This window comes from Sinohyriopsis cumingii, chromosome 3 (genome assembly GCF_028554795.1).
Source record: "Sinohyriopsis cumingii isolate HCF-2022 chromosome 3, ASM2855479v2, whole genome shotgun sequence".
NCBI classification, from domain to species: Eukaryota; Metazoa; Mollusca; class Bivalvia; order Unionida; family Unionidae; genus Sinohyriopsis; species Sinohyriopsis cumingii.
Window position 1 is genome coordinate 140387895 of NC_142963.1, and position 144179 is coordinate 140532073.

The 144179-nt window shown below is 35.5% G+C and overlaps 1 protein-coding gene across 1 annotated transcript; it reads left to right on the forward strand.

Moving 5' to 3' along the window:
* The first annotated feature begins 14429 nt into the window (after positions 1–14429).
* Positions 14430–106125, forward strand: LOC149803959 (hepatocyte growth factor receptor-like). The gene is made up of 23 exons (XM_089954026.1): positions 14430–14553; positions 16588–16750; positions 22350–22440; positions 27647–27758; positions 30519–30650; positions 33377–33490; positions 34829–34922; positions 44624–44787; positions 45571–45731; positions 47104–47212; positions 60234–60370; positions 62271–62435; positions 71454–71547; positions 72962–73231; positions 79907–80062; positions 80527–80770; positions 84704–84826; positions 88130–88213; positions 92733–92917; positions 93382–93491; positions 94024–94186; positions 97160–97296; positions 105165–106125. Exons 1-23 carry the CDS (start codon positions 14524–14526, stop codon positions 105868–105870), a joined length of 3744 nt encoding a protein of 1247 aa, XP_089810152.1. The 5' UTR covers positions 14430–14523; the 3' UTR covers positions 105871–106125.
* Positions 106126–144179: the final 38054 nt, after the last annotated feature.

The following is a 144179-nucleotide window of genomic DNA, read 5'->3' on the forward strand; positions in this document are numbered from 1 at the left end:
ATATTTTCTGCTGATTGATTGACTCACCAGTGATTGATTGATGGTTGATTGACTGGTAGCCATTTGTTGTAATGGAAGAGTGAGTGAGTGATACGCTGTATTTCCATATATGCACCGGATTGTATGTGTCCTTTAGCCGTGGGCTAATTTGGGTACTGTTATATCCATTGTTCTGTTGACGGAGAGGACGTTGGCCGGAAAAAGCTTCTGGACTAACGAATTTGCAGAGAACAAAAGATTGAACGAATCTTTAGGCAGACTAATAAGGGCGGACTATTGGTGATGGCTCCTCAACCTCTCGACATGGCGTTGGGGCTGAGAAGATATTTCGTTTTTACTATTTGAGTAAAGCATGTTATATTTCATATATTTCACTATCTGAGTGAAAGTGAACATTTTACTATTTCAGTAAAAGATATATTTCATTGAACCATATCATTTATTATTAGTTGTGTGAAAATTGTCGACATCTACATGAATCATTTTATTTGATTTGTATGAATTCAATTTGAATCTTAAATATCTGTATTAAAGTTATTTACTTACATTGTATAATATTATCAGGTTCTGGCATATTATCTTTATTGTCCAACATGTGGATGTTGCATGCGAACATAATCTTTTCCATTGAGTCATTCATAAATAAACAGTGTATTTTTGTTAATCATAATTGGTGTTCTTCGTTATAATCCGACCCCAACCCTTGTTACAACTGCATTACTTAGAAAAGAAAAACAAATGAAAAGGAGAACTTACACTTTCCAAGAATACCACATTGCTTTTAAAGAGAATTGCAGCTTTTGAAGCCATGCTGTTGCATGTCCCAGTCTTTATAATCAGATAATCACTTTCAGTCATGTATATTTAATTTGTGTTGTGTGCTTCACCTCTGTCCGTGATTGAGAAAGTTTGTTTTAACCTACCTGACATTTGTCATTTTTAAATATATGTTTACTTTAATTCGAATTCAAGGCCCAACGGTGTTTATGAACTGGATTAGGAATTTGAGGGTTGATCCACACAATCTATTGCTTTCTAGGTCAGTTGAAATTCATATGTAAGGGAGACAAGGTAAACCAATATTCTTTCTAGTTTTAATATATCTTTGGAAATCTATGAACTGAGGTTATAGTCTGTTCAGATATAATTTCAGATCGATTATTAATTATATGATTCATTGGAATTACAAAGTGCTCATTGACTTTCTGGACTAAACCACTAATTTGGAATTCTATTGAATTCATTCAAAGACATTTTGGATTTTATTAGTGATACTTCAAGACCTTCAAGACTGCTGGAATTCATTTGGAATATTCCAGTTTTTGGATTTGTGACATCAATTTTAGGATTAGTTGGGATTTTATTCATAATAATGTAAGTTCGTTTCTGATTTCCACTTTGTAACTTAAAATAATTAATTATTTGTTGCTTTTTCTATACTTGGTTTTGCTTTGTTTTGTTACAGAGTGTAAGAACAGTGTCGCACTTAAGATAGATAGAAGGATATAACAATATATAAATATATATATAGATTTACACTAACAACATAATTATGATTTCGCACCAGCTCATGTTATTGACTATATCGATGAACTTCTTTTCTTTTTCAGGTTTTGATCAAGTCTAAACAGAAAGTAACTGCCCTTAAAGACACTATTGTGGAAAACGATAAGAAGATTTATGCCGACATGATATTTGATTCAGACAAAAAGTACCTGTATGCACATACGGATACAAAGGTGAATATTTTTTATGATGCGTTGGAATGATGTTGAAAATATATTTGTAGCTGGGGCTCAATAAGTAATAAGGTTGATTTCTATATTTATCTTCTATTAGCAATTGCAATTTGACATACATTGCCACATGAGCTTGACTGGAGTCTAAGTTAAGGACAGCAAATATTTACACATGCGACAAGTATTACATGTCGCAGAGCAGTACAATGTAATGAACGCCTATGACGCTACTTGATTATACTAAATATTATATTTTGCAGTGCAGTAGAGTGTAATCTATGCAATGCAGTTCGTGTAAGAAATGGTAAATTTCACATTCCCAAATTTCCACATTGATGTTAATGTCATTAGTATAAATTTTGATACCAGGATATAATTCATGGGACTTTAAATCCATTGTTTTCACATCAAGTGAGTGACAACATGAAAATATGAATCAGATACAAATGGTTTTTGCAGCATTTCAGGATAATCTTTTGATACAAGTTTGCTTGTTTATTTCATGATATTTATATGAAACATTCATTCGACAGTTATGGTGAAACTGGATGGAGACCGAAAGCAGGTATTACATTTAAATAATTCTGAAGTCAGAAGAAGCACAGTCATTTACTTATTTGTAAGGTAATATCGTATAAGTAAGATTCTGGCTCGTCTGATGACTAATGTGAAAGGCAATATCGTACAATAAAGATGCTGGACAGTTTGATGACAAATGTGTAAGGCAATATCGTATAATAAAGATGCTGGACAGTCTTATGACTAATGGGTAAGGGAATGTTGTATAATAAAGATGCTGGATAGTTTGATAACTGATTTGAAAGGTTATATCGTATAATAAAGATGCTGGATAGGTTGGTGTTTAATATATAAGGCTATAATAACGATTCTGGAATGCTTAATGACCCATGTGTAAGGCAATATCGTATACTAGAGATGCTGGACAGTCTGATAACTGATGTGAAAGGTATTATCGTATAATAAAGATGCTGTAAATATAAGAGTTTGATGGTTTATCGCAGCATGTCATCGTCATAGTCGAATAACATACATAATGCTTGCTACATAAACATTTCACTGAAAAAATAAATGATTATATTAGGAATAGGGTGGAGAAATTTACAGACCGGAATTACAAATGCATTAATGATGTATACAGTATATCACGAATCATGATACTGAGACTATAAAAACTTGTGACATGACCATTTTTCATAAATCAAGTTGATTATACAAGTGTGTTCGTATTATTTACTTTTGTCAACTTCAGCTATATAGTTGGCATTCAAGCTGGTTGTAATAGTGTGTTCAGATTATTTGCTTGTGTATATGTATATGCAACTGTAACAGTGAAAACCCGACATTAACTATATTTCATTTTGTAGCTTTCACTTCATATTACTCTATTTACATGCCTTAAATACTACACGTATCACTGCAATTCATTGGTTAGCTGCAGTAGTTTACTATTTAATTGTATCTCTTTAGCCATTGCACGCACACAATTAATGCCACTTTTAATGCCACTTTTGTAACTCTATATATAGTTATACTTTGCTTGGTATATTAAGCTCCAAAGCTAGTTGCACTGGTGCAGGTCCGTAGCCAGTTGCACCATATTCACTGTATTTTCTTTAGTCCATGTGTATCTTGCATTTTCGCTGTATGTTTACAGGTTTGCATATTATATGCTTCTAATTTGGTGATTGTGTTCCGCAGAGTTGCTCCCAACAGTTGCCAGATTTTGAAATAACATGCATTTATCATTTATATATCTGAAGAAATATAAAGTTTAGGTTTCATTTCTTTGCATTGTGCATTGTCCAAAATTAATAAAAATGGTAAATAATTGTATCATCATCGTAATCGTCAATCCTTTAACCGAAGAGGTCGTTGGGACACCATTGATGACAACCAGTTCTCTTCATCTTTCCCTGTTCTGATCTGACCTTTGGGAATCCTCAAATTATATGCCGCTTCTTATGTACCTTCTCACTGTGCCTTGCAAAATTGTTTTTAACAAGTCCAGATGATCTTGAGACATGACGGTACCACTTCGATTTGCGTTTTTTTACGGTAGTCCAGAGGTCTTAATAGAGGTCCGATGGCTCGTTGTGTCCTTTTGTGGACCTCTGTGTTGTTTACATGGTCAATGTATGAGATACCCCACATCTTGCGGTAGCATCTCATTTCGATGGTTTGAATCATTCTTGGTAGATCAGATGTGAGCGTCCATGTTTCACAAGCATGTAGAAAAATGGATATGACAATCAAGCACACCAGCCTTGATTTGGAACCAAGAGCAATTTTGGTATCTTTCCATAATGGTCTCAGCATTGCTTTTGCTGCTTCTTTCTGTGCAATCCTGCAAAGTAGTTCTGGTTTGGAGCCCTCATCTGTGATAGCTGATCCCAAGTACTTGAAGCTTGTGATTTTTTCCAGTTTGTGTCCACTGACCATTATTTCTGTACTGATGCTATTGGAGTTGTTTGTAATCAGTGTTGTTATTTCGGTGCTAATCTCTATCCCGCATGCTGTGGAGGTTGTGTCGAGGCGCTCAACCAAGTCAGTAATAATTGGCGATCATCAATTTTGCGTGGAATCAGTTAATTCATTGTCTTGTAGTGTAATAGTGACAAATAATTATAGCAAATACTTTTGGTCAATCAATTTTCTAAGGGTGTGGTGGCCTTATATTGACAAATGTAATGCATAATATTACTATTAGAAACTGAAATGGGTTGCAGCACTGAATCCGCCTTATAAAATCGGCGTCTTTGTTGTTCACTTGAAATCACAAATAAAATAGAGACCCTGTTATTCTGGAGCATACTTCGATCTCAGATCAGACTCGAAACTGATCAGAATGGCCCCAATAATTTAACAGATATTTATATGCCTACTTCTTTTGTCCTTTAGTATATACAGTTCATTGGTTGTTATCAACATTATTTTAGCTTTTGCTGTGAATATATTACCGTTATACATTCGCTTTTGTTTTTGCTACAGAAGAATTGTGTGGCGTTTGCTCTGCCATACTCCGTATAGATTAAGCAATAAAATTATTTTGTGCCAAATGTATTACATCTGAATCCTATCAAACAGGTAAAAATAAAGTTTGTGCACATTTTCTCATTTTTCTTACAGATTTTAAAAATACATGTGGAAGTATGTAAACATTACAACACATGTGAGTCTTGTATGGCTGATCGTGACTGTACGTGGTTGACCGATTTAAAAATGTGAGTATCATTCCAAATTTGTTCAAATTTCAGGTGCGGTTTTTGATTCAATGGTCGTCGACTACAAGGGCGTTTGGGTGGTCTCTATTATTCATCCATCATCCTACCGTTCGTCTGTTAGCACAGGTTGTTATCGATACTCCGTCTAAATTACTTAGAATTATCGTGCATATTTACGCGCATATTCATCCCAAGGTCTAGGTGGTCATCAAGCAAAAGACGAATGCCAGTTTTAGTTTTGTTCTAATTTTTGTCTTCTTTATTTTCTCTCAGCGTTCGATTTGATAATTAATAGTTTTATTTTGTCTATAATATTGTATCATGTAGGGCTAATTTAATTACGATATTGTTAGATTCAGTCAAATTTTAATACAACAACCATACAGAGAACCACACATAAACAGTCGTTTGAAGAGGTTATTCCACAAGTCTATTCTAAAGTTAAACTGCCTAGTCTGTATACGGGATGTGATTTTCGACCAAATCAAGCTAATGGAAGTTTAAAGATCGATGCTCCGGCCAGACAACTGATTAATTTGTTGACCTCTGCTCCAAGATGTAAAGCATTCTGAAGACTGACAGCTTGGAGATTCGCAAGGCTACAAGCATTTCGTGGATGTTAGTAAAAGCCGACCTCTGCCACTGCCTCCGCCAGGCGTGACCCCAAGATATAGAAGAGCTTCGTAACACTATGACTTCAGTACATAGCAAAAGATATGTGATTTTTTTTTCCTCCCCAAAACAAATCAAGCCTATCTCCTATGGCCACTAAGAAACGGATTACAAAAGACGGCATCAGAAAACGGCTTATGATCATTATCTCAACAAGCCCATTCACTTCGTCAAACTGTGCGATCGATAAAAATACTGGATAAGATCCTCACAACCAAGGCTTCTGCAAGGAGCAACAAAGACAAAAAAATGGCATTCATACTTGGGATTTCAAACCTATCAACCAGGCAGTACACGTTGAGGGACCAAAGAAATCAGCGGCATGGCATTGTCATCGTGTCACTTCAAGGGCAATTTAAGTATCGTAAATGGTTGCTTGATACACTTGGAGGCATAGCCCTCACAGTTGGCGACCCTCCCTCTGTCCAAAACATACAGATCAGTTCATATTCTTGCAATTCAGGCAATTCTCTATAGAATGTCACAAAACACAGGCTCGTCATCAAGCTTGATGTCCATGCTACAATCGACGGTTACATAGCCTGACATTAGTTCATACTCAAGCCTGGCTTCTCTAATATATTGATAAGCATTTACAGCAAGATGAAGACCAAGCAACCGCATAGTGAGGTACTCAGCAAACAGGACACTGAATTGATCTTGACATGTGTGCTCTTTCGATGCCACGTTTATTAAATATATCTGATAGAAGATGTAGTTTGCGTTATGGAATACGATGGTATTAAGACTTGCATCGTCAACCACTACTGAAACCGGTTCGTGATAATATTAGCAGGAACAATTCCTTGCTTATTTAACATGAATTGTGTCCAAGGGTTGGCTGCTGTGATGGCAACTGCCTTCGCTGCGTCACCAAAATTGAGACTATCGAGGTTGGCAGGTTTCATTCTGAACTAGCGTTTGTCTAACCTCAAGTAATACGGAAGTGAGGTTTTTTGCCTCATTCGATACCTTATGGGTCCCTTGACACCAGTTCTCGTCTCTAACCTCCATGACAAGCTGTCCCCTTTGCGACCCATATATATTTGTTTACTTCTTTGTTGAGGGGCCGCTCGAGATGTAAACACGCACGTGACGTAAGTTTGTCAGTCTTCGGGGTTAGATAATAAGGTCAATCAGCACTTCCATACTACTCTCGTTTTCAGTGATTGTTGAAAGGAAAACACCGCACACAGAGAGAGAGATGTACTCAAAACAGGCATGCCTATGGTAGCGATATATATGCACTGTATGAATATTGCGCTTTTGTTAGAATTGTACTGTCTGTTAATCGGCAACCACACGATTTCGTACGTATGCTTGTAGCTGTCTGTGATCTTCCATATCTGCCAGCACGAGTTTGTACACGTATACGGCGGTGTCACGAAATGCTGCAAACACAAGCAATATCACGTCAGTGCGCACTTACAGATCGGGATAGTCTCCCAGACATTTTTACTAGTACAAAAACCAATCTTTCTTCGAATGCTAGTAGGCGGCGACTGAAATACAATTACCCGTCTAAAATGAATAAAACGCTCCAATCGGTAGACGCTGAGTTTCGGCAATATTTTTCCAGTCGTGAATGCACTTGTAAGGATTCACGCCTTTCTTCGTTATCGGGTCCGTATTGGAGGGACAGTATAGACTAGTGATTTGGAATTTCTCCGCCCCTATCTTCTCCAGGATGAATTAAGAAACTGGATCGAATCTATAAACTGCAACTATCTCAGCCGAACCTCATGTATATTCGATGTTGTTGGCGATCATGCTTATCGGTTAGTCGGATGCCGCGGATAATGCTTGTATGATCAAGTGGCCATTGTTCCCATGCAAGCTACATGGCAACACAGGAATGTTTGGGATAAATTCTCAGCTGTAGATTACACGCATTATGTGCGGAACCTCTGTACGCGCAAGTGATGTCGCAGAGATAATAAACTGTGGTATCACTGTAAGTGAAAGCTTTTTCACAAATCCTGCAATTAGTGGCTTGAGAGATTGTACGAAAGCTTTATACCGTAATAATTGCATGTCATGTTGAACCGAAATACTGTCGAATCCATTTTGGTGTGACCTCGAGGAGGAATCCCTCCACTGTGCCTGGAGTATCCTGAACTCGATAAAGGACTTGTGGATATGCTTTGCTCTCACGTCGAACCAAAACATAGCAAAACACGCATACAAATTTGTTCTGCAATTTGTACAGTCTTGTTGAAAACAGGACGCATGTGTGTCAATTTAGTGAGCTGTTTTCCACTGCTACATTCAGGCATTTAATATATAAGTATTTACGGGACTTTCATCAATCTCGGGCATTACTGTGCTCTGTGGTTTTTAACCGCCAAAAAAAGGTAGTGAGTGGAGATACAGTAGGGCAATATGGTTCATTTAAGGGCAATATGGGAATGTAACATGGGGAAAATCAACATGGGTTGGACTATAGCGGGACAATGGGTTGGACTATAGCGGGACAATGGGTTGGAATATAGCGGGACAAGGGCAAATTTAACATAGGTTGGGACTATAGCGGAAATACGGCAATTGATCAAAGGTTGGGACTGTCTCGGGACAATGTATTGGGTCTGTCTAAGGAAAATGAATTGGGACTGTCTAGGGACAATAGGAATCGAATAGGGGTTACGTTTCGGTACTGGACACTAGCAACAATGTTGCAGGGAGCTGATCTCAATCGGTTGGAGCAGTGTGGAGAGGGGTTGACCTGAATGCGAGTTGCTCTAGGGACAATAGAGACGTAGATATAGAAACATACAAATAGAGACGTAGTTAGAGACAGGGTAGAACCATAGACATAGACATATACATATCACACAAATACATCAATATGACAAAGAGAACATAGGTATCTTTTCGATGCAATGGAGTGGTCCTGAGAAGGGCCTTTGGATTTCTTCTTCTTGTTCTTCTATTTTCTCCCCTATCTTCTTCTCTTCCAAAATCGTCTCATCTTCTCCATCCCCTTTTTGTCTTCTTTTTCTCTGCTTTCTCCTCCTTCTGTTCGTCCTCTTTTTCATTTTCTCAATCTCCTCTTCTTTCATTATTTTCTCATTTATGTTTTATTTGCTCTTTTGTCCTCTTTTTCCTCCTGCTCCTCCTATTCCTGTTTGATCAGCTATCTTTGCCTTTCCTTATCCTTCTTCACATTTTTTATCTACATTTTGAGACGGTGAGGGCTATAGGCACCGTTCTCCAGCTTCAACATCATCTCCTCCACCATGCCCAGGTCACCCACTACCCCTTGCAATGTCATCATTGAATCAATATGGTTGAAAGCCATCTTCGTTTATTGAGTGTTGAATGGCGCGAATGATGATCGCTACATTTTACATACCTCAAACACAGACGTGGAGGAAAACATCCCCTCTCACCAACTTTCCATGTCAACTACCCAACTTTTCCATAGTGAAGTGAACAAGGCTAAAATAATTGTTATCGAAACCAACATACTAATACCAAACTTTTTGTGTTTAGGGATATGTGTTTTTTGTTTAGGAAAATAAAAAATGCACACACACACACCAATGTACGCGGGCACATATAAAAGCACACACACATACACGCACACAAACATACACGCGCACGAACACACACACAAACCCTATTCTTTGTGATTACGGATAAGTGCTTTTTTGATAAGGAAAACAAATACATACACACAAACACACATACACACAAACACACGCACACATACAAACGTACTCGCGTACACATACACGCATCAGTAAAGGAGTCATTGTTTATAGTCACACTACTCCCCATTCATACAAATTGGCAATTGATCAGTCTCTCTTTGCTAGATATGTAGTTAGCACTGAATATGGCTGTTTTAACTAACTCCAGTTGCACCTTGTTAATGATGGTACCTCTCAGGCCGGGCATCAGACACGCAACGGCGGTTCCAGTCATTGTTCCACGAAATGGTGAAAATTAGGAGTTATGGAGAGGGTTGATTCGCTTCTCTCTCCCAATTCTCATTTCGATGGATTCTGAACTCTCTCTTCCTGAAGACTCTGCGATCTGCCTGGGGATGTTATTGTGGCCGCAGAGTATCCCGCTCTGCTTGTTATAGATCCAAGTCCCAATCTGCTGTTTGAGGCACTGCGAACACTTGCGGTGGCTTCTGAAATTGTATCTTCACATGAATCGCATGAAAATGATTATGCCATTTTCTTTCTCCTTCTGTAAGGCAACATCTTCTTATTCTTCAGCCACAATCTCCATAGCTAGCTCGTCCAGGAGGCGACTAGCATTTTCCAGGTACATCTGAAGTTCCATTATTGTATGTGATATATTCATTTTCTTTAAGTTAACGAGTGAACGCTTGGGTAGCCAGATTGACAAACGCTCCGATTGATATCGATGAGGCGCGGACGTGAATGAAAACAACCCCGTGCACAAAAACTAACAATACCCACTCCACCATCAATAACATGGAACGAGCGGACCTAAAATAAACACTTACGTTCACTTTTTACCTACAAACACACTTTATTACCACTCCTGCATACAAAAAGACTCATAGACTAACTAACAAGTCAAGGAAACGAAGTGCTTAAAGGCACGTTTTTATTATTTACCTACCTACAAACACACACACTATCTTACAAGTCAGAGAAACGAAGTGTTTCTAGATATATTTATATTGTTTAACCTACAGACAAGTACAAAGACCGACAAATACTTTGGCAATTTCACTACTATCTCTTTTCTACATTGTTCAGGTAGCGTTGATAAAGACTGTTTTGTTGAGGTTTTTGGCAATCTCTTATCGTCTAACATTGTGTCTACGTCTGGTTGCAGGCTTTCTAACAGAAAAAGTGTGCTTCTTCTGATAGAGAAGTAGAACTCTTTCGTGTCTACACTGCAGTCGAAAAAGCCTCTCTCTGGTTTATGCGTCTGTTGTTGCTGCTGATGCTCTCTCTGCTGTTCAGAAGTCTGTACTTCTCGGACTTGTCATCTTGATCATTCTTGATTTCTTCTTTAAAGACCTCTTCTATCAGGTCTTAGGCCACTTTTAACATCCTGACATTCTCTATCTTTTCTTGATTGGGATTCATGTTTTTCCTGCCACGATGCAAATTCACGTGTGCTTCGTTCAGCTTTGCTAGTCTTGAAGTGATCTTCATAGGCTGACGCATTAACAATGGATGGTCAGATTGGAGACCGCACCACTTTATATGGCTCAAGCACGGACGCGACAGAACACATCCCTACTATGTATTGGGTAGGAACGTTATAGCTAATCTCATGGTGAGTGATAGAGGAAAGGCAAGGAGCATGCATAGTAAAATAAATGTTTTAAAACAAACTACCAACACTTCTTTTTCATTAAAATATTATTTAACTAATCATTAACTAACACATAATATAACAATTCACACAAGTTTTTCAATTAACATATTTTGACTTGGTTGTCAACGCTGTGAAGTCAAGTTAGACTTCCACTAATGGAGTTCAATTGGCAACTGATGTACACTACGTTTCCTAGCTAAAGACAAGATATATCCATGTGTCTTTGGATTGGCCGGCTTGCTGTAACATACGTTCTGCTTCTCTTCGTTCCTTGACTCAATCCGATTTTCGAATCTTCTCCTAGTCTCTTTTCCATTCTACCGTGTCGTTCTTTTCGGCATACGACCGTCCCACCACGATGGCATGGGTTAACACATCCCGTTTTTAATGTTGTTAACTCGAAAGATACTATGTTTTGTGCTACGTTTGCGTTCACAAATAACACTTTTTTTGCGTCCGGTTACTTTGGGCAGAGAAACGTGTGCCATGTAAAGAGGCTCTGTTCCATTGGTGATGTAAAAAATATGTGTTGGACTGCTGAACGTGTTGAATCGTGTCGATGACTTTGGAATGTGTCAGTTCTGATTCTCAGCTAAACTCGATCCAAACGGGGGGCTTCATACTGTCGTGATAAATGGAAAGTGTCAAGCGATCGTCTTCGTTGGCTCGATATTGCCGTTTCAGTGTGGTTAACAAAGAATTCCACAAATCGGCAATGAATCCCTCTGCTTTCTCCAACGGTACGACCGACTTGAAATCTTTAAATTTCACAATAAACGTGTAGGCCATGTTTATAAATTTTCTAGAGGAACGTTTATCCGTCTCATGAATGCAGTAATACTTTCAAGGGTTACGGGGGGGGGGGAGACTTTGCTTTTACTTAGACCCTCTTGGTCTGAATTCTGCCTCACTCATGTCCTCTTCAAAATCGCTAGCGAGGATTTGAACCAAGACAGCTACTGTGCGATGCGATAGGTCACATTTTGCCTCTTGCCTCATCGCAGTTCTTTTCACCATATTTTATATCAATGCATGGTCAGTGTATTCCCTATATAGAAAGTTAGCGTCTTCCCTCAAAGTAGTCATTTCACTCTCGATCCTACCGGAAAGATGGAAGAGCCAACATAGCTCGAACTTCTGATCAGAACTTTGCGAGGTGTCATACTAAGGTTTTTTCAGAGAATCTGACGAATTACTCACCCTCATTTCGAGATAAAAGTCAATATACTTGCCATATCTGTAAGACGAAAGGTCATTGGTCTTCATAGTGTCCGCAACGTCAAAAAGAAAGACAAGCATCAAAAGAGACAATAGTCAAGATACTAGTTATCATTGTCAAGAAAATTTACATTATTCTTCAGACTGCCCTAAGAAACAACAGGAGCAGGAGTAAGAGAGGGATCCCGAACAGGAAGAAGAGGTACCCGCCGAAAAAAAATAACCCAGACATGCATAGAAAGAGAAGAAAAGAGGACTAGAAGAAAGTGAGGAAGGAAAGGAAACACCTGTGATAGTGAAGCAATTCAAAAAAAGAGAGTGAATGAACTTTTTAAGGTGATGTGTTGTGAAATTGGATTATAAATTCTTATAGAGAATATACTAGAAAGAAAAACTAAAGTGTCTCTTGGTTTCGATTTTAATAATTAGGACTCACACTCACGCAGTGACACTCGTAGGTCATGGAAAGAAAGGGATTTGAGTTGTTTTTTTTTTATTTTGGCAAACATGGAGTAGTCTCTTTTAGAAAGAGGTGGGTTGCCCGGAAAAGGACCGTTGGGTATTTTGTTTTTGTCTTTTAAACTCACGAACGGGAGGTAATGGCCTTTAACTGCCTTGTCTCTTTGCAACGGCCAAGACATAAGTCTGGATCTGTTGCTGGCGATGATTTGGTAGAAATTGCTAGGTTTGGTATCTCAGGCGTAGTTAACGGGATTGAATTGTTTGGCTCCGGAAGGTCTGCTACATTTCTTTGAGAGTCCTTAATTCTGCATGAATGTCTAAGAGTACCGTCACCGTTTGACTTTCACCGTCCTCCTTCTCTCCTAGACTTTGTTTCTTCTTTGCTTATTCCTCTCGTTTACTTCTTCCCTCTACGTCTTCTTGCTGTTGCTGTTGAATGAAAAAAGGCTTGTTTTGCTTCTCTTTGCTGTAAAACTGTCTCCAATTCTTCTTTATGCCTTCGTTTAAAATCATCGACGTACAGAACGGAAGGAGACAATGGAGAAGGTACTGATACCGCAACACATTCTTGTGAAGAGAGAAAATCTGATAAATCCCAATTAAAATCAATCTCTTCTTGAAGTAAGGCTGTGGTTATCTTAGTAGCCGTTGCTATGCTAACAGTTCTCGTCTCCACAGCCGGTTCACCCCAATTCATCGTCTTCGTAGTTTCCGTCATGTTCTAACTATGTCGCATTGAATCACTGCGTACATACGCTAACTCCTCTAAATAGTGAATTTGACAGCACAGGTAGCTCTCTTCGGATTGGAAGACAAACTCCGCACTGTCACTGCATTTTTAACACGTGTTAGGATTGGTAAAAAACCTCAATCCTTTTCGATCCGCTCTTCCACTAAAAATAACCGCTGTTCACTTCATTCCATTCGCCTGTTCTCGTCATAAGATGTGGACTAATGTAGAATCGTCCACCCTCGCATCGTCGATGCTGTTCAACCCGTACTTTCCCATGTATGTTAAATTATCATGGACTATCACCCAGATCACGGATACGGCCCTTTGGAAACGAAGGTTCTATGCTGAGAGACAATGCTGTATGAAGAGAATCTTAATCTAAGGTCCAGAGGTCAGACGAAGTTTGAGGATGAGAAGATGATCCGTGCGATGCTCTCTAAGTTAAGTGTGTATGGTACTGTATCTAAATGGAAATAAGTAATTTGAAGAAGGCTAACGAAAGGCTGAGAGAGCCGATTAGACATGACAGGAGGAGAAGGAGAAGAAAGAGGACAAAGAGCAAGTGAAAACGTGGAATGAGAAAATAACGAAAGAAGCTGAGAACGAGAAAAGGATAAAAAGAGGAGGAAGAGGAGAAGAAGCACAAGGAGCAGAAAAGAAGAAGACGCAACATGTGATGAAGAAAATGAGAAGATGGTGGAGAAGAGGAGAGGATAGAAAATAGAAGAACAATAAGAAGAAGAAACCCAAATGCTCTTTTCAGGGCCATTCCAGTGCTTCCAAAAGATTCGTAGTCTCTCTTTGCCATATTGATATGTTTGTGTGATACGTCTATGTCTATGTCTCTAACACTGTCTCTAACCACATACGTTTAAGAACAGGTGTCTGTCACATAGTTACATCAGCCAAGACAGCACAATGGATGGAGATTCTCCAACACATAGAAGAGCTTCAAATACCTCAATATAAAACAACTACTTGATTATAAAAAGAACTCACACAAACCTCCAGTTGTGTTTTGTCACAAAGGTCACGAGATACGACCTGAATGTTTTATATTCTTTGTTATAGGTGCAAGACGAAACTTTATTTGTTTGATAGCTTCGGGCTATGTCAATCTCCCGTTAAAGTTTTTCCAGACAGTATGCAGAAGGGGCTTCAGAAAACCATACAGGTAATGCCGACAAATGCTTTTGACTCCTGCCAGAAACTTATGGAATAATCATGCACAATATGTGTCAAACATACTTAAAGATCTAATAATGTTTCCTACCTGAAATATTATCAGCATGTTCTTTATTTTTTTTATGTTTTTTTTTCTAATTTCATGGTGTTTGTTTTTGTAATAATATTATTATATGTTTTTATCTTATAGGTGTTGTCTAATGTTGTAAAGTGCTTAGAGCTTCTAAAGATTAGGCGTTAAACAAATTCCTCATTATTATTATTATTATTATTATTATTATTATTATTATTATTATTATTATTATTATTATTATTATTATTATTATCTTGGCGGCAGTCTAAGTTTAATCTCTGGTTTCAGCATTGCAAGGTTAATATTGTGCTTGTAATTGTTCGTTCACATACATTTAAACATTTATTTACTTTATATGTAAAAATATATTACTATTATTATGGATTACTGACCCTCCACATAAGATAATGGGATCACAATGGAAAAAAGGTTCACATGATACACGATACTTAACGATATGATAGTACTAATGTACAATAAACTTCACCTATACATAATTTGATCCTAATGTAGTCTAACTATTTAGATTTAAATTAACCTAATTTGTTTCATATCCCTGGAGTAACCACACCAGCCTAACTGGAAATTATTGGACGTTAACCAAATTTGGTATGCGCTTTATATTGATGAAATATTAAAAGGGTTTAATTTCTAGCCATTTCTGTCCTTTTTAAAGTTTTTAAAGGGATAATGGCCACTGCTTTGTCCCTCCTTCTAATATTAATTTCCACATCATAACTTTACCAAGGATTGTTGGATTTTAACCAGATGATTTAAGCAGCTCTACCCGAGGAGACGAATTTCTGTGTTCCAGAACTTCATAAGCTGGCTTTATGCCGTCTGACTGCTCGTCCTCCATCATATCAAAATCGATGCCATTTGTTATTTTAGCAAACAGTTTAAAACCCGACCTTCTGCTCTATATATGATGTAAGATCAGGGTCTATGATAACTGCAGGTGGATAGTGGGCAACATATAGATGATTGGGCATACATATGGATGGGATAGACTATCTGCGGATGATGGGGTTACATATGGATAATGGGTGTGTGTGTTAATTATGGATGCATATAGCATTTATATAAATATTTAAAAACAGCAGAAATTGAATATATATCCATTTGCATTTACTTTTACCTATCGTGCTCTTTTCATTTCGGTTAGTGCAGATTGTAACTTCTCTCTTTATCAAACCTCCAAAAATTTCAAAGTAAACACACAGTGTGACATCTAATTATAATGTCCCATAGCAAATATCGTAGTAACATATTTTGGTTATAGGTTTTTTTTTTGCAACATGGTGGGACATTATGCCTAACGGCAAATGGAGCAGGAACATGTCTCTACTACCATGGTCTGGTTTTAGTGTATTTTGTGGCGTGAGTGATAATGCTATTTGTTTCCATGTACATATGTTTTGGTCAGTGTTTGAAAATCTTATAACAACTTCAGTCACATCAACATGGTGGTTTTGTGTCAATACTTCATAACATAGCAGTCTTGGTCAAAACGCATCCCTGCGTCAGCTAAACCGAAAGTCATATTGGCATTGGTTTATATCAGAAGACGTCTTAAAATATGTAGTTGGTCCTGCAATAAGAACTATGCCAATCTGACATGCATTATGGCCACTACGTCAAATAACTTAAAAATTGTGTTACCGCAAATTTTACACGGATGGTCATATTGACATCAATATTCATTAACAATTTTAACTAATGCCAGTATTGCATCCAACATAGTCATGACAGTAGCCATGTTGACAATTATTGTTTGGCTCAAGAATATCAAAGAGGGTTTCAACACTGAGAATGTATCAGACTTATTTTGAATTTCTCGAGAACGTAATTTTATCAATGTTTCACTGTTGTTTCTCATTAATAATAATTATTAATTAGTGGCTATCCGACGCTTACTGGTATGCTAATATTCATTGATTGTATTTTCAGTTGGACACCATCAATTATAAACGGTGTTATGACTCGTATTGTCGTTGTGAGTTCAGGAGTAGAAATGTCATTATCAAGACAGAAGCAAAGATACTAGCTGGCACGAACATCACATGTGATACCCCGACTTCCAACCAACTGCCACCAATCCAAACAGGGGAAGGTTGGTACTGATAATCCTACAGTGAATGTTTTAACAGAGTGGAAGCTTGACTTTTTATATTTGTTCTTGCGGCAATGTATTGGCAATTCATTTTCAAGAACTTAATCAATTCATGCCAGCATTTATTGAAACAAATGGTAACATTTCTTGACAATATGTTGACCAAATTTTATTCCTTATGTTTTTGGTTTGCTGAGTGGGCAGCAATTTCAGGCATAGCTGAGGCAACTGAATGGCTGTAGGGAATCAATTGTAGACACCACTGATGTAATTGTATTGCAGCTCTAGTAACATCCTCAACAGTTTGTCAAGATTCTGGATAAAGGTTTTCACTTCCATACCCTTCATAGAATCACATCATGTTTATGTTGATGTCGTCGTCAACAGTTTGTTAAGCTTCTTGTTCAAGATTTTGACTTCAGTTCATTTCCAAAACATAATTGGCTTGCCTTATAATGTGGAAAATACAGTTCATTCTACACCACGTGTGCTCCCTCCATTGTCCTTTGGGCCAATATCATAGAAAAAGTGTGTTACAGTTTTGGTTAAAGATTGGTCATTATCTTTGAGTAAAATAGTTAGTGTTGCCGGTCATAAATATAAATATAGTCTTTACAAATTATAACGTAAATATCTGTTTTAAACGTGACAGTTCATGTTAAAGGGAACATAAATTATTCATAGGGAATGAGAATATCATGTGAACAACAAGAGACACCTGCTTTTAAACGTAATAATAATTGACAAAGAAGGCATGTTTTTTTGTGCAAATTAGCCACGAAATTGATAATTGATCGTTTTCAAGTTCTAGTGAAAAATCAAAAAATGCTTGAAAATCATGTTCTCGCTACACCTTCTGCATGGATGGTTATATCATCATGAGATGTTCAGTAAAAGATGTAGTGTTGGTCCTAAATAAAATTGTACCGATCAGATTTCCAATAAGGCCACCATGCCAACTATCTTGACAATCTTATCGCTACTCCTTCTGAATGCATGGTCATTTCATTATTGGGTTTTCACTGAAAAACTTCTTATGATGTATGTTTAGTCCTAAATGCAAATGGTTCTGATTTCATACCCAGCAGGGCCTCCACATTCACCAATACCTAAATCGTGTTATCATTACTACCCTTGAAAGGAATATAAGACAAAATAAAAAAATATATATATGGTTCTGATAACATTGACAAAATGCGATTGGTCGGTTTGTACAAACGTTTTTTTATTATTTGCTTTTTTTTGTTGGTCTGGAAGATTCAATATGAAGCATCAACTACCAAATAACCATCAATTGCATCCTGAATAATTATATCCCTCTATTATCCTCTTTTCTATTGAACTTGTTTTTGTTTATAAAACTCTCATTTGTTTTCTTTTCCAAAACAAATGTAGGGTCGACAGGCAAAAATAGGGTCGGTCGACTAAACTGAATTGCATTTATCCTCATATCAACATGTGATTTTCACTAAACGATTTCTAATAATGTGTAGTTGTTCCCAAATGAAATATATACTGATCTGTTGTCAAATATGGCCGTCATGGGATACAGTTTGAAAACATTGTTATTGTAAATCCTTCTGAATGGACGGATATATTGACATGGAATTTTCACTAAAAGACTTCTGATGATGTATAATTGACCCAAAATAAAAGTTGTGCCGATCTGATGTCAAACATGGGTACCATAGCAGCCATCTTTAAAATCGCATTGCTATTCCTCCTGAATGGATGGTCATATCAAAATGGGCTTTTACTAAAAGACGTTCTATGATGTCTCGCTGGTTCTATATGAAAATGGTGCTGATTTTATGTCCAACAAGGATACGACTCTGGCCATCTTGAAACGCAGAAGCTAAATTAAAAATCTTGTTATTGTACAATAATATCAGATATGGTTTCAACAGTGAGCAGTTAAAATATCGAGGAAATAAGTAAAATGGGATAAGATTGGATTCAAATGATATACAGTGCGTGTAGTTACCAGACAGAGTTATTCCCCTTTTGCTCTAGTGTCCTGCTAAAGAATTTGCATGTGCTTCTACTGTCGTACCAATGTATTGTTACCAATCTATGGTCACCAACAAATCATTAGTGAACAAACAAAACAAACAGGTCTTGTAAAACATAATAAACAATTTAATTACAAGAAATGTTAATGACTCTGAATTTGGAAACGAATCTGATTGCTTTATTATTGCCTTATTTATAATTTATATTGTGACATTATGGGTGGTTTGCTCTTGAGATAAGGAAAACGCCTATTGAAATTGTCGTTTAAAGGTCAGGGTCACTGACTGAAAACAGGTTTTCACACCATGACACTAGTTTTACCTCACAGACCCGACTTGCGTTAAAGAAGAATCCTATTGATGTAGGTGTCAACAGATCAAAGTCAAGGTCACTGTGTCCGAAATAATATAAATGGCTTCAGCAAAAATCTTTCAGTTCACTGCATTAAAACTTAAGTGTTAGACCACATACTTTGAACAACGTTTGTGGGGGGTTTGCACTTAAGTTATGGAAGAAACATTTATATTCAGGTGTCACAAGGTCAATGATATTGTAGCTTAAAGATGCAAAATGACATTACATAATAACTTGTGTGCTAGAATAAGATCCTAGGCTGAATGTTATGCATGGCTGGCATTTGTGGTACTAAGGAAACCTAAAAAGAACTTACAAGGGTCAGCCACCTTCTCACCTCTCTTCATATATATAAACATATATTCATTCCATAGTGACCATACTGAGGAATTTATCATAAATGGTACTAATACACAGTAATTACTTAACAGATTGAGGATTTCTCATCGAACTAAAACATTCATTGGTCACCATATTGTGGGACTCATCATATAATAATTCACAGTAGTTAGTGACCATATTGAGGAATTCATCATATACTAATATACAGTCCTTAGTGACCATATTGAGGGAGTCATCATCTACTAATACAGACCGTACTGAAAATAATCATTACTGCATCTACTAATACAGACCGTACTGAAAAAAATCATTACTAATATACATTCCTTAGTAAACATATTGAGGAACTCATCGTATGCTAATATACAGTCTTGATGTACGATGCCTAGAAATTCATCATATCGAGAAACAAAAAACAGTCCATAGTCACCATATTGAGCAATTCATCTAATATTAATACACAGTCCTTAGTGAACATATTGAGTAATTCATCATATACTAATATAAATTCCTTAGTGACCATAATGATGAATTTATCCTACTAATAAATCGTTTTAATTCATTGCATCTGTTTCTGCGTAAATAAGAAATAGAACCTTGAGTCTTAAGATTGCCTTTTTAATATATTATTGCAAACGGGTAAAGTACTTTTTGAATGACAATACTCCATATTTATGTTTGAAATTGATACATTGTTCTGTATTTTGTTCCTGAATTAATTTTAAATACGATACTTGTTATATTTGTAAGTGAAGCAAAGTTTATTATAGTTAATACTCTCCGATGCAAATGTCCATACAGACATGATCTTTTGAGCATGTGATTGGAAACATGCCATCGAATAATGAGATTGAGAACCATTTAGGAAATTTCTATTCACAGTGTACAGTAAGGGAAATATGGATGGTAATATGTTTACCAAAATCACTACTGATAAAGATATTTTACGATGCTTTATTTACGTTATGCACACATTATATTATACGACATTGACATTTAAGATAGCAAGTGACCGAGGTATGATTTTATGACATAAAAGCACCTGACCCATATCTGCAAAGAAAAATGATCACGTGATCCCCTGAATATAAACGCTCACTTAAATATTACATTGTATTAAGCATGACTTAAATAAACTTCAGTCAGTAACATTGCTTTTTATTCAGAAAGGTTATTCTTATTTTACTTGTTAAGAAATGCAAAAAAAGAAGAAACCGATATGTTCTTTAGCAAGATATTAACATTACGGCGACAGCTGGTGTGTGGTCAGAACTGAAACTCGTCAGTATAGGTTAATATGGTACATCATGTGACATAGGGATGTGCCTTACACACAGGTTGATAAGGTAAGAACATTTGTCGTGTCATATATATCCAGGTAAACATATATCTTCTGGTGGTAGTAAATTGTCCATAATGTCTCGATTATGTGTTATTATTTGAAAGATGTATAATACATAGCCCTGGAAGACAGTCATTAAACTGATTAGTTTTATTTCATGGGTTGGAACAAAATAAAGTTTTTAGCTCACCTTGCTGCAGATAAACTTATACCATGGTCTTGGTTCTGTCAATCGTCGTATGTCTGGTCATTAGCGCATTATACCATGGTCTTGATTCTGTTATTCTTCGTGCGTTTGGCCATCAGCATTATACCATGGAACTGATTATGTCATTCGTCGTATGTCTGGTCATTAGCATTTGCTTGGTACTTCCCTTGACTATTTCTAGTCTAATTATAAATCAAACTTCGAATATTTATTATATAAACCCATATTCAAAGTTTCATTGAAATCAGATAGAAAGCTTGATAATGAACAGACTGATGTCTGTTAATGAGGTGTTCTTGAATGTGATAGACAGACGTCGTTTCCGTTCTGTAGGATGTAATTAATCAGATTTGTATAAAACTTGGTATACATGTTTATTCCAATAAGATCTTATATGAGTTCGATGACTATTAAGATCCTCACATACTAAGGAGGTTATCTTGCATCGGATTGGTTGATCCTCTCACCACTCTGGAGTCCATATTTCTGATCCGACTTTGATCAAACGTGGAATATATGCTTATGCCAACTAAAATCTTGGATGGGTTTAATAAACTTTATCACAATAAAATCAAAACATTTTGCAAGGTTTTCTTGTGCAAATGAATGTGACATAGTATTCCATGTAATCTTATTTAGAATAAGGCTGGTGAGAGAGAGAGAGAGTATTCCATGTCACCCCAATGTGTATGAGACCTGATATTCCATGTTACGTTAGACGTAGGTTTATGATAAATAGTTGTCCATGTAAAACCTCGTTAGAACAACACTTGTACAATATATTGTTCCATGTAATCTTAGAATGAGTTTTATGAGACAGCTTCCAAGTTACTCTAGTTCGAATAATGCTTATGAGTGCTGTATTCCATGTTGCCCAAGATATAACAAGGCTTCTTCGATACAGTATTCCAAGTTCCCCTATTTTGAATATGGCTTGTGAGGCAGTATTTCATTATACCCTTGTTATTACAAAGCTTATGACATAGCGTGTAATTTGATCCGTGTTATAATAAGGCTTAGGAATTACAATGTTTTGTAACTCCGATATGAAAAAGTCCTCTTATAAGTTACAGTTTTCATGCGTCCTTAGTTATTCCAAGGTTTCATATTTAGAGTAAGGCTTATCATGAGACAATTTCCAAGTTTACCTATTTTGAATACGTCTCATATCTTGCCTTATTACGTGTCCGATCAGTATTCCTTGTTCCTTTGGTTAGAATAAGGCTTCTGAGACAGATTATTTAATGTTGTCTCTTTAGTTAGAATAAGATTTATGAGACATAGTATTCCCAGTTGCTCTTGTTTGAATAAGGCTTATAACTTGTCTGATTTTTCTTCAGATCATATAGTGATGAAATTGTATCTGCTTCTCGAATATTGGACTCTTGACGACACTACCTTCATCTTCTTTGACTGCAGCCTCCACATATCGTAAGTAGCTTTCTGTCAGCTGGTTTATTTTCATTTAACCAGGTCGCTTTATTAAATAAACATATATGTGCCCTTTTATTAACCACAGCCCTACTCACCTGAGTAAATTGTTTATTAGGGCGCGTGAACATAACAGATAACCTGTTTCTTACACGTGGGTGCACATATATTTAAGCCCTGGAGCGGCCATATAGAAAACAAAAACTATAGCAGCGAGGATGTACACTCGTACTGATTTGGCGAGTTGAAGTCCTGCCCATTTCCCAACCCTGTTCCTCCTGTTTCTGTATTTATCCGTCCAGAAGTTGTCAAAGGTAGTCTGATTGTCCGCTCGCATGTGTAATATACCAGAATATCCTCCATGTCTATTTTGACTGCCACTTGCGGCTAACTCTGCGGCCTTGTTTCCATATTTTTCCTACTAGCATTTGCACCCAAATAGCTCTAACCCCACTCCAATGGATCTATTAGAATTTAGATACCAAATTGCAGAAACACATGCTTGTATTCATGAATAGGATGACATAAGGTTGTTTAAACCAGTAACAGACACCTAACTGACAACATATCATGCATACAACTCATGCCTGTATTCATACGGATAATCATATACCAATGAATGAACCAGTAATGCACACTCAACTGTGAAAATGCCATGCAGATCATCCATGCGTGCATTTATGTTTATGTGGGTCTAAAGTAAACAGCACATAATAGGCTACACATAGCGGCCGCTATGACTAGCGAAGGAGGCACCTGGGGAAAACCATGTAAGATCCAACGATCGGCTGGAACTTACTGGCAAGCTTTCTCACAGTAACGAAAACAGGCGAAATTTTCATGCAGATACACATGAATGTATTCATGAGTATAATCAAATAACATTGCATATACCAGTCACACTCTCCTAACTGTGGATACATCATGCAGATGCACGAGCATGCATTCATCAGCAGGGTCATATAGCATTGCGTAAAAACGAAACGCACAACTAATTGTAAATATATTATCCAGATAACGCATTCATGTATTCTTACGATGTTATAGTGTTAAGCTTAGTAACAGAAAAGATCCAGTAGTGTTCAAAATGCATTCCAATCCTGAAAGTGGGGATGTCCCTAAACAGATTAACCTGTCAATTACGCCAATCTTCTAACCCCAATTTCGTACAAAAGACAATTATACTTACCAAAATAAATATAGCTTATAACCATGGAGAATCTAGCACATAACACCAATTCAATACACATAACAATATTCATGAGTAGGATAATACACCATTGTGTATACTAGTAACAAACACATAACTGTGAACATAACACGCTGATAACCCATGCATGTATTCGCACTGCTGTACGATTAATGACATATTTTCAGCACATACTAGGGTTTACATGCAAGCCACTATAACTGGTGGAGGAAGTTCCTGGGAAAACACCGGTAAGAACCACCGACCTATAGGAAGCTACTAGAACCTTAATCAAGTACCCACTTTGGCCGAGCCTGAGGTGCAAAACTCAATTTGACAGAGGCGATATGGCAGTGATCATTAAAGTTGAGGGCTTTATTGCACTCAGCCCAGGGACCTGGATGTATTCATGAGTAAAATCATATAAAATTCTGTATGCCAGTAATACACACCTAAATATGAAGCTACCATGCATATACACAAGCATTTCATCCCGAGTAGGATATATACCATTGTGTATACCTAGCAATGATGTTGTTATCATACGTTACCAAATGCAAATACACACTCATGTATTCGTGAGTAGGGTCATATATTATTGTGTATACCAATGTAAGAAGCCTCTCGGTCCTTAAATTCATATGTATATTTATACATTAGAAAAGATAGTGTTGTGTTAGAAAACGTAAAACGTTGGTGGACTGGGGGGGGGGTATATCATCAATATAAAGTTGAGAACAGCTTAAGAATGTTTAATCATTGTAAATTAAATTAAAAAGAACTACTGATATTGCGTTCAACTCGTTTTCTGTATCTCTAATAAAGTCAACTAGCTTAAATGAGGGAAAGCTACCATTTATGTCCGGTTAAAACTTGTACAATCCATTTTTGAAGTAAATATGTTAGTTCTGTTTATTTGATATGTACCATGTGCTATTTTTAAAGATCGAAAATGTACTAACCTGGTACTTTGTTGTTTTTGTTAATTTGACTTTTGGCGCCCACATCTATTATAAAAATCCTGGACACTACGTGGCATAGTTCAACCAATCGCTTCAGGCACGGTAGACCATGTAACCAATCCGTATTGTGTATGGTGTGCTGTATATTGCATTGTAAACAAGACAATTTGCATGGTATACACTGACAACATTCTAAATACATAAAATGCTTAACAATACGTATTTGAATACTGTAGGGTTTGTCTTTGAAACGATTAAGAACATCTTACGAGCTGAAATTTATTTAAACTTAAATTATTTGATGATAATTTAAGTCTCCAATAGTTGCTAAATGTAGACGCCGGTTATGTACTTGATGCAAATCACAGATATTGTTGCATCAACGCATTAATTGCATAAATCTACACATCCTTATTGCAGTCATATTATCACTACAACATGTACACTAATTACGTATCAGTTTTCCACCATAAATTGGGAAAAGAATGCATAGTCGAAAGTGCTGAATCTCCAAAAAAGAACCTCTCATTCTAATCCAGATTGGCGGAGATCGTGATACAGTGATAATATGTGGAAGTTTCTTGTCATGATTATGGATGTAAAGCAGGTAAGCTTAGCAGTACACTCTGAAACTTTTATAATAAACGTTTCAAAGACTCTTAACCAATGAATATGTGCCACGAAAATAAGGTACATATATAACGATCGGTTGCCAGGATCGGCTGATAGTATGTCAGTTGATATAAATTAGAGACAATTATAATTCCAGTGAAATGTACAGACCTAAATAATAAAAACGTTTGCTCGACCTGCCAATGTGTATATAGGATTAACATATCGGGACCTTGGCTAACAAATATACATTACACCAGGAACACAAACTTAACCGTGGACATATGATGCACATACACGCGCATGTATGATCGTATAACATTGGGAATACTAGTAACACACAACTGTGAATAATTCATGTTGATACTCTTGCACTCATTCATGAGCAGGATCATGTAGCATTGTGTATACCAGTAACACGCACATAACTGTTGATATATGCACATACACGAGAAAGAGGATTGTATTCGTGAGAAAGATTTTATATCATTCTAACACCAGCAACAGACATTCAACTGCGAACATATCATGCAGATATGCATGCATCTATTCACGAGTGGGATCTTATACCACTCTTTATACCTGTAGCATACGCGTACCTGTAAACGTATTACACCTCTCCCTAAACCACTTGTATACAAAGGAATTCAGAAATATTGGCCTCAATATAAGTGATGATGTGCATTAACGAGATAGCTCTCAAATATTAAGAAGGGATGTCATCATGCTGAGACATCGAGAAGACCTTGTAAAGGGAGGTAACAGCACTGTTTAACGTATGAATACTTGATTTATACTCACATTTGATAATAGTGGTAATGTAAGAAATTTTTGTTATCAAAGTATTCACTTGTCCATGTAAATCCCTTTATTTTCAAGAGAACGAAATCTCCGAATGATCGTGAAAAACTACTTCCAAGAGGATTCAATACTGGCGTTTCTGTGTGCCTCAGCACGCGCCTGCAGCTACATTATGCATAACGTCGCTAATTTTCACCAACACAACACAATTAATTTTGTTCAGAAATTGGAGACATTTATTTCATGCAAAAATCGTTAATGATGAAACCTGATTTTTAAAATTTGTTGTATGAGTGAAATGTTAAGCTGTGATTTTAATGGCAGTGATAGTGACACTTCTGCTCATTCTTGCCACTTTATTAATTTTTGTTCTCTGCAACGTTGGAACTATCTTCTCCATAAGAATCAGTATCTATCAAACACTACTTTTACTTGGTTCTCTTGCTATCTTTGAGTACAGTAATGAAGGACCACGATAATTTAAGGTAGTGTAATTATTATTTGCAAAGCAATATGTATAACATTATTCAAGTGCTATATTAAAATGAGTTGACCTGGCACATGACTGTTACCGATAGCTCGCTCTTAATCATGTAGTATTTAGATGAATTTTAAATGTTCCATTCCCTTTATCCTTTATTTGACTTGAATAAAAAGACATACTTAACAATGATAACAAAGATAAGGTACGCTTTTAATTGACTATATAAGTACAACAATTGCGTCCCCAATTTCAATTGACTATATATGTACAACAAATACGTTCTCAATTATAATTGACTATATAAGTGCAACAAATACGTTCTCAATTTTAATCGACTATCTAAGTACAATAAATACGTCCTCAAAAAAGAGATTACAACACAGTTGGCGGTTAATTAGGCTTTCAGAACAGTGTCGGACATAGCTGAGATGGTTGATTGTCATTTTTCACTTGTGAATATAAGACGGTATCTCACATTTTTGATGATTTCACTAAAACTGAATTAAAATATATGACTCAAAGACAAAGTTCACTTGGCAAAACATATTTCATTGCTATCTATTTCTTAAAGTGTTGGCACTGATAGAAATTAGCGAAACTGTTCTGGGATACAAAATTTAAAAAAGACAGGACTTCTTATCCTGAGATGGGATTTCACGATATTGATTCAAATTTCCGGATACCAACTACCATTTCCGATGAAAAAAGGAACCTATCAGATTTTTAACCACTTTGGATCCTGGGTTTCTTCAGATTCAACAAAAAACGGTCAGTTCTGTTTTGGCATTTGTTACGAAAAAAGTGGGATCCACACTCGTCCTCGTGTTAGAATGGTTCACGCGTTATCCAGGCACGAATAATCGCGGGTGTTAATGATAATAAAGTCATGAATACAATTAATATTTGTATTTATATTGTGGGTGTGATTAATTTGTTTTCTTTCTTCTGATACATTTTCATTTCGCAAAACAAAATTTACTGAGTTAAAGAAGGAAGTGGTCGAACATGTTATTGAGAACATGTTTTTACGTACGATCTATGCAAAACAAAAGGGAAAGGGGCTTAGATATTACGACTTGTTCCTATTTATGTCATGGAATTATTTATCATGGGTAGGTTTTTTATGTTAACAAATGAACTTTTTATATATTTTCCCAGATGTACAAGCTGCACACAGAGTAATTTTCCATGCACTTGGTGCATCAACAACCACATGTGCACCTTCAACATCAGTGATTGCCCTGACAACAAGCTGGTCTTGGGGTGGAAAGTAAATCACTCTGCAATTACAGTTATCCGGATATGTATTACGAGATTCCGTCCAGGAGATTTATTTAGATATCATATTTATGATAGTTATAATCCATGGTATCTTGTATCAAAGATTGACTAATCTGAGTTTAAACTACCATTAATTCATGTATTTTCATGATTAATCTGAGTGTAGACTACCATGAACTCATTTATTTTCATGATTAATCTGAGTGTAGACTACCATGAATTAATTTATTTTCATGATTAATCTGAGTTTAGACTACCACGAATTTATTCATTCATTTTCATAATTAATCAGAATGTAGACTACAATGAATTCATTTATTTTCATGATTAATTTGAGCGTAGACTACCATGAATTCATTTATTTTGATGACTAATCTGAGTGTAGACCGCGATGGATTAATTTATTTTCATGACTACTCTCAATTTAGACCACCATGAATTAATTTATTTTCATGAATAACTATTTTTATAATTTTAGGAACTTCATAGTTTTCAATACTTGAAATCATGGACTGACGAAGAAGTCTAATGTATTCATGAAAATAGTATTGCTCATTAGGTCTTTCAAGAAATGTATTTTATTCATGAATAAATTATAAATTTTCGCTGGGTCTTTCATGGGATCTATTGTATTCATGGTCAGATTATTGTTCATCAAGTCTTTTAAGAGGTCTATGGCTTGTATTCATGTAATGATTATTGTTCATCAGGTCTTTCGAAAGGTCATTTTATTCATGGACAGATTATTGTCCACTGTGTTTGTTTTATTCTTGGAAAGGTTATTGTTGTGTTTATTGTATTTCAAGAAGTCTTTTTTATTTCAATTTGTGTCTTATATCAGCCGAGAAAGCTCTGATAGATAAGATGACCTTTCTGAGTGTGCACTTGTCTTAAAATTCAGAAAGTTTGTTGAACCATCTCCGACCTGGCCCAAATTTCATATGATCACTAAAACGTAATGATGATGTTGTTGTTGTTGTTGTTGTTGTTGTAGGGTTTATCGCCATTTTTCAGCACAAGATAGGCTATACATGGCGGCCAGTATAAGTGATGGAGGAAGAACCCTGGGAAATCCCGGGAAGAACCACCGACCCACGAATGGCTACAGACAAGCTTTCTCACGTACAGACGTCAGCCAAACCTGATACTCGAACCCACGCACACAGAGGTGGGATGGCAGTGGTTTTGAACGGTGAGCGCTTTAGAGCACTCGGTCACTTTTCTGAGTGTGCACTGGTTTTAAAATTCAGTAAGTTTGTTCAACACACTCAAAACTAGTTCTAATGTTCATGTGATCACTAAAAAGTGGCTGCAAAAAGAAGGAAAACCGTAACAGTAAATTCCCTGTGAATTGAAGTTAATAACCAGTTGGAAACTCTGAATATTTCAAATAATGGACACAATTATGGTGCTCATCCAATATGCTAGAACAAGCAGTGGCAGTAATGTGCAATGTTGTGTGCCCGTAATAGTTATCACAACGTTTGTATTCTACCGTTTTTACTCCTTGAGCCCTGAGAACACAATTCAAAGTCTTGACACACAACACTGACATGTCCATGGCTTCTATTGGGTAGCCACCTTTAGAGGAACACGGTGTAGATGTGTATGGTTTGTCACTACATGACACTACATATCCATTAGTGAAGTCAGGTAAACGGTTTTAGAGGAACACATTGTATATATATGGCATGATCACTAAGTGACACTACATGTCCATGGGTGCTGTCAGGTAACCGACGTTTTAGAGGAACACAGTGTATATGTACATGGTTTGGTCACTACGCAATACTGCATACCACTTGGTGAATTCAGGTAACCAGAGTTAGAGGAACACAGTGTATATATACATGGTACGGTCACTAAGCTATATTGCATACAACTGGGCTGTCGGAGAGTTTGAGTAAGCCACAGGGTACATTAGACGTGGACAAAATTATAAAATATAATACTATGAAAATTTGAATACTAATTTCTGATTTGAAGAAATCTACGAAAACGTTTTTATTCGAGTATTCATTTCAGCACTAGAGACAAATATTTGTCTTCACAGTAGTATTTATCTGTATTGATTTTTAGCTGTAGAACGTAGTCCATAATATCGTTCCATGTTGATTTTAGCTGTATAACTTAGTACATTTTAGCTTGTTAAGCCATATTTACTATAGTACAGTAAAACATTTTGCGCCCTTCCGAAATATTCCAATAGTACTATCAGCTGTTTAAAATACCGAACTGATGCTCTGAAAAAGATAACCTCCGTGTGGAGGCCAGTTTTCTCAAATCTCAACATCCACTATACCAAATTAATTTGGTTGCATGTTGTCAGAATACCATGTTCCAGCATATACAGGCATTTTTTGTGTTAAAGTAAAACTTGAACCAATTTTATTCTTGTGTCATTTTCTCTTACAAAACAATGTTTGTTTCAGCAAACATATTATTATTTGGAATTACTATAAATGCACTACATGACGCAGTTTTCAATTTGTGTTATTTTATATTTATTACTAAAAAAATTTGACGACCCATCATCACTTTATGGAAATAATAGGACCCCCACGAAACCATAATTTTGAATTCAAAATGAAAGTTAATTCCAGAAAAAAATGAAATAATTTTCAGAAATGAAAATTTAGAGTTTTTTCTATTAATTTAAAAATCTGAATTTTGACTGAGGTTTGAAACTTTATGAACAAAATTTGAATTTAAGAATTTTGATTTGAAAGAAAAACAAATTTTATTTCAGGTGGAGCGAGACGGTCATTCGAGTCATAATAAAGGGCACCAGTCATGTCCTCGTATCCAATCAAATGAAACAGAGATACTTGTTCCATCTGGGATGAACACGAAAATTGTGGTGACAGCGTTAAACCTAACGGTATGACTGCGAATTTTCATTATGTATCAACATAACCTGATATCATTTAATAGAGGTAAAACCGCGCATTTTCATTCCGTATTGTAATATGTTATTATTTGGTAGCTTCATCGAAAACAGTGATAGTTTCGATTTCAGCAGGGTTCCAGTAATATCGACCATAACTTGGAATACATGATGTACAATATGATCTTCTACTGCCAACTATACAGATGTTATACCAAATAATCTCCTTTGTGGCCAACAACCATTTAAATATGTGCATAAAATTACTCTGAATCACTTCCACGTGTATGTTTTCTTTCTTTTACACACACTCAGGGATTCTCCATTTCAAACGCCCAGCTCACGGATTGTCCGTATAAATTAATCAGGCCAGTCATTGTCCTTATAAATTATTCAGGTCAGGAATTATCCACATAGATTGCCCAGGTCTGATAATATATATGTAAATTCCTCAGGTCATGGATGACCAATGTAAATTGCTCACGTCAGGGATTGTCCACATACATTGCTCAGGTCCTTTGTAAATTCCTTAACCATGCGTCTGTATTTTCCCGCTGATCAACACTGCTGTTGTCAGCAAGTACAATTTTGAAGCTTATGGTACGACTGATGTGTTGCTGACTGCAACATCTCTGCCCCTCCTCACATCCACTTGTTAATCAAGCCTTTTGTCATAAGATGAAGCCGGGTTGGGACTGGATTAGTGAAGACACCCAAAGCAACTGCGATAATAAGACGTTTATTTATAAACGCAAATAAAATATTAACAAATCCTGACACCATTATAAACAAAAAGATAAGGAAAATTATAAAGTTCCTAACATGGAGCTATCAACAACAAGTAACGCAACGAAAAAGCTCAAAACATGAATTTAACGAATGGAATTTTAAACAAACGTGAATTAAGTCCTATCACCGATCGACAAATGAAAGTATATGATGTTCACCCCAATATAAACAAGGTCTTATTAAACACCAATGGATATCGGATTATATATGAATTTATGAATACATCGCTCATATAACGATGTATTTATAACTCTCGTGGGGCCCATTTGACGTCCACTCGCTCTCATCAATAGTCAGAGAAGCGCCCACGCATGGTCCGCCCCTCTCAGTATGTTGAAGGATCCCTCGAGAGCCCTCACATTCAACACAGACCGGATGGTCGCGAAGCCTTGGTCCCTCGCATCAAGAACACCAGTACACTCTTCCGAACCAACGTCACCAGACATAGCGTGCACGTCATAAGAAACCACACAGAGTTCTGTGACTTCACATCACCAAACCATATATAAGGCAGCTAAAATTATAACAACTAAACCATGTAGTTCATATGACACGGTTAAGTACCTCTGCAATGATATATGTTGCGCATGCGCGCAAATGAATTCGTTACCCATTACATTAATCGTTTAATGCATGCAGCGTATAATTAAATTCATTTCGTCTGTTCAGTTACAACGAATAGCCAACTCGAACCAGATTATAGTAGGTGATTAAATGATAAAACTAAATGGGAATGTCACATTTAAATAATGCCATATATGCCACAAGTGTGTGGCCCCGAAGTTGTTGTTGTTGTTGTTGTGGGGCTTAACGCCATTTTTCAGCACAGGATAGGCTATACATGGCGGCCAGTATTAATAGTGGAGGAAGAACCCGGGAAAACCCAACAAAGAACCACCGACCTACTGGCAAGCTTTCTCACATATCCACATTGGCCGAATCCGAGACTCGAACCCACGCAGACAGAGGTTAGATGGCAGTGATCAGTAACGGAGAGCGCGTTAGACCACTCGGCCATTCGGGGCCCCCTGTGGCCCTGAAGTGAGTGTTGAGCTTTTAAAGTCCGGGACGTTGTTCACATGTTGGTTTTCTTTGTCTTCTTTTAGCGAGAAAACCTCAGATTAGGTTTTTGTGATGGCAGTGGCAAAAATGCAAAAACCAGATTAATATAACATGTACTTCTTGTATAATGTAAGGAGTAATGAATATAATGAAAATTTATATAAAGCGAAACTTTTCGTTCTAATATTCTAATATAAGGAAGAAATTATAATATAGCAAGAACAAATATATTAAAAATTCACTACACGTATAAAGATGAAAACATAAAGTTTGAAAGAAAAATATAAAAGGCGCTTTCTAGTTTTTCTTTGACATTTTTGTCATCATTACTTAGAAGTGTTTAATTGCAGCTAATATGCACTTGAAAGAGATGAAATATATGACAGATGCAAATTGTATTAATACAGGGACATCATAAATGATTCGTATATTTACCTTGACCTAAATGTCCATATTCCAAGTTTACGTCACGTGACATTTATTTCAGCCGCATGAACCAGTGACTTACATCCGGAAATATATATATATATATATTTTGGCACGCTTAGAAAGACAGTTGCTGGAAAAGAACTGTGGGTAGTTTTTAAACAATTTTCTATAGCGATTTTAATAGTTTCCTGAAATATTATAATATGAGTCACAATTCATGTTAAGTGCACGAACCATGGCAGGTCCATGATCCTGTTCTGGAACCCAACTACCGTGTTATAAAGAGGAAAGTGTTGTAATTGAATTGATACATTGTTTTGTTCTATCGTTTAATGCAATCATTGTTACCGATAATTTGTACCTTTTACCTACGTTTTATAGTTTAACACCTAATTTGTTCATATTACATAAGTATGATCTTTTTTCTGTGTTAATTTAAGGATTTTCAAACCTCACTCCTCTGTTTCTTGGATCTGAACAATGGCACACAAGTCAATGCCGACGTGACAAGACTTTCCAATGGAGAAAGCATCATTGAATGTGAACTCGTACATGTAAGTACAATAAATAAACGTAATAATTCTTGCAAATTGATGTCTACATGAGCAGGAAGAAGATTATTTAAATGAATGAACGAATGAATGAATGAATGAATAAATGAATGAATGAATTAGTTAATTTATTAATTAATTAATTATGACATCACATACAAAATTATATCATGCTGAGACAGTGGAGTTAAAATACTTTCCCCAGATACACCGTTTCGCTGTGAACCAGGCATTGTCTATCCAGGAATGAAACCCTGCAATATTGAAGTATTGATGCCAGATATGTAACCACTTAGCTACTGCAGCTCAGAGGAAGAAGGACTTCATGTAGAAAAAAAATTATTTAGTTAAAATTATTGTTAACAAACGTCTTTAAAGGACATTCGAGGAAACATTGGTTGATACATAAATGAAGAAGACTCTTAATACTGTTTGTTTTATGTTTATTTATAGTAAGGTCGCAAATAATAATAAAATGAACAAAATAGGACTTACAATATTGTACTTGATGATAAAGTATCGTTCATATCAAGTTTGATAATTGTAATGAAATGAAAAAACTCAACAAAAGCTATTGTCTTTATGGATATATATCATCCATATTATGGCTTGATAACGAACTGAAGACAGCGCCTTAAAATGCTGTCGTGTATGGACAAGACAATTGTATTTCGTATCCAGATTAAGCTGACAATACAATTAAAATGATTTTATTTTCCGTCCTTCATGAACAAGGTCTATAATGATAATCAAAGTAAGATGAAAGGCTTAAAATACTCTCCGTTATGGATAGGTGTCCTTTACATGCAGGTATCTGTTGAAGCGTATATGTAACATATACCGCAATAACTAGGGCCGATCACTGAGATCGCTTGACATATGCTATATCTGTCATAGCTCTGCAACCCTTACACATGATTGGATGCAGATTTGCTAGGTGAATTGCCCATTACATAGAGGCCATGTCATTTTGACATTAATGTTCCTTTTTTAATCAAACTATAGTTAGTAGGCCCCTTAGCTGTTTACCTATTACTAATTGATCGCGTCTTGAACATTTAAAATCGATTATACACTGACCTCACTATTAGGCCTACCTAACATGTTTGGAAATTAGACTATCATACAATTGATTATATTATGATATGTTTGCCTATTGCATTCTACATGTACATAATAAATCCCTTGACTAAATTAAATACAAAATAATAATATGTATTGAAATACGTGTGAGTTGGTAGATGAGAAAAATGGAAGCATTTGGGTTTGAAATGCTCTAAACACAATAATACCTCCGAATAAGACAAATAATTCCTGAAAATGTCCAATGTTTAATTTCAGTTCTCTTATGTGGGAAATGCAAGTGACAAGAATGTGTCAATCTCTATTTCCTGGGCACTCAACAAGAGTCTCGACAACCCATATAATATACAAGGTAACAATTATTTTGTTCATCGAGGATCCATTCACATTCTGTTTGTCATACTCATTAATCACAGTAGATCATAATTAAGCTATCCAGTTTTGGAACTTATTAGATCTGCTTTGGAATATCTTGATTGCTGTACTATTTTGCGTCATTCATATAGAACAGACATATGCATATCATTCTAAAGGGTAACCGTTAACCAAACCACCTACTTTATCAGTTCCCAGTGACAGGGGAGAATTCTTCTTAAGTGTACCCAATTTCTCTCTATGGGAAAAAGGTTGTCTATTATTATTGTTATTATTATTATTATTATTATTATTATTATTATTATTATTATCATTATTATTATTAAGTGTAAAATAAAAAGTTCTATGTTGATACACTGCCAGAGAAACACTTGGCCATTTAATATAATCAACATTAACTTATAATTTAATGACAATAACACCTTAACTTCTCAGAGTACATTGCTTGCCTTTTACCAGGATGCTAGCCCACAGTCCAAGCTCAATATGCCCATTTATAATTGCTAACTGAAGAATCAGAATCTACATAACTCAATATAATTCCAGTCTAGTACCTGAGTCATATCCAATATAAAGAATATATTCCTCTTTTTTGGGGAGATTATTCGGCAAATATATGCGTGCCAAATGCTCAATGATTCATCATCTTTGAAGCTGTCTTCTGGCTTATTTTCAAATCTTCTGATGTGCTCTGTTTTCATTTTCTGTAGTCCTTTCTCTTATCTTGTATATCTAATTTCATTTCAATTTTATTTGAAGGAATTTATGACACCTTCCATGTTGAAGTTGTCCTTCAGTAAATATACACCTTATCTGAGTAACCAATGTGAGGGTAAATATATCCTACCCATGTTTGGTAATATTTTTGTTGCTATTATGTTTTGTGTGTTCTTTTTCAGTTGATATTATATTCCAAGGTGTGAGTAAATAGCACATATATCCCATATATTTATCATGAACAAATGTGTATGCACTGCTGGTATCCGATGTGTCGTCTTTGGGATGATGCATTGTGGGATTAAGCTGAACGTCGTCGCACTTGTAAAGAAGCAACAGTGATCCTACTACCTCCTCCTTGTCACAACGTAATCTCCTCTGATCCAATGAGGGACCTAGCATAGTTCATATTGTAGGGATGTAGCCACCTACAGCAAAAAGGAAATATGTTTCTTCTTCATATTTGTGTAGAAGTTGGCAGCTCTAGGATATCTGACTCTTGATCCCAAGATGTCAGAGTCCGTTAACGAGAAATCCATAGTACTTCCCCAATTGTTAGTGCAGGGCAAGTGTGGTTGAGTTTATATTGCCTGACAAACATTTTAGTCAAGCCATCCCGAAAGTAGACGAGAGCAGCATTCTTGCTTGAATAGACATCTGGATACTAAATCTTCTTTGTCAGTTGAGAAACATTTACTGAACCGTAGTTCCTCAAAGTAAAGATTATTATTTCAGATTGTCAGCGCTAAACCGGTCCAAGGCTATTGATTAGGCACTAGATGTCAGCCGCTAGGCAGCAATAACCGGTCACTGGGCAGTGCTCTTCGAGTCACCATATCAGGAACCTCAGTTTTACAGAGAGAGATCTGGTTGATACCCCCTCATTGATTTGTTATTTGATCTCTAAGCAAAAATGGAGTTGTGCTTTGCTCACCTGCTTAGTGAAAAAGAATGTCAAATTGTTATCTTCCCTTTTGGTTGCTATTAGATGTGTGAACTACAAATATATTGTAGTGAGTCATCTCTCGCTCCGACGAGTTCATGGTAGTCTTTTCGTTGGATCCAGGGTGTGCCAGATGCGTGAGTTCTTCCCTTTCTGCACCAGTCATACATAAGAAGGAGGAATCCGGCCTCCATTATCCTCACAGACTGTCGAGAAGGGATCATATAAACCCAATCTCCAAGAACGGGCGATCTTGGTCTGGTTACTTTTTCTCCCACGTCTCCATGTGTGGGGACAGGATGACGAACCTGCTTTAATGACGTATCCTTCTTAAGAAATAGAGATCAGAACGGAAAGTTAAGTTATGCCGCCACTACCGTTCAAATCTAGTTGACTCAAATGAGTTTCCAGATGTTACATCTTCTCTCCCTTTAGGGTTCCCTTCATTCCACCTTATGATTTAGATGATGGACGAAGAGGATATAATTGTTCATTCCCATGTCCAAAAGCGTTGTTTCGAGAGATGCGTACACCTGGATTCTTTCTTATTTTGGGAGACTTTCTGGGGTACATTCTATATCAGACCTTTTATTGTGCCTCTATTATTGACATGTGTTCATGACCCCTGGATGACGTCAGGCAGACGGAAGTTGTTGTCTGAAACATCTTTCACAATTTGACCTCTTGTTTCCAGATCTAGTTATATGATGCTACATGTTCTTTAGAGTGTTTGTGTTCCTTGTATTCCCATGAATTATTAAATTCTTAATATTCTCGCCCGTGCTCTTATTCGTCAGGAAAGATTAAATTCTACATGTCCTTCACATTAAATTCTGTGTTACGACTCTACGGTCAAAAACTAAGTAACAGAAAGAAGCAAAACCAATAAGGTTGTTAAACGTAACAATTTAATTATGTATGATGTAATTGAAAATTTAACTATAGGCCAATGAGCACTTTATGTTTCCAATGAACAATCCTAAAAAATTTTTTTTACCTCTCAAATAATAGATAAATACAAAATATTCTATCCTTGAATGGATGTTAAAACAATAATGCAATAAATTAGAATGATAAAATTGCCTAGTGTGACTTTTTACCTGACGACGAAAAGCTAAAACACCCATGCTATCATTACTGCTTACGTGTCAAATTGAAAATTTCCAGCACCGTAAAAGAATTCACATGATTTAACCCACCCAATGGAAACTATCTTAAGTCTTCTCAGACACCACCTGTCCGACATGTCTGGTGGGAAAAAGGCCGAATCTTGTCAACATATTTACTAATAATTTTATTATTAGTAACTGTCAACACATACGTAAATATCTATATATAGAGTATATGCACTTTTACGTTTTTTAACGTCTTAAAATAGAACATATGCATCTACACCAAATCCAGCGATAGCTAAGTAATACGATTTACAGCCATGAACAAAAATTTAAAAAATGATAGACATACCTACCACATGTTGACTAGAGTGCTTTTATTCCTTGTTTTGTCCAGGACTGATTACAGGGGGAGAAGCTGAAGATATGGAACTTTGAGTCCATGCTGAATCGCCCAGACCCACCAGTACTCGCTGACATTCCTGAAGCAAAGGAGGACCTTGACATCAACTGCGAGGACATCACAGTTGAGGAGGTCAAGGAGGCCATCCACAAGCTGAAGAATGGGAAGGCACCTGGCGATGATGGAGTATGTCCCGAAATGCTGAAGGCAGAAGACACAGAGACACCGCAGCTTCTTTGCCAGTGTCTCCAAAAGATCTGGGATAGTGAAGAAGCACCGAATGACTGGAAAACAGGAATCATCGTCAAACTTCCCAAGAAAGGACATCTGGGAAACTGAAACAACTGGCGAGGAATCACCCTACTATCCATCTCCAGTAAGGGTTTTAGTCGCATCATTCTCCAACGCATCACAACAACTGTGGATGGCATCCTACGCCAGGAACAGGCAGGCTTTAGGAAGGGCAAATCCTGCATCGACCACATCTTATTTCTGAGACAGATCCTTGAGCAGTCCCATGAGTAAAATGGATCCCTTTATGTGGTCTTTGTGGAGTTTGAGCAGGCTTTCGACAGCCTGCACCGAGACTCTCTGTGAAAGATCCTACGACACTATGGCATCCCCCAGAAACTTGTTAACGTCATGAGGCCCCTGTACGAGAACTTTGAGTGCAGAGTCATCCACAACAATCTACTCACTGAACCATTCAATGTGGAAACCGGAGTGAAGCAAGGATGCATTCTCCCGCCGATCCTCTTCTCACTGGCCATTGACTGGATCATGCACCGCACCACAGAGGGCAGGAGGCAAGGAATACAGTGAACGCTGACCTCAATGCTGGATGACCTGAATTATGCCGACGATATCGGTTTGCTGGCAAGCAGACACCAGGATACCCAACAGAATACATAACAGTTGGTACAGACAGCAAGCATCTTCGGTCTTCGAGTCAACATAGGGAAGACACAAGTCTTGAGGAAGAACACTAGAGTGGGCGACACAATCACCATGAACGACCAGCCTCTGCAAGAAGTAGACGAATTCAAATACCTGGGCAGCAAGGTGGCCACGGATGGAGATTGCACAAGGGAAGTCACCACAATAATCAGAAAGGCTAACCAGGCCTTCGCAATGCTGAAGCTCATCTGGAGGACAACAAACATCGGCGCCCACACTAAGATCCGTATCTTCAAGAGCAACGTGCTGAGCATTCTTTTGTAGGGGTCAGAGTGTTGGAAGACCACTGCTAACATAGAACGCAAGCTCGAAGTCTTACAGACCAAGTGCCTGCGACGGATCGTGAGGATGTACTGGCCAAACATGATCTCGAACGAGGAACTCCGGCACAGAGCGAACGCAAGCACCATCGCTGAGACCATTGCAACTCGCCAATGGAGATGACTCGGCCACGTCTGCAGAATGCCCCCTGACTCACTACCAAGGGTGGCACTGAGCTGGACTCCACAGGGGAAAAGGAACCGTGGGAGACCCAAAGAGACATGGCGCCGATCCGTGGAGCGAGAACTCAAGACCAGAGGCCTCATCCTGCATGCCGCCCCAATAACAGCAGCAGACACACCAAAATGGTGCTCCCTTTCTGTCGCCTCAAGCACCAGACGGCGCAAATACGATTGATTGATTGATTACATTTTATATGTTCTGCAAAAGGCTTGAATTCCATGTATTCCCCAGTAATTAACAAATTCTACCTGTATTATTTGTATTTCCCATGGTTTAACACATTATACATACTCTCGAGTCTCGAGAATGTTTTCATTCAGCAGGAATGATTAAATTCTACATGTTCTAAAAGTTCACGCATTTCATGGATTCCACAGGAATGATTCAATGTAACGTGCTCTCTAGAATGCAATCATTCCATATGTTTCCCAGCAATGATTCAATTCTACACATTATTTACAGTGCTTGTATTACGTGTGCACACAATAATGATCTCAATAGTGTTTTATTACTTGACTTCCCCAGCCTTTGGGTGTTGCGTGTATGCGGAGTTTCTCTTTCTTGGGGAACCTTTCTTAGGTATAGTCTTGCTCAGACCTTCTGTTGCACACATATTAGGCAATCTTTGGGAACCTACTGAGATGTTTTGACGATCCAAATAGGCCGTAAGACAGAAGAAGCCTGACTCCTCTTCCACAATTTGACCCTGGCCTTGGTTCATGGGCTTCATTTGATGATATCAGCTAGAACCAACGATCATCTCTACGTCAGATTTATAGTAGAATCCTAGTTACAATAGCGTCAAATGCCAATATGTGTTCAGCTTCCTCCTTTAGCGACTTCCCTAATTTTTTCTAAGAAAGAGTACTTGTCCCCAGTAGATCTAACTAGACTGGCATAGGCTGTTGTTAAAATTGAATGGCATTCTATTTCGATGTACATGACACTGCCTACAAGGTTTGTGCCATTTGGTGGATGGTTATTATTCTAGTGGCCCTTTCAGCATAATATTGGCAATATACTCCTGAGAGATTGGGTGGTATAAAAAACCCAACCTTTTGGATAACGAGTCGAAAGATCCAACAGCTAAGCAACCATGGCTCCCATCGCATAATACATTGATCAGACTAGCATGCGTACTGTCTGCTTGAGTCATTAGTACAGCAATGACATATATCTAGACTAATGGTACCTCATACCATGGCAGATCTAGGTCTGCATAAGATCTAGACACGCATAGTATACTGGAAATATGGATGATGTCAACCAGCATGTCACAGGACAACGACGCACTCAAATTTGAATATGTCTAATAGGAAATTTAAACCCCTTTACATTTCATGGTCTGGTTAATACATTTGTAATGGTAGGAAAGATTTTATTCAATTTGGTCAAATTATACATCATGACGAGAACATACATTATGTACCTTAGCGATGCCCATTATATCAAGGTCATGGTCACAGAAATATACAATTGACTTCCCTGACTTGAAACCTTGTCCATAGTTTATCGTTGGACCACAAAACATATTTTAATGACACTTTGGTCAATTATGTATCATGTATTGATAATATGTCTAGTATATCAAATTCGTTAGCTACACATCCTGCCTCAAAATTACGGTCATGGCAAGGGAAAATGTAATTATCTGACTTGTATCCGTTACAGGAATATAACGTTTCAACCGCTGACAACATCGTAATGTATCGATTGTCAGATATACAAGTTATACTGATGGTAAGTGTAACTCAGGCTTGTATCATTTTCTGTATAACAGCTTTTGACCCATTATGCATATATTCATGACAATATAAAATGTATTATACAATGACTAGACATTGTGTCACATACAAATGCTTTACTCCTGATGCCAGGCCAAATAACAGCAATATAAATTATAAATAATTGACCTCAATCCGTATACTGGGGGAGTTTTTTAATGAATTCTTATATTATGATAGTTTATTATATATTCAGTCATATCGCCTTCCTCGATGTCATTGTCTTAACAGGTAATAATGCTAGTCATTGGCCTGGTTGTTTACGAAGGACATTAATTTTAACCCCTACAGATATTTTGATGAAACTTAAGCTAGGTCCACATATTATGTTAACTCAAACTTTCAACGTCAATTGTAGGAAAAAACATGAAACAGGCATGTCATATGTTGTTTGCATTATATTTATTTTACACTTTTATCACTTGATTTCTGCTGTTTTAATAATTTGTGTCTGTATTCCTTACATGGTTATATTCTACGTGTTCTCTAGACTGTTTGTATTATTTGTATTCCCTAAAATACATATAAACTCTCCTTGGCCTCTAGAATGATTGTACTTCATGGATTCACGAGGAATGATTAAACTATACTTGTTCTCTAGAGTGCTTGTAACTGCTCTATTCCTTGAATTCCGTTTTACATGTTATTTAGAATGCATATATTCCTTTTATGTCAAAGAAATGATTCAGTTCTACATGTTCTCTACAGTACTCTCATTTCCTGGATTCCCCTGGAACGATTAAAGCCTGTATGCTATCTAGAGAATCTTTTTTCCATATCTTCCCATGGATTGATTACATTCTACATTTTCTTTAGGGAGATTGTAATCCATCCGTGTATATCAATTTCAATATATTCTCTAGAGAGCCTATATTCACCAGAAATGATAAAATTCGACAGCTTCTCTTGAATGCTGAAAAGCTAAAACAAAAATATCGTCACTATTACTTAAGTGACAAACCGAAAATTTCCAACATCATAAAATAACTCACATGCATTAGCCCGTCAAATGTGAACTTAATTCTTTTAAGATAACACATCACAAAACGGTCCAATGGGGAAATTATCGAATCTTGTCAAAATATTCACTAATTTATTCTTGATAATGAGCAACACATACGTACGCATCTATGTAAATATTCTATGTAATTGTACTTTCTGTAACATCTTAAAATAGACCATTTGCACGTACAACAAATCCAGCTTTAGATAATCTGTACAATTTACAGCCGCGAATGCAAATTATAAACATGAAGCATATACATTTCACATGTTGACTAGAGCGCATCCATTCCATGTTTTCCCCAGGAATGATTAATTTCATGTTCTCGTAAATGCTTGTATTCCATATATTACCCAGGAATGACCCCATTCTAGTTGTTCTCTTGAGTGCTTGTATTCTTTTTATTCCACATCGTCTGCCAAATTATACATACTCAAAAGAGTGCTTGCATTTAGCAGGAATGATTAAATTATATATGTTCTGCCAAGTGCTTGTATTATATGTATTTCCCAGGAATGACCAAATTCTACTTGGTCTCTAGAATGATTTTATTACTTTCTTTTTCAATGAACTAACAAATAATAAGAACTCTAAAGAGTGCTTGTTTTCGGCAGGAATGATTAAAGTATATACGTTCTAATAAGTGCTTTTATTCCAAATATTTCCCAGAAATGATTTAATTATACATGTTCTCTAAGTTGCCTGGATTTCATGGATACACCCGTGAATGATTCAATTCAATATGTTATATAAAGTGCTTTAATTCCATATGCCCCACCCCCACCCCTTGGAATGATCAAATTCTACATCATTAATGAGATTGTATTCCATGTATTTCGGTCGCGTATTATCTTCTACATATTATACATTCACCAGATATGATTACATTCCTTGTAATCCATCCGTGTATTCCCTTCGCATATGAATTTCTATATATTCTCTAGAGAGTCTATCTTCACCAGATATGATTAAATTGTACTTTTCTTTTGAATGCTAAAAAGCTAAAACACGAATATTTCACTGATTCTTAAATGACAAACGGAAAATTCCCAACATCAAATAACTAAAATGCGTTAACCCACTAAATGGGAACTAACATAGCATAGTCATTTTCAGATAACACATCAAAAAATGGTCCAATGGGGAAATGACCGAATCTTGTCAAAATATTTACTAATAATTGTATTCTTAATAACTATCAAAACATACGTGCGCATCTATGTATAGATCCTATGCAACTGTACTTCCCATTAACATCTTAGAATACGCTATATGCAATAAATCCAGCTATGGATAATCATTAAAATTACAGATAAGAATACATGCTGACTAGAGTGCTTTCATTCTATGTTATTTCCATGAATGTTCTCGTAAATGATTGTATTCCATGTATTCCACATGAATGGTAAAATTCTACTCGTTCTCTAGAGTACATGTATTCCCCATGATCTATTAAATTATACATACGCTAAAGAATGCTTGCATTCAGCGGAAATGATTAAATTATGTACGATCAACTAAGTGCTTTCATTCCATGTATTTCCCAGAAATGATTTAATTCTATATGTTCTCTAAACTGCCTGTATTTCATGATTACCCAGTGAATTATTCAATACAATATGTTCTATAAAGTGCTTTAATTCCATATGCTCCCCAGGAATAATTCAGTTCTTCATAATATCTAGAGTGCTTGTATTCCATGTATATACAACAATGATTAAATTCTGCATATTTTCTAGAGTGCTTGTATTTTATGCATTTACCTGGAATGGTACACTGTTATATGTTTTACCAAGTGCTTGTATTCCTTGTGTTGCTGAGGCATGATTAGATTCTGAATGTTCACTACAGTGCTTTATTCCCTGTATTCCTCATGAATGATTGAATTATACGTGTTCTCTAGAGTGCTTCTATTCTTTGCATTATTTCAAAATTATTACATGTGTTCTCTGGAACGCTTGTATTCCATATCTTATCCAGGAATAATCGAATTCTACATGTTCTCTAAAGTGGTTGCATTCCTTGAATTATTTCTTACTAATGAAAAAAAATATACATGTTCTCTGGAATACTTGTATTCAATATATTATCCAGGAATGATCAAATTCTGCATGCTGTCAAGTGTTAATGTGTATCATATATTATCATGGAAAGATTTAATTCAATAATGTATCCAATGTATTTTATTAGTTTTATTCCCCTGGAGTGATTACATTTCACATGTTCAGTAGAGTGACCTTTATATATTATTTCAGTAATCATGTACAAGTGTGAGGTGGCATTCTCATGTGGTGGATGCTTAACTCTCAAGAATCAGTATAAATGTGGATGGTGTGAGAAATCCTGTACCATAAAGAGCCGATGTTCCTCCATGTGGCTTTCCACATCTGAGACCTGCCCAAATCCTGTGATCATAAATGTAAGATCATTGGCATTAGAATAATGTTATTGGAGTCTATAATGGAAAGACCAGTATACGATGAATGATATGGTATATAATGGACAGACAAACATGCAATGAGTGAGGTAATGTATAATGGAAGGGCCAGTATACAATGAATGATGTGGTGTGTAATAGACATGTAAGTATATAATGTGTGAGTTAATATATAATGGACGTGCCAGTATAGGGTGCGTCGCTTCTTTTATTTCAGTCATTCTAAATCTAAATCGTCACATCAAAGAGGTGAGCAGAAAACAGTTTAAATCCCTTCTTGTTTGAGCATGTTCGGATTGTTGAAGAGTTTCAAAAAGTACCATTTTATCCGGTAACATTGTACCATTCAATCTCCACAATTAGAGAAATCACATCCTGCACATAAGAGATTTAACCAAAAGGTAACGAGAATAAATTGGAAAAAATTGGTGTTGGCATTGAGCATGTGGTCACGTTAGCCGATGCAAAGTTGGAGAAAAATATAGGTGTTAGCATTGCAGCCTATGGTCATACGTTTGCTGATATAAAATTAGAGATACTACAATAATTAACTTCAATTTATGTAGTCACATGTTTGCCAAAGTGAAAGTTATCTACAAACTCAAGTTGGTGTAACAAAGCATCACCAGAGCAGTAATATCTCATAACAATTGCTTTAAAATAAAAACTTGTCTTTAGGGAAACACAATTCTTGTCGAGCACAAATTGTATAAGTTACTTTATGCAGAGCAAGGCATATATCTAAGAAAACTAATTATGTTTCAGATCAAACCCACCTCAGGGCCAATGGATGGAGGTACCTATCTCACTATCAAAGGAATTAACCTTGGAAAAAGTGTTGAGGACATCAATAGTATTGTCTATATTGAAAATTATATCCAGGTCCAGTGCACTCCTGTGAAATATCTATACATTGCCCCTGAGCAGTAAGTATCGTTAAAAAAGATCAAGCTCATTTTCAGGGTCAATAACATGCTGAACAGATCATCATGGTTAAAATTCAGTGACACTGACAAATGTTTAATCTATCTTCACTACATATAAATGACAATTGAGAATAGAAACTGCCTATGTATGTTGTTACCTATGTCCAAAATATATTTCAAGATCTGAACAGCATTTGTAATCAGAACGTATCCCCGTTGATCCTATTACTGACATTTTCAGTATGTTATCACTCTATTGTCTTAAACTTATTCACATAAAAGAGCGAAAACCAACAAGTTTTGTAAAGTTCAGCAAATTTCTTGTTTTTCATAGAATACAAAGTGAAACTTGAGAATGAACTTATAGTACTGTGATTTGAATCAGAAAATAGTCCTATAAGTTTCATCACAGGTCCAAATATGTAGAGCTTCAATTGAATTTCATTCGTGCTCCAAATAAATTCCAATATTGAATATATTGATGTCCCTCTAGTCATGAATAGGCTAATATGCAAATATCATGGGATGTGGCGATGTTGCAAGTCTGTTGGTGTATAACAATAATATAATCCAAATTGTCCTTCACTTCAATTCCTAATTATTAATTTAGTTGAAGAAGTGTTTTGTAATTTAAGTGAAACATTATTTGAAATAAACAACAACATAATAGATCCAGGATATAGGTCAGGCCCCTTCCTAATGCATGCAAACGTCTGAACAAGTTTAGTAATTTTCAATTGCAGAAACAAATGGTCTAAACTAAAATTCAAATAAGCATGTTTAAGTCGGAGTATAATGATCGAAATATTTAATCTATGATTATAGAAAAATATTCGCTATGTACTATATTGTTTACAATATATATATATATATATATATATATATATATATATACACGTAAAGAGAGAGATAGATAGATATAGCATATAATCATTGAGAAACACCAATACAAATAAAATATACATAAACTTTACTCTAAGAAACACAGACAACAAGATATTTACCTCAGTTTATAAGTCCTTCTGTAGGTGTTGCTATGACCGCTGTGAACATTAAACGGGTAGTCCCATTTCCGTCTATTGGTACTGATGCTATATTTTTATATCGGCCCTAAACCAATATCACCTTAATTGTACCGTAGCACCATAAACGCTAATCCTAAAACCACCTCTGCCTTGTGACTTAGTCTCCTTTTGCTCCGTAAATTAATCCACTTCGCCCCAATACTTTAAAAATCTCAGCCCAATGGCTTAAGCACTTGAGACCTTTATCATCACTATGCAACCGTTTCACCATTTATTTCTGTACGTGACAACACTAAATAGCTAAAATTTTAATTGTAAGATATTTTTCTAAGTGTTGTACATTTCAGGATTGTATGTGTCACTGGAACAAGTTCCATCACTGGTATTGGCAAATTAGTTGTCACAATCAACAGCCAGTATAATGCCACGGACAATAATATTACATTTTCCTATGTGGTAAGTTTCATATGCAATTCCATATTACTATATAAATCAGACCACTTATTATTAATAAAGTTGGGCACTAGTCTGGAATAGGAGGAACGTTGCATACAATACTTAACAATTGGGGATTTTGCCATCAGATATAATATGAGCATGGATATTTTTTAATTTCTTCTTCAGATACGTTTCCTAATCTTCATACCTTAGGAGAACGGCGACTAACTCGCGATTGCTTTATGTAGGTGCAAGTATCTAAAACTTATAAAAACTCCTAAGATATGTGTGATGCCTTTACTTACGGTTACATATTGGTTAGTTTCCATACCAACGTCTACTCAGAGTCAGGAATCCAACTTCAATAATTTTACTTGCACAGGCGCTCTGTTGGCATTTTGCCTGCAAGTAGTGCTGGATAGTGTCGCATCTACTTTGTATCTATAATGGTGTCTCTGTTCCTCTTAAGAGAAGCATTTTGTGTGTAATATATACATTTTTGTACATTTATATAATTCCTCCGCTCTAGTCGGACAATTACAGGCAATATTTATATACATGGTTTGCTCCGTAGCGTCTCGCTGATGCATGGTTCTATAGGCAACACTTGAATCATGATTATCTGCATAATAATTCCATCATATTTCAAGGGGACTTAGTCATTTGTACGGTTGGCCTAGGCGACCTCACATGACAGGTTTGGGCTGCGATGTTTATATGTGTGCAGGTCTTTATGCCCTTTAGGAACTCCTTACATAATGTTTGCTTGCTTAGCCTTGGAACGCCAAGCTTCAATTAGTCTTCCGGTACACACCGTCCTTGACCTTCTCTTCAGAAAGTATTCACTTTTGTTCCCGTAACCATTACTTGAAATAGCTCTGTGCCTACATTGCATTACTTGCGCAGGCCAACATATGTATAATTCACCTTACAGGTGGTATTAACATTATATTTTACCAGTATGCTTCATTGACTTTCTGTTATCAATTTCTGCGTCAACTGTTTAAGATTTATGTCTGCATGGACATTGCGTTCCACAAGACAAGTGCCGGGCTTGAGTTTTATACGTTTTTCTTAATTTTTCTTAGCGATTATAACTAAGGGTAAAACGCACAACACGCAGCTCAGAACAGAAACGTCCTCGGTCTGTATGCTGGCCTTTCTTCAGTATGAACTTTCTGTCGGACAATTGAAGGAAATCATCTTACCCTTCAGCTACAAAGCGCCGTACATTAACACACACTGAATGAGCTCCAGAACCCAGGTCACAGCCAAAATGCCGAGCCTGTTTTACTACTCTCACGACCTTGTATCCTCGGGGTTGGACTTGATTCCTACTGGGGAACAGCGAATGACGGAGCAGGCGAATAGCCAAGTTCCCTTTATCTCAACAGACATACAGACCGATTCCAAGGTTTCGATGTTGAATTTTCGTTTTTATGGCTATTTTCCAACAGACGGATCATGGCTTATCTTCCCCCACTCCTAATACCACAGGGCATGCGCACGAGTCGATCTCAAGAATGGCCCGAGTCCAATGAAGTAATCGCAGCTACAAATTTAGAATCGGCGGAAAGCAACTTAGTGATATCTGCCTACACTTTCCAGAAGGACCACCATAAGACCTAGCAAAGAGTTCAGCCCTTATCCTCTAACCTTTATATCTCCAGTCAAGGACTCACAAACCAGGCAGTCGACGTTCTATCGGTAATGCAGAAACGGCCGAGATGCATACGCCTACCTTCCAAAAGTGATACAGAAATCAAGAGAATCACAATATCGCCTTATCCTCATTGCACCACTCGGATGAATGAAATAGTAGATAACGCCTTTAATAATCTCACAACGTTAACTCCTCGGAGAATTCGGATTTTCCCTCTTCTAACAAATACAATCACGACGGCAGTTGTTTTATTCCTACTCAGAGCTACGGAACCAGCATTCTGGATCGTATGAAACAGGCATTCAGAAATACACACATTTATCAGATGCACTCGTAAAGAAAATTGCTCTAGCAAGACGGTCCTCGACTCTGCTCAAAGGAACACATCTTATCTATCCAGGCATTTCTACTGCAAATAGCTAACCTCCTCTGGTTCTTCGTCGAGAGAAATTTCGCACAGACTACGGTTAAAAGTTACAGCTCGCGCTATCGCTGACACCTTTCCGCATCACAGAAGAGAGGATATCGGACAAAACAAGGACTTATCCGACCAATTCTCCAATTTTGATTATACAACACCATAAACGTTAGCCCAATGTGAACAAGTCTTGTGTATTATATGGCTGACCAAGACATATTTGAACCAATTTGAACCATCTTTGGCACACCTATTATACAAGAACAGTTTCGCCATGGCACAAGTGACAACAGACAGAATTAGCGAATTACATGACATATCAGCAGACCCGAGTTACATGCAGTTCCGACAAGATGGGTCAGTCTAACAGCAGTAGAGGCGGTGAACAGAAGAATAAGGCGGAAGATCGGCTATTTTACATGTGAAACAAAATACACGGGGTTTCTTTTATGTGACCGGCCCTTGTAACAAGACGTGTTTCTAAACCAAATTTCTCAATTATGACGCCTCTACGAAATTGTGTTATGTTTCAATGAAGTACTATTTTATTTAACGCACATTACCCAATCCGAGCATAAAAAAACATATATTTACAAAGTGGGCGAACAGAGGTCAGACTGAATGAATATGAACACAATAACGTTGTGGCAATATTTTTCCATGGACGTAGGACAATTTACCGTGGACAGAGGTGATATTAGTCTCGGTAACACACGCAAAAATCGAGGAATTACCTGTAATTGTTCACGGACAAATCCTTCTTGAGGAGCTGTTGAATCGTGTATGTAGATTGCAGGCTGCACAGTATAGTGCACCACCTTGGAAACTGTATGTGTGGTTACACTCCAGATGGGATCAGTTGCTCTTGCTGCACTACCCTCAAGTTCATCAGGCTGATATAAATACCTGTCACATTACTGCCCAGCACTTGGTTTTTCGCAATTGCCTCGAGCGACTTCCTTGTTTAACGCGGCCATGATGTGAGGTAGTCTCGCAAATCATTCACGAAATATGTCGTTTCTCAGTAATTCCTGCGTGTACTGATGTCAAAATATTCGCTATGCAAGTGTTTGATTAAATAGCTCAACGATTGCCTGATCATGATGTAGAGCGGTGTGTCCACGTCGGATTTTAACCTTATGTTATTGCATCAACAATGTTACTTAACCGAGGATCAACTTGTAGCAACTGTAGGCATCGCAGGCCGCCACGTTGATAAATTCATTGAAATGCTGCTGCAACTTCAGTTGGTGTTTTAGACGATAGCGGCTATGCTTGATTGTATCTACTTGCAACAGCTAGGATAATCAAGACGTGTTTGTATGTGCGCCGTTTGCGTGACATGCCTATGACGTTGTGTGGTAAAAACAAAATATCTACCTAATGAAATTTGTTTGGCTTGATGACATCAAACCGTCTATGCTGAATTGTTTTGGTAGGTAAATTTGCATATTGCCTGTCGTGGCAACCAATCTGCCGCAGCAGCACGTGTCACACCTGCTGCATCGCTCAGTTTGCTAATCGCTGCTGTACCTCTCCAGTACCTCTCGAACTATAACAAATCGACTCAATTATGTAGTTGTTTTACAATTAATTGCCCTTAACCTATCCCTAGTTTGCCACTCATCGCCAATCTTATCACCCAGATGGCGAGTGATTCTCGCAAGTTTATATATTTTATCGACTTCAACGTGTGAATTAACTTGGCGTCCGCGATATTCATTGTTGCAGATCCATCGCAGTTACCGGAAATTTGCCTGGTTTTGGTTGATCTTTTTCGTCAAGTCTAATATCAGTTGTTATTCAACCTGATTATGAGGTGGCTTGAATGGTACAAACTTTATTTAGTGGCACCATCCGTAGATGACCAACGATGTTATTATGTTCTTAAGGAATTTAATGAAAATGCAGCGGCTGCATATGATGTTATTGATTTTATCACTGACATTGATGACGCGCAGTCCGTCGAGGATCTAAAAGGGGATATAAATAATCTAGTGGTTTACGATAATGTCATACATGACAAATAAACGAATTCGACCAGAATATTTTCACGAGGCAGGCATCAAAACAAAGATCTCATTTATATTGCACAGAGGTATACTCAAATCCCTCAAAGTCATCAAAGATAACTGCAACGTTTTGGTTATTTTTAACGGTGGTGACACACCTACACTGCGAAATATTCATCAAACTTGGTGTACCAGCGACATGGACATAAATACGTTCAAAAAATTCTTTGCATATGCTCAGAGAAACCCACATGGATTCGTCACAATAAATATACACTATCCAACAACGCGTTATCGAACTGGTCTTGATGAAAACAAATATTGTAGAAATGAATTTGTTGTGTAATGAACCAGGAAAATGTGATTGAGAGTATATCTGAGAATAATCAGTTACAGCTATATGGTCTCGCGGCTCAACTTGATGTTGTAAGCATTAACGATGATTTTGAATTGATACAGATGCTAGGTGAAGAGGATATATATACACTAGTCGCAGAGTATAGATTTATCCAAATACTTCATCTCAAAATGGACTTGCGTTGGCGGATTGACAGAAACACCATTACAGAGCTAAATGTGCTCCACTGGCAAGCGCCATTTCAAAAATACCATAAGTGCTGCCTCGACAATATGAAACTCGAGCGTATGTAAGTGCGCGTGCGAGACAGTTAAAACACCTTGTGTTGGAATCCGTTAGGATTGCCGAATCTGCACCCGCTAAGGTGGAATAGCAACGGTACCCAAGGAAAGCTACAAAAACTGATATGTTATATCATTTTGTCGTTAATTTTTTAATCAGCGATGAAATGTGATATTTTGTCACGGTGGGCAGTTACGGGCTGTCACGTACATATAAACTGACAGTTAATTCTTCAGCGCACGTGTCCAATAAATTAGCGTCATGGTAGATTAGACAAAAACGTATTAGTAGCAGCGATGGGTTACGGCATAGTAAATAAACAGTTGGCATTGACAATATCAAATCACCCGGCGGGAGATTTGGAGAAAAGCTGTAAAGACCATATCCCTGCTGGGCACACTGGCGTGATATTCACAATGCCCGGTGATACATGACAACCACCACCTGTTGGATTGTTGTTACGTCGGAGAATATTTGGAGGACCTCTTATTTTTCCCCATGCAACATCAATCTTTGGAAAATATTCGTCAATTATATTATTGAGATCCCGCTGAAACTTATCGACATCCAACCCGATTAGTTTGAACGTAATCAGTTGGTATTTGGCGATGTTAAAATGATCACGAAATTATACTGTCCCTCTTACTATCCTAACATCACCCCGGTGAATTACTTTTTAAGTCACAGATTTCTGAAAGAATTCAGCATCAGATTTCACCAGGTTAAGATATTTTACAATCACCATGAATCTGAGTTTAAGATCATCATTCGGATGTTCAAATATACAATGCTCAAGCAGCTTTCTCAGATAATCTTGTGCATTGTTATGCCCTTGAGGTATTTTGTAGATAAGTATTTCATTAGGAACCTCCCCGCGTGTGCGTTTCCTCTAGCTTTTATCTTCGAGATCTAGTATCCCAGAGTGTCCAAATGTTTCTTGTAGGACCTATATCCGCAGCTCAATAGGTCACCCTTTCAGGTCGATCGATAGCTGCTTAAGACGAGGCCTTACGACTTCCGCTCGATTTGCGGGGGAAACTGTTTCCCTATTTGAATCCGCTCCTCGACGGAGTCCCCTCCAGTCATATTACCTGAAAATGGTCTCACATGCACTAGGGTGCGGGAGATGGCATCTCCAGGGTAAGCGGATATGACTCTCTCCATTTCATACATATTCTCATAAGTTATTATGATTGGGTAACCTTCTTGAAGAATAAATAACCTTTCCTAGTACAACATGTGTCTTCGAGAATATTTACACCTACACCTTCCTTGCCTTCCGGCAGTTCCATCTATAGAGAGCAAGCCTTCCGCTCCAGTAGTAATTGATGTTTCTTAAGATTTGCCGCCAAGTATTATATATTAGAGGGGATAACCCTACCCGACCGCCACATAGGTTGACATACAAATGTTTGCTCCCTTTAGCTTAAATGGTATCTTTGAGGGCTGGATTTGCGAGGTAGTAGTAGTTGTCCTAAGGTATTATGATTGAGTATGTAGTCTCGAAGAAACAGATTTGACTAGGAAAATGCTTTCAACTCATTAATAGATTCTGTCTTTGCAAATGCTTGATCTCAGTTGTTCTGCAGGCTGAAATTATAATGTGCAAAACTTATGATTAACGTAGCTATTATCATTATCAGACTCTAGGGACATCGCTCTCAAGAAAATGACTCGGAGAACATAATTGTGATATTTAGAAAGTTTATGCTTACTTCAGTCAAGAAGAACATGTGTAATGGGTCATCTAGTGCACACATTAATTTACTTTCTTATGCATAAGCATTTATATCTGTGAAAAATGAATTAGTGATCTGATCCTTGTGTAAAGAAAGTAAACTAACATCCATTACAACCTACATAAAATATGTACAGATGATGAAAACGTGTTCAAATTGCTACACTTATACAATATGTCACCTTGTCGTGATATTTTGGGCATATGTTGATTACGTGGTGTAGATCTTCGGTGGTGTTGCAGTTAAAGCAGTTAATGGATGGTTAGGGTTCTAGAAACGTTCCAAAAACTGCTTACTAGTTTAGTTTTTCCAGTTATTATCCTGTTTATGGTTTTCTGTTCTAAATAGGTACCCTTAGGTAGCTGTATGTTCCTATCTACGGTTTGTTGGGTTTCATGGTGCATTTTACCTTTTGTGGAGGAGTTCCAAAAAGCTTGCCATTCCTGGTCTATGTATGTTTGTGCGAAGATTAGTGCTTCTGTAGAGCTATAATTAAGCTTGATATAGTTTTGATCTCCTAGTTTGGTTTGTGCAACTTTGTCTGCTGTTTCGTTGCCAGAGATTCCAATGTGTGAAGGCATCTACATGAGCTCGACTAATTGATGTGCTGTGGTGATATCGTCGATTAATTGGCATGCTCTGTAGAGGAATTGTTCCCTAGAGTGTGTATTGCCATTTTGGTTCGATTTGATAACGCTTAGGGAATCGCTTATAATACTGCCTTAGGTATTTGGTTGTCTTTGATCCATTGTAGTGATTCAAGTATAGCCCATAATTCAGTGGTGTAAATCGAGCAATAGTCAGGTAATCTGGATCCCGTTTGTATATTGAATTCAGGGGTGACTATTGTTGCTGCTGTTCTTGGTGGGTTGTTTGTTTTTGATCCATCGGTATATATTTTAGCATAGTCCGGGTATTTTTGGTTGATTTCTTTTACCATTACAGGTCTTAGTAAATTTTATTGTCCTTCTTTATTGTCTAATTTGGTAGCTTCAATGTTAATCCTTGGTGGTCTTGGTAACCATGGTGATATGTTCTGGTTTGTATTGTGTGTTACCTGTTTTGATAGTAGACGTATCTTTTATCTTAGTTCAAAGATTACTTTGCCACTTGGTGTGGTGGGTATGACCTTGGGTTTGAAGATAACTTCACACTTGTTTATAGCTGTTTTGGTATGATGGTTGTCTGGGTGGGTATCTAATCGAATGGAGTATCGGAGGAGCAGTTCTTGCCTACGTAATTTTAAGGGCAGTTCTCCTGTGTTTGTAGTTCTTCTAATGATGTTGAGGGGAGTGTTCCTGTGCATAATAGTAGTGTCAAGTGTTTGTAGTACAGGTTGCTTAGCCGAGTTATATGCTTGGCAACCGTAATCCAGTTTTGATTTAATTAGTGTTATATATATTGATGAGGGTTTCCTGCTTGGATCTCCAGTCAGTCCCTGCGATGATCCTGAGTAAATTGAGAACTTTGTTACAATTCTGGGTGAGTTGTACAATGTGCTGTTTCCATGTGAGGTAGTTGTCAAAGAACATTCTTAGGAATTTTGGATATACTAGGTTGTTATTTCGTTTGAGGGTGAATATGATTGCCACAGTTTTTTCATGAGATATTTTGAAACACCATTTGTCCGCCCATCTCCCTCTCTGCTGGATTTCTTTAACTACTCTTCTATTGGCAGGATTTCCATTCCTCCACATGCCAATATCATCTGCAAATTATGACAAGTTTATCAACCTACTAGGAAAATATTTATCAAAAACCAAAAAGAGATTGGATCACCACACACATACCCAGAGTTATTTATGGACTCTAATAAAAACAAACAATCAGCATATAAAAATATAAATAAATTCATAGACTCAGCAGGACTTAGGAATACAATATAATTACTATCCCCACAAAACCAAAAGATCCAGTAACTAGCTAAATAAGTTTAGAAGCCCCCACATAAAAACCCATAACATATCATTTAATTTTAAAAGAATATTAATAAATAATTCACTTGCAAAGTACCAATCAAAAACTAAGGAATCCGCAAAATCGGATGTCCTATTTTCCTTAATGAACCGAGTAATCAGCTAGGACTCCGGTCCTAGATGTCCTTAACGAACCGTGTAATCGGCTAGGACTCCGTTCTCTTGCTAAATAAAGTATAAATAACATTCAATCTCTAAAAACATTAATGATAAATAACTTAAAGAGGCAATATCTAAAAACTTATAAATAATATAACGTAGGAAGCACACCCTAAACACTCGACTAGTAATACCATAATAACCTTGAAAATCTCTATTCATACATGATTTCTACTAACATCCTCTATAAACAATATAGAACACCCCCCTTTTCAGAACATTTTGAAGAAAAAAAAAAAAAAAAAAAAAAAAAAAAAACACGCAAGAAACTCGAGGCAAATGCAACAAGAAGCAAACAATGTGAAGCAGCCAGGACCGTTCCCGAGCTCTCCTTCCAATAATGACAGCCAACCATTGAACTGTAAGGGACCATTAAGGACCCGCATATTGAGGCCAAACTATCAGGGTTCCTTGAACCCATACAAGCCTGGAGGATGTGGCACAATTCCCCTCCCCAGGAACAACTAGCAGGCTGCGGTGCAGTCAGAAAAAGTGGCACATGCACAACTGTGTGCACGCCACTATAATTAACCTCAACAAAACCTTGTCGTGAGATGCCGAAAATGTGATTGTTTTATATGAAAATCTTTTCATCCTGTACCTACGATACTGTTACACGAAGATTGTTACATGCTACATATTGTTAAAGTCATTATTTATATATCACTTCTAAAGCTTGACCTCATAACAAAAGGAAAACAACAATACATGAAATTTCTTTCTAAAATGTTTGGTCGTGACCATCCTGTGAAACGAAATGTAAGAAAAATATTGAAACATGGTACCATTTCTATTTGAAAAATCACACTGTCAGTCGTTTATACAAAGTAGGTCTATATACTGAAGTGATGACAATATGTTACATCGTTACCGCGCAAAATACAAACTTGATAGCATAACCTCTCTGCCATGTATTTTTTATTTGTATTGTTTTACCTATGTCTATAATTGTGGGTAGTAGTTGGGCCTACCTGACTTACATTTTTTGTATGCATCATATTACATAGCCATCTTTTGTCTTTGACTGTAGATTATATATTAAGATTATTATTTTATGCAGGCAAACATATTTAGTTTTATCTGTGTTCAGGACATTTGTATTCCCTGCAAAAAACCTAGTGCACCAGATGTTTTGTATGTCCTTTGCTAAATCGTCAGTAAGAGACCTGACCTTGATTACATCTTAGAATGTTTTAAAAATTAATTTCATATGTCAATGACCCTCATCTCTGTGTCATTATTGTGTCTTCGTTGTTTATATAAGATATAAGTAACGATAAATTATTAGTTCCTATCTTAACATTTAATTAGTGGAATCAGTCTTTTAGCTGTGCTCAGTTCTTAATGTGAGATGACTTGTTTATTTAAATTATTTTCTGCAATTACACGGTTTTATATAAAATTTGTGAATCATTCAATATTTTGGAATTATGGTGGCTTCATTCAAGGCCAATTTGCATTATATCATCATGATACATAAAGAGTGTTAGAACATCAACACTATTCTAGGTCATTGATACATCTGAGCATACAAATCAGAATTCATTCGGAACACCACTAAAATTATTTCGGAATATTATATACCATTGGACTTTGATATTACTGTTAGGACTGTTTGGGATATAATTCACAATAATGTAAGTCCGTTTTCAATTATTTTCTTTGGAAGCTAAATATTTATGTTGAATTGCCCAAAACATGTTCGTTTTCACTTTTTTCTGTAAGTTTAAGACCATGAAGTTAGAACACAATCATGTAATTTAGAAAAGGAATCTTTTGGATATTGTCATCCTCTTAATGAAACTTTGTCCATTGTTTCCATGTTGTTATGCGTATCAATATCTAGGAAGTCATTGAGTTTGCTACATACTGAAGAACTATTGCTCATATAAAAGTAATAGCAAGTTACACAGAAGTGTTTATTAAAGGAGGAAAATATCTACAGTTGTGCAGATGGATTGGTATTTGGTTCCATGAGAGATGGCATTTGTGGGCTTGAAGAGGGATCAAGCTCGTTTTAATAGCTCGTTACAGTGTGTGCATGTTTTTGTATATATAAAGCTAATATAAGCCACATGAATCATGCTGAATACTGCATATAGAAAGAATAATCTGTCAAGTGCAGATCATATAATTATTTCATTTATTCAATTATGGATTTCCTCTTTTTACTACTTCCATGTTCTAATAATGCAAATCACAACCAGCGCTTTTATATAATAAACAAAAATCCTTGGTTTTATGGGACTATTTGGGCAAATTAAGGACAGAATAGGTGTTGTTTTCGAAATATAAATTTAACAATGAGAACAAGCTTCACAATAATTGCACAGATTTCAAACTTCCTAATAGAGCGAACAACAAGACACAAATGATTTAGCTCAGAAATTGGCAGTTAACCGTTCTTTAATATGACTGGTTATTGTAAAATCACATCTTTGGTATAGGAATCAGATCACACTTCATTAATTGAAAAGGATACTAGTTTCAAAGTGGGGATGCCATACCTCATACTTAGAGATCAAGCCATTGGCTTTAATATCGACATGGAATTTTAATTTTTAATTTTATTGGCGTAACGTAATTTTGATATGATGTGATGGGCCCGTGGTGTCGGACCAACATAAAGATAGATTGCGATGGACAAACATATAGAGAAAGAAATAAAACAATTTAAAAACATAAATCTATATATTTTCTTAAGAGACTCATGGAAGTGGCTCGATTTCAACGCTCCAAAATTATTGTCTTTTTTCAGCTTTTAATTTGTGTCAGTTATAAATGCAGAAGATTAATTTTGTCATTATTGATAACCTTGACACGGTCTTCCATTTGTTTCACGTGGTGCTTCCTGTTAATCCAGTGTCATGCGTGCTTGTGTCACTACTGTTGGTATTTTATTATTGGAGATTATGATTTTCCTTTAAAGTTATGTTAATAATGAAGGGTAAAAGTGAAAGTAAATAATGTCTAAAACTTGCATTTTCATTATGGATTTGTTTTCACTCAAAATAGAAAGAAATGCACCTGATAACGCCATATTTAATATGTCTTTCCACAACTTTCCAGGGGAGTATAATGTGTTGTACGCATATATTATTTCTATGTTACGCAGAGGTTTAGAGGTTTAGCTCATTTGGCTATGGACCAGAAGACTTTATGGGACGTTATGTTGTAAATTGTTCGAGTCCATCCGTTACCACGAAGTTGCTATCAATTTTCATCGTTGTTCCTCCGAAACTACTTGGATGATCGCCATCAAACAATATGTATACATTCGTTCCATGGTCTGTTTGCCCCTAAATGAAAATAATACAGCCCATAATTTGAACATGGCCTTCTCGTTGTCCGTCTTTAAAATCTTGTTATTATTTTTCTGAATGGATGTTCAGATCAATATAGGGATTTCACTAAGAGGCGTGTTTTGCCTGCTTGATCATAAACGACCATGTGGTCAATTTGATTTCCAATATCGCTGACACGATGGTTATCCGTAACGTTTGTTGCAACTCACAATTTCTCCTATACGGTTTGTCATAGTATCATTGTGCTTTCACCAAGAATCATGTGTGTATGTCCAGTTGTTAATAAATGTAAATAATGTCAATCTGATCTTGAACATGATCACCGTGATATCCATCTTCAGAGTCTTGTTATCATTTCTCCTCCAAAATGAAAAGTCTTATCAATATAAGGTTTCCATCAGGAGACCTATATGATGATATGATGGTTATAGATGAAAGTGGCACCAAGTTGCCATCCAATAACTCCACCACAGCAACTTATTTTGAAAACACTTTCCTCGCTGACGAATAGCAATGATGGTTTTAACACACCACAGTTAAACGAAAACGAAATAATGGTTCTGTCTTGACCGTTGTGGAAAGAAATTCTTTTCAGCCAGTAGAGGATCAGGGATTCAGGTTTATTCTGTAGGATTGGTATCTCAAGAGATCACTGTCTTATATAATTTGCATGACAGTTTTGGAATAAAATGTCACTAGATAATATTTTCCAAATTCATTAATATATTCTCCTTTTACTTCTCATGACACATGATTTATATTATGACATATTCACCTTGCACGTCAATGGTTGTCATAAAAGCTTTGTTAATGCTTTAGTTAGTTTTAAATTTATTTATATACTCTAAATACATTAATAGATTTTGTTCATACTTGGAACGAATGATCAGAAAGCCTCAAACATTTGACATTCTGTCACTCTTACACCTTTCCAACAATACTTAGATCATGGGCTCCAAATAAGGGTCCTGGCAACCTTGTTTTTGTTTGTGGCAAATTTGAACCTTTCAGACAGAAATCATTGAAAATAGCATTCCTTGTTTTGACATTCCGTTATCAATCTAGACCGTTTCGCTTATAAATACATTTGACATGATAACATCGATCTGCTAAATTTCTTATTTCAGAACCCAGTCCTTGATACGATCAGCCCCTCCCAAGGTCCTATGTCAGGAGGGACTATTTTGACCCTCAGTGGGAATTATTTGAATGCAGGAAGCAATAGAAGTATCTGGATTGGGAATCACAGTTGTGAAGTCAAAAGGTAAAAAGCACAACCGGGACCCTACCACACCTATCTCCCCTTTGTCACCTGGAGCTTTCACCCCTAGCCCCTAGTCACACTTCGACTGGAATGCTTTTGCCTTTATTACTTATGTTTGTTCACATTTAGGTTAGGTGCTTTACAGAACAAAAAACTCATACAGGTTATCTAGTGCCAAGGCAATTGGAGTAAAGTACATAGTCCAAGGACACAGCATGGTAGCTGATCCAGGATGATCCGATGGTAGAATTATATTTTGTACCCTTTCCGTTGTGAGTCCTGTATGCTAACTGCTGTGCCAACCTAGTCAACTTTTGTACTGTAAATACCTTTTTCTTAAGCTCAAGTGTGGAGAGATCATATTTGATTATTATGACAGATATTGGTGGTTTTCTCATGTGCCCATTATATCTACACTTATGCATCACGTTCTTACATAACCCAGACAGATCCATTAATATAACGTGAGTATGTGCTGATGTTGAAAGAAACGTCAAACTCGACGAACAAGCAGGATGGGTACAAGCTTCAAACCCCATGATTTGCTGCACAACTTTGTTTTGAAACTTTATTGGTTATAAACCCAAAGATTACCGTGAACCTCTACATACACATTCACGCCATTGTGTAGTTGGTTCTAACTAAAATGGTGAAACTCAAATATTTATTATGGGCCACCAAAACAGATCTATTGAAATTTGTGTTATTGTAACTTCTACTAAATAGATGGCCATGTATGTATCAGCATACGATTTGTACTAAAAAATGTATTTGTATGTGTAGTTGTTCCTAAATAAAAAATGGTGCTAATCTGACATCCAATCTGGCCATCAAAGCCGTCATGAAAAATTATGTTATCGCTACTTCTGTGAACAATTTCATAATAAAATGTTTTTTTGTTGTTTTTTTTCACAAGAAGATTTCTTATAATGTCCAATCAGTCGTGAATCAATAGTTCTGCACGGTGTTTCCAACGAAATACTTGTTAATCTGTTTAGTTGGGAGTAACTGAAAATGGCACGGATTTGACCCTTATTATGGCCACCAACATCTTGAAACTTTTATTATCTCTACTTCTCCTAGATGACTACTCATATGAAATTATGTTTCACCAGAAATGTTTTAATGATAGCTAGTGGATCTTAAATATAGTTGTTCGTTTAACACCAGTTTTCAATAAAAGACAGACTAGACATGGTGACCGGTACACAGGCAAATTGACTCTCAATATGTCCATCACGGTACCATTGTGAGAACAGTATTATATCGGTTGATAAGATATTGATGGTATATCATCTTGGGGATTTGACCAACTGACGTGTTATCATGTCTAGTTGTTTTTAAATAAACTGGTGCCATTCATTCATTAAATATGGATGTCATGATGGGAGTCTTAGAAATGGTGTTTTTCTAATCTCCTAAATGCAGTGTCTTATTTAAATCCCGTTCTCATTAAAAGATCTCTAATGTAATTACTTATTCCTAAATGAAAATAATGCAAATCTGGCATCCAGTATGTTCAACAGATCAGCTAATGTATTACTGTTGCTGACGAATATCAGCTAGCGTTTCGACACTGTGCAGTTAAAAGGCAGAAATGGTCTAGCCTTGAATTCATCGAAATTACTTTCCCCCAGTAGAGCAAATATCCCTTCAAGATACCCTTGTTGTTTATAATTGGTTCTCTTTACATATAGCGGAATTTCGACTAATGTTGTCCAACATATGGTCTATCGTACCTTAAGCAGCAGCTTTTTTAAAATTTAAAAAATGACCTTCTATTTCAAAAACTCTGATTAATTATTTCTTTATGCCTCTCCTTCCGGCTAGTGTTTATCTGAAGAAATATTTCGGTCAGATTTGACTGTGTTTTAAGTATATATGATTGAAATGATTTCAGTTTCAATAGCAAAATGCTCAAATGTGTCACCAGCATTGCATCTGACACGATGGTGAAGAAACTCAACGTGCAGTTTGACAAGCAGATGGTGACAAGCAGTTTAAATTACAGTTATACTCCCGACCCTGTAATTTTCTACGTTGAACCAAAAATTGCTATTGTCAGGTAATTAGCATCAACCTTTTTGTTCATTTTTCCTTCTTTCTATTGCTCTCTTGCTGTCATAAGCAGCCTTAAAAAAGTCTTATATTTAATGTCCAATGCAATTTCTTCATCATATGACACTTTACTGGGAGAACCAAAACATAACTACCCCGACCAGGCATCAGGTTCATATAGTAGTTGTATGTGGACAATGACAATTAACATTAGCCCATAAGTGTATATTCTTGAACGCAATGAGGGAGAAGTGAAAACACTATGTTAAAATTGTTCATAGGTGTACATTGGAATGTACTTCTGGGGACAAGGGGAATTTGACTAGGATTTACTTTCACTCTAGACTGCCTTAGAAATTGAGATCAGATACGTCACTCGGAAAACGAGGGAATATATGTTGTGAAAATTGTCATCTTTTGGTACTTATACATGATTACACGAGGGCGAGGGAGTGGTTATGGTTGCATTTACCAACATAAACATAGACTTTTGCCAACGAACACACATTTTGTAATATAAGAGGATTTTAAAGCTTTTGTTAGGTAACGATAAAGACGAAAGCAATACATACTTAAACGTGCATAAACGCAAATTTTGTGAACAATTATTAGAATCTCTCCGTTCTAGATATGAGAGTGGCCCTGTAAGGGGCCAATTTGATCAAGATTGATATACATGTGAGAGATAGTGTAAATACAATATGACTTTAAACCAATAAGCATGAACGTGTAGCCATTGTGTTTAAAAAATTAACATGTTTTAATAATAAGAAGAGGCTTCTCTAACTCAAAGCCAAAAAGTTTGGGTATGGTTAGACATGGGTTAGTTTAACTTAACCTTACCATTACCCTCTCCCCTGACAAAGACTAACAACAAGAACATATTTGCAAGTTGACAATGTTTGGGAGTCAAAGTTGACTTCCAGTTATCTAAGGCACTGTCATTTTGCCATTGATACCAGCATATGTCCGATGTTAGAAAAGACATCCATAATATTCACAAGACAATCTATCTACTTAGTCATTGCTTCTAGAGTAATCACGATCAAAACAAGTTACGAAATGTTTCAAGTGATCTCCAAAATTGCATTGATGAAGAAAATATACAAAGTATTATCCATGCACCATGGAATCTAATCTTCCTTCTTCTTTCTCCATTCTTTTCCTGAACATGTTAATGAGCTCGGAAGGGACGTCAACTTATTATTCTGCCTTGTCTTAGCTGTGTCACATAAGTTGAATTCATACCTTGGCTATAAGTGTGAACCAAATTTATAGGGATATTTGACCGAGGTAAAAGGCCTTATTCAAAGGCTCAGACAACCAAATTGCCTGAGAGTCGATGGCCCGAATTGCTAAGGTAATGAACAGAGTTGCTCGTTGTTCAATGGAGAACCTGTTGATTGTGTCTGTCAATTTTGACTTGCTAATACTTTTTGTGCTCCACGAACATTTATGAAAAACTCACTACACTCGGGCTTTAATCATGATTCCGCTTGTTTAATCATTGCTATTTTAACTTGATAATGTTGTTTGTGCTCCACGAATTTTGAAGAAACAAACATTACGCTCTTGATTTAATCCTGACTCAGTTTGGCTAGCCATTGTTGTTTACAGATGGATTTGGAGATGTTCGGAAGCAGGCAGTTCAGGGACTATCCCTCCAACTTGCCGTTCCACCAGCATCCATTATTATAGAAACCAGCCGTCCCAGTCACATGGGACGTAAGATAGGAAAGCCAGGCGAAGTTGTTCTTATACGATCCAAGTGTCGTTCAAATTCAACCTTACGCGAGCAGACGACAGCCGAAAATTCTAGTTGGCAGCCTTACATTGCAGCAAAAACACAACCCACAACCATCCTCTATCCCGCTGCTGATTTATCACCCCCATCTCCCGCAAATTGTCTACTTGGGGTGCCAGACTTCTGAAATTGCAATAACACTGAAACATCTAATAGTTGCGAAACAAATGTGTTTTCCGAAAGATGTGGGAGGAACTTCGGATTTTGTGTATTCCATTCCCTGTTTCTTCTTCTCTCGTTCTGACTGATACTCCGTCAAATCTGGAGGACAACAAATTCGTTTGCAACGATCGTCGACAAAAGGGTATTGAAGATTGTATGAAAATCAAAGTTTCCGGGTTCCATTCATGGCTGTCTCGTTAATAACAAAGCCATTTGCAAGTTGAGGTCGATAATAGACTTCAGTACCCTCAACAAATTTATTCTTACGCTGAGGTTCAATACTGACATCTCAAGATTCGAAGAGACAAGTATGACATCCGCTTTCACAGATGCCGACTGTTATTTTTCTATTTATCTGGCTTCGCTATGGTTTCTTTACTTTGCTTAACTCGACTTGTTTACCAATTTTGAGTCCTTTCTTTCAGTCTAAATATCAACTCCTAGGTCTGGACCAATTTATTGACGTCATCAACGGCAAGGCGACATAACTGGAAGATTTTTCTCGAAAAGTTATGGTAAGTTTTCTTCCTCGGTGGCAGAAGCAATTGAATTATCTCGGGTTTCTCGTGATTTAGGAAAAATCCAAGTTACAGCCATCCCAGTGTTTTGTCAACCTGGGTATGTAAGTTATCAATTTCAATCATGCACGTCTCCCTCATATCTGCGTCATGTGGATGGCCAAACAGATACAGCTGTCTTGAACAGGACACGAATGACAGCAATGTACTATTTTAACTCCTCAGGTTATTCAATGTAGCACCAAATTTGTTCCTGTTGTGCTTCTTTTATTTACTACGGTTGCAAATGACTGCACTTTTGTAGTCCAATGAATCAAAACGTCTGCATCAGGAATTACTCTGCATAAGCCTCAAATGGAAGTGACGTTGTATACAGATGTCAGAATATACAGATGGGGACCCCAATTGTTGCTTGGCTTCAAATATGATCAACAGAAAATAGAAAAAGTGTAACTGCCTCGACGCATCGACCTTCATCTGACAGCTGTTATGACTGACTTTTAGTTTTAGAAGTATAGACTGTGAGAAACGTCAGTCCTGATTATGTCATACAATTCCGTTGTGGCGATTTACCTCCACAAATAAGGGAAAACAAATCTCCTGGCATTTTCTTCGGCAGTGCTGCCAACTTCAAATCAACATAATAATCAGACATATTTCCAGCAGACTGGGTGTCCAGGGTGACGTTCTCTCTAGATTGGGTTAGGTTATTTTCCGGAATGGTTCCTTTATCTATCATTTTGGGGTCTTCTGATGACCGACCTTTTGCAACAAGGTGAAACTCCAAATGGGCAACTTTGTTTCGCGGATTCTGGACATAAATGTTGCATCTTGAATGCAGTGTCAATCAGCTGGGGAGGGTTAAATCACTTGCCTTCCCCTTAAGTGTTAGTATTAAATATAATACAGGAAATAGATGGTCAGAATTGGATCATAATTATGTAAGCCACTCTCTAATGGAATAAGTTCTGAGTCAGCGATTTACTCGATCTTGCAATAGATCTTACCAAGGATGTCAGATATGACTCTCTAGAAATAATAACGGTAGGATGTGTTACTACCCCTATCTCCACTTGTATGGCTCGTACCACGACATCATTGCAACAAACATAATTTAGACCTTTGATTGCAGAGGGAATCTCGAGAGCAAGAAGATCCTCCATTCTAAATGATTATACTAGAAATGGTCATATTTTCAATCAATAGCATATAAGTTTTCAGTGCCTCAAGCCCTCAACTAGCCTAATTTTTATATGGCTCATAGGAAGAAAAAAGTTGTCACTAGTTACCAAAAACGCCTACAGCTCTGTTTATTCAGGCATCATGGCAAAACGATATTGGATAAAGACCTATCAGACGTACTAGCCAAACTCCATCAAACTGGAACCTGTCCTAGATCTTAGCATTTCTAAGTTCAGGAAAATTTCAGCCATTAGGACAGACCTTGCTGAAGCTGTTATGATGCTAACCAGTTTCCTGATAGCTGTAGCTTCCACATGCGGCTTGCCTTTTCAGTCAATCCGATCTATTTTCAGCTCAAATCGGATAGTTTGATGATCCTCGTGATTCAACCAGGCATACTAGCCAAGAATCAGGCTCGAGGAGAGGAAGTCAGATATTAGATTTAAGCTCGCTTTCATATGTATATAAGGTGAGGGCAGTGGTCATGTAACATTATGTCCGTGCCATTAAGCACTACTTAAACCGCTCAGAGGCAACTCGTGACATGCGGACCTCTCTCTCCATGCGAAGGTACAAAATCAGGTAATCACTTGCCATGCCAGACTTTCGTGGCTTAAGAAGATTATATGCATGTCATACTATGACGTATCCAATGATCAGAGACACCTTATGACAATTTCAGCTCTGACAGCCTCACATTTGCACACAACGCTTCGATTCATTACATCTTAGACGCTGTTGGCAAGCTTGCATGATCAACTAAAATTTATAATGGGAATCTACAAAATCCTGGATGCGACCAGGATGACTACCAGACACAATTAAACAAACACAGCCTCTTACATTTGCTGGATTCCACAGTGAAATGTGATGGTAAGAAGATTTCAGTTATTGTCTTCTTAACCTAAATGTACGGTCACGGTTCAAGTGACCATATGCAGAATTGCTTGAAATAGGATATCGGGTTATCATTCAATGGAACATCAAACCTTATTCCGTCGAGAGATAATTGCAGTATAGGTAATATAGACAGATTTCCCTCCTCACAACACCACTTATCTTAATGATAATGTGATATAGGAATGTATTTGAAGGATAAAGCAAATTTTTCATTTTTCATTACATTATATTTCTCCAAGAATACTTACCCGATCACATTACTTAATAACTATTGCAACTACGCCGCCTTCAGCGTAAAAAACAAGCGAAAACTGGTAATGGAAAGGGTCGGTAATTGGCAAAAGTCATTGTGAGAGACAGAGCAGACGATTTTATGTATTTTAAGTAGTGCTGGGTACGGGATGTATGAGTCATAGCTCTAACATTAATGTGATCAGATGAGTATTCTTGGAGAAACAAAATTAACTAAAGAATTTGATTTCCTAATCGTTGTTTCCAAATCTTGAACAAAAGTAACACTCCTTTTAAACAAACCAACAACATTCCCACGCGGTATTGAGGGTTTCTTTGGATGCTTTTTTAATACTTTTGTTTTCTTTCGAATCGAAGGATTGCATTAAGTCGGTACTGCCAAAACATTTCAATGTTTAGCTAATAAAGGAGGTAGTCCCAATTTTCACTTTCTTGGAGAAAAGTTGTCTTGGGACGATAAAGAAAGAGCGTAGGTGTGCAATTCTTACAGACTTTGTTGTTTGTTTTCAGAAGCAAACACTGAAGAGAATATTTTATCACATTATTTTTATACTGGAATTCATTGCCACTGATTTTCAGCACATCTTAACTTTTGGCAGCACTCGTTAATGAAGTGTTTAAAAGGATTAAGCCCAGTATAATTTGTTCATATAACTTTATCTTGCGAGAGGACAGCAGCAGTTGCTGAAGCCGTAGAAGACTGCACCGCTACTGGAGAAATAAAAGTTCATTTGGAAGTTGGTTTCCATTGTTTCATCAAATTAGGAAACACTGTTCTTAAATTAGGTTTGTCATGTGAATGGCAAAGAAGTGGTTATGCTCTGCCAGTCAAACACGCTTCCATCACCTTTGCGAGGAAAACCTCCACGATACGAAATAGATTCCCCTTGACTGTCTTCATGTCATGTGCAGGCAAATTGCCACCCTCTCATTGTAACTCCTCTCGTTATTTTGGGGTGGATGATCTAATTGATGTAATTTGTGCTTAATTACACATTTGACAGATTTGATTTTTGCCACAACCACTTGGCGCAGCAGCCAACATGTTAAAGGGATAATAGAGATACAATGCAGCCAAGCTTTGATGATCTAACTTCCTGTCAATCACTTTCAGATGGGTGAAGAATGTTATTGAAAATTTGAGATTATCCTCAAAGTAACAAGACATTTTAAAATTCAGTTCGATTAGATTGCTTTCCAAAAGGTTAATGCAAAATCATGTTTACGTTTAAGTGTAAAAGAATAAAAGCAACAAACATTTTGAAGTTGCTATTATATGTAAGCCATAGTTCAAAATTGTTTGTAAGACACTTTGTACATCTCGGAATGTACAAATAATCTTCGAGAGCTACTGGACAACACATACCCATCAAGAAATTTGAGAAGGCAAGAGCAATATAAGATTTCATGCCAATGAAAACATTCAATAGAACAAAACAAAAGAGACATACAGTGAAAGAAAGATGAAAATGGATCGTTCCAATGTGTTTTGAAATTTCACTGATATTGAATCAAAGATAATACACCAAAGTAAAAAACATGTCTCCGTGATTTAAATTATTTTGACAGTATGGAAAAAATACTTGATTTTACAATCATGAATACAATTTATTTTATAAGAGATATAGTTGTGATGGAAAGGAACATTGGTGTTTTCATGAATCATAGCAAATTTATACACTTGACTTCGTCAGATTTAATGGTTTATTCCTTCTCTATAACCAAATCCTATTCTGCATGTTGCTGCTTCTGTTGCTGCTTCGGTAGTGAAAGTAAGTGCTGCTGCTGGCAACTCGGTGACGGAGAGAGTATATATAGTGACGGAAGGATTAGAAATCTTGACATGTAGAGTTTAGTTTCTTTTCGGTTGAGCTGAATATTAATAATATATTTTTTTCTCAAATATTTAAACTCCTTCAAAATGTTTTGCAATAAACTTACCGTTTCATGTTCACTGCCTTCTCTTCACAACACAAAATTAAGCCTTTTTCTTCTTCTTCTAGTATTCTTTGTTTATTTTCTCGCTCTTGTTGAATAAATGTTTCTTCTGCTTCTCCCTATTGTTGCATTCAGTTCTCGAATTATTTCCTCTTTTTCTTTCTTAAATCATAAACTTGTAGTGCATTCCCCTATGACATGCCCAGTTCTCAAGACAACTAAAACAATATGTGGGTAAAACTAGCCTCATCACCAATTATTTCCAACATGCTGTTCAACCTAGACTATGTAGCCCATGTGAAAAAATCATGGACCATCATCAAAGCTTCTGAAATGACTACTTTTAAAAAAGCAAATGCAGAAAATCAGGAATCAGGAATGTTTGAAGAGAATATTGTTTTAAGGACTGTCAGTGCAAAGAAGTTTGGAAAGTAGAACATTGAAGATATGTGGTATGTGTTGACCCTCCTCTTTTGTTACCAAACTCCAAAGGCCATTACCAATTATCAAACCCCAATGGCTCCTTTTAAGTCGACACATATCACTAAAAAAAAGAATTATTAATCATATTCCGAAATGTTGCGTTTTGTGTCGTGTGTACGTTTTACTATGTATTTGTTCTGTATGTCTTTGCTTTTCCCAAACCTAAAACTTCAAATCCCTTACACTTTCTATTGTACGTGTATGTGTGTAAGTGTTTAGCAGTCTCTATAAAAACTTTCTCCCCTTGTGTGTGATCCGCTAAAATATTTTTTGAGAGTGTGTCTGTCTATTTCATCACCTTCTTTTACATACCGTCACTTTTTTGTGATTGTGTATTTGTATTCACGTAAGTATAATTTTCGGGTATAAAAACACCTACCATTTTTGTTGAATTGAATGTTGTATGTTTGTATTGTCATCAAAAAGCGGTTTATGTATAGTATGGTGTTTGATTGTAGATGGATAATAGGGAGTGTATCTGAATAGTAATAAAAAAGGGATGTTGGATTGTAGGTTGTGTGTTTGGATAGAAATCAAAACGAAATTGTTCGATATGATATTTGGTGTGTTGCATTGTAATCATTAATCGGTTGCTGGATAGCAAGGGTGTGGGTTGGATAGTAAAAATATGTGCTGGATTGTAGCTGGCAATTTTAACATTGAAATTTTTCCTTGTCTTTAGAATGAGCCATCTGACCCTAGTTTATACTGCAGTCTAGGGACAATATAAATTCAATGAACATTCCTTGCCAGAAAATGTCCCATGGGACCCAGACATTTCCGGAGACATTACAAATTTCTATGTTAAATTCCCTTGTCTAATGTGTGATTCATGACCCTAAATTTATGGAACACGATCAGTCCTATTTTAAGTTCCTCTTGCCCCTAGAGTGCCCACCCATGTAAACGTATGAACAATTTTAACATAGGATTTTCCCTTTTCGCCAGAGCGATCTGCAATGTAAACCTGTTGGCTAATGTTAAAGTTCCCATTGTCTCGCGACAGCCATATACTGCTACTCATCTTGAACTGTATTTTAGAGGTTTTACATGACATACAAATGCGATTACATCAAGTATTGCAACACAAAATCACACACTTCATTACCTATCAAGAGTTTTAATTACATACTGAACTAAAAATATCTTTTGAACAAGTGATTAGTTTGAAAACAAACACTCCATTAAATATATAACTTTATTTTTAGTGTTGAAGTGATGTTCCTTTTTTAAATTTGTTTTCGTTATACATCATGTGCCCAATACATCAGTGCTCTAAAAATAAATGCTACATGACAAGTAGCTCATAGTTAGCGTCAAGGAAGTTCTGTTACACACTAGTAATTATCACATAATTATATTGATGGTATTTATTAATCAGGTATCTAATTATCATTAAATATAAACCTGAATGTCAAGTTTTTAATGAAAGGGTTTTGAGTTTGCCGTTGATTATATCTCAATTTTAAAATATATGTGACAAAGCCTAAGCCATAATTAGACGTTTCACAGATTTTGACACAGGACAATATTATACATTACTCCTTGCCTCAGTGCATATAATGGAATTATTAATTATTTTATCTTAAAATGTATCTGAAATTATTATAAGTGTGTATACGCTTCGATAATATTTAGTCTGGCAACATTTATTCCATCACATTTCTATGTGCAAAACTTGCGGATGAAGTTTGCTGATTGATATGCTGCAAAGATGGTTATCAATCTCTAGTGCTATATTTGGACAAAAAAGAGTACCAGTTAAAGATTTGTGTGTATATTACAGTGGCGGAATTCAGATTGACGTGAGAGGTACACAGCTGGACATAATTCAGGAGCCCAAAATGGTTCTCTGGTATCGTGACAAAAAAATTGAAGGGGTAAGTTTCATTAATGAACCAGTCTAGAGTATAAAAAGATGACACCTGTTCATTGAAAATAAACAGTTTAATAACTTTACCGGTTATAGACCAGAATAGATTATGAGATAACTTGTTGTCTTTTCTTCGTCATGTCACATACTGCAATCTGTTTGCACACACTTTTTATCGCTACTCCTAAACTACCTGAATGATCACAATGAAACTGAGAACCCACCATTATCACATATTCGTCGTTATCTTAAGTGAAAATGGTAGTCCTGAGTCATGCACTCTGGCCACAGAGGCCATTTGCAAAATGTTATTATTATTCCCCATGAATGGATTATCATTTCACCACAGGGTCTACTTAAGAAAATACTTTTAGGATGTCCGGATGGTTCTGGTTGGATCTGCCGTACAAGAAAATACAGAAAATCTTGCTGAACAGAAAGTCATATCATCAAGACATTTTCTTCAATGAAAATGGTGCTGTCAGGACATAAAATATGGCTACCACAGGTGCCATTTTGAATCTCATATTATCATTACTCCAAATGAATGGAATGGTCACTTTCACGTGAGATGTTTGCCAAATGAATTTGTACGATGTCAGATTGGCACTAAATGACAATGATGACCATTTGACATCCAATATGTTCACCCCATCAGCCATCTTGAAAACCTTGTTGCTGCTCATACTAAACCAAAGTAATATTGAGATGGGAAGACGTATGTTCAACGTGGTAGCCATCTTGAACGTTTTCATCACAATTGATTGTAGAGTTGGGTATCAGGAACACATTTTGATCCGCGGTATAACGCGATATTTCGGAACGTACCACGGTACATACCACGGTATACTTCAATTATATTAGAGCCCAAAAATTCATTGTTTTGGGGCAGGGACCTGTCACTTTTATGTTCAATTTCCGTCAGTCAGTATCTGAAAGAATTATATTGCTCTGATTTACAGCAAACTAACGCCAAATTATATCCAGTATATTATTTTGACAAAAATATTAATCATCTTGAGATAAAGGAACATTAACATATTTAAGCTCAAAAGAAAATCGCAACCTCAAAACACCCCGATAATTAAATGGTGGTATGTGGAATGAATTATATGTATATATATATATATATATATATATATATATATATATATATATATATATATATATATATATATATATATATATATATATATATATATGGAGTTTTCTGTACTTCTGCCTGGTTAGATGTTCATTATTTCTGGAGTCTCTTCAACTTTGCTAAATATAAAATTTATCATATTTTACCTGATTTATATTTCAACACAAAATTCATGAACTAAATCCAAACAAAAAATTCCCTCATATATGTTATATCATACATAGCTTCACAGGTAAAACTAGATGTGTGCCATGAAACTTTTTTCTTGGTTCCACAGAACTGTAAAAATGAGAATTCAACTCTGATGCGTTGCTATTCTCCGCAAGTGGAGGCCATTAAAAGCAGTGGAAGCTTCAACTTAGCCATAGAGGAATCGTACAGCTATGGATTTATTCTGGACAACGTCACAGAGATTTTAAATCTAACAAAGAAAGACACAAATAAGTTTGGAACCTTCAGAATCGTACCTGACCCAATTTTTCAATCACTTACGAAAACTTTGGACAATAGCTACTTATATGTACCAGATAATGACTTGATAATCAACGTAAGTATACTATGATCATATTACGTTTCACCTCATATGTTGTAGGGATATATAGTGTTACCCTTGTTTGTCGGTCCATGTGTACCTAATCATCTTAACGCTTTCCGTGCTCAGGCAGGGTGATTTGTGTTCCATGGATAAATCTATTGTCTTATTAATCTCAAAGACATTTACAAAGGAACTGTTCTCTTTTTGTCAGTCATCTGCTCAGCATTTTCATATGTAAAATTGTGTCTGTTTATTTGATGTTGATTGGTATCTGCTTGCTTATTTGAGTTAGGCTGGTAATATCTATGCGTTTGTTTATATGATGCTAATTGGTAACATTTGATGTTGGATGGTAATGTTTGTGTGTTGGTTTATTTGATGTTGGTTTCTAATATCTGTGTATATCATTATTTGGTGTGAGTGATACTATCCGTGTGTTTGTGCTTTAAATGGTGATTGGTGGCATATGGTTGTTTATTTCATGCTGATTAGTAACAATTATGTGCATGTTTATTGTATGTTGGCTGTATCCATTTATGTGTTTATTTGATTTTCGGTAATATTTATATTTGACTATTTGATGTTGGTTGGTAATATTTATATATACACTTATTTGATATCGATTGGTAATAGTTGATGTTGGTTGGTAATAATTGGTGTTGGTTAGTAATAATTGGTGTTGGTTGTTAATATGCAGGCTATGCAATTACGTTAGTTTTGAGACGCTTACAATTGATTTCACTTCTTAGATTGGTTATTGATTTTTGTTTTGTTTTCAGATGGCTAAGATAATGATCTTCTTTACAGTCCACACAATATTAATTTCCTTGATTTATCATTCGAAAACATAACAAAGAGAATAATATTGGTAAAACAACAAAATTGGCACCTACAATAATATGTTAGCACTGAGGTAAAACATGCAAAATTTACTATATTTGCATGCACGGTAATAAATAAAAAACAAACAATGCTTATGTGATTGTCTTATTTGTAACTGTCAGGCCACCTGCAAAATTCAGCCATACTTGCTTTAAATATATGACTTTAGGTGCTTGAATCGTGATCTTAATAATATTCAATTAGCCTCAGCTGTAAAAGTGTCGTTCGTAAAAGTATACAATATAGAAGTACTCAGATTTCATCACCATGTATGAAAGAACAGAAAGTATTGTCAAAATATTTTATTGTATGAATGTCATTGTCTGGTGTCTTGGTTCACATTATTGTGATTCATAACATCCTATGAAAGTCATTGCCCAATGTCTTGTTCACCGAATTGTGATTCATAGTATCATGTGATTATTATCATTATGTGTCATGGTTCACACTATTGTGATTCATCGTATCCTACGAATGCCATTGTCTGGTGTCTTGTTTCAAAGACCAAGAATTCATCCTCATCATAAGCATTACACCTCCTTTGTGAAACTACCAAGGTGCATCAGTTCACAACACCATGATATCCAAGTGACATGGTAACTAACAGTACACTAATAATTCAGAAACACAGGCCATATGTTTGTACAGGGTGAGCTTTGACTTTCATAACTGATAGTTCGATCATATATTTTGTGTAATCTCATTATAGAGTTCATACAAATGAACAAGTCTCAGGTAGTAGCATTAATGTGGAATCTTTGTGTATCTATGTATTCAGTGACAGCCAATCATATTATTCTTGACTAAATCGAGCCATCAAAAAAGAAAATAATTATAAATAATCGTTCAAAACAATTTAATAACCAAACTTAAAACGAGTCATTTAATCAAATATATGGTGACAATTCGTCTACTTATACTTTCCCATCATAGTTGTGCATTCATTTTCATACATATATTTGAAATCTATTATCGGCCGATACTTGTACGTGTCAGTCTCCACACAGCCATATTGAAATAGACAGTGGGGCAAATCTTTCATGGCAAGTTACGCAAAGAATGTTAAATTATTTTAGTTATTGGTCTTACACGTTAAAGTGTCCCTTCATCCTTGCGTTTGTGAAGGCTGAGAGACATCATTAGAGTAAAGCTGGAGGTAAGCTTTCTAACATACTATTTTATTCTGTCCATGGAGAATACAGGTGCTCTGCAAAGAGAACGTAAACATTTTGCCAATCTCGTGATGTATCATATATAAGCTAGACACTTGATCCATGTATTTCATATTTCAATACGAACATTTTTTATCGTGTATATGATAAAGGTCGGGGAGTACCACTTTGCGGTGAAACCTTAACTTCAACAAAGAAAGGGTGGTATACATATGGTTCCTTCCTTCCCTGTCATATATTTCCTTAACTAGTAAAGACAAACAAGTTGTATATGATGTATTGCAAGTAACAATTGTTTCTGCAAAGTCCTTTTTACTGTTCTAACAAAAGACGTTTGGTGTTTATATGTTCCGCCTCCTGCTTTACTTCAATAATGCCCTCATCCTTCACAAATGCCTTGATGAGAGGTCGATCATTTTCGCCATCACAGGTATACACAATCCCCTTAAAGAAAGTCAAGAAAAGAACTGTTCAACATTAGTTTACCAATAAATGTGCATCAGAGCAAATACTATCATTTCATGTGATTCATTCCTTCCCTGTCATATAGTTCATTAAATAGTGAAGACAAACAAGTTCTAATTATGTATTGCAAGTAATAACTGTTTTTGCAAATCCCTTGTTATTTTCATGAATATTACTTAGATCCAACTTGTGAAAAGACTTTGCTTATGTCCAATCTTCTGTTAGTAAGATTGTTTGCAAGGATCAGCCTTGTATGAAAGCAGCTGATGCAACAGCAGTTCTGTAACAATGTGCCGTGAATTTAATGTCTCTTGTCCCGATTGTTCTAAAACTATTATATCTACCTTTCACACAGCTTCTTATCATTATAATTAAACAGTTCCAATTGGAAACTCTCAGCTAAACTTTAAATTTCAGCAAATTACAAAATCTGAAAATTACCTTATATATGATACTAATTATTTCAGATAAGATATTAAACTATTTATTCAACGAGCAGTAGATGAAAAGAAATTGAGGGCAACCAGTTTGATCATTAAAACTGTTTCAGCCATCTATCAATCTTTTATACAGCTTCTTATCATTATAATTAATTAGTTCTAAATGAAAACCCTCAGCTTGTCCTGAACTTTTCAGCAAATGACAAAATCTGCAAACTACTTTATCGCTGATACCAATCATTTTGGATAATATGTTAAAATATTATTTCAACGAACCGTAGATACAAAACTTGAGAGTAAACTGTTTGATCGTTAATAACCTGGTATATATTTTCTAAAGAATAACGAATGCACAAGTATTCAAAGTCTAGGCTTGCATTCGAAGTGTCAATATATTGTGGTTTAGGCGGATTTCTGTTGCATATCTCCTACAAATATCTGCTAATTAGCAAAGGATTGATGCAACGGTCATTATCGAAAACGTTCACAGCGTTTGCAGGAACATTGTCTTGTGAGTATTGATGACATTATGAAACGTATCATTACCAAAGATTCTAAGAATGAAGGTACTGTTACCTCAATGGCACAAAAGGGATTAATTGATAATGACATAACAGTTTTCTCAGAATTCCTTATTTTGAAGGAATCTCATGATATAGACATTGTGACTAAGGAGATGGTCTGTCCTAGCATATGAAATTGATCAATGTGTGGAAGTGTCAGTAGTTTTTGTGCCTTGCAAGTCTAATGGAAAGATAAATCAAGCATGGCAAGACTAAGGGATAACAGAACTGTTATGCCCACTGCAGAACATTTAAAGTGGTTTAGTAACATTATCAGTAACCATTTAATTAAATAGTTTGCCAATTAAAGGCGGAAAATGTACGGATAGACCCAGTCCATGGGAAAGGCATACATTTTAAAGGACCTGGCTTTGGAAACCATCATATGAACTTCCTTGATTGATGGTTTAATCTGGTTGCAAATCTCTTTGCACAGTTTTGAAACATTCCTCTCTTTAGCATTGATTCTGTGAAAAAGATTAGCAAAGAACATCTTTCAGTATGTTATGTTTACCAGCAGTATAGACTGCAGATATAAATATATTCAGTTTCAATCACCATTCTCATATCTGCCTAGCTAACTATCTAGTGATTTATTGGAAGGTTAGACGCAACCTGTGTCCATCTACTAGATATTCACCTTTCTTAACAAATATCATAAGCTCCTATTCTAAAGAGACTGCATCACTTTAAATAGTTTCAGCAATCATTTTTTGTCTGATAAATTTTCCATTCTTGTCTGCAACAATAAGATACCACCGTTCCTGTTTATTATGTTGTATTATATCATTAAAATATGGTCCATACACGCGTAGTGGGCTTCCAGGTTTGCATCAATGACACTTGTGAGCATGCAGTTAAATGCTGCCAACTCCCATACTATAACATATATATTTTATAAGAATGTTTCTTGGCGAGATGATACATTTTTTTCCACTTTCTCTTCAGTAAGAAAATCCTTAACCTGCATGAGGTCCACTGTAAAACCAATAAAGACAAACCTTCTAGATGGAACAAGCACCAACTTTTCACATTTGTTGTGAAACGTCAATATTAAGTGTTTCAATATACTTCATACATTTTGTGAACACTGACAGTCACCTTAAAACATTAATGCGTTATAAATAAAGTAAGAACACCCTATGCTTTGTTTTCTGAACCATGGGTTTAAGGATCTTAGTCAATACTGTTGAAGCAGAGGTAAGCCCAAAAGGTAAATAAACATATTTGCCCATTCTATGTAAACCCCAGTAACGTGAGAAAGTATTTAAATATTGCAGTATAAAGTAAGCATGCTTCAATGCATTAGAATTAAATAAAACAATTTTCTCAAAAGAATCTAAAACAAGTGTAAATGTTTCTAGTGCAATTTATTTATGTGTTTCAGGTTGACAATTGTTTACAAATGCCAATTAAGTTTTGGCACAATAAAAAAGTGTTAAAAACAAATCTATACTGTGAGTCTCATATATAGATGAAACTATAGATCCTTTGGAAAGAAATCCACTAAACTCTTTGCAAATAACGGTTCTCTATCATCAGAAAAAGGGATTTCTTTTGGAAAAAGTGAATGAAAAGGCATGTAATCAAACTCTACTATGAAATTGTGGCAGTATGTAAAAGCTACCGATCACTTCTAAAACTGTTCCCTACATTAAGTAGCTACTTCTGCTTCCCACAATACTTACATACACAACTTTGTTATTTTCCTAGTATAAAACTAGTGTAACACCTATTGACGTCTCTAGCAGAATCACCCCAAAATAGCACATATGATATGGGGATATTAATATTGCAAAGATTAGAGTACTTTTGATTTAAGTGTCGATGTATAATGTACCTAATTCTAATACGTTAATAATGTTGTACATGCACGGTTAGAATAACAACGTCAGACATGAAGCTTTTGCTTCAGCATTTCTGCAATTTTTGACCGTAACAAGTTTGCTAAGTTGACAATAAACATAATGCCAGATGCAAAAAGGTGCTGCAGATCCCTACAGAGAAGGGAATGCGATATTTATCAAACATGCCAAGGATTTAGAAATGGGCTGTCCTTTTGGGGGACTTTTAATTAGGCAACTGTCACATGCTACAACGATTGCTTGTACAAGGACCATTTTATTCTGGTCCTAAGCCATCAAACAATGTTCATTTATTGTGCCATTAAAACATCTTTCCTGAATTGGTCTGCTTTTGGTCAATGTAGCTATAATTAATTTTCAAACTATATATGTATTTCTGATACTTTCACTAAACACGCTATCAATGTCTTCCTTATTGGCCATATATGGAGGCATTTCATGCAACCCAAATTATGCTTCCAAGTCTTACTATCAGCACATACAGGTGGTATAAGTCTCTGAGACTAGATTGATATATTGTCGACTGTATGAAATTTGTTCTCCTTTGGCTGCCGTAAAATGCTTCCATTTTATTCACTTTGCATCCTTTATCTCAGCGGTCTTATGTTTGATTTATTTATTTATTTGTTGTTTCGGCTTCTTAACTCCTTTCACCTTGGACGAATGTGCCTCAAATTCGCCATAAAAGCTAAAAAAGATATTCCATCTACATTTTTCCATTGCAAATACGCAAAAAGAAAATACGGCGAGTAACGACAGTAACTTGGACATTGTCTGAAGCATGCTGCAACAACACTGCATTACCAAAGACCAGTTAAATATCTTACCATTCCTATGCATCACCACAATAAATATTAAACACATGCTCCAGGTGCCCAGTTTATATATGACACAGTATGTGACTATTAGGAGAAATAATGTATTTATTAGGAGAATTAAGTGCGTATTCACAACTAATTAAATTATACTTGATCGATGTCTAATTGTCAGTAAGCAACTGAAATTTTTACTAGAAAATGAGATACAAGGTCACCTAAGTTTATGTCCATATTTTATTATAGATTTTCATCCTGAAAATTAGAAATGTTGGTCCAAAATGATATATTTTGCTCCAAAACTACAGACTGTTTGTTTGTGATTTCAGATTTGTATCACAGACACTTGCAAACTAATATGCATGCCATTAAAACTGAACTATTTACACGGTCAATTAAAATTATTTAAGCGAAAGACAGGGCTGACATGGATCTCTTGGTGTGTGAAGATCAGCTTGTTTCTTATAATGAATCCTACATTTCAGGCCCAGTCTCTGAGTGGAGTGTATGAACGAGATGTGAGAGTCGAGATTGGAAATGGGTTATGTACCGAAATATCTGTGGCATCAAACAAAGTCATATGTAAACCACCAAAAGATCAGTCCAAATCGTTACAGGGGAGTGCCAATCCAGAAGTGATCGTACGTATTTAATCGAAATGGTAGTGTATATGGATTCCGATCTCATTTAGGGGAAATTATTATGGTTAACCACATTTATAGCTTCAGGTTCAAATTTTGGTCACACCATAGCATCTAAGTATGTCTTGTAATTGGAGTCCAATGGCAGTGTCATGTTCCTTAGACCATATGTTTTGCTCACCTTAAAACTACCTTATTATTAGACCACCAAACTTTGAAAGAATACTTAATCTTAGAGGCAATAACTTGTTCTGCATACAGTAAATACATATCGCAATAGCACCACTGTGTAAATCTAATCTGATATCGTATATGTTGTTCTGCACACCTGTAGTTTCAAGACATTCTAGCCACGGTAAACTGAACAAATTTTTAATTGATGCAGTATATATGTAATGTAGCAAAAGGAATATACTATGCAGCATACACTTTCATTTGAGATAATTTCTAATATTTTTATCCAGGTCTATGTTGGTCGCAATTTCTCGCAGATGGTTGGATATTTGTGTTATCAACAAGACGTCCCGATCCCACCCATAACGGTCCCGATCCCAACAATAATTGGTGTGACAGTGGGTGTTGTGGTCCTAGTTATTTTTTTCTTTGTGGTATTCCTGGTCATCAAGAAGCGTGAGAAGAATTTGAAGAAGAAGTGGCAAATACAGATGGATATTCTGGAATCAAAGGTCGCCAAGGAATGTAAAGAAGGTATTTACGCTTTTATAGGTCACAACAAGAATGTAACGAATGTAGTTATGCTATTCTAGGTCAAAAATCAATTAGCGAAGGTATTTTTTATCTTATTATAGGTCGACAAGAAATAAGTGAAGGTATTTACGCTATTCTAGGTCAACGAGGAATGCAAAGTTGGTATTTATGCTAGTATAGATCAACAAGGAATTAAAGAAGGTATTTTTGATATTCATGGTTGCAAAGAATGTAAAGAATGTAGTTATCTTATTCTAGGTCAACATGGAGTAAAAAAAGTATATATTATATTCATGGTTGTCAAACAATGTAATGAAGATATTTATGCTATTCATTTGAACCATAGGGCTAAGAGGTTTGCATATACTGGACTAGTCAAAAGACGGTTATGGTCTCAAAGTTTGCCCAGGCCAATCCGTGTCAGGTGTTGTGACGTATTTATGAGCAAGAATCCAGGCTATTCATACATTGATAAATAGTGAAGTCTATGTATAATTGTCAATCCATGCTTGAATCTCCAGAAAGCCTCAGTATCTGAAATAAGATGTGTAAATTACGTCTTTTAAGTGATTTAGTTATTCAGATTCCACAGATCCATATGAAGAGGCCTGGAAACAACATTATCTGGTTTAACAGGGCTTTAATGTATACGATTATTCACAATATTATCTACAACTATTGAAATCTGTTTTAATAAACTTTAGTAAAGCAGTGAAATATCTGTTTTATCAAGAATCATAATCAAAATTATATTTATGCATTATTTCCTTTTCACATCATTATATATGGATGCCGCAGAGTATACCAACTTATAAACAGACTGCCGTATAATGAAGTACACGATACAGTATTCCCTCATTATAACACTAAGCGGGATTCATGGGATTAAAGACGTTTTTGTACGACCCCTTCTTAATGAAGTACTCGATATAGTACTATCTCATAAACAACACTAACATTAGGAGCTTTTTAGACTTATAATGTGGACTATGATACATTTCATGTTGCTAGCACTCCATGAAGATACTTACATAATAACATAAATTTATTTTTAATGAAGAGTCTGATACAGACTTTGAAATGCTTATTTTCTTCAATTATGCATTTCATCTGTACTACATTCATGTTTGCATTTCAACTCTCATCTTGATTATTTGTATTCATTGCTTCCTTTCATTGTTTCATTTCAATTTCGTTCATGTGCATTTACCAAATTCTAGATTTCCGAACTGGCTTGAAGTCATGGAAAGAAAAACTACTGCATCCATATCTTGTCTTATTAAAAGTATGCTTAAATAAAAATAGAAGTTGCATACAATTTTAAAACAGCATTCAATTTATTATTAAAAAATTATAACTGCAACCACAATAAATGCAAAGTTATAGTTGTGTACAAATTTTCATCAATTTTATTTCTTATCTCATTTCATTCAATTTGTATAGACACAGTTACTTGTGATGACATCATTACAGTGACGTCAATACAATTTCACAGCTCTTAGGTAGTAAAAAATTGCTTTTCTCTGTCAAGACAATCTCAAATGTCACGGACACTGTAGTTGATGAGAGGAAATGTTTCTGCACAAAATATCGAGTGCTCCACAGCTCCCATGCTCTTTATAGTTAGCCTGCACTTAGAGTACAAAAGAAACCGATTGATGTTTTGTTGCTAAAAGTCACGTTAGCTGGCTGTAACAAAATAATGGCGTGTGCCTCCTAACATGGGTTTGCACCATCTTTGTTTTCTAAACGTTGTGATTTTCTTGTGCTTGGTACAAATAAGTACTGTATTGATTTGAGGGTAAAAAGGTCAAAGGGTGAGAGTTATGTAACTGAAAGAATAAAAAAGTAGCTTATATGCAATAACGTTAGTTGTACATAATCCTCAACCAGCGTCTATGACTGGCATGATCATGGGTCAAACTATCAAAGGATAAGGTCACTGGCTGAATGAAAAATTGATTTCCACACAACATCATTAGTTATTCATCACAGACCAAACCCAGCCATTGTGAATGACTTGCAATCAGGATATACTAAAGCTATCAATTTCAGGGTCAAAAGGACAAATGTCATAGTCACTCTTATTTAAAGAAGACAGTGTTTATGTGCCAACATTGCAGCTATATACATAATGGTCTACTAATCGTGGTGTGCATATTATGTGCCGTTCATGATACGTATGCTCTCATTCATCTAATGAGCTATAAATGTCTTTAAAGAAATGTTACAATATTTTAATATACGACTGTTCTTATGCAGATTTCAGAACAGTGAAATATGATATCAGAATTTCATAATAAAAAATGAAGACGTAATTGAATGATGTATTTTCTAAAACGGCAGTGTTAGCTAACCCTTTTTATGTATTCTGCATACTGTGTGTCAGCAATTTTTTGTGCTCTAGTACATGTATTCTTTATAAACATGTATGTGTTCTGCTGTATGTTGTGAGTCATTTCGTCTTACCTTTTGCCTCTATGGCACATCACAAGATGACTAGTCATTTGATTGGTCAGTATGTTCTAGTTGTCTTACAAGTTAAGAAGAATTTCGAATCTTCCAATAAAATATTTAGGAAAATAAGAATCGTTCGGACAGTTTGGAGTAGGTTTATTAACATTTTTATTTTTAGCAGTAAGTTGGTTAATGATCATCAAACTCATACTAAACAACATATGTTTCAGCGATAGGTAGTACTCTATTAAGAAATTGCAACCTGAGTGGCTTCGAAGAAATTAGAATTGCTGCATTCAACGAGAAGAGATCTTGTAGGAATTCCTATCTCAGTCTGTTAAAAGCATGATCACACATCTGGTGACATTCCTGACAAAAGCAGTGGCAAGGGTGACATTAACAATTTTTTAAATTCTCCTCTGGCCCTATCCAATACATGGCATCAGTTCTATTAGGTGGTAATGATATACATGAATATATTCAGGCAGTATAATATTGTTTGAGCTTTGGGTAGCAATGTGGTACCAGAATGAACCCAGCATTGACAAAAGTTGTGAACAAATATCTCGGAGCTATAGTGTCCTATGCGAAAATGACAACAAGCATTTCAGACCACAACATTTTAATCAGTTGTCTGCAAAGTCAATCAGAAGATTCTGGGGCAGTAGGAAAGGAAACCAAACTCAATGACCTGATATCGTAAAGAGTTCAAGGTGTGCCAACTTAGGCAGCTCATATATATATCCACTGTAAAGACTGACCAACCTGAGTGCTAGTCATCAAGTCTTTATAATGGTGGATACGTGAACATAAGGATCACTAGAGTGGGCTGAACAGGCTTGGGATCATACCCATGTTGTAACCAATATTTATAGGTGAGAGGATACTGTAGATGGATACAACCATGTTGTCAGAGGCACCACTTAAGATAAATAAATAGAGAATACCCATGTTTTAGAGGGAAAACAATGTAATGAGATTACTAATATGTAGGTTTGGGCCAATGTAGGTTGACATACTCATGTTCTTAGGGGATAGCAGTATAATGAGGTTAAATATTTATATTGGTGCGGAGACACGGTATATTGTCATATCCATGTTATTCGGGGATATACATTTACTGTGTATACAGTTACCCTTATGAATACGAGGTGAGACTCTGCAAATTGACATACCGATGTTGTTTAGGGGTTAGCAGTATAAGAGGCTACCAGTATTTGCAGGTGAGGGGACAATGTAGATTGATATATCCATGCTGTGTGGGGTAAAGCAATATAATGATGTTAGCAGTATGAATAGGTGAGGGAACCATGTAAACGTTTGGACCCATAGAATGCCATGTGAGGACGTTCTGATAAATGCACTCTTAAAGAAATGTTTTTGAATGTGCTATTAATAACAGCTCATCAGTCCCGGTACAGACATTACGAATTCTCCTTCTTTTAAAGAATTTGCAATTGTGCTTTACTTTTACAGATAATGGCGTTACCAGTAGGGCAAGTGGACCAGTTATTGACAAAAGCACACTTAGTGTACTGAAAGATGCCAAGTTGATAATTAACAGAAATCGGTTGCGTCTTGGAGATATTATCGGAAAAGGTTTGTGCTGAATATTATTATATTTATATAAGCATAGTGTAGCCCGTCTCGAGATACCATTCTTCAGGCAGTAGAGGGTCTTGTCTAGGCAGGTCCTATATCTGTTGATATTATAACAAAATTATACTGCATATTAAGATTATGGCCTGGAGTTAAGAACTTTACATAATCATCCAAATAGAGTGTTTGTTGATATCTTACAATTAACCCATAATGTACACAAAGGGTCCAACGGTTTTCGTGTAGTCACTTGCCCGTTATACCAGTGTTCTTGAGAATGAAGAGGAAAACATGCTGAATATAAAGTTTTGATTGAATTTAAAGATTAGAAGGAGAGACAGCTAACAAGTTAGGATATTTATTATTTCGTCATATTTTTTCCAACTGCATCAACATCTACCCTCTCAGTAAGATGCAATTAATTATTTTGTTATTAAATCATTTCCACAGTAGCTAAACTTTCATGTATATAAAACATCTAAAGATACAATGACCGAGAGGAAAGCTTATTTCATTATAATAAACAAAATGCCTGTTCTTTATTTCTTTGCCACTTTCAAACCAGGCTACAATATAGAAGGTATGTATGTATGTATGTATGTATTTATGTATGTATGTATGTAAGTATGTATGTATGTATGTATCTATGTATGTATGTATGTAGGTAGGTAGGTAGGTAGGTAGGTAGGTAGGTGGGTATGTATGTATGTATGTATGTATGTATGCATGCATATTTGGATATATAGTGTTACGACTCAAGTTTTTAAAATATGTAACAGAAAGTGAAGCCGACAAACTCAAATAAAATCAACAAACAATTCGAAAACTTGAAAAGACCCTTACAGCATTGTGAATTAAATTCCAAACAATCATATGTGTCATCACACAAGTCCAACAATATGAAATGTTCTAAATGAGTTCCAACAGCCTTGAATGTCCTGACATATCACAGTTAAGCAATCTAGAATTTCTTTGAATGAGATCACAACAATCAAAATCAATGTATCAATCCAAAAACCTATAAGCACTTTAGTAATTTCAATGAATATTTTTAATTAAAAAATTCTCTCAAATCATCTGATTTAATAAGCATAACTATAAATAAACTCTGATCCACAAATGATCTTTTTGGAGCTTGCTCAGTTTTTAGGAAAACGGCACACTGGATGATTCACACCATTTGAATCTCCTTGAATTCGTACTCCACCAACCCTCACGTCACTTGCATCAACATACATTTTAAACAATTGTGTGCAATTTGCTGCTGGAAGAACTGGTGCACAGTTTAGTATGGTTTTTATTTTGTTAAAGGATTCTACAAGTCAACTTCAACGTGACTCACACAAGTCCTAAAAAATGCGAGACTAACACAGCCAGGTTGATTTTTATCTAAAGTACCGGCAGATTTATATCAGTGAGTCGAATAAAAAAATTCCTAATGATTCCAAGTAATATTTCCAGGTGGCGTAGATGATAACATCACAAAAAGGTTGTCCGGATTTTAACATGTTCATCAAATTCTGTAATGTTGCTAGAAAAGTTTCGTTCAGAATAATATCCCTTTACATCACTTTAAACTGATAAAAGTCCATTGGGGGTCATAAATGCCAACATTTCTTTTGCTTTTTCTGAAGGGGAATTAGTTACAATAATTTTAGATGGTCACATTTGGTGACATATTTTGCAGTTCCAATTTTTTGTTAGTGCAATCATCCATCCTTGGCATTGGAAATGAGTCTGCTTTGGTGACACTGTTGACTTTTCTATAGTCAGTAAACATACGGAATATATTATTTGGTTTAGGCACACGAATATATGAACTTCAGTTACGTTTACTTGATTCTCTAAATCATTCATCCCATCCTGTATGTGTGCTGTTTCACAGACAATGACTCTACAATATCAACATCATGACGGATTTTATGTTTTCGTATTGGAAAATCAGGAAACAATGGCCCATATTCATATACTGGCTATTTTAGTTTACTACGTTTCTATTGTTGTAGATTGCTGAATTCAACATATTGGGTAAAACAAAGCAGAGTCACTACAAACCACAATCACTACAGTTAGATTGCATTTTATCATTCACATCTCCACTTTGGGATGGGTACAACTCAAGCATGTTAATAACTAAATATGCCATTTCTATCAGAATGCTACTTTAACATATTGTTTCTGTTTGTGCCTAATATGAGTGTCAATGATATATTGTAATGCACTTACTTTCTTTTCAATTTGGTAAGGACCATACAATTTAGACCAAATATGATTTTGAGGTATGGGCAAGAGAACCAGAACAATTTACTACCTTGAATAAATATTACAAAAAAAGAGATAAAATGATGTACCAGGAGTTAATAAATATAGATAAACATAACAAAATAGTCCATTACGATCTATGGCGTAGTTTAAAATAGCTTTTGATTCTGAAATATGTTGCTGAAATTTTGTCACAATATTTTCATCCGAAAAACAGTGTTTTCTCGACAAATTCATTTTTAAAAACAGCTTTTGTGTAATGTCTCGTATGGTAGAAACATAATGTGCAATATATGTTATCTTTTGTGTTTGAACACTTAATTAACAACTATCAGATATGGTAAATTGATATAGTCTAAATATTTTTTCTTTTCGTCTTTGCTGTCTTACAGAAAAATAAGCCCATTCTACTTTCAGTCAGTTGTAATCATTTTATTGACTTTTTCAGCTGACATGTTTCTCTAGTATTCAGCATCATAACATTGCTTTTTGAGATTATGACAGATAGTGATGGTCATGCGCTTTCAACATCGATTCGTGATGGTCATTAAATTATGACATCATGGCATCGGTTGTGAACTTATGACACTAGATGATACTGGTTAGGCACTGTGGCATCAGATGGTTCTGGTAATGCACTATGAGATCAGATGATGCTGCCTGTGTGCTTACGGCATCAGATTGTATTGAGTATGAACTGACATAATATGGTGTTTGTTATATGCTATGACACCATATGGTGTTGGTTATGCACTATGACATAAGATGGTGTTGGATATGTATTATGACATCATATAGTGTTGCCTAATTAAATACCTGCTGTTCATTTTAGGCTCTTCCAACTATTTTCAATCCAACATTTTTTCTTTATTAATGTATCTTGAATCGGAATGAGGGATATTCAAATTAGTACAAATTGTGTACAATTGTTTTAAATGAATATACTTTATAACGTGTATCCTATGACACCTTCGTTTTGACCCCCGCCCCCCCCCCCAAAAAAAAAAAAAAAAAAACGTTATCTGATATTCATCGTTTCAGGTCATTTTGGCTGTGTCTTGAAAGGATACATAATTCTGCCTGGCGGTAAAGTGGACATCCTTGTGGCCATTAAAACACTTCATAGTAAGTACTCTATAATCTTTTCGCATACGGTCATTATACCCCCCTCAATAAATTTCAATTATAATGCCCATTACTAGAAAATAAAGATATACGGTAACCACTATCCTATCTTATTTTGTAGAAGTTTTACTTCCCTATTTGGCCAGCAGCTGAAAGTACCGTTTGACATCATTTTCATAGCAATTAGCTTCATAATTTTCTATGGATCATATTTAGTATATAGGGTTGACATTATCATAATAAATCAATAAATTCTCACAACTTACGTATGAGTTATTGACCTTTGTGTCGTGCTGCTGGATTTTGGTGATAACCGACTGTATCTTGCGAATGTAATTAGTCTCGCATGTTATTTTTGTTGTTGTTGGATCCCTTTGAAACCTAATAGATATTGCAGTCTTCATTAAGGATGTTAAAACCGATAAATCACCTTACTCTTCCAGTATTTATTAGAGTTAATGCCACATGTGACATAGAGCTGGATATAGCGCATGATATAATCTTGAAACTCCGTTAGTTTCAATTTATTTTACAGTGATATTTTTTCATATAATAATCGCAATTAGAAGATGATAAATGCTATTACCTATGCAATATTTGTTGTCAAGCAGCATTAAGTGATGGATGATCAAATCGTGTGAATGCAGCTTGTTTCTTCTCTTGATACATCTCTGAGAAACTTGGCACTTTATTTGGCAGTTATATGGAATTGCGCATAATAACAAATAACTTGTCTCCATCACTTGTATACATTATTGTTCTTTATTCACATATAGCAGGGTACAGTGTAAGACAGATATTTTTGAAAACTACACTTACAGATTTCAATGGATTGATCTGAACCTTATTACATCAATGATCATCCTCATCAGATTTGCATGATGACCACACATTTTGGAAGCTACTTGTTTGAAATTAGTTATAGTTGGATGCACTATATTACATTATTTAATTTGAAATCGACTAATTGGACTTTTCTGAGATTTAGCTCTACCGTCAAAAACCAAAGAACTTGATGGATAGCATGATGTTTGTTTTCAATCTTGTATTACAAGATTGCTATCGCTATTAAAACTAAACTACTTAGAGATAGCCATAAGACTTTATAAGCACATTCGCCACAAGGTCCAGTCGGTCCCCAAATGAAAATGGTTCTGCTTCAGTATCAGTTATCACCAATAGTGTGTCCATCTTGAAAACAATTCATCACTATTCTTCCTGAATGGAGGGTTATATCACCATGGAATATTCACTAAAATATTTGTATGATGTCTTGTTGGATCTAAAAGGAAATTGTACTGATTTAACGCCCTTTATAGCTTCCTATGCAACAATTTTCATAATTTTATTATCTACTGCATAACTGATGGTCAAATATGATTCACGAGAGGACATCTTGTAATACCTAGTTCGTCCTAGATGCAAATATTGCCAATCGTATAACAAGTATGGCTGGAATGATGATGGTGCGTTTCGAAAAATCTGTTATTGCTACTCATCTTTAATGTTAGCATGGGGTTATAGTCATTAGACTCACCTCCGTAATTAGGTAGTCTCACCATTAGTTATACTTGACACAGTCCAGTAGATTCAGCTCTATCCTTAGCTTGTTTCACCGTTCGTTTTGATAAAACTGTACAATAGACTCATCCCCATCATTAGATATTCTGACCTTTGTGATTCAAACTACACTTTTATATTCTTGGCCATACTTGAAATATAATGCATATGTTTTATCAAGAATTGATAATGATACAACAAATGTCTAAGCAGTTAAGGAATTACTTAAATAAAATTTCATATTTTCTCCAGAAACTATCTTACTGAGCCAGATTTTATAGATATCTGCACTTACGTTTGGCTATTAGGGAGATATCAGAACTTACATTTGACTATTAGGGAGACATCGGCACTTACATTTGACTATTAGGGAGATATCGGAAGCTTGACATCTCAGACCTTCTTGTGCCACTTGTTTCAAGAGTTTTATTGACCCTTTGACAGGCAGCTCAATATAATGTGTAACAGTATACTTTGAATTCTGACATTGTTAATATCAACGTGCCTTGAAAATTCCGTTTTAAAAAGGGATCATTAGCTGAAGATGTGTACATGGATAGATATCTATGTTTACATAATTGTTATTGGCAGCTCTTGCAACACTTTGTACATATCATGGTCATCATCTGATAATATCCGTATAGATTAATAACCTTGACATGTACTTTGTTTGCCCCAACTGTGACAGTAGGGAGCAACTTGTTTGGCTGCGGTCTGTCCATACCTTGGTAAGTGAGACGTTTGTGTGTGTGTGTGTGTGTGTGTGTGTGTGTGTGTGTGTATGTGTGTGAATGTGTCCACCAATATTTTAGTACCATAGTCTTTTTAACATAAGTAACATAAAGAGTTACAAGCAACAAGCTTTTCAAAATTCAACAAGTAATTTATTCCCTAGAAAACAAAGCGAAAATATAGAGAAAACAACATACGTTACTGCGAATTAAATCCGAAATTATCATAGAATTATAGAACAAGTCCTAATAATTAAAGTTCTGAATAAACGGTTAGTGTAAATACAAATTAAATCCAACCCTGAAAGTTTTGATGTGTCTATGGTGACCGTGTCGTGGCAATGTACCAACAGTGACTTGATGCTTGACAATAATACACTTGAAGCGTGTATACTTAGTCAAAATTTGAGCTTAATTCAAGTTTTATATTCCAAGAATGTTATTTGTGGATAGAAATTTCTCTTTCCAAAGAAGAATCAATTGAATTAAATTATTAAAAAAAAACAAAGCCCAAATTAATTTCTGAACATAACAATGCCACAACTGATTTTGCTAAGATCTTAAAACACAAACGAACAATTTTTCATGAACAAGATCATATAATATAATTGCCCGCAGATCACAATCATAATTTTCTAAACAAAAGTATTACCTAGAACCTTTGGAGACTGTACAAATGGTACGTGATCTTCTTCATATATATATATATATATATATATATATATATATATATATATATATATATATATATATAGAGAGAGAGAGAGAGAGAGAGAGAGAGAGAGAGAGAGAGAGACAGACAGAGAGAGAGAGACAGAGAGAGAGAGAGACAGAGGCAGAGAGAGACAGACATAGACAGACAGACAGACAGACAGAAGAGAATAATGATTATCAGAGGTAATTGGTTATATGTTTCCTGAATGCTCAAATATGTTTAGAAGTACACAGACTCCGAGACATTAAAGATTTGTTTCACATAACATATATTTAGGGGAATAAAGGTATTTCCTTATGTTTGTAAACAAGGATCATGATTGTCAATACATCACAATTTGATTAATTCTGCTTAGTATATCATAATATGTGAATCCCCCACTTATCAGTGCGCATAACATATTTGTTTTGTGCTTTTTCCTTTTGTTTGATAGGTCAGTTTCTTGTATCCAATATTCATCAAATTATATTGGTCAAGACACATAAGCTAAATTGTCATTTGAAGCTCAACATCAAATGACAATGTTTTCTCTTGTCTCCTACCCCCAAATTGTATCAACTGTATAGATGGATTAAATTTAAGGAAGTTCGTTATAAAGCATGTGATCAATATGTCAAGGGTTAGGATTATCAGATGTGAAACTGTAAATGACTGGCATTATTACATTGGTAATAATTGTAGTTCATTGGTGGCTTAGCGTTTGTTTTGAGGGCTATGTTTGGATTTGTGCTATGGCCTCCGACCAATTATAACAACTACAAATGGTCATTATCTGAATATGTGCATATTGGTCATTCGCTGTACTGGCACTATATTAGTAAGAGTTATTGCTCTTTGTATTGTAGAGACGACTGTACTCTATGACACAATCGTTTGATTGCAATTAGTTTTCAAGTTACTCGTGGATTTTAGTGATAATTAGTTTATGCTATGGTTTCTTTCCTGATTTGTATAAGAGTTATTCCTCTTTGTAACTTGCAGCTAGGGGCATTACTAGTTGTAATTGTTTTAAATTGTAGCTGCACTATACTGGGTTGGAGCGGATGTGTACACGTATTTACATGTAACAAACGACTCACACTTTTATAAAATACGTTACCAAAACGTTTTATAAAATACTGAGTAATTTTAAAAATATTTTTATTTTAAATCTACATCATATAACAAGCAATTGTGGCTGCTTTAAATCTTTGCATAAGTACTATTTGCTGATTCATTTTAATTGCTGCATATTACTGTTTTACATCATAGTAGAAAAAATAAAAATTGCCACTAATGTAGTTGAAAGCTTGATTATGTGGTTGTTTTATTTTATTGAATGACTGGTAAATTGTATATGATTTGTGCGTGTTTCGGTACTAAATAGTAAATTTGGTCTAAGTATTACTTTAGATCCCATGACTCATAAATGTATTTAGGGAACCATTACGTGTAGGTCATGTTATGCAGAATTAAGCGATTCATGACATATAGTCATTTGTCCATTCATTCATTTTGTTAGCACCTTTCACAGAAAAAAATCTACGTGGCATCGACGTCGATGCATTTCTGAGGGAAATTATGATAATGAAAGAATTCCACCATCCCAATGTGCTACAACTTTATGGGATATGCCTAGGACGGAACGATATACCGCTTATGGTCCTTCCTTTTATGGAGCATGGTGACCTCCTGTCCTACATCAGGGATGATACAAATGTAAGCTTTTCGCCTTAACCCTAGATTTGTCATGCTTGGGTAAAGTTTATTGCTTCCTCTTATATATTTCTAGTTTTTGCTGAATTTATTTTGTTTTGGCACAGTCTACAGAGACATGTTTTAAGATTACTTTCTATAATGTGCAGCATCTTTGATATCTGCCAGGTCAATTCTTTTATCTATGACAATTTTGTCAGTCATTGCCAAATAAAAATAAACAATTGCCCCATATAATATCAATTTTTGTTTTGTGTCTTTTGATATTTACCAAGCATAATATCACGCATTTACTTTTGAAAATTGGCTTGATTGGATTCTGAAAGGTTCACTCCGTTGTTCCTACGACAGTCTAAAAATCAATACTTTCAGCAATGATACAACTTTATTTTCTTTATTGTGTTGAACAGAGTCAAACCGTTAAATATAGTTACAAGTTTGAATTTATATATATTTTTGTCTTTCAGATACCAACTGTTAAAGAGCTAATTTACTTTGGGATCGGCATTGCGGAAGGAATGGGATACCTATCAGATCACAAGTTTGTCCACAGAGACTTAGCTGCCAGAAACTGCATGTAAGTCCCACTAACAATATACAACCTCACATTACTTCTTATATAACCATTAAGCGGTTTTTGATTCTGTTGCAAGTTTATGCTTTTAAAACAACCTAAGAGATTACAAACTGTTAAAAAAGATGATTACATTAAAAGGGTTTTCCATCACACCAGTACAATCCCAACTATATAGTGCTAATTGAACGTTGAACTCTAAGAATATAACAAACATTAAAAAACAATGGTAAAAGCTTTGAGATGTACATGCAACTTTGTAGTCTTTCAAGATGATATGCACTGATTTTAAAAGAGTTGGAAAAATGTTAAAGATGAAAAAATGCAAATCAACTGGAGATGATACTGCCGTTCTTAATTCTCAGAAAATAACGTAACCTTCTTTTATTATTTTTTCATTGATTAGATAATATAGTAAATACTATGACTAATGTTGCTTCTTTGCTCTACAGCTTGGATTATAACTAAAAAGTCATTGTAATATATTTTAATTATGCTTTTTTGATTTTTCTGTGGGAATGATTTTATTTAAAAGGTTGGATAAAGAATTAAACGTGAAGGTAGCAGATTTTGGACTATCCAGGGAAATTTACGAGAGGGAGTACTACAGCAGTGACAACAAGCAAACCAAACTCCCTATAAGGTGGATGGCACCAGAGAGTATGGAAAAAGGAACTTACAGCTCAAAGTCAGATGTGGTACAAATATTAATTACCTACGAGTAAACGTATAACATAAAGTAATAGGAAAGTTTAGCAACAAGCCAATATGCTTATATAAAGGTCTTTGCTAGGAATGAAAATGGGATGTTCATCCCAAAATTATTAAATATATTTCAGAAAAACGTTTAGCTAATATTGATAAGAGAAAACACGAAATATATTATAAGGGCAGATAATTGCAAGGTACCAGTCAGAGATCAAGTCAAAAGATATTATAAGGGCAAATAATTGCAAGGTACCATTTAGAGATTAGGTGTAAAAAATATTATAAGGGTTGATATTTACACGGTACCAGTCAAATATCAGGTGTAATGATTTTATAAGGGCAGATAATTGCAAGGTACCAGTCAGAGATCAGGTGTGTTATTTTGGCTAGCATGTTCTGCGTTTTATGAAATATAGGAAGAGACAATGATTTAGCTTTATACTTCTGAATCTGAAAGGGTCGAGAAACAGTTATCAGAGGTATGTTTTGGGTTACCAGCAGAAATCACTGATGGGATTAAATTTTCAATTTCATTTGGTTAATATATATTTCAATTTAGGTGCATAATGTTAAGTATTTTAATGCCGTTTGACCTCTTTAATCGGAAAATATCATTTTGTTTAACATCTGTCATCAATTTATTAAATTTATTTTCGCCTATGTTTGAAATCAATTTAATATATTGACCTGCATTATTTTCTCAAATTAGCCCTTACAAATTTGTCATCTTGACCTGGGTTATTTTCAACCGCGAGATAATTATGCTAGTTTGGTGATATTGTGTTTTAAAATGCAGTGTACAAGATGATGAGTCATCACAACCTGTTCTAATGAACAGGTTATATTGGCACCTGAGGTGGTTGTACTAAAGAATTCAATCCTGGAATGTGTCCCGAAGAAAATTTAAGTCAAAATGAACTAAAGTTGAGTAAAAAAAGCAAACGAAACATCACTGTAACGAAAATATAATCAGTTTTTCTAGATACAAAAACAAAAACAAAATATGAAGTCCTAAATTCGTTTGTCTGTCTGAGATTATATTGCTTAACCATGTTAACAAGATTTATGTGAAAAACACCCAAGTTCCAAAACTTTAAAATATTGGTAGAAAAGCTTAACAAATTGCATTAATGGCTTCAAAAACATGTCAAGTATGGCTCTGAAAGTCAATTCCATTATGCCTATGGAACATTATATCAAGTATGCCTAACGAAAATCAAGTCAAATATTCCTACTGAAGATCAATTCAAGTATGCCCCCTCAAAATCAATTAAAGCATGCCTGCTAAAATTAATTCAAGTATGTTTTACACATTTCATTTGTTTTTCATTGTTTCGTTAATAGTGTTAAAACTGTCAAGAAAATTACAAATATTATACACATTTGAAATATTACTGTAGTGTCTGAAAATCTAAATATGCCATATTTTAATAACCATAATAAACTGTTCAAAGATTACTCTCTGCAACAATTAATAAACTCTGCAACGTTTATGCCTTTAAATGTAATGTTCTTGTGCTATTGTACTTAAATAGGTTACGGAAGGACAAATTCATAGTGAGTAGCATGCACACCATGCAACCACTTGGGGGCAAAACATTGTTGCCTTGAATAGTTTTGGAGTTATCCTCTGAAAAGACAAGCGTGAGTAATAGCTGGATGCATAGATGGCAAAATATTTAAAATACTGAAATTGAGGCATTTTAAAGGACAAATGTATTTGTTTAGTATAAATCTGATTTACACATAAAGGCACTTCCAGATTTATATGTGTATCAGTTATCAACCATACATTTGAACCAGGGAGGAAATTGAAACTGAATCAACACATTTTCAACACTAGTATAATTTGTGAAAAGCTTGCATTGATGTATCTTTAACAATTTTGGAGTTTGGATCCAGAAAGGAAGTGGGAACGTTAATTGACAAACAGACAAAAACACAAAGCATCCTAATACGATAGTAGAGTAATCCCCCTGTTATGTTAGAATTGTTCAAATGACTCTAGCCAATGTATCTTTCGGCATTAATGGCATCTGAATATTTAAGACATACACTGGGATAATTTTGAAGTAAAAATTTTCAGTGGGTTTATATTATGGATTGAGGTAGTTATCATCTCATTTACGGTTCAAATTCAACATGATAGGTTGATGAGGGATATTTAAAAATTCCTGAATGTGTTATTATACTGTAACATTGTTTTCTTTAAGCCTCTCACCAAATATCAAAAGCGCCGACTAGAAAACAGAATTAAGGGGAAACTAGTTTGAATTAAAAAACGAGAAGAAGAAACCTCAACTACTTCGAATAAGTCCGACTGTCAATTTGTTTTATTTGAATGATTGTTTCGATGCAAAAGGTCTGATCGTCCTGGTACCTGCTCATACATTTGCTAGAGTCACTGGACATTTATACTGCAAAGTTGTTTTCTTTATGCCTCTCATCAAATATCAACAGAGCCGACTAGAAATGTTTAAATGAACTTGTTCCAGTTGATGGAACATGCAATTCAGGCGAAACAAGTTTGAATTGGAAAAGACTAGCAGAGACCTCAATAATTTATATGTAGTCGGACTGTCTATTTGTTTTATTTTCATTATTGTTTCGACGCAAAATGTCTGACCGTCCTGGTACCTGCTGATACATTTGCTAGAGTTACTGGAGATGTTAATACCTCTAAAATGTTGCCATATATTCTGCAATACTGCCAGCTTATCTGTTATTCACTGGTATCCAAGCGTTATCCAGTGCACTAATATTCAGAATTTTGTAATACCTTAGTGTGTATTGCCTTTCATTTGTACCACAATATTTATATACGTACAGATTTGCCTTCTTGGAAATCATCTTCATTGCTATTTGTTCAATTGACACTGACTGACATGTTCATAAGTATTACCCACATATTTCTAAAGTAAAACAACGATAATGGTGTAATTTGTATTTTCTGTTCTTAATAGTGGTCTTATGGGATCGTTCTTTGGGAATTGGTGACAAGAGGATTAACTCCATATTATGAAGTTGACAACTGGGACATCGTGCGGTACCTCCGGAAAGGGAGAAGACTTTCTCAGACTCAGTACTGTCCAGACAAACTGTACGAAACTATACCAATTTTTATATTTTGTCTTTTATCCCATAGTCAATAATGCAGTATAAAAATGTGTTTTAATATAAAGGCATAATATATTTAGTGAAGCTGCAGCTTGTGGAAAGGATGCCTCTATATTTACATTCAATTTTCACCAGGAACTCAATAAAGTAGAACTTAACATTAATATCAGTCAATGTCATGTAATCCGCTCTTCCACGGTCACGTAGAGGAAATTAGTAAATAGGCCACGAAAGAGGTAAATCTTGGACAAGCCCAATATCTTAGAGCTCATTGATAGTTGCAAAATAAAAACTAGATATCCAAGCAGTAAAACGGTCAAACATCCCTTTATTCTAGAAGCATATGTTTCCAAAGTGATGCTGATGATAGAAGGTAGATAAATAAGAATCGGCTCAGTTGCAGTTATACTATTCATTATTGGTCAGCCCTCAAAGACAATGCAGCCATGCTCACAATACCCTTGAAAATGATGCCATGTTCATCCTTACTACATATTAAGTCTTTGCGCTGAAGTGTTATTGTCTTACAAATTGTCTTCAAGCGCATCCAGGTGATATGACGTGTCCTTTCCCCATTGTAAAGAGCTGTCATTGTTACTTGCATCCAAGGAGACCAACTCAGAGATGTGTATTTAAAGGAACTGCAAGCAACCCATTCAGAGCTGTCTATGTTAGAGGCATCGCAGGGGACCTATTTAGAGATGTCATTGTTACAGGTGTGCTATGTGACTCATTAAGAGCTTTCATTGTTACAAGCATCCCGGGATCCATTCAGGAGACCCAATAATTGTTGACTTTTTACGGACATTCCAACTGATTTATTCAGAGCTGTCATTGTTACAGTCATCCCAAGTCACCCATGTAGAGATGGCATTGTTACAGTCATCCCAGGGGTCCCATTCAAAGCTGTCCTTATTATAGGCAACACAGTGGCTCCATTCAGTGATGTATTTTGTAGGGTGTCCAGTTAGAACTGTCTTTGTTACTGACATCGCAAGAGATCCATTAAGAGCCGTCTTTGTTACCGGCATCATGGGGGACAAATTCAGAGTTGTTTTGCAGCAAGGTATATACCTCTTCATCAGCTATAGGGCAGTAGAGACATCTTAAAATGTATACTCGCCAGGCATTAGCTCTATACTTATCTTGGTGATAATGCCTAGTAGCATACTTTGACCAGACAATATTCTAATATCTCTCAAATATTTGATTCAGGCACCATAGGTTCAGAATGGAAGCATTTGATACTCAACATTATTAGGGAAGAAATTTCCCTATTAGCTTTGATCTTAAAGGTGTGAAACATCCATGTTCCAATCCATAAGTCCCTGAGGAAATGTCTGAGGTTCGCATGTAATGATACAGTATACCAATTAAGGCCATCCTCGCATGGTATTAACATTAGTCCCAGTGTTAGTGTCAAAGTTATGGACATAGTTATGTTGAACGTCAGAGCCACCTACATCTTCTGAGAATTCCTACTACCTGGATAACATTCTGCAAAAGCATCGCATCAAGTTTTATATACCAGATCATGACACGAAATCCTGTGATTCACTTCGGCTTCAAAAGGTTCAGTTTGATTTAGTGGGGTTTAGAGCAGGAGTATAGCCTACATTCCCGGGTCGTGCAGCATTATCACAATGCAGCCACTAAAGTTTCGTTGGATTATTGGGGAATGTTCATTAGTTTCTAGGATGTTTCACAATGTAATTTGGTCACCATCTTTTCAGTGTAATTCTTCGTAGACTAGTTATATTGTTATCTATGGATTTTATGATGAAGTGAATTAGAATAAAAAATCCAATCTGTTAACCGCACAATTGTCTTCCGATTGCAAAGTAAATCTCGTTGAGGGTATCAAACACTGTTTCCTTACAACCAATCTTCTCATATACATATTTTCTATTTTCGAATGTGAATATATGTTATGCACATTACTCAGCTGAATTATATTAATTAATTATAGTGGAGAGACACTGGCATTGCTTTACCAGTAGTAGTTCGCATGGTCTCTACTCAAAAACCACTAAACAAATAACAACCAAATCGGTCAGAATTTTTACTGAACGAGTTTCTAAATTGATACAACATCATGCCAATCCTCCATTAAATTTAATTGATGTTACTAAAATATAACACCTTTAATTCATCATCCCAAGGGGCATTGAAAGTTTCTCACTAAACCGCCTTATACTCCTCACTAATTTCTAATCGAACCAAAGCGCCTCTTTGCAAGATACACCTCAACATGTAACTTCATACTAAGCAGCATCAAAATATTAACGAAGTTCCACAATGCATTTGAAGCAAATGAGTGTTAATACATGTTGGCCAAAAAATGATAACGATTTTCACGTCATCTGGTTGACAAAATAGTAACCGAAAAATGTATAACCTTATATATATGACATGCACAAGAAATGGGACATCAGTATGACAGTTCTAATGAAAATGATTAAATATCTCGATGTACAAACCAAGGAACATATGAATATGATAAGCCTAATAAAAGCAGATATGTCAATATGATAAGCTAAATGAAAATGAAAAAAACTGTCTCGAATGTGTTAACAGTAAAACAAAAACTTATCTGGGAAAATAATTATGCACCCACTAGTGAACGACATGGTTATCACTTGCATTGATGGTTATAAACAATTTTTATTTTACAGATTGTATTGACACCGCAATATTCATGCTAATTATCCCTGGTATTTTGCCACGTCTCAGATGACATCGCAACCTAACTGAGTGACTGACTGTAGATGAATGTCGACTTTACATAAATTGCTCTCTTTGGACTTCTCATATGTGTTCACAGCTATGTTGATATGTGTGGGAAGATGATTTATCCAAAGGAATATAGATGCTGTACAGACAACTCTGGTATACACACCCCACTGGCAATGCTAAGTGGAAGCATGCTGATAATATAAATAGTGAATTTAACAATCAACAAATGACATACGCTGACAGTATAGCTGAATAATGTTGTTTGTGCGTAACGTATACATAGATTAGTATGGCAGAATATGTGTGAAGTATCGCCTCTCCTGCTGCTGAAACAAGAATATCTACAGAAAATAAATAAGAACAGGAATGTAATTAATTTTAACTAAAATGGACTAGCAAACATTCTGCCATGAAGTCATTTCAGACATACAAAAAGATGCCAATCTTCCTTCAATAAACATTTAAACAAACTTAATTAAAAAAACTGATGAGAAGAAGAGGACCAAATTTGACAGACATTTGGGTGCCTTTCAGACGGTTACACATGCTGCCAATATCTTATCAAATAGGCCACCATTTTAAGTAATATTCATATTATACACCACACAATATAATGTGACCACACTTGATAGAAGAAATTTAGACATTTGTTGACTTTGTTTGATCGCCATAAAACGCAGCAAATGATGCTAAAATTACCAGAAGAATTAATGTTTTCTTGCCAACAACCATTCAAAAGCATTGGACCATCTTTTCAGAAATTATCATAGCTTAAAGGATTTGTATCTGTACACAGTTAGTCCAATGTTAGTTATGTAAGGCCACAATTTCTAGCGAGAAAAATATTATAATAACTTTATACAATGTTTCCGACAAAATAGACCAACTTTAACAGAAAGCAGTGAGGAATAAATTATGTCAGTACCATAACTGATGATGTGTTATCAAACATTGATGAAGTTAAAACAATTGAAAAGCCCTCAACACAATTCGCTTATGAGATATGCAAATGCGAACACTGGTGGAAATGTATATAGACCTAATTTATTAATCAAGAAATATTTCATTTGGTTGTCAGGCAAATGTCAGCTAGTTCAACAGTCTCAAGCCTTATTGTGATATATGTTTTAAAATGTATTATTTAATCCAGAAAGGTTGGCAAGCATGCACCGTACCAATAGTTTTATGATGAAGCCACATGGAGCCAACTGCAACACCTGAACCAGAAGGTGGTGTTGCAATATAAAAACTATTTGGACAACATCTACATGGAAGTACTTGATGTCGCCAACGATGTACAAATGTGTTTACCAGGTGGTCACAATAGAAAAGAAAAACATGATGTTTTACCATGATGAGATAAATGACCTTCGCATCAGTGCATCAGTCATATATTACCTAGAACTACTAAGTGACACCCATGTGCAAACTGAATTGCACTTCACATCATATCCTCAGTCACCTGTTACATATAACTACTTAGTGACACCAATGTGCAAACTGAATGGCCCTTCACATCAATACATCAGTCACGTGTTACATTGAACAACTTAGTGACACCCATGTGCAAAATGAATTGCACTTAACATCAATGCATCAGTCATTTATTACCTAGAAGTACTTAGTGACACTTATGTCCAACCTAAACTACAGGGTGGCCCATATCATGAGGATAAGTATTAACCTTACCATGGCAAAGGACCAGCCTTTAAGGACTATGCACATAATGGTCTTCTGGAACCAATACGTTTAAAGTGTGGGACAGAGATTCAGTCATCATGTGGTATTATTAGTCAGGAATACCTGCAAGTACATACTGTCAAGGACCATAGCAACTGCATACATGATGTTAGCTACATAAATCCACATGGTAACATAACTGATGGTGTAGTAACTAATCTATCAGTTGGTACAATATAAAGAGAGGCCATGACAATGGCGGAAAGATTTAAATGGCATTCATCAAAGTCAAGAGACAAAAGCCTTCACAGTTGTTATCTGGTAGCCCCATTGTTGGACATAATTATAACCTACACCAATTATGTAAATACAATTTTCAATATTTTTCATGTACAACTTATTATTATATTTAGTAGTAGTAGTAGTGATAGTAGCAGTAATAGTAGTAGAAGTAGTAGCAGAGTATACACAGCTTAGGTATAAACCTATACAGCGATATTATTAAAGAAGTAATTTGCAAACAAAGACATAAATAAGCAATTAGATGCCATATTCAGCCTTGGATTACTCAACATTATTCGTGTGAAAGAAAAGAAAAGATTGGCATAATTTTGTTAGCTTGATGCTTGCTAGCAATGCAATTTGTTATCTGATTTAAAACAGCCATTTTGTATAGCATATCACCATCATTTGCATACAATTGCAAAACATTTATACCAGGATGCCTTCTTTCCAATTTTGTAAAATATTATTCAGGTTGGTTGGTTAGTATGCTTCCTAAAAGGCTTTTAATGATTTTTATATATTTTGTTATGCTACCCAAAGTTGATGGCTGATTAAGATTGTTTATTAATAACATATGAAGTAATCATCTCATTGTGTTCTTAGTCAAAGTTGAATAAATTATATCTTGCAGATGTCGCCAAAGCTGCAATATTTGATACAAGATCACCATAATTTATTCAAACTTGAGATGGTTTAGGTCAGGACATTTACTTTCAAAAATGGTCAAATGTATTTCAGCACATTTAAAATAGTCATCTAAAGGTGTTTCAATTAATTATTTAGATCATAGTGGTTTGTGTAGGATTTCTATTTTTAGTAATGGTCACCATATTTGTCGCAGGATCGGTATAATGTATATATGCTGATAAGACTTGTATGCCGGGATTTTTGCCTTCGAGTTGTCATGTGTCACTCAAACACCAGTCTCAGGGTCATACAATAATCGAAATTGGACATATGGCCGAGGGAGCTATACATAATTATTTGATGTGCATAGCACATTTCCTTTCTTTAGTCCCTGTTGAAATCAACAGTAAAAAGTGTATAATTTAGGTTATTTAGCCCTATGACCATGTGAGCTAAAAATGAGTTTTGGCTGCACAGAACGAATTTGGTTTGTTTGGCACATAGTGTCATTATATACATGTTCAAACATACATCTGTGGAGGAAAGTCTGACAATCAGTTTCTCTATGTAAAAATCAATGGCTAAAGGGTCATTTCTTCGCAATACAATAATGGTGTGGAAGTTTTACTGTGATAAATACGTATAGAATCAATAATGTATGTTATGAACTCCTTTGAAATGCGACTAAAGTTCTATATATTGAATCGATGCACATGATTATTCCACCTAGTACATTACAAAAGTGGTGACATTTTGTATTTCAATTAATAATGTTTAATCAACTATTCGTTAAATTTATACTAAATATGTCGAATCCACTTACATCGATACTTTTATTGTATCCTCAGTATCTTGGATCCATTTACAAAAATACGTTTTATTATATCCTCAGTATCTTCGATCCATATATACTCTGTACTCTTTTTGTGTTATCAACATATTGTATCCAGATACACCTATAAACTTGAAAATAATATGCAGTTAATATTCATGCACACTATCTTGATCGTAGAAAAATGAAATCATTGTCAGTTAACTTTTTGATTTGAGTATTCACTATGTATGTAAATCAATCTTGTTTTATTTCGCCTTACTATTGTATATTAATACAGTGAGGTGAAAAATATTTCCTGGAACATTATCACTAGTATATTCTAAAATTTGTACGGCGAATGTATTGTTGTTAAGTTTCATGAAAACTACCTTGATGAACCGTTGAAGTTGCCACCACCATATACCATTACTACCGGAAGACACTTACAACATTGTGTTCATTGTAGACAGTTCTGAATAGATCTTGCCTTTAGTGATTTCTCCCTCTCCAGTGCAAAATCAGATAAAGCATTGTGTCTTCGCATAGGATACTGACTATATGATAAGCAAGTTATCTGGCCTAAACAAGCGTATATCAGTATTTAAGTGTTAAGAAGCATAGCAGGATAATTATGTCTGACACACTGTCGGTATTATGCTCTCTGTTACCAATGTGTGATATGTTAGTAACGTGTGCTGTGTTAGCAATGTGTGCTAATGTTAGTAATGTGTTCTAATGTTTTTGAACCAACCTAGGCCAATCATATTATTTACAATCATCAGTATCTTGGTTTTAATCATTAACTATGTATGTCACATGAAATGAATCTACTTGCTATTGCTAATTTTAGTTGGATCGCATGGTATGCATTTCTAATTGTAATCGTAAGAGATTCGAAACACACCATGGCAGCCAATCATGGACTGTCCTGGCAAGATCCAAACCCACACGTTTCTGTTCAAGACTCATGTATTCTTGCAAATGAAGCCAGTCCACCACATATTATGGGTGCCATCAATAAACGATGATATGCAATAAAATAATACCGCCGTTAGCAAAGCTAGAGACAATAAAAACAAATTCTACAAAGCAACAAAACTGCTGAACAAAATCTGACCAAAATAATATAGAAACTATAGTGCCAAAAGTGCCCTTTCAGAGAAACAACTGATGCTGATCTGGGATCAGATATGGACCAAACTGCTGTTAACAATAAACAATATATAGATAATGTTTAATACACCATTAAATGGAATACGTTTACAAATGCACATGCGCAAATACGTTTGGTTAATGATGTTACGTATTAACAACTGCTCTCTCAATGGTATTTTAAAATGTAAAGAGTAATTGAAATTCGTCATAATATATGGCCATCATTAAGAAAAGAAGGAAAGCATTTAAACAACTCGTTCTCAAAAAGTTGCCAACAGAATGCGACCAACTTTGACAGAAAGCATTCGGCGATAAGGCCCTTCAGAATGACAAATACATATGATGTGACGTCTCACATGGATGATTTTTTTAAAAACAAACTGACGAAACAAAACAATTTTGATAATGATATTCGCCATAAAGACACTGGAAGAAATTTATACAGCCTATGGTTTAGTATATCCAAATTTAGGAAAATGTCATTCAGTTGAGTAATATCGGATCTGCTTGCGCCTCTTGCTTTTAAAATCAATTAAAAAATATCTCTTTTTCAGGTATAATATTATGCAGAAATGTTGGCTAGTTGAACCACAGGATCGACCTACCTTCAGTGTCTTAGCAAGGGAGATAACAGATATTGTGTCCGTTGCGGAACATGACGTGCAGCAAGGTTTGCTGAGAATAGACATTCATTGTGCTCAGTTTAATCAAGTCGACTCCGCAAAGTATCATTACGCATATAAGGACACCTATCTGGAACCGTCTACAAAACCTGAACCTATAGGTGGTGCTAATTATGGCAACGGCTACATGGAAGTATTTGATGCTACCAATGATGTGCAAATTCATCCAACGGATGGTGCTAATGGAAACAACAAAAATGAGCCTTACCATTACGCATATGATGGCACCTTTTTGGAGCCGCCTACAAAATCTGAACCAATAGATAGTGATGATGATGGCAACGACTACATGGAAGTATCTGATGCCACCAATGATGTGCAGATGTATGCAATGGGTGATGCTAATGGAAACAACAACAATGAGCCTCACAATGATGCATATGATGACAGCAACCTGGAGCCACCGACAAAAGCTGCACCATTAGCTGGTGCTGCAAATAACTACATGGAAACATATGATGACGCAAACGTTGAGCAAATTTATCCACCCGGTGGAACTAATAGTAGCAACAAACATGAACCTTACCATGACCAGTTAGTCTCCATTGACGTCGATGCACCAAGCAAGTTACCCTGAAAGTACCTAGAGGCATTCACATGTAAATAGGGCAGTTTGGTAGCACTAATATTGGATGAAAAGCCTCGCCATAGCAATGAAACAGCCCCTAAAGATTGAACATAATATTTATACAGGAATAGCAAAGGCTGTTAACTTGACAAACTTTTGGCAGTAAAAGTGGTGGTGAAGAAAATACCAAGATCAGGAATAAGATCCAAGATTTAAACGACATTCATCAAAATCACGAGAAATTAATCTTCACGATTGTTGTAAATTTTTAAACGTTTGGAGTTATTCTAATAATCCCATTTACGAAAAATAAAGTTTTCCGTTCAATGTATCATACACTGTTTGATATTCAATTACACTTTATTATTGTTATTATTATTATTATTATTATTATTATTATTATTATTATTATTATTATTATTATTATTATCATCATTATTAATCATTATTATTTTCATCCTATGAAAATAAACAACGTTAGATTGTGAAAAGAATTATCTTTGAAATATCAAAATACAAAATAATAGCAAAAGACCAATAGTGGGCCCAAAATATCTCACCTGGCCATCATCTTTATAAAATCTTAATGCAAAACCTGTTGGCATAGAAATTTTGGTTAATAAGATACTTGCTGGCCATAAAACCTTTTCCTGTTCATCGGTTTTCTTCTTATTGTTTACAAGTCACTTGGAAGTTTAAATAACTTTTGTAATGGCAACCACACTTAATGACGGATTGTCTTTTTTCTATAAACTTGAGACGCCATCTTATCGGGATTCTTTCTGTCAAATTTCATCCAATTCAGTTTGCGTCTTTTGGAATAGGTCTTTTGAAGGCTTTTCTGTTTTTTTTTTTGTTTTTTTTTTTTTGTTTTTTTTTTTTTGTTTTTGCAGCAACTGCAGTATTTTGCATTGGATTTGCATCATTTGTTATACCTTGAACATAATTTCTGCCCAGATATTCCTTTTGAATTTTAGCAAATTTTTTAAAATCTTTTTTTATGAAAATTTAAGATTTTTTACGTTTTAGCATAATTTGTACAAAATTAAAATATCTGTATTTGTCAAAACGCCCTATCGCAAAATCTCCTCAGACGTATTGGTAGTTGTTTCTGAAAATAAATATATGTTAAGATTTTTCGTTTTAGTAATGGTTGCCATTTTGGTTATGGGATCCATATCAGTTGCAGAAACCTCTTACGCTTTCATGCCACAACATGTTCTGTCAAAGTTGGCATACAACACAACACTGATGCAGAACCATTACATAATCTCACTTGGTCGAATGGCCATATGAGCAAAAAGTGATAGTGATGTTTGTAGAACAACGTCCTTCGTTCGGCACTTATCATCGTCGAATACATATTTAGCCGTCATTAGAAAATAGTCATAGAGCTTTTTAGTTCTTGGCATGAATCAGCAGTCAACACATAATTTCTTCCCAATAGATTGTACGTATGATTGTCAAGGATCTTTTATTCAACGTTAACATTGATATGAATACAGGTCACATGACAAATAAATCTTTGGTCTTTCAATATTAATTTTTGAGTATTAGCAAGCTTATCTCCTTCACAAGATATATTAATTCTATACCTAAGTGCACATTCCTCACACTGTCAATGCAAAGATGAAGTCATATCTCCTTACTATGTAAATAAAAAAGTCTAGCTAAAGTTATCTAGCCTAGGCTACGTGGTGCATGTATGATTATCAAGGTTTTTGTATTCAAAATTCACATTATTTATGTTGCATGTGGCACATCTACTTGGTAACTACATTTCGAATCGAAATTGTAATAGCTACAGAACACGCCATAGTGCACAATCTTGATCTTTCCTGGAAGGATACAATCTCACGTCCCTCTAGTATTCTTAAAAGTTGCTACTATTACTAAAAATAGAATATTTTTACAACAGCTTACTTCCAATCACATAACATAATTGGACCGAATATGTACTAAGACCGCATCTTCGGTCATGCAAATCAAGATCCAAAAATCGATCCTATTAACTAAATAATTATAAAAAGATTCACATCACTATTGCACCTGTCAAATTTCGACAGAAATCATCACCCTCTATGTCCAATATGGCCATCACTACTAAATATAGAAAATAACATTTTACATTTTGTTCTCAAAACAGTTGAAGATAAATTGAACCAATGAAACTAAAATGTACATTAAGAATTTGAAAAATAATTCCAAACTTTCATCCAGTATGGATGCTGGTTTTAAAAATAGAATCTAACTGGAATTGACCTCTCAAAGATATCCCATCACAATATAGCCGAAATTTACAGAACACATCCTGGTGCAAAGACCTTTGAATTTGATACAAATGTTGCTAATCTGTCATGTATTTGCCCTTACCAGTTATTGTTTCCTATAAAATTTCAATTTATTTTTGTATTAAACTTTAAGTTATTCCAAATAAGATCTTTGTTAACCTAATGTATGAAACAGGTCATAATCTTAAGCTTTAGAAAGGAATATGTTACATAATGTAGGGGATTTTTTGTGTGAAAATTTTAAATTGTTTTAAAATTAAATGACAACCTTCTATTCAAGTAGAGAACTACTCACATCTTTACAATTTTGTTTCTATTTTCATACTGAGATACGTTAAAGATCGACATGTCAAACGAGCTGAACCCTGTCATAAAAACAACCACATATAGCAAATGAACCAATGATAAATTGATATTGGTAATGGTACTTTGTCAGTGGCCTAAAATACAAATAAGTATGTTTTATTATTTAGTCAAGGGAAAATAAAAAGAAGCTAACATATTTGAACTAGAAAAAAGCAAAGGAGAGAATGTCAGTTAAACAAATTATTAGTCTTTATTAAAAACACCATAAAGATAAGTGCATACGTTTATTGTCTTTAGCTGACATAACCCAGATAAATGTTTAAAATGAATTAATCTTTATGCAATTAGGATGCATATGTCAGACAATACTGACGAGAATTTACTTTTCTAAAGCATAATTTGTACAGTCAGTAAGGAAATTAGTCACATGTTCAAGTGCAGTAGAAATGCAAGTTTTACATTACCTCTCCGAATTTTAGAACATGTATATCTACCAGTCTCAGTTTTTACTACATGTAAGCTTGCATCAAATTTAGTTAGAATATATCTTTTAAAAATGTCACTGATACATATTCCATACAATAGTGGTCTTAAATTGGGAATAAGAGAAAATTCTCCTGTGGCAAGGAACTATCGGTTTTCTATTTATTTACAGCAAAATGACCTATATCATGATTTCTATGTAAGGTGTTTTTGAGGTTTTTTGCGTATTTCTTTGCTGTTGTGGAAAAGCTACTTTATGTAATAATAAAAAGATCCGTTTCTAGCAAGTTAAAAGGGTGAGTTAAGGTATGCCAATATTATTTTCTTACAAAAGTATAAAAAAATTAAAACATAACAGCAAAGTCGCAAAATGGATATGTTGGAAGGGAAGACACTTACATGTTTAGATGAAAATATATCATCACGCGTATAGGGCACAACGGTCCAAAGTTTAAGCTGCACACATTTTTTGGATTGTTTCTGTGATCAAAAGAGTGAAGACGTGTTATTAAACTCTTCATAAGCTGAAAAGTTGATGGTTTCGTTTCAATGGCTTACATATAAATAGTTGTCAGCTGTAAGTATAATAGCAGATTAGATGAAAGTTTGAGTTTCGAAGCAGTTCAACTAAATAACATTTGTTTGTGTATTGCAAACCATAACGTGCCAAAAAATTTGATAAATAGTGCAGACTAATAATATAAGATCATTTATCGTCAAGTTCAATGATCAAAGTTGTATTTTGTAAGTACTTTTTCATTTTAATTTGTTATTGTTTTTATATTTGATTTTGCTATTACATTTTCCCATTTATTGCATATTATATTCCAAAACAATGCGTAGTATTAACTACACTTGTCATGGAATAAAATAAATTTTGCAAGGTTTGAGTTCATAGTCAATTTCACTTAGTCCAGTTCAGTGATCAAAATTGGAATTTGTAATTTACCTTTAGTACACTTTTTAAATTAATTTGTTATTCTTTTCATATTATATTTTGTTATTTAATTTTAACACCGGGTCCATAGTATATACGTTTACAAATACTGGTCTTGGATCAAAATAAGCTTATGCAATACCCTATTCAAGTATCGATTGTCCAGAGGATTCTGGTAAAACTGTACAGAACATCCCAATTTCTCATTCTCCCCAAAGAGAATTAGAGATGTTTCGACATAATATATGGGAGCAATATTATCAACACAGCAAACATTTTACAAATATTTGTATAGCGTAAAAGTACCTGCCACAAACTGTCATTTGTTTAATGATCATACATTTACCTTAATAATTCTGCTATTGTGGACTAATTAAGTATGTGTATACTTGGTAATATATTTTGTCCAGATAATGTAACATAAGTGTGAAGAAGGGACTTATATTGTCATTGGTCGTACTAACGCCTTAGTTAGGTCTTAGTAGTAGAAGTCCTACCCTATCAGTCATTATTGTTTTAATTATTCCATAAATTTCTACTTATGTCGAATATAGACCTTCATTTAGTTTTATTATTATGTCCAATGTAATCGGTATTATCATTCAATTTTACATTTAGCCTTTTTGCATGCTTTTGTTGAATATTGTGTTTTCAGCTGTATAATAATATTAGTTTACATGATTGAATTTGCTATCAAAACCTAGCCAAGACAATTATATAATGTACCAATTTGTATGCATGCATTTCTTTTTAAACTTTATTAAAATAACGATTTACGTTCTGATACTTGTAGAGAAGCAAATTAATACATTGATTATGACATACTTTATAATTTATAAATATTATCTTCTAGAAAGATGCAACACTTACAAGTGTGAAGGGATTTGTTTACTGTAAATATTTACAAAGATCTCACTCTATGCTGATGTCAGTGATGAAGGAACTAGAAGACATTGCAATGAAATGATATAAAACATGCCCATTGATGTTAGTGATGCAGGAACTACCAGCCTTTCTAATGAAATGATATATAACATCTTGTCGTACGAGCACCTAGCATAAACATTGTTTCAACATAATCTTTGATAAGTAGCATCCTAATTCAATCAAACAAGTTTGCATGACACTCCATAGTTTCTTAGTCTGTATGGTTTCTACAAAAGCGGCCCATTAATGTGTAATACCAGTTCGTCTGGGTGAATTTATCAATTTTGATCCCCATTTACATGTCTGCATCAGCATTAAAACATATATTGATGGTTTTAAGGTTGCTTTAAGTACATTGTCAGCAAGACATGTCAAACTAAATGAGTCATGTCATAATACGAAGCAAAAGACACACAACCTATGAAACCATTGCGAGTTGATAAAGGTATGGCGCCCAATCATTGGCTTATAAAAATAATAATATGTTTACTTCTACTTGTCTTGGATCAAAACAAGCCTATGCAATACCCAATTTAATTATACATTGTCCAGAGGATTCTGGTGAAACTGTAAAGAACATCCCAATTTGAGATGCCTTGACATAAAATAAGGGAGCAATATTAATAACACAGCAAACATTTTACAAATATTTGTATAGCTTAAAAATACATGCCACAAACCATCATCTGTTTAATGAGCATACTTTAATCGTAATACTTCTGCTATTGTGGACAAATTAATTATGTCTCTGCTTGGTTATATATTTTGTCCAAATAATGTAACATATGTTTGACTAAGGGACTTATGTTGTCATTAGTCGTACTAATGCCATAGTTATGTCTTAGTAGTAGAAGTACTATACTGTCAGTAATTATCTTTGTAGCTATTTTATAATTTTTTCTACTTATATGAATATAGACCTTCATTTAGTTTTATTCTTTTATCCAATGTAGTCGGTATTATCATTAAATTTTACATTTAGCCTTTTTGCATGCTTTTGTTGAATATTTTGTTTTCAACAGTAGAATAATATTAGTTTACATGACTGAATTTGCTGTCAGTATTTTGTAAAAGATATCTTTATATTCTTGATATGTAAAACAAGCTTGTAACAACTTGCCAAGACAATTATATTTGGTACCAATTTGTATGCGTGCATTTGTTTTTAAACCTTTTTTTAAATAATAATCTACGTTCTGATATGTGTAGAGAAGCAAATTAATACACTGATTATGACGTACTTTAAAATGTATAAATATCATCTTGTGTAAGGCTGCCACACTTACATGTGTAAAGGGATTTGTTTACTGTAAATATTTACAAAGACCTGAATCTGTGTAAAAACTAACATGCCCTTTGAGGTCAGTGATGCAGAAACTACCAGCCATTCCAATGAAATGATATAAAAATGCCCATTGATGTTAGTGATGCAGGAACTACCAGCCATTCTAATGAAATGATATACAACATCTTGTCGTACGAGCACCTAGCATAAACATTGTTTCAACATAAACTTTGATAAGTAGAATCCTAATTCAATCAAACAAGTTTGCATGACACTGCATAGTTTCTTAGTCTGTATAGTTTCTACAAAAGCGTCCTATGCATGTGTCATGGCAGTTTGTCTGGTTACATTATCAATTGTTTTCACCACTCACGTGTCTGTAGCAGTGTGAAGCAATATGATGATGATTTTAAGGTTGCTTGAAGTACATTGTCAACAATTCATGTCAAACGAAATAAATCATGTCATATGAAGAAGCAAAAGACACACAACCTATGAAACCATTGCGAGTTGATAAAAGTATGGCGCCCCATCGGTGGCTTATACAGATAATATGTCAATAATTTGTCAAAGATCCACAAAGAACTATACAATGGGAGTTAATACCTCATACCTAGAAAACAGACGAGTCGTAGAATATCTATTAAATAAATAAATGCCTCTTGTATTACAAGCATCCTGTGCATACATTTAATACCAAATCGTCAGCTGACACAATTCAGATAAATGTTTCAAAATAATTAATTAAATTAGGATAAATACTACAGACAATACTGAACATTATCACTTTCTGCAACATAATATGTACAACCATTAAGTAGATGAGTTAGTCTTGAATAGCAGTTTCACAGTAGTATTCATACAATCTCTCAGAGTATTAAGAAATGTAAATAGTCCCGTCTCAGACTTTAAATCATATTTTCTGAGTAGAACAACAACTATCACTAATCGTCGGTGTATTAATAGTACTTAAATTTATAAGAAAGATGAAATAGATGTAAATTTGCCTCTTGTATGTCATAATGTATATCCATTTTGTAAAATGTTAGAAGGGTGCGTTCTTAAGGGAGTGCACATCTTTCATTTCTTACCAAAAGTATCCGCGAACAAGGAGGTTTAACTCAAACATAACATCAAAATTGGAATTATAGCACCTTACATCCAATATCTATTTCGCAATAAGGATGTGTAATTCATCGTTAAGGATGAAAAGATGTAAATGTGTCATCAACCCGTTATGGGGCAGCATGGGCCCAGATTTCAGCTACACAAAAGTTTTGGTTTGATAATGTAATCAAAAGGGTGGAGACTTGTCATACTCGACGTAAGCTGACAACTAGACTTTTCTATATGGCTAGCTTACATATAAATAGCTGCAAGTTGTAAACCTAACATGCAGGTTGGGAGAGTGGTTGAGTTTAAACTGGTTCCATTAAATAGCATTGGTTTTGGTTATTGTAAAACACTAAAGGTTTAGAAATTTTGGTAAATGTTGCAACCTTAAACCATAGGTAATTTACTGTTCAATTCAGTAATCGAAATGTAATTTTGTAAATTATGCTTATTAAAACCTTTCAGTATAGTTTGTTATTGTGCTTCTATTTCATTTTCGTATTAAGACTTCACTTCTATTGCATAGTATATTCGAAACAGTACTCAACTGTACTACAAGTCACAAAGGTCAGGTAAGCATTCAAAGTCGATTATATCAGTAATGGGTGTCGTTTATAAGAATTTGATTCTACATTCCTTTAAGTGGCAAGTATTCACTTTATATAGATTCGCATACACCCATATTCCTTTGGAAAATCATTGTTTATACGCCCTGAGAGAAGCATACGGCAAAATTAATATTAAAGTATCCAAATGAAAATAAAGGTGTTTTCCAGTTTAATCGGGATTGAATGACGCACGCTATGATGTCCCAATAACAGCTACGCATATTGATAAACAAATTCGTAATACCATCGTTTGTGACGATTCAACTCGACCCGCTTTTGTGTTGACCCAAGTTTAGTACATGGCCACTATTGTAAAAGTCCATAGTGAGAGGTAATTTTCATCTGGAAGTTTCTTGCAGGCAGTTAAGGTGCAGAGAATTGAATAATCTGAATTGAATAGACTTTGCTTACAGAAAATTATGTTACATTTGAAAAAGAATAATTTATATTTCATTAAAAAAATAAATGCGCAAGCTTGGCTTATGTGACTTGTACTATAGTCAAGGATCATAAAACCTTAAGCAACATCATATTCAATCATCCATCATCCAGATGAGTCCCATGAAATTATACACACGCATCCCTGGATCTCATAGGTCCTAAATAAAACTGTTTCTGCTAGGACACCAAATATGGGTGCAAGGGTAGTCATCTTGATGATTTCGTTATCGCTTTTACACGTATAGTCATTGGACTTTCATCAGCAAACTTGTCGTACTGTCTAGTTGGTCATATATAAAATTGTTACTGACCTAACACCCAACATGAACACCATGGAAGTCATATGTCTAATTTATACAGTTCATCCCTGTTACTTGATTGCCCTAGATATGGTAATGTAATAGACCTGGGGCTCTAAAGCTGTAATAGGATGGATGGGAAGGGTGGGGTTTTTTGTGTCATAAATTTAACATGTTGTTCATGTCAATGAACATATAAACTGCTGAAAGAATGAATTTAAACAGTGTAATGTATTAGAAGCGTATAGATCGAGACCTACCTTGAGATATTATTAAACCGTTCATGTTTATGTCAACTGTGATTGCCAGTCCTGTGGTAGCATGCGTCATGAAATTCAACCTCGCACATCGTTAAATACTCACAAAATCTTCTGGAATCTTATTTCATATGAATTTGTCACACCAAGAAATATGTTTATCACCCTTAAATTCCCATGTCAACTCATCATTTGAATAGCACTAAGCTCTATGACTCCAACAGCTGATATCACGAAAATACGTCTGCAGGCAAGATGGCCGACAGTAGATCACATGACCGGTTCCACGCAGTAAATTTGTCAAGTGCACATTTGTTTAATTAAATTTCACTTGTTGATTGTAAATGCTGGCCTTCTTTTATACTAGAATAAGTATGGTTTGAATATGTAATGGTGTATTCTTTGTTTTTATGCTAGTCAATATATTTTCAATGTTATCAACGTTCATCGGTAGTTGTGTACTCTTCACCCAAGCTTAACTGTCTTGGTTACGATTTCAGGTACGTTGACGTATGACGGACACGACAAAGTACGTAATGTTTATATATTTGCTAATGACAGAGTGTGAACGGACAAGTAATGATAGTTAAATTGTATATTAACCCTCAGTTTGTGTCGCTGGTTGTAGAGTATCTGTTCGGCACCATCAGACCTGTTCGGCGTCCCGGACAAGCAATGATTGGTTATGTTTACATCACATTACTACTTTCCAAAGAGTATAAATAGGAGTGAAATTCGAAATTCGGGGATAGCTGTCAACATCAGCGCTCTAATCAACATCTCTCCACCATCGAGGTAGTTATAATTACAACTTTATTGGATGGCATTAAAAAGCTCATAGATACTTGTGGAAATAAGACAAGTCTACAAATTTTAATTTTTTTATTCTCTAAAACAGACTAGAATTATATATAGTACAACAATAGGGATCAATTCAATTCACTGCTATTGATTCAAGTTTAATATAAAAGTAATATGGTGCCACATAAATAAGCAGCTATCTCCCGCCACACTTAGAATTTAGGGTTAACTTTCAAAATACTCCGTGGGTGGTCCATTTCTCGCTGAATGATTATGTTAAGGTTATGAAGGCCAGCATATTATAGCATTTGTGTATTGCATACGTTACACGTAATCAAACACATACATTCATGTTTTAATCATATTCCTTGTACTAGGAATTTTATCACAATTTCATAGTCAAAAATAAAAAGGTCCTGACTTTGAGCAATCTTGCAATTTATTATTACGTTTACACAACTTAGCCTATACCCCCCCCCCATCTGTTACAGTATATATGATGCTAAGTTGATTCTAAATGAAAATAGTGTCTGATTTCTAACGTAGTTGAAAATTACAATGCTACTGATACCTAATAATTGGAAACATTGCTACTCAATGCTGTGTAATGGATGGTGATATCGACATTGCTACTCAATGCTCCGTAATGGACGGTGATATCAACATTGCTACTCAATGCTCCGTAATGGATGGTGATATCAACATTGCTACTCAATGCTCCGTAATGGACGGTGACATCAACATTGCTACTCAATGCTCCTTAATGGACGGTGATATCAACATTACAACTCAATGCTCCGTAATGGATGGTGATATCAACATTGCTACTCAATGCTTCGTAATGGATGGTGATATCAACATGGGTTTCAAATAATACAAAATAAAATGCTGCCTGTCTGATATTTTCCAAAATGTTGTTATCAATAATACTCCAAATGGATGGAGATAATTATATGTCGTTTTAAACAAAATACGTCACATCTAATTCGTCAATGAGAAACTGGTGTTGTTCTGACATTCAAAAAGGCTGCCAATGTGATCACATTGAACTATTAATGTTACCTCTTCTGAATGTACTGTCGTATTGACGTGTTCTTTTTTTTTTAATAAGAAGACCTTTATTATATATTAATGGTTCTAAATGAAACAAGTGTTAATCTGACCTACAAATATGCTGCCATTGTTGTTCTCTTGAAAATGTTGTAATCGCTTACCATTTGTAATGTATGGTCATATTTACATGGTGTTTGCACTAAACAGTGGTCCTCAGTTAACAACAGTACTAATCTGATATCAAATATGTTAACCATGGTAGTAATCTTGAAACAATTAATATAGCTATTCCTGAATCGATGGTCACATTGTAAATGGGGTTTACACTAAAAGACTTCTTAAGATCTTTAGTTGATCATTAAAAAGAAATGGTGCTGATCAGACTTTCAATATGTCTTCATGTGATCCTATGGATCATACTTTCAATATGTCTGTATGTGATCATATGGATCAGACTTTCAATATGTCTGTATGTGATCATATGGATCAGACTTTCAATATGGCTTTATGTGATCATATGGATCACACTTTCAATATGTCTTTATGTGATCATATTGAACATGGTCTTATAGCTACTCCTTGATGATGAGTGGTCATATCAGCATGGTATTTTCACTATGGTGCCTAATTGGTCCCCGTGCCACCAAGAGAACCATCTTGAAAATCTTCTTCATGTTTCTCCTCCATAATCGATGTTCACATTATTATGGAATATTGCTATTACAATTCTTCTGCACTGGTAGTCCAGTGGACATAAGGTTTTAACCTGAAGACTGGTTATGATGTCGAATTGGTCAATAATTAAACAATGGTGCTGATTTATCATTAAATGTGGCAACAACACAGCTAATCCTCATTCATGGATGGACCTACATACTTGTGATTCCTACACGAAAATAGTGCTAATCGGAGAGCCATTATATCTGCTACAATGAACATTTTTTTATATATTGTTATCTCTACTGATGGTATACCATCTAAAACAGTGGCCATACCAGCCAACCTGAAAACGTCTCATCACTACCCATGGGGAGTTTATACTATAAAAATTCCTATGACATCTTGTTGGTCATAAAAAAGAAAGGTGCTGATTTGATTCACGATGTTGTCACTATATGGGCATCTTGAAAAGATTTGTATTGCTACTCATTAACAGATTTGTATTGTCACAGGTTGTTTACTAAATGACTTCTTATCATGTGTAGTTGAGTCTAAATTAAAATAATTTTAGCTTAGCAAACATCCAATACGGCTTACATTGTCAATCGGAGAATTTTGTTATTGCAGCTCTTCTTGAATGGATAGCCATGGGATTTTCACCACAAGAATTGTAAGATATCTTGATGGTCTTAAATGAAAATTGTGTCACTAAGACATCCAATATGGCCACCACTAAGACCATCTTGAAAATCTTTAACTTACAATTACTGATAAAGGGATGTCATTTCAACGTGAAATTTTCACTAAGAGACTTTGTTTGATGTCTAGCAAAAAGTTTTTGCGAAAGGACTTCTTACATCTGGTAACCAAGACGTTCAACATGGTAACTATCTCAAAACACTCTTCTCGTCTTTGAAAAATATGATTTTTATCGACATGGCAGTTTTAATAAAAGACAAGTGAGGTATAGTTAATTAAAATACAATGAGTTTGATCTGACATTGAATGTGGTCATTTAAAAAAGTTTTAAATAAATATATATTTTAGTGGATGCCAAACTGGGGATGGGGCTTTCACCATAAGAGTTATTACGATGTTGAGCATTTTATAAACATTAAAATTTATTTCCATTCACTGAACAAAATTTTTAAAAAATATTTAATATATATATATATATATATATATATATATATATATATATATATATATATATATATATATATATATAAGGTCTATGTACATGTGACCACCATGACAGTGTTATGAGCATATAGTGTTACCTTTGTATGTGCTTCAGCTTTACACATTGGTTAAGTTTTGTATTCATATCATTCCAGGCATTGTGATGGGACATCCTTGTTCCTTTTACACATTTTGTGCTTAAACGAATATTTAAAAAGTTCAGTTAATTATGTCTTTGACATTTAATTTAATTAAATTGTTTTATTTCTAAATATTTGTGGTATTCTTGTCGTTTGTTACTGATGAAAAAACATAACATTATCAATTGTCATTGATGAAAATAAAATAGCCATTAGTCATTGGTAAAACTAAATACAAAATGTTTGATTATTTAGCATCTTTACACTCATTGGGCCCTTTCTGTTATTGTATATCTGTAGAGTTTCCACGACTACGAGGCTGTTCCTGATAGTCTCTGCCTCTGTTGCAGCATTGATGTTTTAGTCGGGAAATGCTGGGACAAAATATGGAATATACTTGTGTCTATCAAATGCAGATGCTGCCATCAACACTATCCTGGTAGTTAATCCTACTAATAGTTGATGCCATGATGTCATCTATGAGTTTCATTATAGTAAAGTTTTATCTCATTAAATGTGTTTAAGTTGTGCTCAAATAAGTTAAAGAACAGGAGTAAGGAGTTGTATTGGTTACGATATTTGGACGGTTTGGGGTTTGTTATTTCCTTTTCTAAATCTTAAGTTAGCATCAACTATATTGACCCTCTGTTTTATGCTTTTTTAAACGGACATGTAATTCGTCGTTTATTTCAATCTCCAATACATTCATATCCAGTACTATACAACCATATTGACATTGTAAGTTTTACAAAATAACTGCCTTTCTGGTCAATTATGTTTTAAAAATCCATTTCCTCTACCAGCTTTCCTTGATAACACTTTAACCATTTCACAATTAGTGGCACATCTAATCATCACATTTATTTCGTATGCCATGTTAAACTGTTATTTAATGTCAGTAGAAAGGATATATTCAAAAATGTGTATATCTTCGCTATATGAAGGATATACTGGTCTTTGTTGTGTGTACAATCTTGCCTAATCAACTGATCTGTGTTAATTGTTTGGTATTTCTTTGCAATACATGTTTTTTTTTATAATATAACTGTATCAACGTCTATTTGATTTTCATTTTCTTTATAATGTTCAACATATTGGAGACCAGCTTCTAGACTTTCTACTTTATATTTATTTGCAGACTTACATTTTTCCGTTTTTGTTTTTGTCATTTTGTCACTAATTATATTTATTACCTTCATGCAACAATGTAATAACGCATGCTTGCAAAACTAAACAGACTATGTCCTTTCCATTCAAGTCTTTCAGTTTGTAAACAACTGGATCATCTAGTATAGTTGCTTGATTTTAAATATTTTCTTCGTGAATGTGGCCATTTGCTAAAACTGTTAGCATTTTGACATTCTTACTTTTTTTATAAATTTTAATGTTAGGTGTTATTTATGCATCAGTAGTTAAATAATGTAATAATCTAGTTTAACCTATATTACCCCTTGCTCACTTAAACTGGTGTCATGTTTATTGATGTATGATGAGTGTTAATGAGTTAGCTTTGGTAGACTGTCATTGATTTTATCGTTTTATTTAGAGTGAAATACCGTTCTGAGTATTCTGATAAATCTTTCTACTACTGACGGTTTTTCTCCACATGTATTGAAAAGTACTTAAAGTTTTCCTTGTCCAACAAATCTTTGATTCTTTTTTGAAATACTTTTCCATCACCAAACTCTTTTCAGGAATTCTTTTTTCACGATATCTGTAAAGGTGTAATGCGTGTCATCTCCCTTGTAATTATTGTCTCCCAGAACCCATGCGCATTCTGAACATACATCACTGTCAATGTATATTTGTATCCATTGTTGCATATTTTATATGCTGGCATGTCAACAATGTTCGTCATTTTTCGTCCGTGTGAATAAATCAAACTTTTATGCAGGGAACATTTCTCTGGTTTGCTGATGTAATTTGTAGGTAGTTTGATCTCCTAACCTGTCCTTAAATTCAGCATGTTTTATTGTAATTGTGTGTCCTTTAATTTGATAATACAAGTGATTGATGTTTGTGAAATTAGCTGTACTTTCAAGATCGTATATCAGAGTGCATGGTAAATAATATTTTCTTTTTTTTTTTTTTTTTTTTTTTTTTTTTTTTTTTTTTTTTTGTTCTGCACTGTCTAAAACATCTCACATTTACAACTGCATTATACATCCAAACATTTTGTTATGCTTGATAAGTTGTCCATTGGCATGACTAACAAACAAAAATAATCTCCTTCCACATGCCTCAGACATGTTGCATCATGTCCCACTCACCCACATTATCCTGACACCAGGTCTACCAGTCCTAGCACTAAATCTTAATGCTGAGCGTCAAGCGAGGCAGCTGCTAGTAGCATTATTATAATTAGTTGGCGTGACTCTGCCGGAGTTCGAACACGCAACCTCCCGCATGTGAGGCAGACACTCTAACCACTAGGCAGTTTTATCTGCAATTCCATAACAAAATAGTGTATTCTTTAACAATTTATATGGGCCAGTGTCAAAACCTTTTTCAAAGCTCTGCACAAATATATATATTTGTCACTTTTGTCCATATGTTTAGTGCAATCGTTAATAATAAATCATATATGTGTTTCACAGTTGTGTCATTTCAGGAGGCCATGTTGGTTGTCAGATATGATAGAAAAGTATCCAAGTACTTCGTAATATTACAATATATACAATATGCTGAGACACGTATATAAACACGATCTAATGAGAGTTGGCAGTAATGACTGGTCATTGCGCTAAAACGTTTTGGTTGTTGTTTTGTCTTTTTTGAAGAGTGGGCATATATTTGATGCAGGTTACTCCTTTCTGGTGTTGTTGATATCAAACAAATAGCAAAATAGTTATGTAAGCATTGCTACCAACCCTGAAGCAAGTTCCTTAAATATTTTGGATTCATATCACCAGGACCGAGCACTGAAGATTTTACTCTATGCAGCAACTGTTGAACCCCTCCTAAACTTTGTTATTCATTTATGGCACTTTTGGACAAATGCATGGTTTAACAACGTCACACGAGTTAGCACGTCATATAAATTAACACACTAGTGGGACAAAGTGTACGGAACTATTTTGTTACTCTTAACATTCAAACGTGACCAGGTGGACGGCATAGGAATAATGTCCAAAACTGGATAATAAATCGCCTGATTATAGGGACGCATTGAATGGTGTCGATGGTACAACGTGCAGTTGATGATGGTGGGGTACACTGTTCTTGATAATGCCGCTCAAGCAGTGATATTTAGAATCTTCTCGCCTCTTTTTGACACGAATATCGTTTTCTAACATGATTAAAAAGGCTGAAGATATTCCGACTGAATCTCAGTTCCTTCCCCATCATAAAAAGATGAATATATTCCAAATGTCATAACGTAGTCCGATTGGAACATTGCTCGGCTAGGTGAAATTACCTTAGAAGTTGTTGGACTCGTGTCACAATTAATTTTCCTATGTAGTATCTACATTGGTTACTCAGTATTGATCATTCGACTCGGTCCAAATTATAACAAATCATATCATATTTTAAAATACATTCAAAGACGAATTCATGGTGAGGTTTTCGTCTTCGGCTCACTGGCAGTTTTTTTTAGAGGCTGGATTGTAAACAACGCATCGTGCCACATCGTACCAAATTATTCAAAGTCTATCTTTTAAAAAATTGCATTAAAATACCCGGCTGTAAATATGTAAATATTATGACCCGTTGGGTTTCACTAGACCGTTTATTTGCTTTGTGAGGGGTAGGGGGGAATTTTGATCATACAATGACCTATCACAGATAAAAATCAGAATAATTTGACAAGGCAATCAGGTTAATTTCTTATAAAACTGGTGGCTTTTATAGTGGACCGACACTGCCACAAACCCCTCTTTTTCAATTTCATTTTGGATATCAAAGAGCTATTTTCAATATTTTCCTGTGACAAGGCAGCTAAACGAATCAGAATGTACCTTATGCATTATTAAGCTCAGTAGTACTACAAGAAGTTAGAATATTTTCCATCACCATTGTACTATCTCAATTTTTTTATATATTTACCTCTGTAGCAGACATATGTACATACGTAAGCCAAGTCAGCTGTTCATTTGCAGCCCAACTTACACGTTTGATCTTGTGTGCTAGTCTAACTGTGACAAGCAGTCACCAAATAAGCCAGCCCATTTGCAAACCCAACTCAAAGTAAATGTAAACCAGATTACAAATTTAGCTTATGTGTGAATTTATAAACGCTAAGCTGATGTTAATTAGGCTCATACCTTCTACCTTAAAAAGTATGTGTCCAAATACGAAACTATCCAGCGAGACGTTAATTTATCCATTTCAAACAATTCATCAAAAATCCAATGAAGTTGATGCCAGTACACCTGTTCAAGAAAAAGCACCACAGCAACTGGTGTGCCCGACTCCCAATAAAATATGTGATGTCGTCCTGGCCGGCAATATTAATTCGGCAGGTGTGCTACAAATTGAGGCCTACAAAAAAAATAAAACCCTGAACTTGTTATATATAGGTCATAATAACTGACATTTCTGTAAATAAGATGAACTGAAATATTACATATTGAGTAGATACGAATGTGAAGCATTACATTTAAGCAATCGTCCTTAAATTAGGAAGATGTACAAAGTTCGTACTGTAAATATCGATAGACTGAGTATGTATGTAAAATACTTCAATTAAACCACCTTTTATGAAACTTATAATGATTGTGTTGTTCGTTAGAAGAAGGGATCAGAAGAAACACCTGGTAACTCTTGACAGTGCTGAGTTAGCTCCCTTCTACAATGATATTGTGCTGTAAAAGCTATAGGAAGTGTGTATTTGGAATACCTTAATATGTTAGATTAAAAATATTAAGGTAATAAGGAAACGATTTATAGCACAGCGAATAACATTTGACAAGACTGAAAAAAATGACATCTGTTATTAAGGATTCACTCGACATTTTGTTAGTTTTTAATGCGTCTTCATCCGACAATGACCTATCGCAGAAAAATCAGAAGAATTTTACATTAAAGATGAAGAAGAAAAAAACTAATGATTTCTGTAGAAAGAGTGCTTGTGAGAATTTGACTGAGGCAATCGGGTTAATTTCTTATACAAATGGTGGATTTTGTACTGAACCGACACCAACACCTCTTTTACATTCATTTTGACAGCAAAGAGGGATTTTGAATATTTTTCAGTGACAAGGCAGCTAAAAGAATCAGTTTGTACCTTATACATGAATAAAGTTCATTAGTAATATAAAAAAATTAGCATGCTTTTTCTCTCCCCTGAACCATCTCTACTTTTATCAAGTACGAGGAAATATCTGGCAACACGAAATCCCTTTATCGGTGCCATAAATGAATTTGATTGTTAGTGTATGGTACCAATAAGGTGATTTCGTATTGTCAGAGATGTCCTCTCACTTTACTGATAAAACGTCAGACGCCTGTGTTGTAGCAGACATACCGCCATGTCGGCCAATTCTTCGCGTCGGGTAATTATGCGCAACGATACCTCATTTTTGTAAACATCGGATCGACAAAATATAGTAATGTCTTTGTTGCATAATACGCGTACGAATCTGCTCTCTTTCTCTCTCTCTCTCTCTCTCTCTCTCTGTCTCTCTGTCTCTCTCTCTCTCTCTCTCTCTCTCTCGGGCATGTGCAGATGTAAAGTTGAAAATAAGAATATTTGTGTAACCTATATTGTGAAGACCTTTTACTTTTCAAGTCATTTGATTGAATAAATCGATGATGCATACAACATTATTTCTGTTGTAATCTGTATAGTGTTTTATCCTCAACAAAAAGAATAATGATATACTAAAACATCGATAACAACAACAACAACAACTTATCTATGTTAACTGAATCGAAACCTCTCAAAATGCTATCAAGTTCAGTCATTGTAGAGGCGAGGAACAGCGTTCTATAAAAGTAGATGTATGCATAGATTTAGTGGATGGGGATACTTGTATAATACTTTTTTACAAACAGTTTATTCTGTTTTATTGTTTTGGAGCCATGAATGAACAAGAATATACTTTAATGCTACAACACCCTCTTGGTTCACCTTCAGAATCACTTAGTTTATACATTTGCTAATTCAAGGTACCACGTAAAGGTGTTTTGTATCGCTGATTGGAAGTTTTAAACATATTTTTTCCCGCGTTGCCTTCTGTATTAAACATACTGAAAAAAGACTAAATGAGTGAGAATATTACAGTATAATGCAGCTCTAAGTAAATGTTCTGTTAGGTTATAAATACAAGTTGGTATAGTAGAACATCCTGAGCGTTTTGGCTACTGTTAAAATCCTCTTTAAATTTCGGAAAGCATTATAAATTGACGCCTTGCTTTTACATGTTGTGTGTTGTTTTAATAAGATTTTGTTTAGAACATAAATAGCGATACAATAATTCATGATATGTTCAGTAAAGTCATCCAATCACCAACTGAAGCAAGTACATACATTTAAAAGAACATTTAATGCATTGAACAGCTTATGATTGCTTGCACGTTTATTCGCAGGTCTTAAAAGCGTGATAATGAAAAACATATTCCTGTAATTAAATTTTTCGATTTAGGACTGATCATCTTGATGATACATGTTTAACCTCTGTATAATATATTCATCTTTCTAAATATTTACTGAAGTTATGTGCATGTAACTTCCAAATTCGGTTAGTGAGAATTCGTTCTCACCGTGACGGGATTGTTTACTTGATTCACATCTTTCCTATCCTGTTTGAATACTAAATAGGCAAATTATGACATGGGGAGGATATAGCTCATTTAATAACCATATAATAAATTTTGCATATCAAGGATGTCTTTTCAATATATTTACGTGTGTAAAATCTCGCCGCACACAGGACGTTTGAACCTTACAGATGGGTCGGATAATTAGCAATTTCGTTCCAACTCTTCAATGAATTCATGCATATTTGCAACAACATTTTGTTTTACTTCTTTCGTACATGTCGTAGATTGGACGTGTATCTCATGAATGTATCGTGAGTTTCCCAAAAATATTGTCTCACATGCATGAAATATTAATAAAAATACAAGGACTGTTATATGCACCAGCTTATCTTCTTATAGTTTAGCTAAGTAGTAGGTATCTGATGATTGGATCTAAAGGGAGATAATATGTTTTTGCAACGTGTAATTTGATAGAAGAGATCTCTCTACAAAATATAAATCCAACACTGAAACGATGAGAGATAATACTGAATTCTGGACGAAGAGACTAGAACGGGGACCGACTTGTGTGTGAAACAACATCCATTACCGGGGAGGTGTAAAGGGCATTACTTTTTCGCACACAAAAACCCCACCAATAAATTTGTAAAGTAGACCTCATAAGTAATTAATGTGAACATTATGAAGCTTATTTCTTATGATTCAATTACATTGTATTGTACATGCAGGCTACATATAGAGAATTGACAAAGCTGACCGTAGGTATATTTCTGCTATCAATACGTTATTTACTGTGCTGGTAAGTACTGAAAGATTTTTTTATGCACAAGCCTCGGGCTGGTGACCTAAATAAGCTCGCTAGACCTGACTGAAATTCATCAAGCTCGGACAGTTCATACAATATTCACGTAAATTTCAGATTTTTTTTGTCAAAAAAAAAACAAAACAACTACAACAGAAATGTAGTTTAAAAAAAATAAATAAAAAAATGTCACCAATAAGCTTAAATCCCATGAATGATCACTGTCCCCAAAGAACTAATTCAGAATAAATATTTATTCAGTAAACAGTGCTACATCCCTTAAGACCTAAACCTCGGGAAATAATGTGGGCTATAAAATGTGGGGGAAACCTTTCCCACATATACGGTAATTTGTGACTGTATATTTGGACTGGTACAATGAAGCCCTAGGCATCGTAAGTTACGACAAGATAGGGCATCGTTTATTTGCCAATCCATTACTGATGTTTACATATAACTGTAGAGCACGGTTTCTTTGAAGTATATCCGAAGGGCAGTCCTTTTCACAAGATAAATGCATTGATACGGATTAATTGTAAATTTGTCACACTGACCATATGCTTGTGTAGTCAAGTCTAACTTTTATATATTATGCAGTTTACCACAGCTAACCAGAATATGAAAAAATTCCTTGTCCCGGGGGATAAAAATACGTGTGACATGGAGAAATGGCGGGTCAATAGTCACCTCCCTCCTATTTATATTGTGAGCCAGCTTGTTTGAAACGTTGTTTCTATACCTGACCTCTTTTATTTTAGTCGCTGCTACTAATAAGTCGCAAGTTATGGTGTTATATCAGTTCCAATCGTTACATATTGCCATTTATACGTACTATTTGTAAAAGGCATAGACTGAAAGTTCTGTAATTTTTATGTAAGATTACTGAAAATTGTGTTTTCTCGAAACACAACCGTATGAGGGGTTTATAATTTTATTTTTAGCAAAGCTTTCATTTGTTTAAAGTCAAATGTAAATTTCACCTATGACAGTGGTGATTTGATTTAAAGTGTGCCCTGTTAAGGCATGCATGTACAAATCTTGAAAATACATTTACTCATTTCATCAAAGCGATCAAAGTTTCCCTAAATAAACAATGCTTGTTGTTGTTCTTGACAAGCCCAACGGGCACCTCACTTTGAATACAGAATGAGCCCGAATTAAAATTTGAGGGGCCCCGTGTGTCGGGCTGTCATATTTTAGCACTGCACGCGTATAAATAATAGCTGTGAATCGATTAATGCATTTTGTCGTCACTTGCTCGGCTTTCTGCCTATTGTCGTAACTGACACGTTTAACACTTTTTTCCAGAATTTAAAATATCCAACGGTATGTCTGAAACACCGCCAACTTTTAGTCTAGGCCTAGCATTTGCGTATGCTTGAGCTACCATTTTTCTAGGATCTCTCCCGTAACATTCCTTTGAGAAATGGAATGAGCACAGAGTGCTGTATAGTGTTCCTTTGAAATTGGCTCGCTTGTAATAAGGTATCCATGCTTTCTTTATGCCTTATCTTTTGGGGAAAAATGCGTATGCTTGAGCTACCATTTTTCTAGGATCTCTCCCGTAACATTCCTTTGAGAAATGGAATGAGCACAGAGTGCTGTATAGTGTTTCTTTGAAATTGGCTCGCTTGTAATAAGGTATCCATACTTTCTTTATGCCTTATCTTTTGGGGAAAAATGTTTTCCACAGCCTTTTTTTAATGTGCTGTTACACATTTGAGCATCACAAAACGGCATTGTGTTTTACTATGGCAACTGCCTTTTCCATGAAATTAAAACGATTGGAAAAAACTTGTTTAAAGAGTACACCAAGACGACAGATGCATCAAAGCGTCGTTGTGTAGTCGATATGTATTTGTATGACTAATAATATTATACATTTATTTTGTTACGTGATGAAATTTGTTTGCAAGAAATCTAAATTTAGAAACGGAACCATTGTTGTTCCTTTTTAATGACTCGACATTAATATGCAGTTTTCAGTTGTGTCCGTGAGTTTAACTATTTGCAATCTTTCTAGCATACTTTCCAAGTTCATCTCAAATTTTACTTTCCACGAATATGTCGCAGAATAGAAACCGAGTGGTTTTTTTTATTAAATGAATAACACAAACACAATGTGTGAAAGATTGAAATTTATTAAATGAATTAATAAATAACAAATATATATTGGATAAATATAATGAATTTCTCACGCTCCCACTCACTCTGCACAAACATTCACACATTGAAAATAAACCAAAAATATGAATTCACTATGAAATACAAATCCAAGAAATCTCATGGACTGCATATACGTTTCAAATAATATTATACACTACAAGAGAGATTCACATAATCTCAACTATGGACTCCGATTAAGATTGAAAATGATCTTAAGATATTCAAATGTATTTCAAATAATGTTATAAACTATGAAAGAAATTCACATAATCTTAAGGCATTCAAATGTGTTTCAAATCATGTTATAAACTGTAAAAGAGATTCTCATAATCTCTTGGCACACAACCAAGATTCAAAATAATCTTATGAGCATAAAAAATGCACTCAATTGAACCAACAATTGGATCAAACATATGTTTCTAGACCCTTGTACAGTTGTACGATTCATTTTCTGATGGACCGTACAGTTTCACCGCGTCCTTGGGTTTTCATACACTTTTATCGGCCGCTCGCACCCTTCACGGATCCACCACATGTACAGTCATACGTATACACACGTACAGACGGCATATAGCCCCCTTGAATTAGCTACGTCTACTTCCGTAGCTCCACCACATGTACAGACATGCGTACATACACATCAACAGCAGGCTTCCCTAACTACTCTGGAAACTCCAGACAGCTATAAACAACTTTAGATAGCTTCAGACAGCTTCAGAGAGCTCTAGTCAGCTCTAGTCATAGTCAGCTACAATAAAACCAAACTGGTCATACTAATGGGTTCTGTAAAATCTCTCTATATATGATAATACATTGACACTCATAGCAACTTGTAGTTCACAGTTCAAGTTTTCGTTGCAATACATGCATTATTAGACGATATGACATTACAAACCGAATAAGCTTCGCATATCAAATGATATATAAATCAAACACTTACCCCTACGGCTGGAGAACAATGGAGAGCGTATACAGATTGACATGATCCACAACAACGAGTGTCGGTTAGTAATTAATCTTCCTTGAATGCATAGGAGAGTGAGCAATAGTCAGGGTAAAATACCCGTTGATAGCATGTTTTTAGTGTCCCTCGTCGCAAGTAATTTCCATGCGAGGTAGATATTAGTACAATCGCTTATTTGGATAAACACTTATTCATCCTAGATAACCAAAAATTAGTCAATTGTTCTAATTCAAAACCAAGTTTTTTCGGCCTTATTCTGTGCATATTTTGTTTATGGTTCTATTCATTTTTTCAACCCAATTCTTTGCTGTAAATCGCAAAGAAAACAAAATAGATAATTGGACATGCATTGCAAATATTGCCTAATTTTCTCAATATTCTTAATAAATTGATAGGTGATAGGTTAACAAAACGCAGAATTTAAAAGACATTATTTCTCAATGTCTTCTATATAACTTTCAGTCGGATCAAGAACTTTCAGATACTGATATTAAGATCGATATAATATTCGGTCTGTCAATTGATTTCAAATTTGATGATGATGGCTGTATAGTCACACAAAATGTATTGGCTGGTGTTGTGCCTAACTCTAATGTGGCTTTGTACAGGGATAATTTCGATATCATGTAATTATTCTTGTACTGTTTAAAGTCATGTTTCCCGACCACGCAAGCAGCCCATTGCATATTTGTGCTCTTTTCCAGTACGTCAAGAGATTTTCTTGGTACACTCGGTAAGGGTGTATATTCACGCTGATGCTGATCAGTTTGTTATTCAAGTACAAATCCACTTCATTGAACAAGGAATGCATGAAATTATTGACGGGAGCTACTTTCTCAGCATCTTCTGTAGAATTTCCGGTTGACTTTCAGATATATCTATCTATATATATATATATATATATATATATATATATATATATATATATATATATATATATAGATAGATAGATAGATAGATAGATAGATAGATAGATATATATATATATATAGATAGATAGATATATATATAGATATATATATATATATATATATATATATATATATATATATATATATATATATAGAGAGAGAGAGAGAGAGAGAGAGAGAGAGAGAGAGATAGATATAGATATTGCATCAAACTGCCAAAGGTGATAACATAAACGTTAGAGCTTAGAGTAAATATTCACTGCTTTCAGGAACTCTATAATACGAGTGATGTTTATAGTATCAAAAGGTTCCTTCATGTCATGCAAATTGTAATACCGATCGCGCGTAGGTTGCAGGTCAAAGCACTATAACATAAAGTGCTTGACAGTGAATGGTTCATAGCAAGAAACGCACGCGGTGGGTTTTCACCTTTTAGTATGTTGCAGTGGGTGATATAAGTATGACCAGTTCGGATTCTTGCAATGACTACGTCTTCCCTACGCATGATTCTGTAGAATGGAGTCAATTCTCCTAGAGCTGGCTTAATTGCATGAAGTTTGTAATTCAATGCATCATTCCATGATGCCTGCAACTTTTGACGTAAGGACCTTCTGACACTAGGTTTAAAATCAGTATACGGTATTTTAGAATCATTTGGTTCTTGAGTAAGGGCCATTTTTGCAGAGCGATCCGCTTTTTCATTACCTTTAATACCAATATGGCAAGGTAACCAACAGTATATTATATTGTGGGAGACATTCATATCGGTATTTTTGACAAGTATGTTTTTCAATAATGGATTCTCCAGTTTTCTATTGTGTAGTGACTGAAGTACTGATAGTGAGTCGGAAAAGATGATGCTGTTTAAAATCCGTTTGTTTTCTATATGTTGCAGAGCAAGGTCTATTGATCTGATTTCGGCTGAAAAAAATGATGTTCCATTCGATCCCTCGGTGTAAATTCTTGTGTAGTTTTTAAATTCGGTGAGGAGTTAATGGACCAAAGAAACAGCTACATCATTTAAGTTTCTGTCAGTGGTGGATATAAATTCATGAACGTTATTCCACTAGCAAAGCTCTCGTCGTCAACATAAAGTGAGGCATCATAATGAAGGGGCGTTCGAATATACTTAATGTCACATGGATTCACATAAAGGCCAGAATTAGCACATCACTTAAATTTAAGATCAATTTTAATACAGTACATAATGATAAATTCCATATGATTCTACACAGCACTCACGAAGATAAACACCTTAATCACGCTTGTGCGAACGCGTCTGATAGGTTTATCGCGTAGATACCTTTCGATGCTCCATGTGCTATGCGTTGTTCACATTACAAAAGAACATAACTCAAAAGTTAGCATCCACATCACCCCAGTTTATATTTTCCCCTTTTATACAGATTTGTTTAGCAAAATCATATTGCTTTTTGAAATAGTAAGGTACACATTCATGTACCCACATGATTTTGACGGTTCCAGAAGTAAACATAGATTTAAAATTCCAACGCTAATGAAAAATCAACATTCAAACATCAACACTTTTCTTTTCTTCTACTTTTTCTTTTTCGTTGGCAGCTCATAGTTTCACGTGAAAGGTTTCCGATTCTCCACATACATTTCAAACATGCACTGTCTCCTATCCACGTTCATCCAAATGATGGAAGCATGTTTTGTCACTAAAATGGCTTTTTCCGCTAAGGCACTAAAATGAGCCCAGCATTTTGATGTCTCACTTCATGCGGAAGCAACGAAGTTTAATCGGGAAACACTTTATTCATACGTTGTTTTGAATCAATTAATGAAAACGTAAAAGACGGAATGAATACACATTAACGATCATGCAGATACAAGCTTCGTTAGAAAAAAATTGTTTACAGTGTAGACAAAAGATGTGTTATAGCCAAACATGCTATTTGATTCAGTATCATTTTTATATTTTCCAATTCAATTGAACCATTTTATTTTAGATGTGCAAAAGTTCTACTTATAAACAATTTATCCCTGGTGGAAAAGGAGATTCTTTGTGAATTTTAATATGAACCATCGTTAATTTGCAAGAAATAAGCTGTTTTGAATTAAGAGACTACTGAGAAAGGGTGTTGCACACGGCAATCATTGTTTTAGGTGTTAAAGGATTTATCTTTCAATTAAAACACTTCGTCGTGTACTTCAAAATGGCTGCACATTATAGATGAATTAATGGTGGCTAAATAACTTTCAATTATGCGGGTACGGCGCCTTCATCTTCTTTCCATTCAGGCCTTCTCTTATTTTTATCCATACAAAAATCCGTTTCCTAACGGAGGCATTCTCTGCCATTAAAAGTGTTAAATTATCATCCATGTGATTCAATGATATCGTAGACCACCTCGTAAGGCTACGCACAGAGAAAGAGAGAGAGAGAGAGAGAGAGAGAGAGAGAGAGAGAGAGAGAGAGAGAAAGAGAGAGAAAGAAAGAGAAAGAAAGAAAGAAGGAAAGTTAGAAAGAGAGAAAGAAAGAAAGAGAGATTACTTTTCTTGATTTATTGAACATTGTGCTAGTAACTTGCACATTTTTATACGGAATAAGTGGTGCCTTTGTTTCCATAAATTATTGTTTGTTCTTTTAGATGCCATCACTTTGTTGGCTTGTTTCGCTGGATTTATGACGTTATAATTCGTGTAATTATGTTCATTATGCAAGCTTATGAAATTAGATAACTTCTCATTTGATGCCACAGGTCGCTTGTAGTATTACATGTATACTATACAATTAATAATTCTGGTAGTATCTTTAACCGATCCTGTACATTGAAATCAACCATCATGGAATGTTACTGCCAAGCTTACTCGCATACCCAGAATGGCCAAGCCCGTGACTATAACCCAAGCGGGGAGAGATGTTATGGCAGTAATCGGCAACGGCGATTGGCTTAGAGTACTCAGTCACAAGGGTCAAAGGAGATTTACTAATTAGAGTATCGCTGACATAACACAAATATCACTTATATGTGCTATGCTTTTCTCCTCTATGATAAAATAGACTTTAGATCTAGGAACAAGATGTCCCTTTCTAACCGGCCTAGTTGGTCTAGACCATTTTGTATTATGGAATGTAAGCTTGCCTGAGAGACAGACGCATCCGTAGGTTTTGTATGCTCTCCACCATTGCCGCAACATTTTGGGCTCCGGTCAACCAATCTTTCATTACGTCTGCCAACTGGAAGTATAAAATGAAAGCTAAGTTTATAAACTGCCCCCACTACACCACTCACATACGTGGTAGAAAGAACACAATATGCAATGTGACCATTAAAGCGAAAATAAAGGGCAGCCTTTTCAGAACCATATATGAATCTAGCGGGCACGAACATACAGATTTATATGTGCAGATGACTTTGATCCCATATGTCATAGTTCGTGAACTATATAGATCCTTTCGCTATAACTGTTTGCATAAAGCTATTGGAAATGTAAACACATTATATATGTAAGGGAAGTTGAAAAAACCACACTGTTGCAGGTCCCATTTGTGAAATTGACGCGTTTACGATAAATGTCATAGAATGACAAGAAAGATAAACTGAGGCTTTTAACGTGTCAGTTACCGCACCATTTAATTTCCCTTTTGACCCGAGATATCCGTGTTGGTAGTTCACCTTCCCTGCAATTATGTGGTATCGCGGTGAAAAAATAGCTCTTTAAATCTTTTTTAATTCAATATCAATGAGTGATTCTGTCCTAACTATGGAAGCTTGTGCAGATAATTGAGCTATACAACGACTGGAATAAATTAGGAAATATCTCTCCATCCTTGACTCTGTCAAATTACAATTGCAACCGCGTCATTAGTCTCAGGTGGAATTTACAGAAGGTTCAGAACGGTAACTACAAACAATTGTCGAACCGACCGCTGGGGCAGCAGAAAAGATTATTGAGACATTGGCTGTTAATATGGTTGACAATTTTAGAGCAAATATACCGACATCTTGTCAGCCTCCTCAACCACAATCACAACCTGAAGATTAACTGCAAGCTGAAGTTCAACCACAACCTGAAGATTAGCCATCGCCGCCGCCAAAAGTTACAACTTACATTATAGTTAAATTGACTCCTGAAGTTATTGCCGCTATCAAGAAAGAAGGCAAAATAATTAGTATTGCTGTGTATAAATACGGTGATAGAGATAAGTATGTAAAATCCGAGAATCATATTTTGCTGAAGATGTTAATAGTGGGAAACATTTTAGCCAGACAGTAGACATGTATATTAAAATAACAAAAAAAAAAAAAAAAAAAAAAAAGGAAAGGAAAAGAAGTAGAAATGAAGCAACAACCTGAAAAACCAAGAGAAGAAACTAAACCAATGTTAAGAGATAGACCAATATCAAGGAAAGAAAAAGCAGAAGCTGCTTCAGGCAAAACAACTCTAGGAAGTGACCTTAGCATTTTATATGATACATTATGCCCCAATACGATCCTTGATGATGATGAATGACAAGAACTTCTGACTGGTGGAAGACGTGCTGGCAATAATTTCCAACAGATCATCAGTGAAGCAGTTGCAATCTGTCAGCAATTTTTCACAGGTGGTGTCATGGACAGAATTTGTTTATAGGGTGCTTATCGATGAAATTACCGATGAGTATTATAGCGATTATCACTAAAGCGACTACTTATGCAATTAGACCAGTGAACAAAAATAGGATGATCATACACAATAATCAACGTGAATCTGAAAGTTAGGGTGATGAATTCATGATTATAAACTTATAAAGTTATTGACGGAGAAGGACTCCGCTATGTTGTTCAATGACTATTCAGAACTTCTCCCCTAAAGAGATCCCGATTGCAACTAGGAATGGAAGCCATCGACGTAGGCCTTGACAAAGATTGACACTCGATGAAGATTTGGTTGAGTTGTGCCGCTTTCGCACAACTTTGGATTCAGCATGCATTTTGATTCAGAATGCATGTTAGAAAAGTCATACTCGGAGCCAACGTACAGTGCGTGCTTCTTAGAAAATCCGAGACGACGGTAATGCAATTTGGCGAGATAATACTGAAAATGCCGATAAAGTGGAAAACTCACACGTTGGATGCCAGATATGGCGCCATCACTCGCTGAAGAACAGCAACTTCAATCGTTTATGTTATCCGATTATAAGTCATCGCTCTTCTGGTTGACGATGACCACAGACGACTGTTGTTATATTTCCACTTCTTGCAATGATACCAGCTCTGATTGCCGCTGCAGCTAGAGCTGTTATAAATGCAGACACTTGGTGCTGTTGGAATAGCCACGATTGCATTAAGAAAACAGGGACCGGGCCTACGACTGCCAGGATCCCCACGTTCCTGGTACGATTGATGTCGAAGACTATCAGAAACATTTCTCTAAGCAAGCTTCATATTCAAAATTTGTATTTACTTGAAGCTGCTAGTCTATTTGACATCAACAAAATCCAGAAGAGTTTTCATGCGATCAATTACCAAAACAGCCAAATAGCATCGAAACTGATATCATTTATCTGGCAATGGTGCTCACTGGGTTGCCTATGAAATTGATCATTTAAGTGTTGTTTGTTTTGATTCGTATGGGTTGGTGCCATCAAAAGAAGTTTGTTTCAATAGATTAATGAATAAGCTAGTATAATCGAAATTCTCCAAAGATCTCGTTCAACTTTGTCAACGCAGACATCAAAATATAAACCTATATGTGGACCAGAAGCACTAGCTGTAATTGATTCTATATCAAAGTCATGGTCCAATTTTGGTCCACCACCGCATAAAGTCGTACATGAATATACCTTTTCAGCTTCCATATGTTGATAATGATCTATAATAATGGAAAACCTCTCGCTCGAGTTAAAATCTTGGTCAGGGTGACTTTGATTTGTCAAAATGTGCGACTAAAGATGAGCTTGCTGATATTAGGAACCTCACTGGGGTTGATAAGGATGAAGTTGTTCTTTTTTAGGATCATATGAACGGCTAAATATAGTGGATTTATATAGTCCTGATAGTGTTAGGCGCTACCGTCGATAATATCCCAGTATGTACTGAATCCTGGAAAATCAGAGACTCAAGCGTATCAATCGCGACGAACAGAAGCGACAACAATAAATATGTTGCCAAACAGGCGATACAATGGCCGGTGAATTCAACGTTAACATAACTATACATATTTTGATTTTAGAACCAGCGTCTGACGATGACAGCGAAACTACGAAATGCGTGGACGAAAAAAACACCGTGGATGTGTCATAAAGCTTGTTTCTTCCCGTGGTCTTTCTCCACCAAACGAATTGTCCGTGTTGTATCACCTATAATGTGCTGAAAACTAGCCTTAAACTTATTACAAGCGTTGATCGTAAAGGCGCTAAACCCACAAAAACCCGAAGCCGTCCGATAAGGTGTCATGTGAAATAGGATTCGATAAGGAGGTTCATCGTTATGGCACGACAGGATTCATATAAGCTGTGTACGAACTGTTTATCAAAAGGCAATGAAGTTTCCAGTTCTCGAGATTTTGGTTTTCAGAGCATTATCAAAGTATGCATGCAAGATGACGATCATCGTGTGCTGCTTAAGATCTTTCACAAGCGGGTGTTCCATACGAAATTGGCCTAATGTGATATGGTGGAACAGTCCCTTATCGCTGCCTTGGTCAGGAGTATAATCAAAACCTCACGAAGCGTAACCTCCTGCATAACAGTCATACAAAATGCCGTGGCTGGTGTTGGTACATAACTGTCCGGTGATTACGTACAGGGACAAGTACGATTTCAAATAATTCTTCTTGTCATGTTTGAAGTCTGGTTTGAACGACCTTGTACACACAGTCTTGCCATTTTGACTGATTTTAATCCTGTACACTTCCTAGCGATGAAACCCGATAGGAATTGGAATGTGGACTTCATAGGCTGCATTGCTGACGACGCCAATTTTGGGTAACCGCCCTTGAAATATATAACGTTCTTCGATCTTGATTTGAATCTAGTTTCAATGGCAAATGTTTTCACATCCATGTGTGACTGATGTTGTTACCACTTTGGGTAACACTTTCACAAAACCCACATACAGTCGAGCTTTTTCGATGACGGTTTTGTAATTGTCAGCATCATATATCAAAACGAATGCGCTACTGCTTCGATTCATCCTTAGGCGGGCATCCCCTCCGTTCAACAAATACTTGTCTTACAACTAGATATCTACATGCAAATGATCCATCAGTTATAAACTATGCCCTTCTAGGACTTTGTTTTGACGTTCGTTCAATCTAACATTGTGGTTTGGATCATTATTGGTAATCAAATCGGTTTCGTCAAACCGGTCTGTCGTGTCAGGTTTCCAGAGCAAGCAAATAACCTGATGCATATTCTTTGCTCTTTTTCCGTACGTCAACAGATTTTCTAGTTAAACTCGGTAAGGGTATGTATTCATGCTGCTACTGATCAGTTTGCTAGTAAAGTACAAATCCACTTCGTCGAGCATGGAATGCATGATATTATTTCTCAATGTCTTCTATATAACTTTCAGTCGGATCAAGAACTTTCAGATACTGATATTAAGATCGATATAATATTCGGTCTGTCAATTGATTTCAAATTTGATGATGATGGCTGTATAGTCATACAAAATGTATTGGCTGGTGTTGTGCCTAACTCTAATGTGGCTTTGTACAGGGATAATTTCGATATCATGTAATTATTCTTGTACTGTTTAAAGTCATGTTTCCCGACCACGCAAGCAGCCCATTGCGTATTTGTGCTCTTTTCCAGTACATCAAGAGATTTTCTTGGTACACTCGGTAAGGGTGTATATTCACGCTGATGCTGATCAGTTTGTTATTCAAGTACAAATCCACTTCATTGAACAAGGAATGCATGAAATTATTGACGGGAGCTACTTTTTCAGCATCTTCTGTAGAATTTCCGGTGGAGTCGAGAACTTTGACTTTCAATTACAAGTAACTGATATTAAGATATATGTAATATTCGGTATGTCCATTGATTTCAAATGTGATGGTGGCTGAGACAGTCAAAGGTGAGATGGGATGAAATTCTACCCATTGGAAATCTTGCATCGTGATCATGGTGGGTTTCCTGGAAAATAGGTCCCATTCTGACTTGAATTATTCGCTGTAATGACTAATTTCCTTTTCTCTTTTCATAATCAAAGGTGCCAACATTTCTGGATATCCTTCTTTTCTTTGTCTTTCTCGCAACATGTTTATGATCTTTGGAGGATTGTTGTAGTCTCTACTTTGTTCTTGCTGTGGGCATGAATGAGGACTGAATGCCTTAGTCAGCAGCGAGCAGCGGACTTATAGGAGTCTCTTGACGAGCCATCAGTTTTATTTCAGTTTGAAGGAAACGATTTTGACTGCTCTGAAGAAAGCATCTTTGGATTTTGCTTGTAGATGATGACCTTTTCAAGAAAGTATTTTCCTTACGTCAATGCAGCATCTTTCATAGAGTGCAATCCTCGCGTCGTCATCGGCTTTAAGACGGGAACCTCGAACGAAACGCAATTTTCAGCGTATCTCTTTAACCGTGTTCTCTTAGTCAAACTACTCCTAGGTACACAGGATACATTGCTTAGAAGTCGCTAGAGAATGTTTTTCACCGCGACAGATTTTGTTATACCAATGTTGACACTGTTGAAATGCAACTTAATGATAGGCAAATATTAAAAATGTACAAATTCACGGTGAATGTGATAGGTGTTTACACCTTCCTTGTAAGCAGACATCAAATTGTAACTTTCCACCATGCGCTTAAACTCGGGATCTGTTTTCAAACGGCGATCATACTCGTGTTCGGAATTTCCACTGATTCGATATCCTTCTTGCTATAACTTAGGCGTCATTTGATAGTGCTGACAGACGCCGTAACGTTCGGGGTCCTCTTGATTCCACGTGTCGTCGATAGGGTCTAAGATCCATTTTGCGAAGCGTGTTAGGTCATCGTAACATTTTCCAAGCCCTGCTAGAATATCGCTACAGTGGAGGTATTGAAAAAGAAATTAAGAATGTGAATGATGGTCTCTTGCATGCATTCAAAATCGAAAAAAAGATGAATTTCCTTTTCTTCTTTTCACCCTCCTCCTTTTGTGGCTGCTTGCTTTAATGTAGCATTCATGTTCCGAGCCCATGCTTTGGTGAGAAATATGACATCATTTATTTCTGTACAAATAGAGCACAATCTCAGAAGTTGGCAAACATTTTTTCGGATGTGAACCTTGTGTCATGAGATGGTTGTAACAGGTAGGCATGTGAAAGGTCCGCTGACAAGCCGAACAATGAATTCGTTCTTGTCCTTCGTGAACACAAGTTGAGAGGCTAAACAACCCCGACATTTCTGTCCACAATGAATGTATTTTTACCAATATCACTGTTATTCTTCATCTGCCTTTTGAAGGGGAAACGCGGGACATGTAAAGTGTAGCTTTCCCCATCAGTGATGTAAAATCGTTGGTTTCTTGAACGTGCTGAATCCTGTCGAATTTGGACAAATTTCGCGATAGAGGGATAGTCTCAAACGATAGTCTTCTTTTGCTCGTTATTGTCGGTTCAGTGTGATTAACAAGGAATCAACCCTTCAGATTTATACAGCAGTTCGTCCGACTTAAATTTCACCGTGTAAGCGTAAACCGTGGTTCTACATTTTCTGGATGAGCGTTTTTCCGTGTCTCGAATGTGGTAATAGGTTTCGTGTGCTACTGGCTGATTTTTGTTGGAGGTAGACTCTCATTGTCAAACGCAAGTGTGGAAGGTTTCGATTCACGCTCATGTATGTCCCTTTTCAAAATCGCTAGCATCGATTTGAGCCAAGATTTCAGATCGTGTGCGATGCTATATGTTGCATGGTGGTCTCTTACGTTCTTCTCCTTTCTCATTGAAATCCTCATTTGGTTTTATATTGATAGCACAGTTTTGTTTGACTAGGTTATTAATTCAACTATCAAGCAGTCAAGAAGATGGAAGAGCCAACACTGATTGAACATTTGATGAAACCTTTGAGAGTGGTCATACGAAGGTTTACTTCATGAAGACAACATACTGCTCATTTCGAGATAAAAGTCACGACCCTTGCTATACCTGTCAGTGGAAGGACATTTGGCTCCAAAATTCACACAACGTCGAGACAAAAGAGGGATATAGACCATGATACCTGTTTTCATTGTCAGCAGAAAGGACACTGTTTTTTACAGAAAGAAAAAGAGATAACGAAACAAAGGGAACAAGAGGAATAAGAGGAGAGGTCTTCAGAAGATGAAGAAAATCTCCGCAAAAAGGAAGAAGAAACATCTCACACACGTCCGTAAAGATAAGAAGGAAGACTATGCAAAAGTGAAGAAGAAGAGAAACGTGTGCCGGTAAATAAATTTAAATGAAAAGGGAAAAAGAGGAAAAGAATAAATTGGACTTTTGGTGATGTGTTGTGAAATTTCATTATGCGTGTAAGAAAGGAGAGAATATAACAAAAAGAAAACGTCCATCCTTAGAACATCACGGGAAAAGGGATTCATGTTTTGCATGATTTTGCAATTTTTGAGTAGTCACTCTTTTCAAGAGAGGTGGGTTGCCCTGAAACGTTACTGTTCGGTGCTTCTTATTTTAACAAAATCATGAATTGGAGGCAATGAGTTTTAACTGTCTTATAATCGTATATATCCATGCTCGTTAGCGATGACTACTAATAATGACCTATGAGGGATAGTCAGCGTAGAGCGAGTGTTGGCTGAGTTATAATATTTGGCTCTGGATGATCTTTTTATCTTGGGTAGCGTTAAGAAGTATGATACATTTATCTCAGATACATTAACTTTGACATAATGTCTAGTAGTGCCCCTACCATTTGACTTTCACCGCACATTCTCACTCCTTTGCTCATTTATATATTCTTCTTCCTCTCGTTGGTTGTCTTTTTTCCTCAACTTGCTGTTGAATGATTGTTTCTAATGATATAAAGATTTATCCAATTTTCCTGTCTGCCACTGTTTAAATTCTTCTACTTAATGCAAGGATGGAGAAGGCGGTGAATGTATGTTATCGGTAGAAATTCATGCAAAGAGGAAATAAAAGCAATCTGATATCAGTTAAAATCATTCTCTTTTGGCAGATGCCATGCCATCCCTACTCGTCCCCTCCGCAAGTGCATCTTAATAATTCGTCCTTTTAGTTTCCGCCAAGTTCAAACTGTTACACCGATTTACTACGCACGGAAACTGGAGCACATATGTTGGGCATGTGACGTTAAAAGCAACTAACTTTTAATTGGGAGAGAGACTCAGTGCTCTGATTAAATTACGTTACGCGATTTTGGATTAGTGAAAGATGTTAGACTATATATCTATACCAGTAGCTCGCTCCATGATCTCAACTGTTCTCATGGCAAAATGTGAACAGACGTTGAGCCATCTACCCTAATGCCGGTGATGTTGTTAAGTCTTGACTATCCAATGTACGTGAAACCATTACGGGCTGTCACGAGGATTTCATACTACTGGAAAAGATTTATGTGGAAATCCAAGGCTGTTTAAAGAGTTTGTCGATGTCTGTCCCGCTATCAGACAATGTTTGAAGAAGGGATGAAGACCAGCCACAATAGAGACACGAAAATAGCACAACACATTTCAAGCAATATATATCTTTACCTTGAATTAATGTACCCTATATCTTTAAAATTCCTGCGACTAATAAGCTATGTTATCTTGCAGAGAGATGTATGCTTCGACACTTTATGTATGTCTATTTGTTCATCTGTTCATTAACTTTACCTTTTCTACATGATATCTTGAAATCTCCATCATATGCAGTTATGTTAGTCTGTTGATGGTTTGGACTTCCGGTAAGAATGTGCTGATCGATTTGGGGTCAAAACAGTATGGTTCAAGGTGACTGACACAAAGAAGAAGAAAGGTTTCCACACATTAACATAAGTTCTACATCGATTCGATAAACCGAGCTCTATATCGTATACCTTATCAAAACTGATTTCACTGGAAGCAAGAAAGAACAATATAAATTTGAGGGGTCAAAGGTTAAGGTTATTGTGACTTAACAGAACAAATTGTTTCTGCATAATAACATTAGTTCTAGATTGTATAATTAGACCAAGTTTGATTGTATACATTTATGGTAAGGAAGAAGCAAGTTGATCCGATAATCAAAAGTTCCAAGGTCAATATCACTATGACTGAAAGACAAAACTCATTCCTCCCCAGTATACATTAATTGTACTTGACTTGGAGCAACATTGTGGTTGTCTTGCAGTTGCGGTAAGCAAGCAGCCTTGCTATTCGGTATTAAAAGGACAAAGGTCATTATCACTGACTAAAATAAAAATAATGTTTTCAACACAATAGCTTTATTTATACGCATTAGATTTGAAGCGAGTTTTATGGTTGCCTGCACTTGAATAAGAAAGAAGTCTTTAATATTGGGGATATCATTTTAAAGGTCAATGTCGCCATGACTAAAAGAAAACAAGGTTTATGCACAAATAATTTATTTATCAAATGTTTGCATTCATCAAAGTCGTTGGATGTCTTGCATATTATGAAATAATGAAGCCTCTTGATATTTGGGTCATAGGTGTAGTCACAGTGACAGGTAAAAGGAACGAAATGGTTTCTACATAACGACTTTCGTTCTGGACCATATACCTGTGCCAAATTTAGTAGATGACTTCCACTTGCGGAATGAGAGAGGTCTATTGATTTCATGTCATATGTGAGGGTCCTTGTGGTTCAAAGTAAACTGGGTTTTGTAAATAAACTTTAGCTCTAGAATAATTGCATTGACCGAACTTTGTGGTTTCTTTGCATTCTTTTTAATAAAGTAACCTTTTGATTCATGCTTCTAGAGGGCATAGTCACTGACTGATTGAATATAATAGTTTATGCATCAATGCAAGACCGCATACTGATCAAATGTCAAGGATATTGGCGTCCATAAGTAAATATCTGTTTTATTGTTGTTAGTATGATTAGTAAGTAGTAGCATGCATTAACAGTTGTATACACTCTCTCTCTCTAATGATAATGTGAATTTGCTAGAAATTATAACATTATTGAAATCGTTGTCACAGACTTTAACGGAAGATGACCAACTAGTATACCAGGGTGAAGCACAAATTAGAATAAACCCATCTCAACATTTATTGTACATATCATGATGAAATACTTTTAAAACAGTTATCATTTGAGTTTGGTTCTCATTGTTTCTACTATACATATAAGTAATTTGTTTCCTTTCTGATCCTTTCTGTCGTACACAAGCCTTATTTAGATTAAAATTGTTGCTAAATTTAAATGTAAGGAAAAACACCGCAACTTGCATCAACATTTCCAGCAGTTTTGGAGCAAATCTCTAGCATTTTGCTTCGGATGCCAAAACGTGTATGCAACGTTTGTTGTTGTTATAGTAAACCCGCTATTAGATAGAGTATGATGTTATAACATTCATGCATGCGTTTGCCAATCGCTCTGTGCAAATGTCCGGTTTTCTACCATCTAGCATTATCGGAATGATATCAAACTGCATTTGTGGTAATGAGTAAAGTAGTCCATTTTGAGGTCACACGCCCAAAGGTCAATATCATTGCGACGACTCAAAGAAGAAAATAGTTTAAGGATAATTCCATTTCGATCTAAAGGACATCTGGAACAAGCTTGGTGAATGTTTTGCAATTGGGGTAAATAATAACCATGTCGATTAGAAGCAAATTCGCAATTATTGAAAGTCACTATGGCTGTCAAAAGTAAAATGTGTGGATGACTTGCACCTATAGTAATTAAAGTCCTATTAATGTATTGGTCTAGGGTTTTCAAGTTCAAGGTCACTGGTAGACAATATATTATTTCCGTACATATATTTTAGCTCATTACCATATATCCTCAGCAATGTTTGTAGCTGCCTTACACTTTGGGTAACACAAAAGCCAATGGTTTTGGATCACGAGATCGAACGCCAATATGATTCGGACTGAAAG

Coding starts and splice junctions, on each gene's coding strand:
- LOC149803959 (XM_089954026.1), top strand. CDS start 14,524: ATGCAGAAGGGGCTTCAGAAAACCATACAG. Junction 30,651..33,376: donor TGACAGCGTTAAACCTAACG/GTATGACTGCGA, acceptor TGTTAATTTAAG/GATTTTCAAACCTCACTCCT. Junction 73,232..79,906: donor ATAATGACTTGATAATCAAC/GTAAGTATACTA, acceptor CCTACATTTCAG/GCCCAGTCTCTGAGTGGAGT.